The sequence below is a fragment of the Enhydra lutris genome, unplaced genomic scaffold (assembly GCF_002288905.1).
Source record: "Enhydra lutris kenyoni isolate GAN:26980312 unplaced genomic scaffold, ASM228890v2 scaffoldscaffold38, whole genome shotgun sequence".
Taxonomy (NCBI): domain Eukaryota; kingdom Metazoa; phylum Chordata; class Mammalia; order Carnivora; family Mustelidae; genus Enhydra; species Enhydra lutris.
This window is the reverse complement of record NW_019154122.1, coordinates 7,645,935-7,748,690: the sequence shown is the minus strand read 5'-3', so window position 1 is coordinate 7,748,690 and position 102,756 is coordinate 7,645,935. Positions and strand designations below refer to the sequence as shown.

The following is a 102,756-nucleotide window of genomic DNA, read 5'->3' as shown; positions in this document are numbered from 1 at the left end:
GGGGGGTGCTGTGTTCATGGGTTGGAAAACACAGTGTAGTGGGGTGTCAGTCCTCTGCAAATCACTATCCAGGCTTTAATGCAGTGACTGTCAGAATCCCAGTGAGATTTTCTGCAGATACATGCAAGATTATTCTAAAATTATGTAGAGGGGCACCTGGGTGGCTCAGTGGGTTAAGGCTCTGCTTTCGGCTCAGGTCATGATCCCAGGCTGCTGGGATCAAGCCCCAGATTGGGCTCTCTGTTCAGCGGGGAGCCTGCTTCCCCACCCCCCTCTGCCTGTCTGTCTGCCTACTTGTGATCTCTGTCTGTCAAATAAATAAATAACATCTTTTTAAAAATAAATAAAAATAAAATTATGTGGAAAGAAAAAAAAACTGTCATAGATAAAATGCTTTTGAAAAAGAATAAAGTGGGAGCAATTAGCTCACCCAATTTCAAGATGCAACCATGATAATCAAGGCTGTGCTTGGTTTGGGGATAGATACCTAGATCAATAGCACAGAAGCGAGAACCCAGAAAGAGCTCACCCAAGTATGGCCAACTGATTTTTTGACGAAGCTGCAAAGGCAATTCAAAGGAGGAAGGAAAGTCCTTTCAACAAATGGTTGATGGAGCAAAGGATGGATCTTAAAATAAACAGTTTTCAATTCGATATAGTATTTCCTGTGCCTGTTCTCTGCCCCAGACATTAGGTCTAGTACGAGGGGCATAGCAAGGAACACAAAGGAAAGTCCCTGCTTTTGGGGTGCTAATATTTTCATGGTGCCCAAGAGATATTCTGGGTGCTGGAGAAGGAATGTGGGCACCTGGGATCAAAGACAGGGTAGAAGCCATCTCCAGAAAAGGAATTAGGATGCTCTGACCTTCATCTGGCTGGATCCCCTTCCTTTCCTGAAAGATGGCATCATGGACGTTTGCAGGCTATCTATGTGGACAGACCTGTGTCCCATCTCCCGTCTCTGCTCCCTGGCATAGTGCTCAACCATCGATGACTGGCAGGTGTCCTCCCTTCATCAAGCTGCTGTGGGGTCCACCTGAATGGGCACAGTAACAGTGGTGCAGGGTAGGGCCTGGCACGTGCCAGTCATGATGTTGCCTTGTATGCCCATGAATCTTTCCAGAGCCTACAAGCGTTCTGTGAAGGAAAGCAGAGAGGTACTGGGCCAGACAGAGCTGGGGGGAGCAGAGAGAGAGGGAACAAGGACCCCCCCACACACCCCACCACTACCTGCACGGTGTACTTAGACAAATAGTAGGAGGGGAAGATTTGCCAGTTTCTCCCAATCTGGATGATCTAGACACACACCCACTTTTCTGCTTGAAGTTATGGAGAAGGTGGGGGGGGTTATGCCGGAAGGGGTTTCAGAACTCATCAGCCAAGGGACCTGACCAGGAGGCAGCTGCGTGGCAGGCAGAGTGGGACAAGGGACAAAGTTAGACCCAAGTGTTGCCACTTCCAGTCTGCGTAACCTTGGGCAAGTTATGTAAGCCTTTCAAGACTCAATTTCCTCACCTGGAAAGGGGGAGAGCATAATTCAGACATCCAAGTTGCTGCAAGGATCAGAACATGTTAGGGAAAGCTGGGTTTGAAACCTGTTCAGGAGCCCGGTGACCTTGAACATGGTGCCTTACTCCTCTTTAGAAACGAGATCATAAGTCCTGCCCACTGGGTTATCTTGATAACTGGAAATAATATTGCCAAGGACCTGGTGACAAATTTGGCACATAGTAATAGACTATGGTCTCTGTTATCACCCTGGGTCCTTGTGAATCTATTTTAAATGAAGTCCAACCTAGCTTCTAAAAGAGTGCCAAGCACTTAGGAGGCTCTGGTAAGTATTTGTTGAGTGAAGAGCTATGTAAATGATCTGAACGCTGTCCATGGAAGAACAGCTCAGCCATCCACTCCAAACACCGTGCAGCCTTACACCCAGTCTCGGGGGCTCAGGGAGAGTCCCCGATGCCAGTGCCTCTTCCCAAAATGACATCATCACAATCTCCTGGAGGAAGGGCATACATCCAGGCCAGTGGCTGGGGCATCCGCTCAGGTGCTGGAGGGCAGTTGTGCAACCCCAACACAGCCTCGCTTCCTCCACTGAGCAGCCCCACCAGTGATTCTGCCTTTCCGGGGCGGAGAGGGGCCCCTTCCTGCAGTGTTTCTGGCCTGGGCCTTGGGCCAGCTGCTCTTGTACCAGACAGTTTGCTTCCCAAACTTCCCAAGGTCAATGCCTTCCAAGAAGTAACAACCAGGATGGGTTCTGAGGGATCCTTGCAGGGAGCTGTCCTCAGGGGCCCCACCCTGGGGTTCAGGGCCGGGCTGGGTGCCAGAGAACACTCTGGTCTTCAGTCATAGTGTTTAGTGAGCACCTACTAGGAGTCAGGAGCTATTCTAAGGCACCGGAAATGCAACTGAGACCTGTGGAAGCCCTGCCATCATGGCTGATGTGGGGGACAGACAGTTAAACACACACACACACACGTAATGATAAGCTGTAACAAATTTCAGGAAAAAAAACAAAATGCCCTATAAGGGAATAAAGAGGAGCAAAGATCAACCAGTGAAGTTCCTGCAAAACAGCCACAGTCATAGACACAATTTGTTGTTGTTGTTGGGTTTTTTTAAAAAAATATTCATTTATTTATTTAAGGGAGAGCGAGAGCGAGAGAGAGAGAGAGAGAGAGAGAGCAGGGGGAGGAGCAGAGGGAGGCAGAGAAAGAATCCCAGGCAGACACTGTGCTGAGCACAGAGTCCAACACGGGGTTCGATCCCACAACCCTGAGATCATGACCTGAGCTGAAACCAAGAGTCAGACACCCAACAGGCTGAGCCACCCGGGGGCCCGGACTTGGATGCAATTTGTGCATCACAATGTGGTTTCTATCCCAGAAACCTGGAAACAGCCTTTGCATCCAACAGTGCTGCAGATTGAATCGTGCCCCCCCAAATTCCCAAGTTGAAGCCCTGACCCCTCCCATGTGGTTTTTGGAGAGGGGGCCATAGGCAATCTGTCGTGATGGTGGGCTCCCCTAAAGAAAAACCAGAGAACTAACTGTCTGTTTCTCTCTCTCCTCTCCGCCCCACCCCCACCATGCAAGGCACAGACGGCCATCTTCAAGCCAGGGGGACGGTCCCTGCAGAGCTCCACTGCACCGGCACCATGATCTAGGACTCCCAGCCTGCAGAACTGTGGGAAAATACATTTCGGATGTTGAAGGCCACAGCCTAGCCTGTTTTATCATGCAGCCGATCTAAGACAGGGAGCGGGGACAATGATGCAGCTGGGATGCTGGTGCAGGTGGTACCCAGGCTCCCCACAGGTCTGTCTGCCCTCAGCCCCCGGCCCACCGCAGAGCCTTTCTTCTCTGCCCTGCCATGCCAAAGCATGTGAATCTGCAAAAAGGCTTTGCTTCCAAAGGACGCTGTTCCCTGTGTGCGAGCGTAGACACAACCCTATGAAATGTTCCCTTCCTGCAGGTGGCTCTTCTCAGTCTCTGGTCGAAGGTCCCGGGGCTTCTCCGCCCACCCAGAGAAGCTCTAAGTGTTGACAGCCCACAGATTTATCATTCCCAGCCTGATCCTCTCCAACTCCAGAACCATGTGTCCAACCAATGGCCTATAGGGCGTCCCCAACAGACTCGCATAGACAGCCGCACTTGCTGCCATGGCCTGCAGCCATTCCCTCCTCACCTCTCCCCAACACCTGTAGCCAGCTCCATCCCTCCTCGGGCTCAGGCCTCCCTGGACCTTGGAGAACTCCTTGATTCCTCACTTTTGCTGATGCCTCCCCCCGCCCCAGTCAGGTCCCTCTGCAAATCCTATTGGCTATATTGTCAGGGAATGTCCAGAATCTGACTGCTTCTCACCTCCTCCACGCTAGCACTGTGTGCCTGGCCCCATCACCCACCTGCCAGAGAGCAGCAACCTCCTCACTGGTCTCCCTGTGGCTGATTCTCCCACAGCTGCCAAAGAGATCAGACCGTGGTCCTCCTCTGCCCAAAATGTCCCCGTGTCTCTCCTTGTCACTTGGGGTAGATGCCAAAGTCCTCATGACAGCTGCGAGGCCCTTTGTGACTGGCTCCCCACCTCCTAGCATTGCCCTCCACCTCCTAGCATTGTCCTCCCTCCCCACGCCCTCCTCTACTGGATTCCAGTCATGCTCCAGGCATGTCTCTGCCTCAGGGCCTTTGCACAAGTTGTGCTCTTTCCTCAACCTGGAATATTGTCCCCCCAAATATCCACATTGTCACCTGCCTCAAGTCTGCTCAGATGTCCTCTTTTCTGACCACCCTATTTGAAATGGCAATCTACCCCACGCCCTCTTGTTTTGTTTTTCCACAATGCTAATATACTATGTAATTCACTTATTATATTTATTGCCTATTTGTTGTCTCTTTCTATTAAAAGAAAAAACATTCCACAAAGACAGAATTATTTGTCTGCTTTATTCGCTTTGCATCCTCACTGCCCAAACAGGGTCTGGCAAACAGTACGCAATCAAGAAATATTTGTTGAATTAATAAAACTGCTTTGGGCTTGTTCTCTCTGTGGCTTATTCATAGCCAGTGTAAACCCCAAAATGCTGAAGAAAAATGGGGGAAAAGGAAAAATAGAAAATCACACCAGGAGACCTAAGGCTTGGGGTAGAGCCCAGCCCTGCAGCTGATTTGCTGTGTGACAGTGGGCACACCACTGCCCCCTGGGCCTCACTCTCCCATCCCCAGGATGACTGGATCTGGTGGTGAGGGTCTTCTCAAGTCTGGCAGTGGACAGCCCCCTCCCCGGCTTCCATCCGAAGCTCAGAGGAGTCCTAACCCTGGGCCCAGCTGGAGAAAGTGGGTTTATTAAGGCCAGCCGTGTGGACACACCAGAGGGTCACGTGGCTACATCACCTGCCGGCACAGCAGACGGGCTTTGAGCCTTGAGAAGGCGGTCTGGGGCCCGGACGCCCACTCTACGCATTGTGGAATCTTGGAAGTATTACTTGGCTTCTCGGTGCCTCAGTTTCTTCTGTAATATGGGAATCATAGTGATTCCGACCTCCAAGAGCTGCTGCGAGGACCAGGTGGGGAATAGTGACAGTGTTTACCCCACAGGCCTGCTTCCGTGGGTGGGTCCACGTGAGGGGCAGAGAGAGCTGCCTGGTGCACAGAACAGACCCAAGACGGTGACCTGCCACGTGGGTGGTCCAGCCTGGGGACACTGGTCCCAAGTCAGCTCGGTCCTCAAGTGCATAGCCCAGGGGTGACCTCCTTGCCACGATCCCCCGAGCTCCTTGCTTTTCTCGCCTCTTCCTCTCTGACACCCATGTTGGATGGACCCCGGTGTTCAGGGCCCCAGGCATGCAGGGGGCTGTGACGTGAGGACCCAGACCTGCACTCGCGGCTTCCTGAGCCCCTGACGCTTCCCAGGAGACTAACAGAGCCGGCCTGGCGTGATTGACACTCACGCAAGTCGGAGGGGCAGCTCCTGGGCAGGAAGAGCAGCTAGAGTACACACCCCGGGATCTGAGTGGGGAGGGGCTAAGTAGCCTGTAAACCACAGGTGCTGACTCATGGCTCTGCTGGGCCCTATAAAGGAACCAGCCAAGGGGCTTCCTGCAGCTGGAGGGACGGGCTGGCAGGATTATGGCCCAGGGCGCGGTGATCCACATGACCCCGGAGCAGCCCACCCATGCCGTGTGTGTGCTGGGCACCAAGACTCAGCTGGATGTCTACGGGTGAGCAGGGACATTCTGGGGGCGGGGGACAGGCCCACCGATGCTGGATGAGCAGGTTCTGCAGACGCAGGACGTGGGGTTGGCTCAGACTTCAGGCTGCTGCCAAGGGAGATGCTGGAGGAGTGAGGCTCGCGTGGTCCTGGGATGTGCTGGATTCCAGGTGAGGGTTCCCCAGGGCCTCACCACAGGTGAATTATCATAGGGCAAGCAGGACCTTCTCCTTTCACCATTGAGGCAGTGGAGCTCAGAGAGGGTCTGTGACTTGCCAAAGGTCACACAGCAGGTGTGCCCTGGAAGGTAGGCGAGGCCCTGGACTTCATGACCCACACCTGGTTCACGGTGCAGTTCGTTACCCCCCACACACACCTCTCAGCCAAGCCTCCCTCCATGGGTGCGGAATAACCTATGTGTGGTGGGAGAAGCTGGGGCGGGAAACCTGTCCCTGCTGTTGGCCAGCTGGCTGGTCTTGGCCAACTGAGCCTCAGGTCCCTCATCTGTGAAATGGGGATGATACCTACTCCATAGTGTGGTTAGAGGGACTGAATGGGAAAGGCCGTGGGAGTGTGGAAGTACTTAGCGCAGAGCTGGACGTATTGCTGGTGGATTTTCATCCACCCATGCATCCAATCACCCAACAAATACCAGCTGCACACCTACTATGTGCCCGGCCTGCGCCAGGCTCCAGTGACACAAAATGGTCTATGGACACTCAGCAAGTGTGCATGGTCAGTGTCGTTATCGATCATCGTAGTGGCCGCCCCGGGCTTCCTCCCACCCAGGCTGGACGTCAGTGGTCCTAGTATGTGCCCACAGGAGTGTCTGGGACATTTCTTCCAAGTGTCACCTGACCCTGGGCCATGGTGGAGCAGCAGTAAAGTTCTGGGGGGCTGTCTGGAGCTGTGGCAAGGAGGCAGGAGACGGAGAGGTCGAGTGGTGAAGGATAAAAAGAGACCGATGTCGTCTGAGGCTGCTGACTCTTCCAGGAGTGAGCTCCTCCCTCAGTGAGACGTTCCACGCCCTGCCCAAACCCCACGACAATGGCTGCAGGTTCCACCCCACTCCCTACACAGGACTCAGTCATCAGCCTTAGGAGGCAGGCAGTGCTGTTATTCCCATTTTACAGAAGGGGAAGCTGAGGTTCTGAGAGGTCCAGTAACTGCGTAAAGCCACACAGCTCGTAGGTGAGGGAGCCAGGATTTAAACCGGGCTCTGGGACCCCACCCCCTCACTTCCCACCCACACTAAACAGCAGCCCCAGGCCAGCCGCCACCACGCTGACTGTGGCCTGAATTCCCTTCTGGAAACAGATGGGGTTGGCACTGCCTCCTCCCCAGCTCCGCTCCCCTGACCTCCTCCCAGCACACGCGTGCTCCACGCCCCTGCCGGAGCCTTGTCCTCTACCGCTGGGCTCAGAGCCCCCGGGGGGGTAGAAAGACAGCACTTCAGAGGCAGGAGCAGGCCCAGGGGTGTGGGAACCTCTTCCAGAGCTGCCACTTGTGATTTTCAGTCTACATTTGGGGAGTACTCTTCCCGTAATGAGAAGCATGTTGATTTTACTCGGACAAAATCCCACCGACCTGAGACAAATAGTGAAACCCGTCGAGGGCTTTCTGTGATGCTTGTGGCTGGAGTCAGGAAGGCAGTGTGACCCTGGCTACTATGTGCCAGGTCCTTCGGTCCATGATTTCTAATGAGCCTGTTTTAGAGATGAGTAAACTGAGGTTTCAAGGTCATACAAATTCAAGGTGACCAAGCCAGGAAATTCAAATCCAGGACTGCCTGACCCCAAATTCACTTGCTTCCCTAGCACACTGGGCCTCTGAGTGCTGTGGCACTGGCCTTGTTGGGCCCCGCTGCCTGGTTGGTGGAGCTCACGCAGATTCCAGAGGGCTTGGAAGGCCCGGAATGTTGTGGGCGGGGAGGGTCTGGAGTCACCAACCATGGAAGATGGTGAACGTCCTGATGCTGCAGTGGGGGGGCTTGTCCTCTTCCTCCCAGTGTCTCCGTCTCAGCAGACAGTTACTCAGCGTGACAGTGGGGGGCAGGGATGTCTCTAAGCCTCAGTTTACCCACCTGTAAAATGGGAACATTAACATCCGTGCTGTTGGGTTGTGGTGAGGATGACACCACGTAAGGCATGCCGAGTGTCCTCAGAGCAGTCCCCCTTCCTGTAAGGATCATGCGAGCCACTGAATGCGAGAGTCGCAGATGCTAAGTGCTGTCCAGCCTGGGGTCATAGGGAAGGAGATGCTGGATTCAGGATTTGGAGGGATGTGGGCACTTGTCTGGGGCTCGAGCTTTCAGTGCTGGCTCTGCAGAGGCTAGTAGAAATCACTGGAAGACCAGCTCCGAATTGTCTCACAACAGCACACATGGCTGCTCCCCCACCCCACTCACAGTGAAAACCCCCTTATGTTTTTGAAAGTCCCTTGTTTGGGGACCTGAGAGGGTCTGGAAAACAGCCAAAGGAAAGAACATTCATTCCAGCTCCAATCCCAGTGGCCGGGACACCCACTAGTGGAGTTTAGTAAATGTGGCATGGTGACCTTGTCAAGGAAGACTTGGGGGAGCCCACAATGGGACAGCAGATCCTCTGGCTGAGGAAATCGCCCTTCTCCTAGCCAGGAGCCCCTGGGACCACGAAGCTTGCCCCCACCCCATCCTCCGTTCCCCCAGCTCAAGGTCTGGCACACAGCACGGACACGTACATCTGGGGAGGTGAGGGGTGGCATGAGGGGCTCAGTGTGACTGCAGTATGGAGAGAAGGTAGAGGTGGGACGCATGAAGGAAGGGCACTGGCACCATCCCAACCCATTGTGCAGAGACGCGCAATGCCTAAAGCTGACCTTGACGAGGTGTCTTCAGCCCTCTGCCTCAGTCCTGCACCTGTGAGATGGAGAGAAGGTTGGTGAAAAGTCAACGAGCTGATGTGTGGAAAGAACGTGTTCGGGGCCTGGAGCAGAGTGAATGCTCTGTAAATGATCGCTGTCCTTGAAGGCTAAGAACCTGAGCTTGACTTTGTGTGGATGGCGTGAGGGCTAGGGGTGGGGGCAGGGGACTGGGTAACATATGAAAGGAAATCTGGGAATAGAGACTGGGAGAGTGTTGGGGAAATATGTTTCTTTTTTCATCTACTTCTTGATCCTTCAAAACAGACTTTAAAAATTTGTCTCCTGAAAGAAAATAATCAAAATGTCCATCCATGATGGTCCCTAAGTGGTAATATTCCATTTTCTTCTAGGCAGTTCTTCCCTCCTCCTCGTTCCCTCCCTCCCTCCCTCTCTCCATTCTCTCTCTTCCTTCTTTCCTCCCTGTCTGCCTCTCTCCTCCTGTCTTCCTTGTTAGTCCTCTATTAGCTAAGGATCACCGTGGGACAAATAGTCCACAAACCCAGTGGCTTGAAACAGTAGTGGCTATTATCTTACTGTTTCTGTGGGGCAGGACTCCTCCGTGGCTTAGCTGGGTCCTCCGCCTTGGGCCTCAGCGGTCAGGGTCAAGGTGCCAGTGTGGTTATAGCCATGTTGAGGCTTGGCTGAGGCAGGCTCTGCTTCTAGGCCCCCCTTATGGTTGTTGGTGGCTTGTTCCATCAAGGTGAGGAAGCCAAGGTTGGGGGGAGAGGAAGAGAAATGGGGGGACAGAGAAAGGGTCTTTTGTAACCTTATCACAGACATGACAACCCATCCCTTTGGCTTTTCCCTTTGGCCAGAAGGCCATCTCAAGGCCCTTTCCACCCTCCCTGAGGAGGGATTTACACAAGGGCGTGAGCACCAGAGGTGGGGATTACTGGAGACCATCTTTGAGGTCTCCTTCTCACAGACTTTTCCTGTGTTTTCCTAATTCTCTAGAAGGAATACATGTAGCTTTTGATACAGAGATTAAGAACTTTATGGCAAGAATAAAAACAGAAAACACAATTCTAACACACATCTTTGCGTCCTTGGGGAGTGAGCTCTGCTTTTCCAGGGAGCCTCCATCATGGTCTGAATCTGCTACGATGCTCTAGTCCTTCCACTGTCTGTGGGTCACTCACTGTTACAGAAAGTGCTGCTCTGAACGATCCCGGACATGTCTCCTGGTGGACACGTGCCAAGGATGCTCTGGGGTGTCTGTCTTGCAGTGGATTGCTGGGTTTGGGGCGGGCCGATGTTTGACTTCAAACAGAACACCAAATTGTTTTACAGAGTGATAAAGTTCACATTCCTCTGAGCGGTGTGTTAGGGTTGCCTTTGAACTGTCCACAGTGTTATTTTTCACCAGTCCAGTCAGGGTAGTATCCCTGTCCCGCTATGGCCTGGATATTTTTGTTTCCTTACTCATGAGTGGGATGAAGTGACTCTTCACATGTTTGTCATCCTTTTCTGTTGCAGCCTCTCTGAATACCTGTTCATATCGTTAGCTATTTTTTTTTCTATTGAGTTATCTTTTTCATATTGATTCACCCATATTCTTCACATATTCTAGGTGCTAAACCTTTTTGGTTTGATGTCATGAATATCTTCTCTGTAGATCATGCTAACTCTTTTCTCTTTATAGTGTCTTTTGATGAACAGAAGTTATTTATTCTCCTCTAGTTGAACTTAAAATCTTTTCTTTAATGTTTATTGGTTTTATGCCTTAAGAAAGAACATAAAGATGCTTGTGTCATCTTCTTTTAAAAGATGCAAATACCTGTTTAAGATAAAACTCTCAGTAAACTTAGAGGGGAATTTCCTCAACCTGATAGTCTACCAACAAAAAAACCTACAGATAACATCAACCTAATGGTGAGAAACTTGCAGCTTTCCCACTAAGATGAGGAGAAAGGCAAAGATGTCCCCACTCACTACTGCTTTTCAACATCATACTAAAATTCCTAGCAAATGCAATGAGACTAGAAAAGGAAGTAAGAGAGATACTAATTTTGAAAAGAAAGAAATAAACCTATCTTTCTTTGAAGATGACAAGATCATCTATGTAGAAACTCCAAATGAATTAATAACAACAACAACAAAAAAAACCCTAACCCTCCCCCCCAAAAACACTAACAAGCAATTATGGCAAGGCTATAGAATACAGTGTTAATGTAGAAAAGTCCATCATTTTCCTACCTACCAGCAACAAACAAGTGGAGTTTGAAAATTAAAAACACAGTACCATTTACATTTGTACTCCCCCAAATTAAATACTTAATTACTCCCCCAAATTAAATACTTAGGTATTAGGTATACATACTTAGGTATGTATAATATCTATATGAGGAAATGGCAAAACCCTGATGAAAGAAATCAAAGAAGTAAATAATTGAAGAGATATTCCATGTTCATGGATAGGAAGAGTCAACATTGCCAAGATGTTCTTCCCAGCTTGATGTATAGATTCAGTGCAATCCCATTTTCTGGATATCGACAAACTGATTCTAAAGTTTCTATGGAGAGGGAAAAAACTCAGAATAGCTAACAGTTTTGAAGGAGAAGAATAAACTTGGAGGGCTGAAACTATATTATAAAGACTTATTATAAATCTATAATGAAGAGAGTGTGGTATTGGCAAAGGAATAGAGAAATAAATAAATAGAACGGAATAGAGAACCAGAAATGGATCCATGTAAATATAATCAACTGACCCTTGTCAAAAAGCAAAGACAATACAATGGGAAAAAAAGTTTTTTCAACAAATGGTGCTGGAACAACTGGACATCTACATTCAAAAAAGGAATCTAGACACAGACCTTACATCCTTCACAGAAATTAACTCAGAATAGGCCATAGACCTAAATGTAAAACAGAAAACTATAAAATTCTCAAGGTAATATAGGAGAAACTCTAGATGACCTTGGCAATGGCTCTTTAGGTAAAATACAAAAGGCATAATCCAGAAAAGTAAAGAAAGAATTGATAAGTTGGACTTTATTAAAATTTTAAAGTTCTGCTCTAAAAAAGACTGTCAAGTGAATAAGAAAGACAAACCACAGACTGGGAGAAAATATTAACAGAAGATATAGCTAATAAAGGATTGTTATCGAAAACTTACAAAGAACTTTAAAACAATAATAACAAACCACCTGGTTGAAAAATGGGCTAAAGATCTTAACAGACACCTCACCAAAGAAGATACACAGATGGCAGGTAGGCATGTGGGAAAGATGCTCCATGTGATATGTCATCCAGGAAATGCAAATTAAGACAACCATAAGATGCCACTTCACACCTATTAGAATGGCCAAGATCCAGAACACTGAGAGCACCGAATGCTGGAGAGGATATGGAAGAACATGAATTCTCATTTCACCACTGGTGATCATGCAAGATGGTACAGCCACTTTGGAAGACGATTTGGTGGTTTCCTACAAAATTAAACATACTCTTACCATACAGTCCAGTAATTGCACTCCTTGGTATTTACCCAAAGAGGTTGAAAACCTATGTCCACACAAAATTTGCACACTGATATTTATAGCAGCTTTGTTCATAATTGACAAAACTTGGAAGCAACCAAGAAGTCTCTCAGTAGGTGAATGGATAAAGAAACTGCGGTCCATCCAGACAATGGAATGTTATTCAGTGCTAAAAAGAAATTAGCTATCAAGCCATAAAAAGGCATGGAGGAAACTTAAAATGGATATTAGTAAGAAAGAAGCCAATCTGAAAAGACTACATAGCTACCCTATGACCCAGCGATTGCACTACTGGGTATTTATCCCAAAGATACAGATGTAGTAAAAATAAGGGCCATATGCACCACAATGTTCATAGCAGCAATGTCCACAATAACCAAACTGTGGAAAGAGCTGAGATGCCCTTCAACAGACGAATGGATAAAGAAGTTGCAGTCCATATATACAATGGAATATTACTCAGTCATCAGAAAGGATGAACAACTTTTACATCAACATGGATGGGACTGGAGGAGATTATGCTGAGTGAAATAAGTCAAGCAGAGAAAGTCAATTATCATATGGTTTCACTTATTTGTGGAACATAAGGAATAACATGGAGGACATTAGGAGAAGGAAGGGGAAAATGAAAGAGGGGGAATTCAGAGGGGGAGATGAACCATAAGAGACTATGGACTCTGGGAAACAACTGGGAGTTTTAGAAGGGAACAGTGTGGGGGTTTGGGTGAGCCCAATGACGGGTATTAGGAAAGACACAGATTGCATGGAGCACTGGGTTTATAGGCAAAAAATGAATCATGGAACACTACATAAAAAACTAATGATGTACTGTGTGGTGACTAACATAATAATAATTTTTAAAAAGATTACATACCATGTGATCCTGACTGTATGACATTCTGGAAAAGACAAAACTATGGTAACAGTAAAATACCAGCAGTTGCCAGGGGTTGGGGGAATGAGGGATAAATAGGCAGAACACAGAGGATTTTTTTTTTTTGGTATAACTTTTAAAATTATGTTAGTCACCATACAGTACATTATTAGTTTTTAATGTAGTGTTCCATGATTCATTGTTTGCATATAACACCAAGTGCTCCATGCAGTACATGCCCTCCTTAATACCCATCACCAGACTCACCCATCCCGTACAATCCCCTCCCCTCTAAAACCCTCAGTTTGATTCCCAGAGTCCATAGTCTTTCATTGTTCGTCTCCCCCTCTGATTCTACCCCCTTCATTTTCCACTTACTTCTCCTAATGTCCTCCATGTTATTCCTTATGTGCCACCAAATAAGAGAAACCATATAACTGACTTTCTCTGCTTGACTTATTTCACTCAGCATAATTTCCTCCAGTCCCATCCATGTTGATGCAAATGTTGGGTATTCATCTGTTCTGATGACTAAGTAATATTCCATTGTATATATGGACCACACCATCTTTATCCATTTACCTGTTGAAGGGCATCTCAGCTCTTTCCACAGTTTGGCTATTATGGACATTGCTGCTATAAACATTGGGGTGCATATGACCCTTCTTTTCACTACATCTGTATCTTTGGGGTAAATACCCAGTAGTGCAATTGCCCTATTTTTAACTTTTTTTTTTAAGATTTTTTTTTTAATTTTTTTGACAGAGAGAGAGAGAGAGAGCACAAGCAGGCAAAGAAGCAGTCCGGGACTGGGGTGGGGGGCGGGGGGGAAGCAGGCTCCCTGCTGAGCAGAGAGCCTGGTCCTATTTTTAACTTTTTGAGGAACCACCACATGGTTTTCTAAAGTGACTGCACCAACTTGCATTCCTACCAACAGTGTAAGAGGGTTCCCCTTTCCCCACAACCTCTCCAACAATTGTTTTTTCTTGTCTTATCAATTTTTTGCCATTCTAACTAGTGTAAGGTGGTATCTCAATGTGGGTTTGATTTGAATCGCTCTGATTGTTAATAATGATGAACATTTTTTCATGTGTCTGCTAGCCATTTATACGTCTTCTTTGGAGAAGTGTCTGTTCATGTCTTCTGCCCATTATCTGACTTTATTATTTTTTGGGGGGGTGTTTGGTTTGGGAAGTTCTTATAGATCTTGGATACCAGCCCTTTATCTGTAGTGTCATTTGCAAATATCTTCTCCCATTCCGTGGGTTGTCTCTTCATTTTGTTGACTGTTTCCTTTGCTGTGCAGAACCTTTTTATATTGATGAAGTCCCAAAAGTTCATTTTCACTTTTGTTTCCCTTGCCTTTGGAGACGTGTTTTGAAAGAAGTTGCTGTGACCTATGTCAAAAGATTACTGCCTATGTTCTCCTCTAGGATTTTGAAGGATACTTTATCCAGCAAGGCTGTCATTCAGATGGACAGAGAGACCAGGAGCTTCCAAGACCAGCAGAAACTGAAAGAATATGTGACCAGAAAGCCAGCCCTGCAAGAAATATTAAGGGGGTTTCTATAAAAGGAGAAAGACCCCCAAGAGTGACATAGAGCAGAAATTTACAGAGACTACCTATAGAAACAAAAAATTCACAGGAAACATGATGACAATAAAATCCTATCTATCAATAATCACTCTCAACGTGAATGGCCTAAATGCTCCCATGAAACGGCACAGGGTTGCAGATTGGATAAAAAGACAGGACCCATCCATATGCTGTCTACAAGAGACTCATTTTGAACTTAAAGATACATCCAGACTGAAAGTGAAGGGATGGAGAACCATTTTTCATGCCAATGGACCTCAAAAGAAAGCTGGGGTAGCAGTTCTCATATCAGACAAATTAGATTTTAAGCTAAAGACTGTAGTTAGAGATACAGAAGGGCACTATATCATGCTAAAAGGAGCTATCGAACAAGAGGATCTAACGATTGTAAATATCTATGCCCCCAACATGGGAGCAGCCAACTACATACGCCAACTATTAACCAAAATAAAGAGACATATTGATAATAATACGCTAATAGTAGGAGACCTCAACACTCCACTCTCAGCAACGGACAGATCCTCTAAGCAGAAAATCAACAAAGAAACAAGAGCTTTGAATGATGCATTGGACCAGATGGAGTTCATAGATATATACAGAACATTCCACCCTCAAACAACAGAATACTCATTCTTCTCAAACATACATGGAACTTTCTCTAGAATAGACCACATACTGGGTCACAAGTCAGGTCTCAACCGATACCAAAAGATTGAGATTATTCCCTGCATATTCTCGGACCATAATGCTTTGAAACTGGAACTCAATCACAAGTACAGAGGATTTTCAGGGCAATGATACTACTCTGTATGATACCATAATGGTGGATACATGTCACCATGCATACATTTGTTTAAATTCATAGACTGTACAACACCAAGAGCAAAACATAATGTAAACTGCAGACTTTGGATGATTATGATGTATTGATGTAGATCTATCAATTTTAATGAGTGTATCACTCCAGTGGATGATGCTGATAATGGGAAAGGCTGTGCATGGGGGTGGAGGGCAGGAGATATATGGAAAATCTTTGGACTTTCCACTCAATTTTGCTGTGAACCTAAAGCTTCTCTAAAAAATAAAATCTATTTTTAAAAAAATTCACATTTTTGCCTTTCATTTTTAAGCCTTAAATCCACCTGGAGCTTGTTTTTATATATGGTGTGAGGATGGGATCGATTTAATTATTCATCCAATTTAACTATTTTCCCTATGAGCAAGCAATTGTCCCAGCACCATTTGTTACATAATCTTCCCTTTGCCTGCTTATTTACAAGATCACTTTGGTCGCAGATCAAGGAGAATCTCTCTCTCTCTCTCTTTTTAATTAACATATAATGTATTATTTGTTTCAGGGGTATAGGTCTTACACAATTCACAGTGCTCACCATATGTGAGGTATGTGTTAACATACCCTCCCCAATGTGCATCACCCAGCCACCCCATCTCTCCCACCCTCCTCCACTCTAGCAACTCTCAGTTTGTTTGCTGAGATTAAGAATCTCTTATGGTTTGTCTCCCTCTCTGGTTTCATCTTGTTTCATTTTTCCCTCCCCTCCTCTATGATCCTCTCTTGTTTCTCAAATTCCTCATATCAGTGAGATCATATGATACTTGTCTTTCTCTGGTTGACTTATTTCACTTAGCACAATACCCTCTAGTTCTATCTGTGTCATTGCAAATGGCAAGATTTCATTTTTGATGGCTGCATAATATTCCATCGTGTGTGTGTGTGTGTGTGTGTGTGTGTGTGTGTGTGTGTGTGTGTGTATGTATATACTACATCTATCCATTCATCTGTTGATGGACATCTAGGCTCTTTCCAGAGTTTGGTTACTGTGGCTATTGCTGCTATAAGCATTGGGTTGCAGGTGTCCCTTCAGATCACTACATTTGTATCTTTGGGATAAATACCCAGTAGCACAATTGCTGGGTCATAGGGTAGCTCTATTTTCAACTTTTTGAGGAAACTCCATGCTGTATTCCAGAGCGACTGCCCCAGCTTGCATTCCCACCAACAGTGTAGGAGGTTTCACTTTTCAGGGAGAATCTCTCTTAAGTTATATCTGTCATTTGTCTCTGCCTGAGCCATTATAGCACCATCCATAGCTTCCTGGTAACTCATACCTGGTAGAGCAAGTCCCTTACGTTTTGCTTCTTTTCCTTAAGGAGTACTTTAATTGTGTTAGTCCCTTGGTTTGTCATGTCACTCCTGGAATCAACTTGTCAAGTTCCATGAAATGTCCTGGAATTCCATGTTATTTCCTTCTATTAATTTGGGTCTTCTCTAATGTTTTCAATAGGTTTGGTTTTCTCCATAAAATCCTTTCATATCTTTTGTTAGATTTATTCTAGGTACTTTGCAGTGTTTTTTCCTAATGTAAATTATATATCGGTTTGTAAAAATTATTTTTCTAACAATTTACTGCTGCTGTACAGAAATGCAACTGATTTTTGCCTCTCCACCTTACTATCTACCTTATTGAATTCTTAGTATTTTTTTTTTAATTTAAGGTTTAAAATTTGGGGGGGGATGTTATAGATAATCATGCTGTGGGGTTCTGTTACCTTTTATCAACTATCTACAAAATAATCTGCCTTTCCTGTAGGGATTTTTTTTCATTTTTCTTATTTTTTCCCTTGATCAATCTTGCCAGAAGTTTACCAGTTATATTAGTCTATTTTGGCTTTGTTGATTTACTTGATTTATATTTCACGGATTTCTACCATCTTTATTTTCTGTGGTTTGGGAGATTACATTCTATTTTTCTGTTTTTTCCTATATACTTATTTTTTAACCTTTCTCTTCTTTTTGAAGATCTAAGCATTTAAGGCACAAAGCAACACCTTTAGCTCCCCCAAAAGTTTTGAAATGTATTTTAAGTATTGCTCAGTCCTGAGTATTATTATTTAATTTCCATTAATTGTCCATTGACTTGTAAATTATCTATAAGTCTGGCTTTAAAATTTCCAAATGTATGGGCTTAAAAATGGACTTTATATTAGTGACTCCTAACTTAGTCACATTCTGATCAAAGACTGTGCTATCTATATTGTATATGACCTATCCTTTTACATTTGCTGCAACTTGCTTTGATGGTTAACTATGTGATCAATGTTTTTTTATTGATCCGTGTGCACTATATATTTACCAGTTGTGGAGCAAGGAATTCCGTATATGCATAACAAATCAAACTTGTTAATTTTGTTACTAATTTTTTCGTCTGCTTAATCTATGTTGATTGAGAAAGAAGACTTGCAGTCTTCAACTGTGATGATGGATTTGTCAACTTCTCCCTGCATTTCTATCAGTTTTGCCTTATATGTATATTGGAGCTATGTTATAAGGTGCATACAAGTTTAGAATATCTTCTGGGTGAATTGAACCTTAAATTATTAGGTTGTGTTCCTCTCTATTGCTAATAGTGTGTTTTTCATCTAAAAATTAACTTTATCTGATATTAATATACCCACCCCAACCCTCTTTTGGTCAGTATTGGCCTAATGTATGTTTTTCCTTTCCTTTAAATTTCATCTTTTCTGGATCTTTATATTTTAGGTAGTTCTTACAAATTTCATGTAACTGAGTTTTGTTTCTCTAAGTCAAAACTCTCTTTTAACTGGTAACATTGATACATTGATATTTACTTTGATTATACATATATTTGGACTTGTTTTTACCTTTTTGGTATTTTTATTTGTACAGTTTTTTCTTGGGGCACCTGGGTGGTTCAATCAGTTAAGCATCTGTCATCAGCTCAGGTCAGGATCTTGGGGTTCTGGGATTAAGCCCCACATTAGGCTCCCAGCTCCAGCAAGGAGTCTTCTTCTCCCTCTCTGTCTATCCCTCCCCATCACTCATGTTCTCTTTCTCACTCTCTCAAATAAATTTCAAAAATCTTTATCTATATTTATATATATACATATATATGTGTATGTATAAAATTTTGTTGGGGTACACAATTCAAAGTAAGCAGTTATTTTTTCAAAATTCTTTTTCCAAAATACTTTGCAGATGTTATTCAATTGTCTTCTGGATTTTGTTGTTGCTATTGGGAAACCTGCTTTTAATCTAATAGTAATTCCTTCATAGGTGACCTGACTCTTCTTTCTGGATATCTTTAATATCTCCTCTTTGTTTTCAGTGTTCCTCAATATAACCTCCATGGTGTGTATGTGTGTGTGGATGCACACAGAGAAGGGAGTCCTTGGAGATCTCTCTTACATCTCATGATCTCAGCAGTGCTCTAAAAAGTATATTTTAATCACGATCTAGTTGTTTTGCAAGAGCACCGGTGTGCCATATGCCAGAAGCAGTAGTTTGTGCTGCTCTGTGTGCCCCTCCCTCTGCAATTCTCCTAACTCAAGTGTAACCTCTTCAGGTCAGGAAAATTTTTTTTTTTTGTTTCTCGCTACCTACCAACAACCTCACAGCACTTCATTTCCATGGTCAGAGTCAACTGGCTGCCATGTGGGGTTTACAGTTGCTGGGGGGAAAGGGAAGAATGCTGGGAGAGCAGTAGAGGGCCATGCCTCCCTCACTGAGCCCCTCTTTCCTCCCTATTGTCTCTTCCACAGCTCTGCCCCCATGGGCTACACGTCCTTCAGCATCAATGCGTCCCCAGGAGTGGTTGTGGATGTTGCCCACAGCCCTCCAGCCAAGAAGAATACCACAGGTTCCTCCAAGTGGTCCTTGGACCCTAGCCTGGAAGTGAGCTTGCGGATGAAAGCTGCCAGCAGTAGCACAGGTGACCAGAAGGTGAGTGTGGCAGCCGTGGGGTGGGATGTGTGGGAGGAGGTCAGCAGGTAGCAGCAGGTCAGCTGCTCACAGTCCACCCTGCACTGACCCACAGCCCCAGCTCTGGCAGAGCATTCTCTTTTCTGGATACTATGGAGACCGTTCCAGCCATGGAATCCTGGCAGACAATATAGGGATGTTGGAGGGTTATGGAAGCCAGGTTTTTACTAAATTCATCCATTCAGCAAATGTTTAGTATTCACCTCCTACATGCCAGCCACTACCAGGCACTGGGGATAGAGAAGGGAACAGGACAGGTGAGGTTGCAGCCTGCATGGGGCTTACAACCTATGGGTAAGATACAGGTAAGTCATTAGAAGTGGTGGTGAGTGCTAAGGCAGCCCTGGGAAGTTCTGGTCCATGTCCACTTCCTGTGACTGCTGGACAAATGATCAGAAGCTACTGGATTAAATCAGCAGAAATGTATTCTCTCTGGAGGACAGAAGTTCAAAATTAAAGTGTCTTCAGACATCACTCCTTCTGGAGGCTCTGGAAGAACCAGTTCTTGGCCTCCTTTAGCTTCCTAGACTCCAGTCTCTGCTTCTGTGGTCTTGTCCCCCCGCCCCACGCTGTCAAATCTCCCTCTGCTTCACTCTTATAAAGACCCTAGTCACTGGATTTAAGGTCTCCCTGGATAATCCATGATGATCTCATCTCAAGACACTTAACTACATCTGCAAAGACCTTTTTTTCCAAATAAGGTCACATTCACAGGTTTCAAGGATTCGGATGTGGACATATGTTTTTGGGGACCACCACTCAACCCACTCCACCCCTCTGACTATAGATAAGCTCAACAGGATCCTCTGGGGTTCCCACAGAGATCTGGGCCAATGAGCAGTTGTTTCCAGCAGGATAGTCCATTCAGCCTTCCCTTGGGACAGAGAGTTCTTGCCTACTATAGGAGCATAGAACTTGAGCCTCAAAGTATTATGTAACATAAATACATATGTTAATATTTTCTCAACATAAGTGGTGGTATATGCAACCAAAGAAGACTTCCTGGAAGAAGTGGCAAGCTGAAGGAGGTAGGAATGATCTGCCTAAGAGAGGGAAAGCAGAGTGAGAACTCTATAAGGGATATGTGGCCTGTGTGCACACTCTAGAGGAGGAGATGGTCAAGCATGTGCTGGGGAAACTGAGGAAGAGATGTATGGCAAGAAAAGAGGGTGAAGACGGAATTGGGGGACAGAGGTAGCCAGTATTAGAGAGTTTGGCATCAGGGACCTCACTTTCTGAGGGCAACAGGAAGCCAGTGAAAACCTACTATCCAGGGAATAACAAGTCTGCATTTGTCTTAGAAAGACCCCACTGGCCGCAGTGTCCTAAGTAGATTGAATCCAGGCAGTCGACTAGAGGCTGGTGCCGTGGTCTAGACATGAGGTGATGGTGGCTGTGACATTTCCCTGGATCCCCACTGCCTGCAGGACAGACCCAAACCCCTCAGTCTATCCCCTCAGGAGAGCCTCTTCTTCCGGCTCTTTGGTTTTGCATTGGGGAACTCCCCTCTGCCATTTTCGCTTCAAAGTGTCCATCCTGGTGCTCTGCCCTCCTCTGGCCAGGGTGGGTCAGTCATATCCACTCTTCCTGGATTTTGAACCCTGGGCAGTAAGGGTTGGTGTTTTTTATCTTCACCAGCGCTGAAGAGACTAGCTCCCCAAAGCTCCCACTGTCCAGATCCCCAGAGGGCTTGGGCTCCAGCCTTTCCAAGATCTGGTTCTGCAGGTCCTCTCCACCCCTTCTGCTTGCTGGAGCCAGTTTCTGTGGCTTACAGCCAGTGCCCTCCCACTGATGCCCCCTCCACCATGTCTCTGGCTGCTGAGCTCCTACTCGTCCCTCAAAGTGTATCTCCCTGATACCACCCAGGCTGGCTCAGCCCTTCCATTTCTGGGCTCCCATAGGACCCTCATCTAAGTATCATAAGTATTTGAGTTCTTTGCCCCTCCACGCACATCAGTTGGGTGTTTCTATAGGCTGGCACCACTTCTTGCTCGTCCTTGTCTCCTCAGCAACTCACCCTGGACTGGCACAGAGCAGAAGTCCAGTTAGTGTTTGTTGAATGACTAAGAGAAGACCTTCATGGTTTGCTCTGTCTTTTAGGTTCAGATTTCATATTATGGACCCAAGACCAACCCCATCCAAGCCCTGCTCTATGTCACTGGTGTTGGTAAGTAATGACCAGGTTCTTGGGATGCCACTGCCCCTCTCCACATACACACACCCTTACAAGGTGTCTCTCCAAGAGAAACTACATTCTGGAGCTCACTTTAGACTGAGCAGAGAAAAGGGATAATTTCTAGCTAGTTATATATATTGTGGTTCATAAATATTCCCTCCCCAGTTGGTGAGCCATAAAGTAACTCAACTGGGGAGAGAGAGAGAACATTTATGGGGAGTTCCATCATATGTTAATATTTTCTCAGCATAAGTGGTGGCATATGGATTTTCCACATATGAGTCTCTATACCTTTTGACACTTCAAATATTTATAAGAAAAGTAGATGATGACACTGTCTTATACAATAATATATAGACTGATGTTCCCCAAATGCCATGACTTACATCCCATCTTCTCCATTTTGCAATATCAACGATCTGGCTAGACTCATATTTATTTAACATTCTTCTTTAAATAAAGTAATTTTCTAACTTGAACATATCTTGAACAGTAATATTATATGATTATCATTACCATTTAAATGTGCATTAAGGGGGCTCCTGGGTGGCTCAGTGGGTTAAAGCCTCTGCCTTCGGCTCAGGTCATGATCCCAGGGTCCTGGGATTGAGTCCCACATCGGGCTCTCTGCTCAGCAGGGAGCCTGCATCCTCCTCTCTCTCTGCCTGCCCCTCTGCCTACTTGTGATCTCTGTCTATGAAATAAATAAATAAAATCTTTAAAAAATTTTTTAAAATAATTTTAAAATAAAATAAAATAAAATAAATGTGCATTAAGTATCAGAATAGCGTGTGAAAATTTCAACTTTCATTTCATTAATGAGTTTTATTCGTAAATACACATTCATTTCATTAGTGCACACTTAAATAATACGAATAATATAGCACTAATTCTATACCAGGCACTCTGCTAAGACTTTACCTTTGAACCTTACAACAATTCTGGGATCCCTGGGTGGCTCAGTGGTTAAGCATCTGCCTTCAGCTCAGGTCATGATCCCAGTGTCCCCGGACTGAGCCCCATATCCAGCCCCTCACTCACTGGGGAGTCAGCTTCTCCCTCTGCCCCTGTCCCTGCCTGTGCTCTTTCTCTCTCCCTATCTCTCAAATAAATAAATAAAATCTTAAAAAAAAAAAACAACCTTACAACAATCCCATGAAGTTGGTACTATTATATCTCATTTTACAGATGAGGAAACTGAGGCCCAAGAAGTAGACAGATCTCCCTAAATTCATGCTGCTGGCTAGTGAAGGAGCCAATAATCCAGAGCACTAAACTCTATGCTGCTCTGGCCTGACACTAAAATATGGCTGTGGGTGTGTTTAAAAGTTCATCCAGGTCAGTCTCACACTGTGAGCTCACAAGGTCACTACCTATGATATGGGCACACAGATCTATGTCACTGGGAAGACTATGATCATGTGTTCTAATGAGGGTGGGAAGGACTTAAAAACAGACGTATGCTTTCTCAGCCTTGACATCTGGACAGAGTGGGGTAGGTTTTTGCGACCATGACGTGCAGCCATAATGCACACCAGGAAAAGTCAGGTGGGGCTGGAGTAACCACTGTATCCCTCGCTCCAAGGTCACTGGGGGCTAACATTGGGGCCAGAGGACTTTGAGAGCCTGGTTAGGTGTCCTTCCAGGAGTTTGGCTCCAAGCATCCCATTGGGGTGGCCAGGAAATCTTTCTGAATTATTTTTGAACCCGGAAGGTGGCCAGATGTGTAGGATCTGGTTGGCATCACAGCTATGGCGAGGCCCCCCAAACCCCTGCCAAGGAGAATGGGTGTGGTCAGAAGCTCCAGCTCTGCTCTCTGGGTTGCCATTAAACATCTTCTTTGGAGACACGGGGGTGTCTTTGAATTCGTGTCTCTTCGGAAGGGGAGGGAGAGAAGCCGTGGGGCAGACAATCTCCCAGGGACCACACTGAGTGCCTTGACCTTGTACCTTCACCAACCCTCTCCTCTTACTCGGTGGGATTGCAGAAATCTCCTTGAGCACGGACATCGCCCGCACTGGCAAAGTGAAGCCCATCGGTGCCAAGAAGGGCCAGGTATGCTCAAGCCTCCTAACACTCCAGGTGCTACTTCTGCTGGGTTCTCCTCTTGCGCCCTCTGGTGGTGATGGCACGAATGGCCGTCTGTCCCTCGAGGAAGAACAAGGCAAAGGAGAAAACAAAAAAACACCCTTACCAATTTGATTTACGCATTTCCCATCTCTTTTGCAAAACTAGATTTTCACCGGTTGTGAGTTCAGAGAACATGTTGTGCAAATTAGAAACTCTAGAGTCATCAGGTTAATGCCCAGCAGAGAAAAAATTTGCCAGCAGTTCTTAACTCTGGGAGAAAAAAATCCCCCCATGCCAGGGTTTCCCTGGCTAGGGGGAGAGGTCCCTACGGTGCTGCCCACAGGGAATGAAGAGCAGAGAAAGGGAGAACTGGCAGGGGGCAGAAGAGGGAAGTACCTGCGCTGGGACAGCCAAAGTCTGTTGCTGAAAGACAATGGAGGGTTAAGAGGTGCGGCATAAAGGTAGCCTTACCTGGGTCTGAGGACAAAGCCCAGGGTGTTCCTGAAATCCCCAAGCTGCCTGTACAGCTTAATGCTGGTGTGCCCTTTAGGAGGATATGTCCTGTCAAAAGATGAAGATCCCTCCGTGGGGTCAGCTAAAAGAGGAGGGAGGATTGCAACTCTGACAGTGGAATCTGTCTTTCTGTCCCACCCAGAACGCAGTCATTCCCAGGGGGCCAACGCTGTCCTGCAAACAGAAGACGTCATCCCTATTAGATCCCTGCTGGGAGGGGCTGCTGAATTTGCTTTAATCTTTGGACAGACAGCAACTGGCTGCTAAGAATAGTACCCACACTTTGGAGAATGAGTAATGAAGAGTTCACATAAAAGTAACGATTTAGATTAGGATCTTGGCCTAAATATTTAGCTCAGTCCAGTTTGCCAATCTGACAGTTTTTTTTTAAGCTGTTAAAATAAATTTTACTATCTTGGGGGTCGTTTTTTGAAGTGGTTGAATTGCATTTTTGGTGTCCATGTTTAGGATTTTTGGAGCAGGCGAACATTCCCCTCTTGGGGCTAAAGAATTCGCTGATGTGGAAGCGAGATCTGTAAACCGCACAAGGCTCGTGAGGGGCTGGGGAGAGCGGTTATGCTTCCCCCAAGAGCTGGAGGGACATACGTAGGTTTCTAGATGTGGCCCGTCTCTGCTGGGTGTCCACAGAGGACCTGGACCTGGGGACCGCGCGGGCAAGGCGCCATCCTGCTGGTGAACTGTGACAGAGACAGTCCCAAATCTTCCACCATGGACTGTAGGGACAATGATGTGCTGGACAGCCAAGGTGAGGACCCCCTCCCCTCAGCGTCCCCCTGCCCAGAGAGCTCATGGAAATAGAGCTTGGTTGGTCTTTTTGTAAAGCCCTTTTGTCTATGCAGCCTGAGCTTGGTACAGCCCTCAGAGACGGGGTTTAAAGGAAGCGTGTTCTTGTTAGCTTGTCCATTGCATAAGAAGAAGAATGGACAAGGTCCCAAAGAGGGTAAGTGACTCACCCAAGGTCACACAGCAGCCAGAGAAGAGCCAGGACCAGGACTGAGTCTCCCAATGCCTCCTCCAGGCCCCATGCTCCGGTCCATGGCCCAACCTAAATTTCTGCTCTTGGGTCAAAGCTGGGACCCGAAATCATTCAAAATGAAAGCCGAACTCCGCCCCAAAGTCCTGTCAGAGCGGCCCCGAGCCGGTGCCCCATGCCGGACACTGCTCTGACCTCTTCAGAATTAACCCATCTGATCCTTCAGTACAAGGCTTGGAAGTACGTACTGTCCTCAACTCTATTTTACAGATGGAGAAACTGAGGTATGGGGAAGTGAAGCAATTTGCTTAAGGTCACATAGCCAGTAAGTCACAGGCTCAGGATGTGGAATCAGGCACCCTGACACCACGGAGAGACACAAGGATGGTGGTGGGCGCAGGTTCTCCGCCAGCAGCACCCCTCTGAAGCGTGGCTGGGATGGAAGAGGGCTCTGGTGGAGGGATGTCGGCCAGCCACGGTGGCAGCGCTGGCCTTCCCGGGGAGCTGCTAGGGCAGCATAGAAATGGATGCATTTGGAAGTTGCATGCAATTGTCTCTGCCTGATGCCAAGGGGCAGCCCCTACGAAGTGCCCGGCCCTAATCAAAAGAACCAGTACCCTTCATGGTCGCTCCCGGGACGCGGGCTGCCGCCGTAAGCCCTTCATACACATGACCTCACCCTCCCCTGTGCGTGGGCACTACCCTTAGCTCTGTTTACTGACGAGGAAGCAGAGACACGGAGAGATGAAATACTTCCCAGGATCCCACAGATCCAGGGCTCGAACCCACCACCTCTGATTCCCTTCACCCGGGAGCTAATGCCCAGAGGAGACCCCTGTCCAGCTTCGCTCTCCCCACACCTGTGTTGGCTATCATTCGGGTTGGTTCACTTCCCACTCAGGCCCAGAGGAAAAACCCATCCACTCAAATAGTTACCCAGCTCACTGTCATGCCCTAGTCCTTGTTCTCGGTGCTTCTAGATGCTTCTAGGCTCTGGGGGCTGGGGACAGAGCAATCAACAAGCCAGCCATGACCCCTGCTTCACCGAGCTTGCCTCCTAAGCTCATTCCAAAATGAAAATCATTATTTAAATCCTGGCAAGGGCGTGATGAAGATAAAATCAGGCGACAGGGTTGAGGGGGGTGGGGTCTGAGGGGAGCCGTGAGAGAGGAGAGGGTCTTCTCGTTCCAGACCTGCAGGACATGTCCCTGGTGACCCTGAACACCAACACCCCCAGGGACTTCTTCACCAAGCACCGGCTGCTCCTCCACGTGTCCAAGTCGGAGATGGACAAAGTCAGAGTGTTTCAAGCCAACCGTGAGTCACCCTTGGCCCTCACTCGGGGTCCCCTTCCTGCCCCGGCACAGCCCCTTCTCACCCTCCTTCAGCAAATAATTCCTGAGCCCCTGTTCAGTAGCACGTTCTAAGAACCAGAGATACAGCCGTGAGCAAGGTGGACACCCCTGCCTCTCCCTTCTAGAAAGAGCAGGCGGACGAAACGCAAAGGAACAAGAAGGTGGTGTCTGTCTCTTCCTCTCTGCCACACACACACACACACACACACACACACACACAGGACTCTTGTGTACAGAGAGTGTTGCATCTGAGCCGAGCTGACCGCGGTGTTAGATAATAGTGTGATCTCCAGCATCCTGCTCATCAAAGACACCATGAAGTTCTCAGCGGCTCACGAGCCCCCGCTGCTGAGTGCCGGGCTTGTTAGATGCTCAGGGCATAGAGCAAAGAACAGGACAAAGCTCCTGTCCACGTGTCACTTCCCTCTTGCTGGGTTGAGAGAGACCATGTACAAAATAACTAAGTAAAGCATCTAGTGTGTCTGATGGGGTTAAATGCTGCACAGAAGAATGCAGCAGGGAAGGGGGTGTGGTTGAGGGGTGGAGCCTGGGGGGCCCCCCCGGAGGAGAGGGGGCTGGGGAAAGCTTCCCCCCTAAGGTGTCATTTGAGCAGAAGGAGGTGTGGGAGCAGTCACGCAGACACCCAGGGGAAGGGCATTCCAGGCAGAGGGAAGCTCAAGGGCAAAGGCCCTAAGGTGTGATCGTTCCTATGGGGTTGAGGAAGGCAGGCAGGGAGGCCAGTGTGGCTGGAGTGCAGGACGAGGCGTTCAGGTGGTTGATGAGGGTGGAGAAGAAAGGGGCGGGGCCAGCTCCGGGAGACCTGGGATGACTCTGCCTTCTACTCTGAGCCACGTGGGGAGGCCATCTGAGGGCTTTGTGCAGAGGCACGACTTGATCTGACTTACTCCCATCCCAGATCAACTTGATTAGACTGACATTGATTTAGTGACAACCTCGGCTGAGGCATCCCCTCCTCCAGGAAGCCTTCCATGACCCTTCGGGGTTCTCTCCATCACAGCACTCATTACCATCTGTGATTTGACTGTCTCTGGTCCTCCTTCCTTTCCCAGGAGGCTGTGTACTCCTTGAGGACTAGGACAGGGACTACCTCCCTGGTCTCCCCAGGTGTCAGCTGAGGGCAGGTGCTCAGGAATGAATGAATGAATGATGAATGATGAATGAACGAATGAACTGTAATGTGCATTGGACTGGTGTGTATATGGTTGGGAATGGCTCAGACTCCCCCTCCCCCATCACTCCACCCATGGAGCCCCAGCCAGGGGGCGATGTCCCACCCGATGCCTTAGTTTCTTTGTCCTACGGTGGGCCCATTTAGCTGTGACATGTTGTCCTGAGTGTGATGGCCTCAGGAAGGCATCATGGCCCCGGGGAAACGAAGACCTGAGCCTCCTTTCTCCACCAGGAGGCAAAGACATCTCCAGGTACAGGGTGGTCCTGGGGCCCCAGCAGCCCAGTCACCCCCTGGAGCTCCCAGGCGGCCAGCACAGCGTGGACTTCTACGTGGAGGGCCTCTCTTTCCCAGACGTCAACTTCCCGGGGCTCATTTCCCTCACCATTTCCCTGCTGGACACATCCAACCCGGTAGGCCAAGATGGCAGCCCGAGGGGAGATCTGAGCTCCTGGGCCTTGGCCCACCTCGTGGGTGGGGGTACAGAGCCTTGCCAGGAAGTGGTAGGTATCGGAGCCCGGCCGTGGTGACAGCCCTGGCCTCAACTACACCTTCAGGATCTTCCCGCTGCCCTGCTTTTCCAAGACAGCGTGGTCTTCCGTGTGGCCCCCTGGATCATGACCCCAAACACTCAGCCCCCAGAGGAGGTGTACGTGTGCAGGTGAGGGTCCCGGGTGGGGCACAGACACACCAGGAGGAGCCCTGGCTTCTGGCCACAGCCCCCACCCCCGCCCCCGAAATATCTGCTGTTTAAATGGGGGAAAATGACTCCTACAGCAACATGCCGAAGGCTTCTGGCCAATTTGGAATAAAAAGGCAGGGAAGTGCCTGTTGCTGCTGTTTTGTCCTTCCTCTCCTACCCTAATGCAGAAGTGGGGGGCGGGGCAGCTTTCTCTCCCGAAGGCCCAGAGAGTTTTCTAGACCTGGCAGATGAAAGCCCTCAGTCTCTGAGCCGGCCTGCTCAGGCTCAGTGTGCGGCCTGTGGACCTCCCGCACCAGAAACCATTTCAAATGCATGTTCCCGGCCAACCCCAGAACTGTGGGGTCTGGGGTCTGGGGATGGGACCCAGCTGCCCTTTAACAAGCCACCCTGGGGAGCCTTGGCATCCATCTCGCCGTCTGAGGACACCTGTTGAGTATGCTGGGGTCTCAGAGGGCCCCTCCGCTCTTCTCTTGCAGCTGCTTCCGGGCAGAAGGGGTGAGGGGTGAGCTGGTGGTTGCCAGGAGGTCAGGACGCAGGCTGGAAGCCAGCGAGGCCTGGGTTCAAGGCCTGGTGCTGTGTAGCCATGTGGCATGACCCTTAGTGGCAAACCAACTCTTTGCCTCGGCTGAGGCATCCCCTCCTCCAGAGGGGCCTTGAGCATTGACCTTGAGCCTTGACCTCCTTGTTGTGGCTTCTCCCAGATGGAAGGGGAGCCTGCTGGTCCCCTCAGGGATTGCTGTAAGAGTTCAGTGAGATGTTTGCTGAGAGCAGAGAGAAAGGATGAGCCGGCATTGCCATCCAGGCCACGAGCATCTCCTGAGCGATGACTGTGCCCCTCCCCCCATCCGTCCAGGCCTGAGCTCCTGCTCCACCCCTAGGGACCCTGCAGGGGTCCAGCTTGCCCCCTCAGACCCTGGCCAAGGCCACTGTCTGCTGAACCCAGAGCACTGAAAGCTTCTTTCTTGCCCTTTCTAGGGTGTTTGAAAATGAGAACTTCCTGAAGTCGGTGATAGCTCTGGCCAAGGAAGCCAAGTGCAAGGTCACTGTCCCCTCCAAGGAGCAGAACAACGATGACCGGTGGATGCAGGTCTGTGCCGTGGTGGGGGCGGGGGGGGGTTGGTGGTGAGACACACAGGGTGGATCTTCCTGAAGGCTAGGGACACGGGGGGCCCAGGCTCCTGGGGCTGGGGGCCACCCTTCCTCAGATGGGCAGGAAGTGAGGCGCTTCTGAGGGCCGGGGCATGTGGGTGCTCAGGCTGGTGAGTAAAGTGACCTTTACGGCCAGCCATTGCCTGTCTGGCGGGGTCACCAAGGTACAGGCCACCTTCCTGCGTGGAAACTCTCAGATGCCCTCCAGAAATGACGCAAAGCTCAGAGGGTTGGAGCTCAACCCATCCCTCCAGGGGCCCTCCCTCCCAGCCAGCCTTCCCAGCTCAGCCACCACGCCAGGCCACACCCCTGCTCTAGCACTTTCCATCTCCTCCCTCTCAGCCTGCCTCCAGCCCCACCCCACCCCAACCTGGCTATCCCTCACCTTTGGCCAGCCTGCCTGGTGCCACACTATCCCCCTGTTCTGTGCCAGGCTCCCCATCAGGCCATGAGCTCCCCAAGGGCAGAGACTGAGTCTCACTCAGCTCAGCACCCCAGAACCCGGCATGGGACAGTGGCTGCAGGCGACCAACCCGAGCCTTCTTGCCACTCCCTTGCTTTCTCGGGCTCTTTGCCCTCCCGTGGCATTACCCCTGCTCCCACCTCCTCCGTGCCTCTGCTCGTGCTGTTCCCTCTCTCCGCTGTCCTCCCCGTTCCCATCCCCCACATCCAGGTCCTGCTCTTACAATCCCAGCTAGAAAGCCTCCCCCTGCAAAAATCTCCCATCCCTCTCCCAAACCCACAGAGAACACCCCTTCCTTTCTAGAAGTCCTGTCTGGGCTAAGTCGGACAGAACAGTATAAAAGTGCTGGTAGCTCCGTCTTTGACCTACAAGAGTGGCCGTTTCAGGGGGTTCAAAGAGGGGGTCCCATCCAACATCACATCTATCAGAATACAGACAGGATTTGCACCAGGTGCACTTCGGAGCCTTCCCCACTTCTGCCCTGTGGGCAAGGCTGGGTCTGAACTGCTACCCCTTCTCTGCCTATCTCAACCCCATCAGGAGCCCCTCCTTCCTGACCCATCACCTCCTCACACAGGGTGCTAGGTGACCAGCTCCCCGAGGACAGGGCCTGAGGCTCGCTTACCAAGTCCCCAGCACCTATAGCACTCAGCCCCAGCACTCACCAGCAGTGGGGGTGAGCCCTCTTGTGCACACACGGGACGATAAGCTCTGTTCCCTCCTCGAACACTGCATGGGAATTTGCCCTTGACCACAGAGGGAGAGTGAATGGGTCCATGCCCCCCTCCTTGCACTGGGTGTCACGACCATGCCCATCAGCCCTCCTTCCCCTTGCTCTGCACAGGACGAGATAGAAATCGGCTACATCCAAGCCCCACACAAGACCCTGCCTGTGGTCTTTGACTCTCCGAGGAACAGGGGCCTGAAGGAGTTCCCCATCAAATGCCTGCTGGTACGTGCTGGTGGGGCCGCGGCTGCTGAGATCCCCCCGCCCAAGGCCCCCTTCCTCACCACCTGTGGCCGAGCACCCCGGCTCCTTAGCAGGAGCCCTTCCTGCTGGGGCAGTGATCACGCAGGCGGGCCATGACCTTTTTGTCGCCGCTGAGATGAGATCTGGCTCCCCCTTACCCAAAGCTCTTTCCGGCCATGAGTTCAGCCTGTCCTCAAAATAACCCTGCCAAGGACGTTGGGTCCGGCTGTGGCTTCCTTGTCCCATTGAAGATGCTCTTGCTGCAAGGTGTGGGTTGGGCCAGGACTGGCATCTTCTTCAGTGTCTGGCTGGAGGCTCTGTCTTTTGGGGGAGGGGAGTCTGGCCTTTGTGGGGGATATGGGGTGGATTTGGGGATCAGAGCGGTCATTTCCCAGGTGTGACTCTGCAGGTGTTTGGGGGTGGGGTGACATGTCGGTGAGTCAAGCCGGACTAGCCCCGCAGGATCGCGTAAGCTCAGCGCAGAGTGTAACGATGGGAATAGTACGTTCATCGAGCGTGTGTCCTGTGTCAGACATGATGCCAAATTCTTTCCATGCACTGACTCATTTAATTTGTCCAGCAACCTTTAATCTAGATATTATCATGAGGCCCATTTTATAGATTAAGAAACCGAGGCTCAGAAAGGGGCAACCGCTTTTCCAAGGTCACACGAAGAGAGGAGAAGCTGGCACCGAAACCGGGCGGGTCTGGCCCCGGGGAGCTCTGTACCCCGTGTGCCGCCAGGCGCGTACCCCGGGTGCTGAGAGACTCCAGGCGCCGAGGAAGCACGGAGGAAGGAGTGTGGGTGTGGGATGCAAAGTTTGCTTGCCAGGGAGCACCCTGAGCCCCAGGGAAGAGGAGGCAGCCCTGCCCACACAGGAGGCTTTGAAAGGAAATCTGAGCTCAACTCAGCGACTCGTCTGAGTCTCGCTCACTCCCCTGCCCTGGGTGGTGATGATGGAGAGACTTCGTTGGGTCCATGGTGTCTCTTCGACTGGAACCAGGTTACCCCTGTTTCAGGACCACCACTGGGATAAATAATCCCGCTGGCCCGTGGGGACCCTAGCCCATCCCTCTGCTTTCAGCCCTGCTCTGCTCAGCGACCGACCGGTCTCCCACAGCCATGCTCCCAGGGTGACAGAGGCCAGATCTTCTGACATCACCAGCCACATCTCCCGAGTCCTTCCAGGCAGATGGACACTTCAGCACAGGGGTCCCCGCCTCTCCCACACCCAGGCTTGGATGAGAGGCTGCGACGCGTTCTTAGGCAAGCATGGCTGTGGTTTTCTGACGCCCATCACTCAGGAAGAGAATTGGGCTCAAAGTCAAACTCGTCACCCGACAGCGTCCCCATCGGCTTTTCCAAACTCATTGCGGGCCACTCTCCCCATCCCTCACCCAGCTCCAAATCCCACAGGCCTCCTTCCCGTTCTTCAAATGTGCCCAACTGCTCCTCACCTCATAACCATTGCATATGCTGTTCCCTCTGCTCATAATGCTCTTCCTGCTTCCCATGTTTGACGGTGTCCCTGCCTCCAGGGCTCGGCTGCAGTGCTCTCCACTGTGAGACCATCCCAGGCGTTGAAGGATGCCCCGCCGTGGTCCCTGGCATTCTGGGCTGCGGCACTGCGTTGGTTTCTTCGGGACTGTTTTGTTATAAATCACTGCCTCGTCATCTCCCTTTCCACCACTCAGGGGCCGCTTAGCGCACAGCTTGACGCACGGTGGGTATTCTTCCCATTAGACCATGTCGGTAAATGTTACATCACCTATAAGCGGAAAACCAGCAGTGCTTACTGTAAATCGAAGGCCGCTGGGAAGGTAAACAGTTAAAACACAATAACACTATTAAAGCCAGCTCAGTGCGAGTGAGTGTGAGAGGTGAGCCCAGGTGTGCTCTCTGGTTGTGAAAACAGATCAGCAGGTTTCAAGAATGGATTTGCACACTCTGGGGCTTCAGTGAACAGAGACTCGAGGAGAGCGGACAGGGTGACAGGTGTCTAAGTCTGGGCCAGAAACAGTATCAGGTAGCCTGTGGGGGTGTCCCCTGCCCCTTCCACTCCTGGGGGCAGGGGGCACTTCTGCAAAGGGCGCACCTTCATTCACCTTCAGAAATCCAAGCCTGCAGCCTATGGAACTGAGCCCCTCTCGTGGCAACGGCCAAGGCAGTGACTCATATGAACTTATCGTTCATTCATCATATATCCCTGGAGCCCATTCTCTGTGCCCAGCCTTGCTTCAGGCACTTGGAATCTATCCGCGAGCAGTGCCAAAGATCCTGCCCTCACAGAGGTGACATCCTAGCCCAGAAAGACAGACAATAAACAAGCAGTCTGGTGAATAAGTAAATTATATTGCATGTTGGAAAGTGGAATCTAGTGCTGTAGGAAGAAAAAAACAGAATCAAGGGGCTCCCGGGTGCCAAAGTGGTGGGGTGGGGGAATTACGTTGCAATTCTAAAATAGGATGGTCAGGGTAGGGCCCCTTTGGGAAGCTGACACTGGAGCAAAAACTCCAAAGAGGTGAAGGATTTGGCTGTATGGATGTCAGGGTGGAGAGTATACGAGAGAGAAGAAACAGCCAGTGCAAAGGTCCTGAGACAGCAGCAAGACTCTCATGTTGAGTGAAGAGTCAGGATGCCAGAAGGGGCAGAGCAGAGTGAGCAGGAGGAGGGGTGAGGTCTCTGTGCTGCATCTACTGAGGACGAAGACCGTTTCTCAGCCTTGGACCGTGGATGTTCCAGAAAATGTTGACATCACTCAGGAAGGGACTCACTGTGAAGGGCCCCAGGGGAGCCCTGCGGAGGGACATCAATCACATCAGTGTAGGAGTCAGTCTCCTTGCAAAGAAGAAGAGGCTCTCCGTGGACAAATAGTGAGCACTACACCAGAACTGGCTACCGTTTGCCCTGTCTGTACTATCTGCAGTTGTGTACGGAGCACGGTCAATGGCGTGGCCCCTGGGCTTCCTTTCCGGGACAAGGTCTGGGTACATTCACTTCCCCATCAACATCGTTGTTCAGGAGAATGGTTCTCTTGTTGAAATCCAAAATTTCTTGGGTGAAAAATACATCTGCAGGGTTCAGATGAGGCCGGTTGTTGAGCCCAGAAAGAGGAGTTAATTCTTGAAGGAAACGACATTGAACTTGTATCAATCTCAGCAGCTTTGATCCAGCAAGCCACAGGACTTAAAAATAAGGATATCGGGAAATTGGGGGACGGTGTCTATGTTTCTGAAAAAGGAACGGTTCAGTGGGTCAACGAGTCAGATCTAAGCTGTCCAGCTAGAGAACTAGCAAGGTGCTGGATGATTTTCCAGGCTCATTTGCGATGTTTGAAAGATACAATAAAAGCTGGATTGATTTGGAGGAAAAAGTGAGGGAAAGGTGGAAGGAGAGACCGTCAGAGAGATGGAGGGGGCAGGTCCTGTGGGCCACTGCAAGGCTCTTTGTTTAAACTCTGGGAAACTGGGGGTTGTTGTAGGAGGATCATGACCTGATGGGTGTGATAAAAAGGGAAGCTCTGGTTCCTTGTTGAGAATGGATGGGGGGGGGGCCGGTGGTGTGGGGAAGGGACAGGGACAGGGAATGGGGGCAGGCGGTGTGGGGAGGGAGCAGGCACAATAACCTGGTGAGAGGCGATGGCCGTGCAGGTTTGGGCATGAAAAGTGGCCACATTCTGGACATGCTTTGAAGGCCTGGCTGACAGGATTCCCTGACCCCGGTGAGAGAAAGGGAAGCCAAAATTGATGGCAGGCTTTAACATTTGTGACCAGCAGCCATCCTGCCCTGAGGTGCGGAGGACTGTGGGAGGGATGGGGGATGAGGGAAGAGGGGTCGACCGTTCCATCTGGGGCGAGTGTGAGATTTTTGGTGGACGCCCGAGTGGGAAGTCAAGCAAGCAGCGGATGGCCGTCAGGGGTTAGGGGGGATGTGCAGACAGGAGGGAGACACGTGGGGTTGTCAGCACACAGTCGGTGTTCTGTGAGACTGGGTGGCAGCACCAAGAGGAAGAGAATTGTAGGGAATCAAAGACTAGGGACTAGGCTGGGGACACCCTGTCCCATACACAGGAGACTGAGAAGACCCAAGAGCGTGCAGTGTCGGGAAGGCCAAGCACAGGACATGGGTGTGACCAACTGACTCCCCGATGCTGGTGGGCACTGCCTTTTGGGCTCAGCTTTGGGGTCATGAGGTTTCTAGGGCACAGTGGGCATGGGAGTCAGGCTGGCATCACTGTTAGAGGCAAAGGGAGAAGAGGGATTGGGAGTGACTCCCCTTTCGTAGAAAGCTAGGGCTAGTGCAGTAGACAGAGTGGTGTCCTCAAACACGGCCTTGCCCTAATCCCCAGGACCTGATGCTTTCTTGTGGCAAAAGGACTTGGCAGATGTGATTAAGTCAGGGACCCCAAGATGGCGAGGTGCCCCTGAGTTATCTGGCGGGCTCTGTACAATCATGGTGCTCCTTGGAAGAGGGAAGACAGAGTGGGAGAAGGCATGTGATGGTGGAAATACAGGACATGAAGTTGAGGAAAGAGGCCACCAGCCACTAGAAGCCAAAACAGCAAGGAAACAGACTCAGAGCCTCCAGAGGGAGCCGGCCCCTGCGGTTAGCCCGGTGAGAGTGCTTTCAGACTTCTGAGCTCTGGAGCCGAAAGAGAATCCATGTGTGTTGTTCTAAGCCACTAGCTGCGTTCCCCCAGCCAAAGGAAACGCACAGAGGGGGAGAGATGTGTCGCCCACCCATTCTTCCCTTGAAGATCCACACAGGGGCATCACAGCCCTTCAGTGAAGCCGGTTGCAGCCCAGTCAGGACGGAGCACAGTGTGGTCCTAGAGGGCTTGCTGGAGACACAGCTCAGATCCCTCCACCAGCTGGCTGTAGGGCCCGAAGAAGTCACCCACCACTCTGACCTTCGTTCTTCTCTGCAGAATGAGGACAAAAATGATACTTCATAGATTTGTTATAATGCCAGAATTAAGGTTTACAAAGCAGCAGGCATGCATGGGGCACCCCATAAGTGCTCGTCCCTTTTCTTACCACCTGAGTCAGAGCTCCTGAGGCATCCTGCAGATCATAGCGGTGCCCGCTCGGTGCCATCTCTGACCGCTACCGGATCCTGCCTGTGACCTGGCCCCCACCCTGCCCTCACGCAGGAATCGTGCTCTCTAACGCTTGGCCATTGCTTCTCCCATCTCAGGGCCCAGATTTTGGCTACGTGACTCGCGAAACCGAGAATGGAGAGCCTTCTACCTTTGACTCCTTCGGAAACCTGGAAGTGAGCCCCCCGGTCAAGGTTGGGAAGAAGAAATACCCTCTGGGCAGGATCCTCTTTGGGGGCAGCAGCTACCCCAGGTGAGAAGGGAAGGGGCGGGGGGTGCCTGGGAGGCTCAGTCATTGGGCGTCTGCCTTTGGCTCAGGTCATGATCCCAGGATCCTGGAATCGAGCCCCACATCGGGCTCCCTGCTCCATGGGAGGCCTGTTTCTCCCTCTCCCCTTCCCCTTGCTTGTGTTTCCTCTCTTGCTATGCCTCTCTCTGTCAAATAAATAAATAAAATCTTATAAAAGGTGGGGGAAGGGACGGGGAAGGGGAGACCCAGGCATGTCATGGAAAAGCAGAGGCTACAACAGAAGCTTTCCCTACGTGCTCCCAACCCAAGAGCCTCGACAAACTTTAGGGACTTAGACAGGAATAAAACACAGAGCGAAGAATACAGCTTAGGAGCCCGGTGGGCCCAAGCTCAAATGCAAGCTCTGCCACTTACACTCTCTCCATCAGTGAACACTTATTGAGCAACTACTGTGTGCCAGGCACTAGGCAGGTGCTAGGAAGGAAGGCAGCCATGAGCCTAACAGACAAGGCCTTGCCACTATTCTAGTAGGGGAGGCACAAAGGTAAACAAATAAGATAATTTCAAAGAGCGAAGAATACAAAAAAGACAGGGACAGAGGAGGAATGGGAACCGATAGGGAGACTAGGGAGGGCCTTGCTGAGAAGGCTGCTTGTGAGCTAAGGCCCGATGACAATAAGGACATGGCCATGGGGAGAGCTGGGGTAGAGGGTTCCTGGAATATCAAAGAGCATGTGCAAAGGCCCTGTGACAGGACTGAACCTGGTGTGTTCAAGAAGGCCAGAGTGGCTGGAAGAGACTGAGTGAGAAAGAGAAGGGCTAGATCAGGAAGGCTCTTGGAGGCCAGAGCAGGAAGAAAACTGAAGGCCACAGAGGTAAAGGAATGTCCCCAGGGCTACATGGCTAACAAGGGATTACCCACTGAGGTCGGATTGGCTCTTCCTGTCGCTGTGGATAATATGGGTTAGCCCCATGTTTACCCACAACCCCAGCATCTGGACTGAGCCAGTGGGCAGTGCTTTCTGAGGCCGAGCTCTGGTCTTACTCACTGTACTGACTTGGTGTCTCAGTTCCCCCCAAAAAACTGGAATGGCAAATTGTAAACTCCTCTGATGTTTGAGGATAGAATAAAGTTATCCAGGCTTCTGAGTCCCTTCCCTAGCTGAAGGAGAACCTCGACCCCCTTGGCAAGCCTTCATGCCCTCAGAGGCCCCCTGTTGCCCCTCGCACCCCACAATGCTCCCTTCATCCTGTGCCGGCAGCGCCGAGAACCACGAGATGCACCAGGCCGTGCAGGACTTCCTCAGCGCCCAGCAGGTGCAGGCCCCGGTGAGGCTGTACTCCGACTGGCTGTACGTGGGCCACGTGGATGAGTTCCTGAGCTTCGTCCCAGCTCACAAGAAGGTGTGCAGTCTGGGGGGGCTGCCTGAAGGAAGCCACACGCCTGCTCCCTGGGCTCCTAAGCATTGGTCTGCACTCTGCTTGGGAGGCCTGGCCTTATAAGCCTGACCAGCTCCCCCTCAATCCCAGGAGGGGGCACAAAGGAGATGGGCAGCCTGGGTCTACGCTGGCACTTCTGGGAGCCCCAGGGGCAAAGCTGACCTCTGAGCCCAGTGTTTCTGCCCCCAGGGCTTCAGGCTGCTCCTGGCCAGCCCCAGGTCCTGTTACAGACTGTTCGAGGAGCAGCTGAAGAAGGGCCACGGGGAAGCTGCGCTGTTTGAAGGCATCAAAAGTAAGTTGGCTCTGCCTTGTTCTTCCGTCCAAGGTCCTTTCTCTGCCTTCATGCGGTCGCCCATTGCCAGATGGGGGCCTTTGGGCAACGGCTCTCCTCTGAGCACCTCCTATGCCCTGGGCACAACGCTGAGCTCCAGGGATGTTGTGTGAACAGGGCGGAGTAGCTCCCCTTGTCACGGGGGTTGGGGGGCGGGTGCTCATTCACGGTCCTGGGGAAGTAGTCAAGGAAACAATGGTGGCACGGGCACTTTAGGAGTATCTGGGAGGAGTTCAAGGGAGGCTTCCTAGAGGAGGCAAAGACCAAGCAGGATCACAAGGAAGGAGCAGGAGTTTGCCCAGTGGGGCAGGCAGTGGGATGAGAGGAAGAGAGAGATCTGACAGAGGGAACAGTGAATGCAAAGGCACAGAGGCAGGAGAAAATGAAATGTGTTTGAGGACTTGAGGAAAGTTCAGTCTGTCTCAAATGATGAATGAATGGAAGGAAGGGAGGGAGGGAAGGAGGCAGGGAGGGAAGGAGGGAGGGAAAGAAAGAGCCATCTCGTTGGAGCACAGAAGGGAATCCTAAAGTTCGCAGACATGAGCTGGGTCAGTGTTGGTAACTCCCTGCGGATGAGAGTTTTTACCTAATATCTATAGTATGTTGCGTGGCATCGGACAATGGTTAGACCTCTGTTTGCCTCTTAGTAGCTGGGATCCCTCTGGAAATACTTTAAAGGAGGGAGAGAAACACTTTTAAGGAAAACTTACACTGATGAAATACTTTATTAAAGGCCTTTGCCTCCTCGATGCTCGCCACGAACCTGTGCGTTAGAAATTATAACTGCCCCCATTTTCTAGATGGAAAACTGAGTCCCCACTGTGCCTACTGGGAAGAGGGACATCGACCTCTGAATTCATCTTCATTCTTTTTCCTTTTTCTCCATGACAGGAAAAAACCAGAAAATAAAGGACCTTCTGAAAGACAAGAAACTGAAAGAACATAATTCATACGTGGAGGTACTAGCCTGGGTGCCCAGCCCAGGGGACGCCTCAGCCCAGGGGGACTGAGCCACCCACCCCACCGCCTTCCCTTCCCTGGGAGCCATAAAGCAGAGCCTCCCACTGGCTGCGGGTCGGCTTGGTGAATGGCTTTGGGATTTGGGTCAATGTGTGTGGGACAGACAGACTTCAGTCACCACTGTGGGAACACACAATGGTGATGCATGGAAAAGAGAGGAAGAGAAGTCGGGAATGCTGGAGCCACTGCAAGACAGGGGACACTCTCAGAGACAGAGGGACTGGCAGGAGAGAGGCCAAGTGCTAGAAAGACACAGAGTGACCGTAAAGATGGGAACACCCAGGCAGAAGCCAGAGGCAGAGGGACTGAGCAGAACAGAGGGAGAGAAGGAGGGAAGAGAAGGAGGTGCCCATCACTATCTTCCTGACCCTGTCCTTGGTCCTTCCCTTGGCCAGGCCTCAGCTCCAGACCGCCCTCCCCCATAGCTTTCCTCACCCCTTCCCCGTGGCGGCCCTGTCATGCCCCATCACCCCTACCCAGGCCCTCCACCTTCTCATCGTACCCCGCCACCCGACCCCCATGCCAGTTGGCTCCACCATTCCCACCGCTCCCCCCGCCACGCCCCTAGAGCTGCATCGACTGGAACCGAGAGGTGCTGAAGCGAGAGCTGGGCCTGACCGAGCGGGACATCATCGACATCCCCCAGCTCTTCAAGCTCCAGGAGGAGGTCAAAGGGACCCTCAAGGCCGAAGCCTATTTTCCAAACATGGTGAGGAAGGTGGTCTTCGGGGTCAGCCCACCTTTGCCAATGGCCTGAAGTCAGGGACCCTGGGCACGGATCCGGGGGGCCTGGCTGTCAGCTTGGGGTCTGCGTGGCCGCGGGCAGTTCCCAGGGTGGCTCTGGGCATCTCACAACCACCCTGGGAGCCCAAGACTCTCAACGCTCCCACCTCAAAGATGAGGCACAGAGAAGTCGGGTCTCTGGTAGCATGGGATTCGGGGCTGGGTCTCAAAGCCGGGGATCTGGCTGCAGAACCCATGTCCTCACCACATGGCACTGCCCCCTGTGGGCGTCCCTGTGCGGGGCGCCGTGGGTGGGCGGTGGGCTGATCAAGCGGCTGAGCTCTGCTCTCGGGTCACATCTGGAAGGAATAGAGGGGGACACCATTTCAGACGGTCCGGGAAGGCCTCTCTGAGGCCACGAGGCTAGCATGGCCCAGGCTGGGTGGATTCTGTCCTCTGAAGGGGGGACTTGAGGGAGATCCCGCCTTTGGCGAGAACTCTTAGCCGTGACTGCCCCACTCCCTGCCAAGCACCATCTCAAAGCCACATCTATTGTATTTTTACCGTCCCTGTGCCCTGACTCTGTCTCTCCAAAGGATATGCGAGGGCCATGCAGAAACCTCACCCAGTTCTGCTGGGGCCCCGCAGCCGCCCTCTCCTGCTGGGGCTGGAGGTAACTTTCAGGGAGGAGCCAGGAGCCCCCGGCACAGGGACGTCAAACTGGTTTCCCCAGGTCACTGGGGTTCCAAGACGGTACCTCAAAGCTGGTATTTTGGATTTGTTCTGTTTTAGGCATCAAGGTACCACAGGATTTTATTTGGAAGAGGTTCTGTGGCTAAAACAAGGCAGGAGGGGGCATCTTGACTAAAATTCCTTGGCCCCAGGCATTTTGTTTCTCGGTCTTAGCCCCGTCGGATTTCCCAGGCAGGAAAGAAGGCTGATGCCGGGCAAGGGATGAGCCATGGTGAATGAAGTCATCGGCACCGCTCTGTGCCTTGGCTGCTGGAGGCTCTGGAAGGAGCCTGAGCATAAGCCGTGACTCACCCCAGGAGCCCACAGTGGGAGGTCGGGGCGTGGGTGTGGGCATGGAACAGGCCGAGAAATTCAGGGTACAAGACATTCAGCAGGGGCTGGGTCTGGACCATAACAGAGAAAGGCCCATCTGTGACTCCTGAGCCCCAGAGACTGACCCCGCACCTGTTCTGTGAGCCTGACGTCTGAGCGTCATAGCAACGGAAACCCACTTGGGCTCGTCTGGCTGCTGAGGCTCAGAGAGGTGAAATGACCTGCCTGAGGTCACACAGCGGTTGAGGAGACGGGCTGGGATGCAAACCCATGTGGGCCTAGAGCCAGAATCCTCCTCCGCTCACCTCCAGTATAAGGGAGGAAACAGCCATTACCTTAAACGATAATACACGGAGAGTGACACCAAAAAGGTAGTCCTTTATTCATCCAGTCAACGGATACTTACTGAGAGCCTGCGATGGGCCAGGCGTCGGGCTGGCAGCCGCGGGAGGAGCCCAGAGGAGGAGCACTGACTGGGAACTCCTGGGAGGCTTTGCAGAGGCGGTACAACTTGAGCTGGGCCTGGAGTGATGGAGAATTTGCCAGAAGGTGGCAGAGGGGGAAGGAGAGGGTAGCGCTGAGATCATGGGCGCTGGAGTCCAACAGAATTGGGTATAAGGCCCAGACCAGCAGGGCGGCTGGAGGTGGCCCACTTGACCTGTCTGGGCCTCCGTTTCCCCATCTGTGTAGTGGGCTGCTAGTGCTGAAGGTCAGAAGGAAAAGGGACCCACGGGCAGGGATGTGGGCTGCACACCGTTGGCCCGCGCTGGGACCCCGCTCCTTCGCAGGTGAACATGCTGGTGCTGGGCAAGCACCTGGGCATCCCCAAGCCCTTCGGACCCATCATCAACGGCCGCTGCTGCCTGGAGGAGAAGGTGCGCTCCCTGCTCGAGCCGCTGGGCCTGCACTGCACCTTCATCGACGACTTCTACGCCTACCACGTGCGGCACGGGGAGGTCCACTGTGGCACCAACGTGCGCCGGCAGCCCTTCTCCTTCAAGTGGTGGCACGTGGTGCCCTGAGCCGGTCCCCTGCGTACCCTCCCCCCCAGGTCCAGCCAGAGGTGCTGCAGTGTGGCGTTGCAAGAGCTCTGGGGAACAGTTCAGCTCCCTGGGCCTGGCTACCCTCCTGGTGGCGGCTTGCTCCCTTCCGCTGTGCTCTGGAGCCCCTGGGCACCCCCTCTGAAGATCCCAAGATAGTCCCGTCCTTGCAAACTCATTTCTGCTGTGAGACGCTGCAATAAAGTTTTATAACCTCTTTGTCAGGGAGGTCACGCCATCATTGCTATCATTCATATGCTCCCTCATTGTCATGGTCAGATTGAATGTTACCAACGGGAAGGTGCTACAGGACGTGTTGAACGTCAGTGTTACGACGTGTGGCTTTTCCTCCCAGGTCTATACTTGGTCTATGAAATCTTCTGTGATCTGAGCCCAACTCATTCTGAGTTCCCACGGAGCCTTTGGGGGTGGGGGGGCAGGAGGAGGGTTGAGCCGCGAGGATGCGGCCCATCTCTCCTCTAAGCTGCATTGATGTCGTTTCCCCTGCAGCCAGCCGGGAGAGCATCCCGGGGCATACAGTCGCCCGTCTGATGATTCACGGTCACATGTATGTGTGAAAGACACATCTCAGCTGTGTGTTTCATGATAAAGAAATATACAGGAAGCATACCAGATTCCGAGCGCATTGGCAGGAAGTGCGACAGGGACAGTCACGTCAGCCTGGGACGTCTTGGGAGACCCCAAAGGGGATGCATACAAAGTTCCAAGGGCAAAGGTGGGGCCAGGAATTGCATTCCTGTTCGTGCTGTCCTTTGAGGAAAAGGCAACAGACGGCCAGTGCTAGAACCCGATGGGGCGTGAGTGTGAGGATTTGACTGTCCCGTGAGATCCATCCAGACGCCAGTGAATTCTCCGTGTCCCTCACATGTGTGGTTCCCATTCCAAGCCCCGTGAAGGGGCTTGTTTGATGCTGTCCCCAGGCTACCTAGAGCTGGGTGTGGCCCATAGCAGGAGCCAGGGGGGTTTATGGGATGAAGTCACTTGTCTCCCTCTGTGTGCCTTGTGTCCGGTTTCTTTTATGGCCGTGACACAGAGACTTAGGTTCCTCTATAGATAATGAAATCTGATGCCTTCAGCTTTTTTTTTTTTTTTTTTGACAGACAGAGACCACAAGTAGGCAGAGACGCAGGCAGAGAGAGAGGAGGAAGCAGGCCCCCTGCCGAGCACAGAGCCCGATGTGGGGCTGGATCCCAGGACCCTGGGATCATGACCTGAGCCGAAGGCAGAGGCTTTAACCCACTGAGCCACCCAGGCGCCCCTGCCTTCAGATTTTAAAAATGAAGAGCAGACCTTGGCCCCATAGAGTCTGTGATGCTCAGAAAACACCCAGAGATACTGTTTCCATGTGGTCGTGGACAGCATGTGATGGTGGAGAGGGTGGACTTCCAAAGCCTCTGTCCTCAGACCACAGAGAAAAGGATCCAAAAAACCTGGGTCAAACCGTGCTTCTCCGAAGACAGTCAGCAGCTTCCCCTTCACAACTGCTGCGGCCAAGATGCAGGAGCCATTTTTGTGGACCAGAAAGTGGACTGTGCCCAGAGGGGCTTTGGTGTGAGGTTGTCCCCGAATGTGACCGGCAGGACAGCTACCCGGCTCAGCACGCAGAGATTGCAGGAGCTGCAGATGGACCGAGGGACAAGCTGGTGACTGAAGCAGCCTCGGCATCAAGACAGATGCAGGGGAGCCTGCCCCAGGCCCCTCATGGACCCACTCCCCACACACAGGGCAGGAGCCTCTGCGAAGGACCGGGGAAGCCCAAGTGAGAGGAAGCACCTTCTGGAAGTCCTGCCAGCCCTGCAGAGCGGAGCACGGAACCGTCCGAGGACAGCGCCCCGGGAAATGAGAACTTTCCAGCTGCCTCCCCTCCCCTCCCCGGCAGTCACAAGTTACTTGCCGGTGGCTGCCGTACAGAACAAGTTACCACAAACCGGGTGTCTTAAAACAACCAAAATTTGTTCTCTCCCTTCTGGAGGGCAGAAGTCCAAAATCAGTTTCAAGGGGGGCTGAAATCAAGGGGGCGAGCAGGGCTGTGTCCCCTCCGGGGGCTCTGGGAGGAGTCCACTCCTCACCTCTCCCCGCTCCTGGTGACCGCCGGCAACCTCCAGGACCTGCTGGGGTCACCTTGCTTTCTTTTCTGTGTGTGGCAAGGCTCCCTCGGCTTCTCTTATAAAGACACTTGTCACTGCTTTTAGGGTCCACTCAGAAAAGCTGGGATGATCTCCCCATCTCAAAGACTCGTGGTCCCCTGTGCAAAGACTTCCTGTGCGAGATGTCACAGGTTCCAGGGGGTGGAACCTGCCATCTTTTAGGGGCTGTTAGTCTGCCTCCCACAGGTCAGGAACCACCGTGTCCAGCTGTGGCAGGCAGAAGAGGCAGAGAGAAGCAGAGCATCCCTTTGCCACAGCTTGAAGCACTGCACCTGCAGTAAATCCTAGCAGGAAAGGGACAAGACTTAACTTTTTACAAAATTGAGATAAAGGGACCCCTGGGTGGTGCCGTCGGTTGAGTACCAGTTCTTAGTTTCGGCTCAGGTCGTGGTCTTGGGGTCATGAGATCGGGCCCCGGGTCCAGCTCTGCACTCAGGGCGGAGTCTGCTTGTGACTCTCTCTCCCTATCCCTCTGCCCCTCCCCCTGCTCTCTCTTTAAAACAAATAATCTTTTTTTTTTTTTTTAAGATTTTACTCTTTTATTTGCCAGAGAGAGAGCACAAGCAGAGGGAGCAGGAGACAGAGGGAGGAGCAGACTCCCCACTGAGCAGGGAGCCCGATGTGGGGCTCGATCCCAGGACCCTGGGATCATGACCTGAGCCGAAAGCAGAGGCTTTAACCCACTGAGCCACCCAGGCGCACCCATAAAATAACCTTTAAATAAATCTTCAAATCAATCCATCAGTAAAGACTGAGATGTAGGGACAGATAACATTGCATAGGGCTAAGGTACACAGAGCTGATTGTGCAAAAACTGAGGAAAATTTACTGAAGAGCCGAGGGGCACCGTCTACAATGAAAGCATGCGGAGCCTGTGGGAGTCTAAGTAAACTTGCCTCATGGTCACAAAGCCCTTAGTTTGGTTGGAGAGTCCAATGGAAGTCCACTGAGGTATTTTTTTGAGGGTCATGAGGTCATGTCATCATGTGCACCCCAAGAATTTATTGAGCATCTGTTATGTTCGGGATCCTTTTATGGGTGCTGGGGACTCAGTGGTGAACAGGAAACCCCCTGGAGAGGGAGCAAGACCCACTCTAGATCCTTCCAGATCCCATCCATGCCCAGAGGGGTCTCCATCCCCCAGGTTGAGAGTGCCCCCCCCACCACGCTCTCAGAACCCTGCACAAGGCAGGGCTGTCCCAGCTCAAGGGGGGCAGAGCTCCCAGACTGTTTGGCTCCAGAAGCCAGAGCCCAGCCCTCAGCAACCCCTCCCCAGCCCAACCACCCCCTCCCTCCGGCTCACCTCCTGCTGGCGTGGGTGTGAGCAGCAGGGCGGACAGGTGGGCGGGTGTAGGCAGGAGCTCACGCATGCTGAGCACCGCCCACCTGTTCAATATTTGCCACTTCCAGCCCAAACAGAAGGGCTTTTCGGGTCTTCCCGGCTGACCCATAATCTCCAAGAGCCTCCTAAGTAAAGCCACCCCGACAGGTACGTTGCATGCTGAACGCTTCCAGGGAGGGATACTTCTACTTTTAGTCCTGAATTTAACAAGTCTGGCTGACTGAGCAGACTTCACACGGGACCCGGCTTACACGCCCTGTGCCGTTACACACTGGTTACACACCACCTCGTCGTGTGTCAGCGTCAAAGACTGAAAATGAATGTTTCTACCCATCACAGTGTGGCTCTGCTGGGAGGCTCCAGCAGCCATAAAAAAGGATAAGGATTGCTTTTCACATGCTGCCAGCATGAACTTCTCTCCAAGTTGTACTATGAAATGCAAACAGCAAGATATAGATACTATGTAGCATTTGCTGCCACTTACATAAAAATAAGGAGTGAGGATAAGCATGGTGTTTTCTTGCTCATGCATCACATTTATTTGGAAAGACACTGAAGAAACCCATGCCCCTGACTGCCTCCAGAAGGAACTGGGTGGGTGAGAGATAGAGCAGGAGGGACACTGTTGCAAGCCCCCTTTGAACTTGGGACCCTGTGAACGTGGTACCTGTTCAAGAACAACCACAGACCCTCACTTAAACCATGTCATGAACACTGCTCTAGAGTTAGCTGGCGGGTCCCTGGTGCGGGAGCCATTCTCTGTCCTTTGCTCCGTGAGCTCAGGGACGATGGGAGGCAGCTGCTGAACCAGGCTCAGCAGGGGCTCCTCCGCTCATTCATTCCAGCAACACTTGCCACGCCCCCCTCTGGGAGTTGTTGCCACCCCTGCGGACAAGGAGCACCCCATCACCTGGACCACACCCCAGACCGGCCAGGCCCAGGAGTCTATAATGTTAACAAGCCTCCTGATCCTTTCTGCAACCACCATGCATCGAGGACCGCTGATCCAGCTACTTTGCCCGGCTCACCTCGGGAATTTTCTGGAAGGGCTGAGGCCCCGGTGCCTGGCGATGCTGCTGCGCGCTGCCCTCCTGCATGAACCCCATATACCCTCTGTGGATATGTGCTCCTGACAGCAGCTTGCGGCCGTGTCAGTCCTATGGTGTCATGGCCAGGTTGCCCAGCCCCCTGCCCCCACCCTCCCCCCCGCCCCCGGCCCTAGCTCCCCAGAGTCCCTCTTGCTCCTAGTTCAAGACCAGAGACCTAAGCAGCCGGCCTCAGAGGCCCTGGATCTGTAGGAACTAGCTGCCTGATTGATTAGCGGCCATGGGGCTTAGACCCCACCCGCTCCTCCATGCCACCCCCCCACTCCCACCCCAGCAAGTCTCAATGGAGAAAATCAGCTTCACCTGGGCAGCTGCTGAAGCCTCCTTAACAAGGGAGTGGCCTGGGGAGGCCCTGAGCCCATAAGAGGGGAGGACGCAGGTGAGCCCTGGGGTTTATGTGAGGCTGCTGTGTTGAGTCAGGGTTGTCTAGCAGGTCTGAGGGTTGACGGCTTGGAGGGCCGCGCCATGTCGTTCCAGAGCATCGTCCACTTGTCTCTGGACAGCCCAGTGCATGCCCTGTGTGTGCTGGGCACGGACATCTGCTTGGATATCAATGGGTGAGGAGCTGGGGGCTCTGGCTGGGGGGGCAGGTGCTTGCCTCACGTACGGGGGTACCCCTAGGCTAGGCGGGGGTCACTGCCCTTCTCTGCACCTTTGGCTCCTGCCTCATCTCCAGGAGCCTGGTTTGGGTCTCTACGGGCCTTGTGGTCCTGACACTGCAGGATTCTGACCTAAATCCTGCCTCAGGCCCATATGGGCTGTGGGACCTTAGAGGAACAAGTGCCTTGCCGATCCTGTGCTCTTACTGGTGAAGCAGGGGTGAGGTTGGCTCTCTAGGAGGCCATAAGGATTAATTAAGGTGGGGGGGCTCCTGTAAATTGGAGCCTTAGTGGAGGGGGAAGGGTGGAACTTGTGCTGGAGGCTGAGTCTTCCCCAGAGTCACCACGTGAACCTCCTGAGGCCCGGATCCTGTTTCTCCCCCTATGGGGATCCCTTCTGGCTCATACAAATGGCTCCTCCCTCCACGGTCTTACAAATAAGATGTAGCTTTGGTAATTTCTGGAGACTCACTGAGGGGCGGGGTCTGGGCTAGAGCTGACAGGTGAAGGACACGGGCTCCTTGGAGTGGGTGAAGGCAGGAACAGGCTGAAGTTGGAGGTCCACAAACCTGTCCTGGCCAGCTGGCCTCTGGCTCAACACCCCAAGGGGAGCCATAGTCAGGACCCATCCCCCACCAAGCCACCTGCCCTGTGGTCCAAGGATGGAGACTCCTGTGCCCTAAGGTCTTTCTCCTTGCCGGACCAACCAGGTGTGCCCCGGAGAACTGCAAGTTATTCACGGTCAGTGGCTCTCCGGGGGTCTTGGTGGATGTCCCCAACACAGTCCAGGCAGGGAGTGGGGAGGAGGCTGCCCCGACCCGGTGGCCTCTGTCACATCCCATAGATGTGCTGGTGAAGATGACCGCCCCCAGCTCTGCCATCGACGGTGATAAGGTAAGCCTGGGCATGGGGGTGAGGGGGAACCCCCTAGCTGGGGGAGGGGTCAACCCAACACCTAGGGGCTCCCTCCTGGGAGCTGGTGTTTCCCTGGGGCCCCAAGTCTGTGAACCACGCAGGTGTTTTGCCTGCCATTCAATGTTTGCATCAGAACTGTGAGGGGGGCGCTCAGTGACCCCAGGATGCAGACAAGCAGGGAGGGAGGGCATGATCGGCTGAGCCAGGACTCCAGCTCCAGCACGTCTGACTCTCCCTGTGCTCCTGACCACGACCCCGGGCCAGCTTCCCAACAAGCTGCTTTGTAAAACTGGCTCAAAAGTTTTAGCAGCAAAACTCAGATGGGTTTGTTTGGCCAAAGCTGGTCTTCGGGGGTGTGGAGAGCTTAAGGAAACTGAGGAGCTACCGTGTAGTAAATGCATATGCTGTGTCCTGGGTATCTGGGGTTCTATTCCATGAGGTCAGCCCTACCCCCATCTTCCATACGTGGAAACCAAGGCACAAGATGACCTTTCTCAACCCGAATGACGTGACTACAGTGGGGGCAGATCTAGGGTTTGAGCCCAAGGCCGTGTTCTTTCTCCTGGGCAAGCTATCACCCTAATGGGGCACCGCTGGTGGCAGGAGGGTGACCTCCTTGCAAAGCCGGCTCCTGGGTTTGCTGTTGGGGGTGGTTCTGGGGCCGCCGCTGATGGCTCCTACAGTGTCATTGGGACCACCTGGGACTCTAACACTCACCTCCCAGACCACACCCTCTGCCAATTAAGTCAGCCCCCAGGGGAGCCCCGGCTTCTGCGGCTCAGCTCTCCAGCTGACTCCAGTGTGAAATGGGGGTGAGAACACGGAAGCCCGTTCAGGACCAGGGCACTCGGCCAGGTCTTGCTGGAACGGTCTTCTGGTGACCAGCAGGAGACCAATGGGCAGTGCACGTCCCCTGCTGCCCTCTGCCCAGAGCAGGCCCCTCCCTAGGAGGCACAGGGCATACTTAAGCTCGATGCAGCTCCCAGGGAAAATTCACAGCTGTGACGCATCCTGGCTGAGCCCAGAGGACCAGAGAAGTGCTCTCCGCCCCGGAGCCAGCCAGCACGTGGAGGACCCTGCCCCCCAGCTCACTGGTTGACATCAGAAGCTCAGAAGCTGTAAAGGAGGCTGAAGTCCAATGGCCGGCTGTGGGTGCTTAGCCCAAGGTCCCGTTCCTGCTCCCCCTGCCATCCCCTCCATGAGTGCTGGGTGCTGTCTCCACAGGTTTCCGTCTCATACTATCTGTCTGACGAGGATGTCCCTGTGGCCACAGCTGTGCTCTGCCTTACCGGCATCGGTGAGTACCCTGGGGCATGGGGAGGGGCTCTCCTGGTAATAAGACCCCTCCTGTGGATCCTGGATGTACTCCCCCAACGTGCCCATTCACACAATCCCCTCCAGCCACACTCACTCACCGCTGACCTCATTCCCTGAGCTTCTACTGTCTGGCTCACCTACCCTGGGCCCCACCAGTATTCTGCCTCCTGTGTTGTTACCCGTGGTGCATCTGGTGCAAAGTTCACTTTCTCACATCTGGTCCTCTCCCCTCTGATTCAGAACCTTCCTTCCGCAACTTAATGATGGAGGAAGACTCTACTCCTCTCCTCACTCCTTTTCTGGATCATTCCAGAACAAGCCAGAACCTCTATTCCTTCAGTAGGAGCAAACTATGCTGTCTACTGTCTTAAGGAACAAGAGAGATCCTCTGCTCTCTTAAACCTGATTCTGGATCATCTTCAAACTTTTTGAAGGAGATCCCCCAAACTTTTCCAGCCAGGCATCTCCCACAAACTTGACGCGGGTATCTGCTGACCCAGCATAACTTCTTGGCTGTCTAACCAACATCTCCATCTTTACTATATCCCGAATGAAACTGGTTCTACTTCCAGGAAGATGGCGGCAGAGTAGGAGGACCCAGATCGGTTTCCTTTTCCTCTAGCACCTACCTTCCCAGTGGTCTTCCCATCACCATGGACTATGGTCCACCTTTCTAGCCGGTCAGGCCTAAACCCTGGGGGTCACTCTTCCCTCTCCCTCCACCCCCGTCAGTCCTTATGTCTTGTTGCTGTTTCCTCAAAGTTCACTGGAATCCAGCCACAAGCCACCTTGGCTGCTCTTGGCTGGTCTGAGCCACCATCCTCTCCTACCTGGGTTACTGCACAGGTTCCCCGGGTGGAACCCTGTCCTTCCTGTTCTACTGTCCACTCCTGACCTGGCTCCCAGAGCAGCGTGTCTTCAGAAGGCTATCTGATAATGTCTCCTCAGATTAGAGCCTTCTGGTGCTTCTGCATAGTTGGACTAAAGCTGGTGTCCCTTTTACTCACAAAAGCTACGTGAGCTGGGTATCTACCTCTGCCCCGTGGCCCATTTCTCTTCTCCATGCTCATTCTGCCCTGGACCCTTGACCTTACCACTTTGCACTTCCTGTTCTAATTGCTTTTACCAAAAATAACACCAATCTTTTTTTTTTTTTTTTTTTTTTGCCTCTTTCTGGCCTCTGTTTATATTTCAACTCTTTAGAAGACTTCAGATTGTCTAAAACTAAAACAACCCCCCCATCCTCTCCTTGTTTCCACAACACTTTGCCATCAGACATAATGTGCATTTTACTCATTTCTTGACCCCTTACTGCTGTTGTGTGTGTGTGCGCGCGCGCGTGTGCACTCACACTCCCATCCCCAAGATTGAAGAAGACCGAGCCTGTCTCGCACGCTGCCGTGTCCCTAGGACCCAGAACTGTACCTGGTTCCTAGCAGGAATCTGGTCCCTGAGCATCCCCGTACCAGGGGCTAAGTACACGCGGCGACTGTGGTCTGTTCTCCTGGCCCTGGCATTCCAGCTGAGCACATCAGGTGATCCGCTCTATGAACGAAAATAAAACCAGAGCAAAGCCGCACGGTGGTCAGCGTGCGGTGGGGAGGAGTGGAAGGTGGAGTGTGGAGACTGTAGGAGGAGCCTCGGTGATGATACTTGGGCCCAGCCTGGATCCCTCTGCTCTCAGAGGCTTGGAGCTGCTGTGGATCGGCCCTTCCTAATTCTTAGAGCACCAGGAGCTTTCCAGAGTGCTAGGAACGTTGCTCCTCCTGGGGGGTGTCACCTGGGTAGTCCAAGAGGCACGAGATGGATCAGGACCACCACGGGCTGGTTTTGTGACTTCCCAGGGGGTTGGGGGAGACACGCAGGTACTTGGTCCTCTCCAGGCTCGCTCAGAGAAACAGTCGGCCTTGGAGGACCTTTCTTCTAAGCTGACGGCATGCCTGAAAGGCTGGGCATCCCTGATCCCAGCTTTGGGCACTGCTGGGATTACCTGGCACTCCGAGGCTCCGTGCAGCAGATCTGGGTGGTGGAAACTTTCTCTCTTGTTTCAGTGGTCTCCCTGGACGTGGACGTCTACCGTACTGGGCAGGTCCAGATGACCAGTGACAAGCAGGCTAAGGTGAGGCGGCCCAGGGAAGGGCGCGGGCCCACAGACTGTCTAGATCACACAGTGTCTTCGAAGTCCAATGGCTCCAACACAATCCGAGCTGATGAAGTCCAGGGCACCTGCGGGGCTCAGTCGGTTAAGTGTCTGCCTTCGGCTCAGGTCATGATCCCAGGGTCCCGGGATTGAGCCCCACATGGAGCTCCTTGCGCAGCAGGGAACCTGCTTCTGCCTCTCACTCTGCCTGCCACTCTTCCTGCTTGTGCTCGAGCCCTCTCTGTCAAATAAAATCTTTAAAAACAAAACAGAAGTCCATGTCTAGCTCTTTCAAAAAAAAAAAAAAAAAGCTAGAATATCTGGTGACACTAAGTCCCCATCCTAGCTTGGTCGCACAGCCAACCAGAACAGGCCCCTGTGTGGGACCCGCCTCCTCCCCTTTGCCTCCATCCGGGCGGCTCAGCACTGAAATCCGGTGGGGAGCCGTGACCCGCACCCAGCTTCCTCTCTGCCTCTCCACCCACTCCCCTGATGCCGCCTGCTTCTAAGTGCCTGAGTTCCCCAAGAGGTCCCAGTCCCCCTGTAAAGCCTCAGGTCCACTCCTGCTGTGGGGTAGCATCTGGAAAGCAGGATTTCCCTGGCTTCTTCCTGAGTCAACATTCCTGTCGTCTTTGCAGAAAAACTGGGTCTGGGGTCCCAGTGGCTGGGGTGCCATCCTGCTAGTGGACTGCAGCCCTGCTGACAAGGGCCAGGTTGTAGACAAGAAGACCACGAAGGTGTTCCTTCCAGAGGGTAAGGTCTGGCTGCTGTCCTGGGACTGCTGTAGCTTTTCTCCTGGGATCCACCTCTCCCTCGGATCCACCTCTCCCTGGGGCTTTGCTGCCACACCCCCAGCAAACATGGATGCCAGGTAGAGGTGTCCCCACTCTGAGCCTAAAGTCTCTTGTCAGAGGCTTGAAACTTATAACTAGGAAGAAAGAAGCCACATGGCTCTGGCTGGGGGGCAGCATGGGTCCTGGTGTGGGATAGCAACCTTATTTCCTGGCTATGGACTTGAGCATGTTAACTTCCCTGGTCTTGTTTTCCCATCTGTAAAATGGGGATGATCTATCTAGCTTCACAAATTAGATGAGAAGGCCAAACAGAGGGTTGCAAGCATCTTCCTAAAAACCCTCCTGTGACCTGGGCCAGGAGCCCTGACTGTCTTAGGCAAGAGCAGTCTTGGATCTGGTCCTCACTTGTGGTTGGCACCAAGGTTCTGGGTCTTAGCAGTATAAAGGGATGCCATGGTTCACACCCAGGCTGGCAGGGATCCCTCCTTGAGCGGACTGTGCCAGGCCCTGTTCTCAGTTTGTAGGGGCTGTGTACTGGTCCCAGCTGGGGTCACAGCCATCCTAACTCCCAGCAGACCATCCCAGGATGACAAGTTGCCCGCGGCCATGTGGGGAAGCAGGGAGCAGAGACCTGTTGCAGGGATGGGCCAGAGCGGAAGGCAGAGGGTCCCCAGGACCCTGATATAGGAGCCCCAGCCCTGGCCCGACAGCCCCTCCCCTCCTCCCTCCACCCCTGCAGCGCTGGCTTTATCTTGTCTTTTGCCCAGAAATACAGAGTCTGTCCCAGATGACCCTGAACGTTCAAGGGCCCAGCTGTGCTTTAAAGAAATACCGACTGCTTCTGCACACCTCCGAGGAAGAGGCAGAGAAGGCCAGAGTCTACCGGCCCCAAAGTGAGTTTCCTGATTGTACCACATCCAGCTCTGGCTTCTCTTCCAACGCGCCAGGGGGAGCTGAGGCCAGGTCGTTCCCAGCAGGGACCTTGTTGGAGGCCTGCAGGGGCCCACGGCTGCAGGTCGGGGCCTGGTGGGGCCACACTTGTGTCCCTGGGACCCTCCGGCTGCCACCTCCATCTACTAAGCCTATACGTGTGGGTGAGTCAGTGTCCCTTCAAGCCACTTCCCCAGCAAGGATGACTGCAGTGCCTGTCCGGCAAGGTTTCACGGCTGGAAGACAAGAAATGCATACTGGCTAAAAGCTATTGCCTTATACAGACCTGCTAAGCTCTTCTCCCAATTACTCCTGCCTGGAGGGGCCGTCTTCACTCCTCTATAAGGCCCCATTAGGTTGAGTTTCCAGAATTCGGAGGCCAAGGAGCTGCGTGGCAGCCGTGCCTGCATGTCTGTCCCAGGCATCACACCGCACCCTGCCCGTCTGTAGCCCTACCAACCTGGAAGGCAGGTGCACGTTCCTATCCTATAGATAAAGGCCCAAGGGCTGTTGATTCAGAAAGCAGAGCTGGGTGTGTCCAGCAAAATGTCCTTGAACGAACAAGTTTTTGATGTAACTAAACTGACTTAGCATTCAGTGCCTCTGTATTCATCAAACTGACATTAACGTTGCTTCTGGAGGCATGTGCCGGTAGGCTCCCTTCTCTTAGAAGCCAAGTTCAGCTTCCGCTGGGTGACTAGGGAAGGTTCTGCTCTAGAACGACCATCCCTGGTCTCCAGTCCTGGAGAACACGCCTCGGTTGCTTCCTGACCTGTGCTCAGGGGCCCTGGCTCCGCCTGAGGCTCGGTCTCTTCTGCAGGACACAGCTGAACTTGGAAGGGATGCAGGACCAGCCACGAGAGGCGGCCCAGGTTGGTCGTATGCGGTCCCTCCATGTGTGTGCTGGGTCTAAGCCTGCTTCAGGCCACGAGGAGGCTCTGGCCCAGTGTGGCCCCTTGTGGACAGAGAACAGACAATGACTTGTGTACCTTGCTAAAGATGTACTTCATCACCCGTGTCCAACTGTCAGGGCTTTTTTACTCAAAAACTTAAAGGTTCCTGGCTGGCTCGGTCTCTTGATCTCGGGGTCATGAATTTGAGCCCCACACTGGGTGTAGAGATTACTTAAAAATTGAAAAACTTAGGAATCCAGGGCAACCAGGTGTCCTGGCTCCATCAGTGAATCATGTGACTCCTGATTGTGGGGTTGTGGGTTTGAGTCCCACATCGGGGGTAGAGTTTAAATTTTTAAAAAATTTTTAAGTTCTACAAATACAGGGCAGGGACACACAGCACGTGGTGTTTTCACGAGCCCTTCAGCTGATTGTGAAGCAGGCTGAAGTTTGAGAACGCTGCTTTGTAAGATCTAGCAAAGGAGTCTGAGGGGAGATTTCCAGAGACATAGAAAGCCAGAGGAAGTTCTAGAAACCAAGGAAAGGAAGCCTTTCATGAGGGCCACAATGGGCCGTTGCTAGGCTAATCAAATCCGTGGTAATGTCGCGGTTCTCAACATGCCCGTCGTTCATGAATTTGGTAAGAACGTGGGGCTGGAAGGGAAGCGGGCAGACCGTGGACATACACGTGGGACAACTGTGTGGGGAAGGGAACCATGGGGAGGTGGTGACTGGAGGCTGGGAGGGAGTGGGGAATGACTGGAGATGGAGGAACTCAGCACGTCTCGGGGGGGGGGGGGGGGGGGGGCCAGGGGGGGGGGGGGGGGGGGGGGGGGGGGGCGTGGTCCAGCGGGGGTCGGGGTGAGGGAGCAACTCAGAAGAAACTGGGGAGGAGAACATCCCCCTCGGAGGACCCTGGAAACGGGATCACTAACAGACAGGAGTGTGACAATAGTGTTCCTGAGCAGTGGTGATGGCAGCTCTGAGGCTTGGTCCCCTCCTAAGTGTGGTGTCTCAGCGTTGTGGTTCCTCTGGCTGCTCGGGTACGAAAGTGCTCCGCAGACTTGGCTTACCCGGAGATGAGGTCTCGGGGTGGGAGCGGACCGGGCCAGACCGGGCTTGTGTGCAAGAGATCGAGAGCAGGCGTAGAACAGAAGGGTGGGGAGGGGAGGGGCGGGGAGAGGGAGGAGTTGGCAGGGTGGGGGCTGGGGTGAAGAATCATGGAGGTGGGAGTGTAGTTGACCTAAAAAGGCAGAACATGCAGATGGTCTGTGTGGAGGTGACATCCGGGCCGTGAGCATGGGGAGGCACGTCTGAGGTGGTGCAGGGCTCTGTCTCATGGCAATGAGGTCAAGGAACAGCGCGGATGGGATGGGCTGGCCTGGGCTATGGTGTAACCAGCAATGACCACCGTGGGGAAGACGGACCAGGGCTAGAACAGTCTATGGAGGACGGCGCGGCGAGGATGGGGGCAGGTGACGTGATCTGCTAGCGTGACCTTCAAAGGGATTAGGATTCTTGAAGGATGAAGACATGAGCTAGAAGTATTGAGGACAGACCCCCATGGTACCTAGAAGGTAGGGAGAAAGCACGGCTCACATCCATGTTGACTGGGTTCTGGGGTCCCAGCTCTAGAAGGGTAAGTTCACTCCCTGCTCTCCAAGTCTGCTAGGGCTGGACAGCCAGGGACGGAGCAGGAGCTGGGGAGTGGCTTGAGATCAAGGGTAGGGGAGCTAAGAGCTGAGTGCGAACAGGAATGCGGGCAGGAAGAGCCTGTCTTTGTCCTCAGGTACTTTTCTCCCTCCTTACCCGGATAATGGGGCAGGCAGTCACAGCACCTGCATCAAAGGTGGGGAGGGTGCATAGGAGTCTGTGGGCCTCCGCCACGCTTCCTGGCCTATAGGACGGCCACAACCAAATGTCAGCTATGCTTAAAGACCAGCAGCTAGAAGAGAGACCTCCCACCCCCCAGCCAGCCACAGGATTGAAGTAGCTGGGAAGGGCCCGCAGCAGGCAGAGCTGGGCCCCTCTTGAGCCCCACCAACTCCATGGAACATCACCTTCGTGTACAGGGGCCATGGGGAGCCCAGGGCCCTGCGCAGTTGAAGCTGCTGGACGTTCTTGGGGCGCCAAGTGGTGTCCAGCACAGTCTAGTCGTGGCGGCTGGGAACCCGGTGATGCTCCAAGCATACCAGCTGTGAACCTGCACAGGCTGCTGAAAGGGCTGCGTCCCTGTGCTGGGCAGCTTTGGGGGTCCTGGTGGCAGGCTCCACCTTGTCCAGGTGTGCCCCTTTGAGGCCTAGCTCCAGGCCAGCAAGGGCAGCCTTCAGGCCGACTAGAGGCAGGAGTCCCCAGGGGCAGTCCTAGCTGAAGCCGTCCCAAACGTGGCCAACAGAAGCTGGGGTCCCCCGCAGCTGGCACCCCATGCCTGTAAGGCTTTCTTGCTGAGTGCCCCATAGCTAGTGTCTGGGGCACAGCCACCATGCAGGCCACCGCAGTGCCATCACCCAGAGTAAGAGGTCAGCGAACCAGAGCTGTGCCTCTGTCCTGGGGACGGTAGTGACCTCAGCAGCCATCTGTGGCGTGTTGGAGTCCGAGGCCAAGGCAGCTGGTCCCCGCTGTGCAGAGGCATGTGGTGCCTGGATGGTTTTTGGTGACCCAGGGAAACCGAGACTGGGATTTCCTGGAGTTGGAGTCTAGAGGCCATCAGGGCAGGGTGGCCATGCTGGGAATGGGTCGGAAGGACAAGGAGAGTGGCAGGAAGGTCAGGTGGGGAAGTTTGGTGGCTTCGGGTCAGGACGATCTCTGCAAATGGACAGTGAACGGAGTTTAGTAGAGATAACCACAGGGTGTGGTCAACTTCTCTTTTCTGTGTGTGGTTTTCTGTTTCACACCCCCAAGAAGCCTGAGGGTGCTGGGATCCGCACAGTGGATAGGAACTTTCCTGAGCTTCTCCGGATACAATCCGAGGCCTATCCTGTCCGACAGGCTGTTCCCACGGAAGCCTCCCTGCCGCTTACTCGAGGAGGGTCTGCTGTTTCAGACGAGGCTGCCAAGCCCACCTTGGCTGCTTCTCCCCTTTGAAGCTTTTTAGGATTTCCTCCCCAAAGCTGGTCCGAGAATGGAGCCAGAGCCTCGAAGGCCGGCATCTTCATCCGAGCCCCGACCCTGTGATACGTGTGCTAGGTCTTTGAACAGCGCTGCTGAGCTCTGGCCCTTGTCTGTGAACAAACACTTGATTGTCCCCTAAGCCCCACACACAAGAAACACGGGGACGGAAAAGCCAGCTTCGTTCCTCCTCGGCCGAAGCTCCCGGCCTGGCTTCTGCCCAGAGGAACGAGCCGGCGCCCCAACCGTCTGAGGGGGAGATGGGCACCGGGCTATGTCAACAGCTGGCCTGTCCCTTCTGTCCTCAGGAGACAGCTCGAGCACCTTTGAGTTATTGCTGGGGCCTGGCCGGCCCACCTACACCCTCGCTCCCCTCGAGAATCCCCTGAAGGAAACCTTCTATGTTGAGGCTGTGGAGTTCCCGTCTGCCAGCTTCTCGGGCCTCGTCTCCTACTCTGTCACCCTGCTGGAAGAGTCGCAAGACCCGGTATGTTCCCCGCCCCGACCCAGGTAGACCGACGGTCCTGGGGCCAGGGGCCGTACGGGGAGGAAGTCTTTCTCATGTGGCACAGCAATGGGGGAGACCAGGCTTGGTGCAGGCAGAGCTACGGTCTCGGTCTCGTGCCTCCTGTGGGAGAATAGTTGCAGAGGACAGGGAGGGTCCAGAGGTGGGCAGGGGTGCACAGCTGGAAGCTTGGGGCTGGGGGGAGGGGCGACGTGGAACCAGCTTGCCAACAGGACCTGGTGTGACTTTGCAGTCAATTCCAGAGACCCTGGCATACAAAGACACGGTGGTGTTCCGGGTGGCCCCTTGTGTCTTTACTCCCAGCACCCAGATGCCTCTAGAGGTCTACCTGTGCAGGTAAGAGACCCTCGGGTACCTGTGCCAGGTCCTTCCTGGTATTCTGTCCGTCTGCAGGGTGGGAGGTGGGGGTTAAGATCACTAGACTTCTCCCCATGCCTAGTGAGCTCCTCCTGCCTGAGCTGTCTAGTCCTATCCCCAAGGTAGTCCTTGCGGGAGTCCTTTTTAAACACGAACAGTGCCAGGGACTGAGCCGTGACTGTGAGCCTCCCTCCCCGGCTCTCGTGGGGAGGTGGACGACACCATGGCTTCAAGTATCGGCCAGTGCTGGAAAGCGGGGTGAAGGATGGAAAGGTAAGGACTGGCCCATGCTCCTGGGAGGCCCAGAGAGCCAGGAAAGGGCAGGCGGGAGCAGGAGGAGGAGGGCAGGACCAATGCAGAAGGGCCTCGGGGGCTGGAACAGACCCCATTTTCTGCCTAGACGCCCACAGGTAGGAGGGCTGCACTGTTCAGTCACGGAGTGGCCCTGGCTCCTTTCAGTCTTGTGCTGACGCCTTCCCTGGGGCAGCATCTCCATCTTTGTGATGGATGCTGGGCCCAGGCATGTCTGTGTCCATGTCCCAGGCCCTAGGAAGGCAGGAGAGTCAAAGTTGGGAAGAGCTGTCCTGTGCCGCCCCTGAGGTCTGGAAGTCTCTGAACTACTTCTCATGTGCTCATGGCCTGCAGAGGGCCACCCCAGCTGCAGGGAAGCCAGGCATGGCGTTCTAGCCAAGTGGGCAAATACCTTTGGAGGAGAGGACAAAGGACCCTGGCCGGTAAAATCCCGTCACTCCAGCCACTTGGAAAATCAGGGGCACAAGCAGAAGGCAGGACCCACTTCAGCTGTCACAGCGGCGTAAGCTGGAGGTAGCAGTGGCACAGGACGGGGTGGGAGCCCAGTTAGGTTCAGGGGTGCGTTGACGGCAGACCTCCTCCCCCTGGGCCATGGGAGCTGATGCATGGTCTATAAGGAGACAAGACTGTCCCCTGGATCTGGGGTCTGCAGCAAGGTGAATGGGGGCGCCGTTGCTGACTTGGGATAGAGTCATTTCTTTGGTCCCAGAGACTTAGAGCTGGGGGGGACCCACTGGGTCTCTTAACTTCTGGAGCTCCATGGACAGTTGGGAAACTCAAGACGAGGCTGGGTGCCGCTGGCCGGTGGAGCACGTTCAAAGCCCAGGCCTAGCCATGCTCCTCTAAGGAGTGATGAACCCAGGAAAGGTAACTGAGCGGTGAGCTCTGGGTTGATCCAATACTCAGCTCTGGACAAGAACATAGCAAGGCAACTGGGAAGGGAGAGGAGGTTTGATTAATAAACCAGGAGAGTGGAGACCCAGAGGTTAAGGGTAGGGGGAGACCAGGTGAGGGACCAGCTGTGTGAAACCAAGAGGAGAAAGAAATGCCCATTGGGTTTGGCAAGATGGAGGTCACTCACTGTGCAGCAAGAAATCCTGCCTGGTGGGTTTGGAAGCAGAGGGACGAACGGGAAGGGGGAGTACTTTGCAAATCTCTACAGAGGTGGGAAGCAAGAAGGGGGTGTGTGGCCAAGGGCAGGCTGTTTTTTTAAAGTGGGAAGCTGTGAATGAGGCTGACTTAATGATCCAGCAGAGCAGGTCAAATCCGAGGAGGGGAAAGGCCACTCCAGGAGCCAAGCTGGTAGGCTGCGTCCACAGGTCCTGTTGATAGGCTCGAGGACTGCTCACCCACAGCTCCAGGAGGGAGAGCAGAGCAAGGGGGTGAGGGCTGGGCGAGAAGGACGGCTGTTCGGTGCTAAGGACAAGTTCAGCTCCTCCCCAGGGGCTTTTCTCCAACTATTTCTGGTAACTTGAGTTCAAGGGAAGAGGAAATGTAGAACTGGGCTAACCAGGGTTGGGGTTCTGTCAAGCAAAGGGGCAAGGGGAAAATTATGAAGCCAAATGAGAAAGGCCAAGAACCGGAAAGATGGGGTTGACAGCGGCTGAGGACAAGGGGTCCCAACAAGGGGGAGTTGGAGCCGGAGCTGGAGGTTTTAGAACTGGCTGCCAGATGGGGATCTTGGAGGTAGTGCAAGAAGGGGAGCTCAACCCTCTTCCAGGCCCACTGGGGGATAGAAGAAAGCTAGCCTTTCCATGGGAGGGCTTCCAGGGAGAAGGGTCCCCAGAGGAACACCAGGTTTCAGTATAAGGGAAAGAGCTTGAGGGACTGCCAAGAACAGATAATCCATACACCAGATCCGTCTACCTTGTCTTTTATATCTGAAGATTCCTCTTCACTCATAAGAGCCATCTGTTGAATGCCTGGTCTCCTAGGACTCCCATATAGAGGTGGTATGCAGGCACAGCTTGACCCAGCTTCAAGCCTTCCACCCACACACATCCTTGGACTGTTCCAGACTTTGTCAGGCTGGTCGGCTAGCTGCAGCCTTCTCTGTGTTGACTGGAGAAATAAGGTTCTTTAGGAGCCCAGAATAACAAAGGGAGTCTTGGACCTGGAACCCGACTAGAGTCTTAACTTTGACACTTCCCGATAGTGTGACCTTGCTTGCATTCAACTCCTGAGGATCTGTGTATAAAATGAGGGGTCTTAGTACCTGCCTCAAACACATCTGTTCATCTCCAACATGGAACAGACATCCATCGTGGTCCTATAAGTCTGCTATTATGCCCAACAACACGAAGATCCCCAGGGTCTGAGACCTGCCCCTGTCCCCTGCCAACCATACCAATATGGCAACCTTGTTGGCCATCCCAAGGGCTGGTGGGGGGCACTTGGCTGCTTGGCTTCTTAAGAGAAAAAGAGCCCCTCTGGGTAGGCTGAGGTGGGAGATCCTGGGGCGGGGTGGAAGGCACACATGGGGTGTGACTGCAGGCTGGGGACAAAGCAGGGTCCTAGGGAAGCAGAGCAGGGGCTGACCCTGGCAGTTCTTGACTCTGCTGTGTGCTGAGTGCTGCTGAGTGAGACCCACTCTAAGTACTAGCTCGTGCTCCGAGAAGCGGGGCACAGCAGCTCTGCCTACCTCAGGGCTAGGGGCATGAGCTCTCCTGACTGGAAGGAGGTGCCCCCCTGGCCCTGGAAGGGTGAGGCCATGACTGGGGTGGAGGGAGCCCCGCAGGCCTCCCCAGAGCTGGCTTTTCTCCTGCGGCAGAGAGCTGCAGGTCGAAGGCTTTGCGAACACGGTGATGGAGCTGAGCGAGAAGAGCAACATCCAGGTGGCATCTGTCTACGAGGACCCCAACCGCCTGGGCAGGTGGCTCCAGGTAACTCCCCACCTGGGGAAATCCACCTGTTGGGGGAGGGGCAAGGAGCCTTGCAGGTGGTGCATGTGCCTAGCATCAGGTGTCTGTTCAACCTGCCCAGCGAAGCTCAAACCAGAGGTGTCTGTTTCTAGAACTTTAGTAGAGGCTCAGATGGAAGGGCTTGCCCAAGTCCTAGCCACTAAGAGAGAACTTAGAGTCCAGCTTCCCCTCCTGTTCTAGAATGCACAGGTTCGAGACCACAGAACGCCCAGGTGTGAACGATCTGGCACCTTCGCCTCCTGGCTGCTGGGGCAGGGCTCCTCCTGCAGTGTCCAGTCCAACCGGGCAGGGCCCTGCTGTCTGGGGCTCTCCTCTCCCCAAAGACCACACACTGGCCACCAGTCTACACGCTACAGCCACAGGACAATGGGACGGGTCGTGCTCCTGTGCTAGCTAGCAGGACACGGGGCTCTAAGTGCTGGGATAGCAAGATGCTGTAGTGAGTCTCTTGCCCAAATGAGGCCGTTTTGGGTGGTGAGGAAAAGCTTCAAATTCAGGAAACTGAGCTGACCATACAAAGATCTGGAGATGGGGGGTTGGTGCTACATTAGACATTAAAGCTCTTTGTGGGGAGGCACAGCTGATGTGAAGAGCCTAATGGGGAGTGTCCTTGGAGAAAAGGAAGAGCAGAAGGGCTGGTGTGGCCAGATTAGAGCAGAAAGGCCAGAGGGAGGAAAGAGCCAGACTGTAGACTCAGGATCTTTTAAGCCAAGGTAAGGGAGAGAAACGAGTTCACAACAAGGTAGGATGTCGAAAGGTGTGAAGTGAGACGTAAATGTTCTGATTTAAGTTTCTCTGGCTGAGAACTGGAGAACCAGTCCTAGGCAGGGGCAAGGATGAAAGTGCACTGGCCACGGGGGACCACGGTCACGGGGGGAGGCAAGCACGGTGGCTTCCTCCGAATGGTGCGGGAGAGCAGTCCGCCTGCACCGTGAACCACCAAGGCTCATTCACGGACAGGGTGCGTGAGGGAAGAGAAGGAAGGATCTCGGTGACCCAGCTTTTAAGCGAGACTGCTTAGGAGAACGGGTCTGGAGAACCCCAAAGAAGGGGATGCCTGGGGCGCCTGGGTGGCTCAGTGGGTTAAGCCGCTGCCTTCGGCTCAGGTCATGATCTCGCAGTCCTGGGATCGAGTCCCGCGTCGGGCTCTCTGCTCAGCAGGGAGCCTGCTTCCTCCTGTCTCTCTGCCTGCCTCTCTGCCTGCTTGTGATCTCTCTCTCTGTCAAATAAATAAATTAAAAATCTTTAAAAAAAAAAAGGGGGGGGATGCCTGAGCAGAGGAGTTTCAAGGGCTGGGCAGGAGTTGGCAGAAGGGGGTTCCTGTTGCCTAGTCCGCCGCTGCTCCTTGGAAGTGGCCTGTGTGCAAGGTGTGACCGGCAAGCCAGACACAGGAGAGCAGGTGATGGTGCCAGGTGACTCGACTTCTTTTCCTATCCCCTCCAGGACGAGATGGCCTTCTGTTATACCCAGGCTCCCCACAAGACGGTTTCCTTGGTCCTCGACACCCCTCGAGTCCTCACGCTGGACGACTTCCCCATGAAATACTCGCTGGTGTGGGGCTCGGTTTGGCTGATCTAAACTCCATCCAACCTGTCAGGCCCCGCGGCGGCCCAAGAGGGATGGGGTGCCAAGGGGGAGAGGGCCCCAGTGGCCTCTGGGGGCAGGGGGTGTGGGGATCTACCGGGCGGTCTGGATCAGGGCTAAGACTGGGGCTTAAAGCCCATCCTTCCTAACAGCCCTGCCCCACTGGGTCTCCTTCCAGAGCCCAGGGGTTGGCTACATGATCCAACGCACCAAGGACCACAGGGTGGCCAGCATGGACTCCATTGGGAACCTGATGGTGTCCCCACCTGTGAAGGTGGAAGGCAAAGTGTACCCCCTAGGCAGGATCCTCATTGGCAGCTCCTTTTACCCCAGGTGAGGCAAGAGCCAGGCGGGGGCCCGCGGGGGCCAGCTGCCTTCAAACTGAAGGGACCGCCCCCCTCCCCGGCTCCCACATGACTCCGCAGATCATCTGCACTGGACTATTTTTTTTTAAAGATTTTATTTATTTATTTGACAGATGGAGATTACAAGTAGGCAGAGAGGCGGGTGGGGGGCAGGCTCCCCGCTGAGCAGAGAACCCGATGCAGGGCTCGATCCCAGGACCCTGGGATCATGACCTGAGCTGAAAGCAGAGGCTTTAAACCCACTGAGCCACCCAGGTGCCCCTGCTCTGGACTATTTAAGTTGGCAAGAAGGGACTTTTGAGTCTTGGACTGTCACAGAAGACTCCAGGTAGAAAAAGCAGATGAACTGTTCATCCTTTCAAGTGGTGACTCCTGGCTTCAGATTTGGAAGGCTGCTCATTTAGTTCACCTAAATCCAAGAGCTACTTGTGTCCCAGGGTTCAGAGCTGACCTAGGTGGAATCCCTTGGCTCCATCCGGAGTTGGGCCAGAGGAAGGGATTCTTAGCCAGCCCGTCCTTTATGGACCAGTCCCTTGAACCCAGTAGTTAGAACAGCCAGTTAGCTCAAGGAAGACTGATCTTGAGCTGGCCAACCCACACCATGCTGGCTCAAGGGCTGGTCATTCCGTGTCTCCCTTAGCAAGGAGGGCCGAGACATGGGGAAGGCTCTGCGGGACTTCCTCTACGCCCAGCGAGTCCAGGCCCCAGTGGAGCTCTTCTCAGACTGGCTGATGGCTGGCCATGTGGATGAGTTCCTCTGCTTTATCCCCACGCAGGACAAGAGTGAGGGAGACAAGGTTGGTGGGGGGTGGGGGGTAGCCTAGAGAGGGAGGGGTCTCCCCTCCCTTTTAAAGCCTCTTAGAAGCTTCTGGAAGGAAAGCGAGCATCTGACCCTAGTTGTTTCTCAGGGCTTCCGGCTGCTCCTGGCCAGCCCCAGCTCCTGCTACAGACTGTTCGAGGAGAAAAAGAAGGAGGGCTACGGAGACATGACTCTGTTAGAAGAGGTCCGGGAGGACCAGCTCCTTTCTAACGGTGAGCAAAGCCCCTGGCATCAGAGCAGACACCAACTCCTCCTTTCCCAGATGTCCCTTCTAGAGCACCGGTTGGCCATTGTTCCTCCTGGTACAGGGTCCCAGGGCAGCACGAAAGCCTAATGTGTAGCACCCATCTTGTTCCAGGGCTATTCTGGAGATGCTAGGGGTTCCGGAGGGGGGGAGATGGCCAAGTGTATGAGAAGGGGACTCTGGGGGGATGAGGCGGCAAAGCCAGGTGTCACCAACACTCACATTTAACTACTTGGGGAACATGGAGTCAAGTACCTGCACTTTGGGACTTCCTGGGTGCCCTGGGCATGTTGTAGAAAACCTACAGGGACAGGCGGAGATGGTGTGTCTGGGGCACACTTGTTCTGTTTGAAAGTCTGTGGGAAGCCAGGGAAGGGCTGCTGGGAAGCTCTCTAGCCCCACTGCTTCTCCAAGTGCGGCTTCATGGTCACCGGGAAGCCTGTGACCTATGCTGGACCTGGTGAGTCACAGGGTTCTAGGAGCTCTTCTAGAAGGTGATACTTAGCACAAGCCACATTTCACACCCCACATGCCAAAGACCCTGTTAACTTAGCTGGGGCCTGAGAGGGCCATCCCTGTCCTAAAGACAAAGCAACTGAGGCACACAGTTGAATAATCTAGTCAAGGCCCCAGGTAGGAGGGGCCAGGTGGTCCGGGTCACGTGGTTTACAGAGCTGCCCAGGGGAGAGGGGAGTGCCGGCTGGAGTCACCCGCTAACCTGTTCCAAGCTGCCTTCCCTCCTACCAGGGCCAGAGAGGCTGGGGGGCAGCAAAGGTCCTCCCTGGGCTTTAATGACCCTGACGTCAGTTCCCAGAGGTGACAGGTGACCTAGGTAGTCTCTGGAGACTGGCCAGGTTACCCGTCAGGGCCACCAGGGGCAACAATACACCAGGAGGCCCGGTGCTGGGAGGAACCGCTCCCCGGCCTCACGTCCTGCCCCACACCTGCCTTCTGCCTACAGGGCGGGAGGCCAACACCATCAACCAACTTCTAACGGACGGAAACCTGAGGAAGCAGAACAACTATGTAGAGGTAGGGGCCAACAGCGTGAGGGACCATCTCCAAAAAGTGGGGGGAGGCATGGACAATTCAGAAGGTCCTAAATGAGCAGCGACTCAGCCTAAGCATCATGAAAGGGACTATGATCCTTGATCACCCCCTGAAGCATAGGGGGTACAAAGCCTTCGAGCCCAGGTATGAACCTAAGCCGAGGAGTAGGGGGAAGCGGGTCTGATTCCAAGTCTGACCCCCAAAGACAGGCTCTGGGCCACTCAAGTAGCCTGGCATCTGACCAGAAAATAGAGGATGCCCCCTCCTGCCAACTCCCTTAGGAAGCTCTGAGTTCTAGAGACTTGGACCAGGGTCCTCTCCATGCTTCCAGGAGTGGCCCATGGGCTGTGTTCTAGGCCACTCAGCACCTCAGGCCTCGGTGTGAATCACTGGCTAGTAGTTCCCAGAAAGAACTTATCTAGATTCCAGCAGGGATCACAAGTCTGGAAAAGGGCAAGGACCTGTCCAAGGTCACATGGCACAAACCACTTCACCCCCTGAGGCCTTGTGACTCCCAGCGTATGCCTGCCCAGGGGCATTCTGGGCAATGGTGCTGACCTTCGCTGAACAGGGAATGCCTCCGGGTACAACAGGGTGGTACTGGCCAGGTATGGGGTCAAACACCATCTTGGCTCCAGTGACTCCTGTCCTGGGGGTGGAGGTCATGAGCTTTATTATCAAGACCCAGGAAACAGGTGGTCAGGGCAAGAACGTGCTGTAAGTGTGGGAGCAGCTGCTCAGGCCCCTTCCTAAGGAAGACAGTAGTGTGCCCATGGAGGACTTCCTCTTGTCTTGGCCTGGTCCAGCCCGGCTCCTCCACTCTGGCCAGGACGGAGGGCCACACGAATGCCTCATGCTACAGTAGAATCAGGCCAGCTGTGGGATCCTGGCCATTTCTCTAAGCCCTCCCCTCCCTGCTTCCCCAACCCCAAAGGGACCTGTGTGCCCTCTATGAGAGGGCATGCCTGCCAGCAGAATGAAGACAGGGGGCCGTTCAGGCCATGACCCTGGGCTTCTCCACTCCCCACCAACTCCCATCTTCTTCCTGCCCCACAGAAGTGCATTAACCTGAACCGTGACATCCTGAAGAAGGAGCTGGGCCTGGTGGAGAAGGACATCATCGACATCCCGCAGCTCTTCTGCTTGGAGCAGCTAACCAACGTCCCCTCCAACGAGCAGACCACGAAATTGTTCGCAAGGCCCTACTTCCCTAACCTGGTGAGGAACGCAGGGGCTGGGCTGGGTGGGAGGGCTGTCCTGCTCACTCTGGCTGCTCTCCTGACCTCCCTGATGCAGGACTAGAGCCTCAGGCACAGCAGACAGCAGTGGCTGCAGAAAGGAGGTGAAGTCCTCCCCTCCCCTCTCAGGGAACACTGCCTCGGGGAGCAGACCAGGGGGTCCCAGGCCAAGCAGTGGCCATGGACGAGCCTCTGGGTTCAGCCTCAACCCTGAGGGAGCGATGCTACATGCCCACCTCACAGATGGAGTCACTGCTTACCCTCTTTTGAGTCCCAGGGACACAGGCCCTGCATTCATTAGTCACACAGGGGTAGCTTTTAATTCTAGAAGACCCAGGAGCCCTTGGTTTTGACGTGGCCCTGGGAGCAGGGGTGGGGAGAAGTGGCGGGGGGATAGTGTGTTTGAGGAAGAGAGGCTGGAATTAAGAAATGAGAAATGGGGGCGGCCTGGGTGGCTCAGTGGGTTAAAGCCTCTGCCTTTGGCTCAGGTCATGATCCCAGGGTTCTGGGATAGAGCCCCGTTATCGGGCTCTCTGCTCAGCGGGGAGCCTGCTTCCTCCTCTCTCTCTGCCTGCTTCTCTGCCTGCTTGTGATCTCTGTCAAATAAATAAAATCTTAAAAAAAAAAAAATGAGAAATGGACACAAGTCAACTGCCAGAGCTGGGTGGAAAGGCGTTCCAGGAGAGGTGCGTGGATTACAGTGTGAAGTTAACTTCCTGCCCAGAGCAAGAGGAACACAGTAGGGGAAGGAACCAGGGAGGTCTGCAGAGCCAGACCGTGGCCTGACGGGATTTCGGTTTTGCTGAAACACGTCAGGGACGCAGGAAGGTTGAGAAAAAGTGAGATGGATTTTGCCGAGGTTGGCTGGCGTCCACTAGGGGCAGAGCTCGAGAAGCTGCCCTGTGTTTGCTGCGTGTGGTCGAGCCTGACCACCGAGGGGCTTTCTTCCACGGCTCTGACCCCACCCCGGCCTGGCCCGGCCCGTCCTCTCTCTGACAGCTGCAGATGATTGTGATGGACAAGCATCTGGGCATCCCCAAGCCTTTTGGGCCCCAGATCAAGGGCATCTGCTGCCTGGAAGAGAAGATCCGCCAGCTGCTAGAGCCCCTGGGCTTCCAGTGCACCTTCATCGATGACTTCGACTGCTACCTGACTGACATCGGGGACTTCTGTGCCTGCGCCAACATACACAGGGTGCCCTTTGCCTTCAAATGGTGGAGCATGGTGCCCGAGCCCCAAGCTTAGCCCCGCCAGCCCTGGCCCAGCGCGAACAGCCCAGTCATCGCATTCTGCAGCACTCCGACGGCCTGCCTGTCCCTCCCCCAAGCCATGCTCCTCCCTCAAGGTATTCTGAGGGGGCGGCAGACGTGACTCAAATGTGCTCGAACCCCCTTGGAAAATGGTCCTCAGCTGAGAAGTGGTTACTAAGTATCCATTAAAGTCCTAGGTGTTCCCAGTGCATTTTGGTCGCAGCTGCCTTGTTTTGAGGACGGGGAGGACAGCTGAGGATGGAAAGTGGAACCCCTGAGACTCCTGGGGTCTGGCTGCCCCACCTGAGCAGGGATGAGGGCAGGGACAAGGCTGGACTCAGATTCCTTCTTTTCTAGTTTAAGCCCCTCTGACATGCTGGGTCTACATGCTTGAGCACGGGGACAGCCTCCAGGCTTGGGGAAGGGAGCGAGAAATCACCCCCTGTAGGCAACCGGCCTCTCTGGTGTCAGAGGGACAAGATACAGTAGGGGCGGGGTGGGGAAGGGGTACCTTTGTTAACCTCAAGTGTCCAGGAGAGAAGAAACGCCCACCCTGGGACCCAAAGCTGCCTCTTTCCACCTGTCTGCCAGCCCCTGAGCGGATGGCACAAAGATGCTATTAAGGTAAGTGCGTCTGAGGGGCCACTCCCGCTCTGCCCCTCCTGCTGGGTGTGTGGTGGGGGGGGCAGGGGCAAAGATTGGGAGGTGGGGAGGGGAGGCCAGTCTGAGGACTGAGAGCAGCCAGCATCTCAGAGGTTGCGCAGTGATGGGTATTTTGGGAGACTGGTGAGTGCAGGTGGCCACCGGCCGCAGGGTAAGAGCTCAGTGGGGGAGCAGCCTGGGAGCAAAGGCTGTCAAGGCGGACACTGCTAAGTGCCTGCGGCTTCTGAGCACCCGACTGGCTCCTTAGTGCCACCTAGTGGGCAGTGCGCTGCACAACCGGCAGGGGGGTGGCCCCGACCTGGAGCGCCTTTGTGACCAGTGCTTAAGTGACAGGAGGGCTCGGGGATCCCCTTGGAAGTGTTGGTGGGGAATGAGGACAGACCTTTCTGGGCACACAAGACCTACCATTGTTCCCGTGCTTTTCCGTGCCTGAACGTTTGCCCTCAGAGCCCCAGTGGGCAAACCCAAACCCCCATTTTTAGTTGGGCCAGTGAAGGGGGACACCTCCCTGAGGGTCACAGGTTTCCAGGGAGAGTTGGGAGCTCCACTCACCTTCAACCCCAGGTTAAAGCCTAGAAACTGAACCGAGCTACCCCGAAAGCCTTTCTCAGGGGGAGCCTCGGCACAGGCAGGGGCCCCTGCGGGGAGCATAGGGAAACCCAGCTGCTCTGCGGTCTTACGCTGGTTCTACTGAAAAAGAAGCACAAAAGCCAAAACAGAGTAAACAATGATGTCATTTATTTAAAATGTTTACTCCAAGAAATATATATATATATAAAAAAAAAATAAGACAAATACAGCACTAAACCAGGCACCTTCGACCAAATCACAACCTCTTCAGGTGTTCTCTCCCCTTAGCCCCGAACCCCCTCTTCCAGAGATGCCCTCCAGAGCTGGAAGGCGGGTCAGAGGCCCAAGGGGGTCAACGCAAGGCCACTCTTTCTTTTGGAGTGCAGGACAACCCCCTAATTCCTTGTCAAGAAGGATTTCCCCCCCTTAGGAAGTTCATCTTAAAATTCTAAGCCAAAAGGAGTGATTGTGGTGGAGAACAGGGCCGTCTTCACCTGGAAGTTCCGAGCCTATGCTGCTCTGGTCCCTGGCAAGGAGCCCTCAAATAGGCTGGTGGCGGGTTCCAGACTGGTCCCCCGGAAGATCGGAGCCCTGCCTGCCCCAGGGCGGCTCCCGCAGAGGGGACCCTGGGGCTGCTGTGCAGGTCCAAGGGGCACATGTGCCGAAGCCCTGTTCCAGGAGAGAGACTCATGTCCAGGGAAAAGGGTGGGTGCCCCGCACAGAAGTGAGAGCCCGAGATGGTGGCTCTAAGGGTGATTTGGACAAATCAGGTTAGTTTAGCAGAAGCTTCTCCCCTGGACTACGGACTGAAACAGGACAGCAAAGATGAGCACGAAGTCAGACTAAACCTTAGGAAGACGCAGGCCCGCTCTCGCGCAAGGGCCTTGGGACTGGCGGGGCAGATCCTGTCCTGTCAAACGCCCTGGAAAGGCAGACGCTGTGAGGCTCCATGGGGGATGGGCAGGGAAGAAAGCAACGACAACTCGATCATTTTTGGCATTTTAACATCGAGACAATGACAAGTGGTAACAATAGCAAAGCAAAGAATAAAAAGACCCATATTCAACTCTCCCATCCCCCCACGTGTCCCACCAAGTCCGAACCCCCTCTCCCCCAGAAGCACCACGGAACTAAAAAAATCTATTTTAAAGCACCCAAACCCGTCCTGACCCTCTCGAAACCAAGAGCCCCAGCCAGAGCTGTCGCCTCTCCTGGGTCCAAGTGAGCGGAGGGGTCCGGGAAAGGCACCTCGTAACTCACGCAGAGCAGCGCACCGTCGGTGACGAGCTCGGGCAGAGGGCGCGTGGCGGGAAGTGGGGTGGCAGTCACAGATCCGCGCTGATACGCGGGGAAGGGGGACTTTTCAGGAATCCCAACTATTTGGTACCACAGCCAAGCAAGGCGACCAGAGAGCTGGGTTAGCAGAACAGGACCCCGCGTCTCAGAGACTGGGCCCGTTCCAGCAGGATCCGGCGGAGGATAGAGACAGAAGCACAGAGGTGATCAAGGCTGGTACGGAAAGGGCTGATCCTTCCTTGCAAGGACTCCAGAATGCACTTTTTTTTTTTTTTTAAACTGCTGGCTGATCAATTTCTAATGGCGAGTGCTGGCCAGACGGCTCCAGCTCGTCCCGAGAAACCTCAGAGCCGCCCGTGAACTAGACATGCTGTCCCTTCGTCTGCCCACCCAAGTCCCACTGGGTCCACAATCACCTGATTTTCATTTGGACGTTTATAGCTAAAGTATATAAAAAATGGCTAAACACAGACCCCAGAGCCCCCACCAGGGGGGAAATGGCAGATTTCTAATAATGTTGCAGCCAAGGAGAGAAACGGCCTCGGCTGGTCTACAGGAAAAAGCGAGAAAGAAAGTGACCCAGATGCTTCCGAAGCAGGCGGGCGTGATTTTTGGATGGAGATCCACCACCAGCACTGTCTCTGTCCAGCCGCTGCTGGCTCCCAGAAGGGACCTTTCTTTCTGCGTCAACGGGTACTCCTCTCCCAGGGAGCACCCGCTCGGATCACATGCTAGTTACGACTGGAAAGGGGTGTTCTGAGAAACGTGTTTAGGAGCAGGAAGAAAAAAACCACTTGGGGGAAAAAAAAACAAACAAAAAAAAACCTAGGTTGCTCAGAGTTTCTGCCTCTTTTGTAGGAATGGTAAGTCAACTATGAGCAAATATTTTAATTAAACATTAGAAGAAAAAAAAAAACACTTTGGAAAGCATACAGAAAAGGTAGTTGACGTTGAAATCACTTATAAAACGGAACCTCAGGGAGTCTAACAAAAATGCACCTTCGGTCAACTCTTGCTTTCTTTCAATTCCTCGTTGGACGTCCGGTCCCAGTGCACGTGGAACTGACAGCTGCCGCGGGAGGTGTGGGGCTGCAGGGCTTCGGGAGAATCAGAGGGTCCGGGGGTTGTACTCGGGCAGTTTTCTGATCTTCTCTTTCTCGGTCTCGCTTTCATCTCGAGCGATCACCAGGGAGTGTGCGTAGCCCATGGCCACCTGCGGGAACAAATCGGGGTCGGATATGCGCGGGCCCGTCGTGGAGAGCAGAGCAGACAACGGGCCACCGCTCAGCTGGCCTGGCAGCCTGGGCCGGGACCACCTCCATGTCCCTGGCTCCACGACACCAGCGTCCACATGAGCTGACCCATTACCAACGCCCCGTTCCAGGCTACCACCAAGAAGGGCTTTGATGCCATCAACACACACCCAGGTCCTGCCCCCTGTTCCCTCTGCCTCCCTGGACCACAATCCCACCCTGTGTGGAGGTCACACGCCCTGCCTGTGGGATGACAGACAAGGGCGGTCAGGGTGGCCTGGTGGACAAAAAAGGAACCCACCCCCTGCCACCACCTGCCCCATGGCCAAATAGTGTGTAGTCTCAGCTGAAGGTACAAAGCAGATGTGAACGGTACCCCTGTCCCCAGAACAAATCCGCCGTGGCTGGACTGTGGCCGGTGTGACTGGGGTGAGAACACCTACTGAGCCTGGCCGGCCTGCCCCTGTGCCACGTCCTATGGACGCCCGTTACACACCAAATCCTCTAGCACGAGGCAGCTGAGAAGCTGCTCAGGGAAACAAGACCAGCCTCGAACAGGCGCACAAGCCCAGGAGCAGCCCAAGAAGGCCTCGTGTGGCCTGGCCTCACTTCGCCCGGCTGCCAGCGCCCTCCACTTCTCGCCGGCCTGGAGGCTCCCACTCACCTGCTCAGTGAAAATGCCGTCCAGCGTCTTCACCTCCTGAGCCGCGGTGGAGGACTTGGGCTTGTGGTCCCCGTAGCCCTGGCAAAGCGAACAGAGATGCAGAACTGGGGTCACTGCCGTACGGTCCAGGAAAGGGAACCATGGCGACGTGTGGCAACCCCGCTGTCCGGGAGCCTGAGCCAATGAGGGCTGGCCTGGTGACAGAGGCCTGCCGTGCCTGACACGACAGCTGGCCTGGCGAGCGACACCGGCCCACACAAGCGCTACCACCAGGGACTGATTCTCAACCCAAGAAGGGCCTGATGCTGAGCTGTCACCTGTGGGGGTCTGTATGGTAACAAGCACCTCCTGGCAGGGGAGTCTGGGGAGACACCATCATCACGAAGAACCCTGGTGGTCCCCACACTCACTGGCAGGCCAGACTCCCAAGAGCCCCCCTCCGGGCCCCACCCCCAGACTCCAGGACACCAGAGCCAGCAGGCTCTGCTGGAAGACTGCTCCCAGAGCTTGGCGCAGACAGGGTGGGGATGGGGGCTTTTCCAGCTGGCAGACCCCAGCCTTCCCAGCTCCATCTGCCACCAGATGCTTCCTCACCCCTTCCCGTGCAGGGAGTGCTTCCTCCCAGACGCCCTGCCATCTCCTCCTTGCCCCTGGGCCGCTGCCCCAAAGTCCCTCTCGCTCCCCTCTGGTTTCTAAATTGGTATTCGGAATCTCTCTCCGACAGGCCCTAGCAACACCTTCCTCTCTCTGAGAAGGAGCCATAAAAACCGGGCCAGGTTCTGTCTCCTGATTTCAAGGCTGCAGCCAGGGCCACCTCGGGGGGCTGGAAGGTCTGCTGCCCAGGGGCCCCCGTGGACCCCCAAAGTCGGCACAGAACACCGAGGACAAGGCCACCAAGTCCCGGAGATGGCTCAAGGGACCAAGACGCCCTCCCTTCCCTCCTCTCCATCACCCCTCAGCTCCCACCCACGAGCGAGGTGGGAAGGGAAACAGACCGCCTTCCCCACAGGAAATAACAAAGAGGCTGAGGATCATCGCAGCTAGAACGGGCAGAGCGCCAGCCGGGCTCCGCAGCCAAGCTGTTCCCGACGAAGAAATTGAAAGTTAAAGACTCATCAGGCACCAGAACTGAAGAATCAGACAGTTGGTTGGGGAAGGCCAAGTATGGGTGAGAAATCGAGGGCCATGGGTGCTCATCAGTCAGGCAATGCAGATGAAAAGCAGGCAACGTAGACTTTCACGCATTTAGGAAGAGCGAGGGCACTGTGTCCCCAAGTGACCCAAGAGGCTGGCCCCGTGGCGCTCCACTCTGGGCAGCAGCAGACGCTACTACTCGGTGCCCACCGCCCCGGCGGACACGACCCCTCCTGGAGGGGAGCCGGGAAAGCGCCCCCTTCCGTGCCCCTGCACACCTCAGCTGTGCTGACAAGACCCCGGGGGACAGGGATCTTCAACCTCCCTGTCCCTGTGAACGCACAGGCACAGACCCCTGAAAGCCAACGAGACCCGAAGATTAGGGAGCGTCTCGTCTTCCGGCAGACACATTCTCCTCCTGCCCGTTTTCAGGAGGCAGCCGCAGAGAGCGTGGACTGCGTCCCACCCTGGCCACACAGGCCCCCCGCTTACCAGCTCCCCAAAGGTGGGCGACGGGCCCCAGCTGATGGTGCTCTCGTCGGCGGCCACGATGATGCTGCTCTTCCTACAAGCAGAGGTGGGGGGGGGGGGTCACCAGCGCAGCCACAACCCCGGATCCTGCCGACACCTCCCGCAGGCTAGGACTTGCAGCACCAAGATCAAGTCCATCCCATTCTGAACCCTGCACGGCACGCACTTGCCACAACACGTGCCCGGCCAACGGGCTTCTCTGAACCCCTCACTGGTGTCCCGTGCAGGCCCTCGAACCCCAGACCTTCCCACCAAGAAAAGAGGTCATCGAGTCAGGACGGAGAGCTCATTACAAAGAGGGTGGAATGCAACAAAAAAAATAACACGTTCAGGGCTGGACGTTTGGGAGATTAAAGCCACAGCTCCCCTCCCCCAACGACACCGTCCCACTCCACCCCCCCCACCCCCACCGCAAGCTGACAGCTGATTAACATTAACAAACTCCTCACCAAGACGTGCTAAAAAAAAACTCAACAGGTGTCCTTAAAATAAACTGAAAAGCACCGGCTTCAGGACAATCTCTCCTTCCCAGAGAATCAGAGTCACTAAAATCCTAAATAATGTGGAGCTTAAATCATTTTAACCTGCTAGATGACCAGAGCCCACCAAGCCTCTGGAGAACGGAAACTGTCAAGATGCCGTCCTTCTGAGAAGGCAGGAAGACAAGCCGCCATCTGTCTCAGGACCTACCAACCCCTCTTGCCCCGAACAGTACCTCCCCTCCTGAATTCTGCTGCATCTGATGCCCTGAAGGAGGGAGCGGGGGTGGGGGGGTGGGGTGGAACAGAAGAGCCTCTCAAGGGAAGAGGCACCCTCCCTGGGGTGTCCACCTGGCCCAGGAAGGGGACACATGTCTCGCTCCCCAGCAGCCTTGGCCACATACCCACAAGCCAGGCTCCGGATTCGCCAGCCACAGAGGTCCTGCACGGCCTTTGGGTACATGGTGGATTCGCGGGACGTGTTGGTGGCCCCCCAGAAGAACAGCCCACCTGGGGAAAAGACAGACACATTCCCACTGTGACCACACGTGCCAAGATCCGAATTCTCCTCAACAAGAAAGGCAAGATGCCGCACGCTGGGGACAGCAGAGGAACATTCTGTCCGACAGAACGCCGGGGTTTCGGTCTGGGAACGTGGAAGGACTCCATGGCTCCCCACCCACGGAGTACTCGTCTGCCGGGGAGGCTCACCACCCCACCCCACTCCCGCCTGAGGCTCCGATGGGGAAGTCACTAACCCACTTCACTGACAGCGAAGGAGCAGGTGTAGCCAGCGTAGATCTGGGACGCCCCACGCCCGGGGAAGTCGAACAGCTTCACCAGGCGAGGGACCATCTCGTCCTTCTGCTCGGCGTGGCCCAGGCGGCCGTAGCCACCAAAGCCCCAGGAGAAGACGCGCTTCTGAGAGTCCAGGACCAGCTGCGGGCAGAGAGAACACACAGTGTGGGACGGGACCCCACAGGAGGGGACAAGAGGCGCCATCACGCTGCTGCAGAGGACAGCAGAGCACAATGTAAAAGGCAGAAATGCTGCAGCTAAGCTGAGCCTCCCCCAAGGCAGGGGACGCAAGGGCACTTCCTCTTTCCCTCCGCCGCGGGCCCTACTTTCTGTCCTCGAGTACTCCCTGAAGTCACAAGTCCCCCTGGTTCCCCATCAGAAGCAAGAGCCTGAGGCCCCAGCGGGCAGGTCAGTGCCCTGTTCCCCCCATCACAGCGCAGACAGCGCCGCAGGAGGAACGGACAGAAGGCCTGCTAGGGCCTTCTCCACAGACACCCCCCATCCCACCCATGCACAGGGGACCTCCGTCTGGTCACAAGGACCAAAAACAATTTCAAACTGATCTTCAGGGCACCCGTGTGGCTCAGATAAGCATCAGACTCTTGGTCTCAGCTCAGGTCTGGATCTCAGGATTCTAAGTTCAAGCCCCACGCTGGGTGTGGAGCCCTGTTTAAATAGAACAAAACAAAACAAAAAAAACTTGTCCATCACAGCCTCTTCACTGTCCAGCATTTGAACGGTGTGAACGTATAACCTAGTACAACCACGTGATGTGAGAAGGCCCGTACGAGATCGACCTTTGCTTCCCCAGACCGCACTGGACAGAAGAGAACCACAGATTTCAGACTCCAGAGGACCAACATCTCCTAGCCCACACCACTGAGCACTAGACAGGGAGGATTCCAGGGATGAAGCCACGCCTGAGGTTTACACGCCAGTCAGCTGCACACCAGCAGACCAGCGTAGTCTCTGGACTCCCAGCCCAGTGCTCTTTCAAGAGAAGAAGGCCAACTTGGACTCACAGGTGCACTCGGGCAGAATAACTGCAAAAAGGCAACAAAGATAAACAGACACAAATACGGGGGCGCCCAGCTGGGTCAGTCTGTGGAGCATGTGACTCTTGATCTCGGGGTGGCGAGTTCAAGCCCCAGGTTGGCTGTGGAGACAACTTCAAAATAAAATCTTATAAAAACAAAATCAGGGGCGCCTGGGTGGCTCAGTCATGGAGCGTCTGCCTTCGGCTCGGGTCATGATCCCAGGGTTCTAGGATTGAGCCCCGCACCGGGTTCCCTACTCAGCGGGAAGCCTGCTTCTCCCTCATCTACTCCCCCTGCCTGTGTTCGCTCTCTCACTGTCTCTGTCAAATAAATAAAATCTTTTATAAAAACAGAACAAAACAAAACTAGACAGTACGCACACAGAAAACAGTACGGCCATCTATCCAAAGTGATCTTTAAGGGAACAGCCCTCACAGCTAAAAACCATTCAACACCCTCGACTACAGACCTAGAAAGAGGTCCTGTGGTGCTCTGGTAGACAAGCCATCCCAGAGAGACACTTGCAGTAGGATTCTGACCCCAAACGTCTGTCCTTCAGCTGCATCTCCAGAAACTGTTAGAAAAATTATGAACAGAAAAGTACTACACCCTGTGGCTAAGCGAGCGGCACAAAGCCGTGGGAGGACAGGCCGTCGAGGGCCTCTGGGACCAGTTCCCGGCTAGAGCGGAGTGTTGGGACACTGGAACATACACACATCCTTCTCCGCAGAGGTGACAGTCGGAAGCAGAGGAAAAACCAGAAACCCTCAAGCTTTACCGTGTGGTTAGCGCCGCAGGCCACATCCCGTACAACCACATTGGGGACTGGCAAAATCTGCCCATCTTTTGTCTTCTCGATGAAGATGGCCACTCGCCGGGGTACCAGCTCGCAGTCATACTCTATCCGCTGCGCCCTGGCGATGAACTTTCCGTCCGAGTTGTGTCCTGGGGCGACAGAGCCAGAAGTCAGCAGCGGCCGAGAGCACAGGCCCCAGCCTGGCCCATCAGGGCGTCACGGGACATTTCTGTCAACCACATGATGCCTTCCACCGGGGGCACAACCCAATCAGTACCATGAAATCGACCGTGGGCGCTGAAGCAAATTATGTTTAAGAAATGAACGGGACAGAACAGCAAACACCCAAGGAAACTCTCCCCCGAAAGGATGCTGCTTTGTAAGACATCATCAAGCGCGCCTGTAGAGCCTGCACCAGTCTGTAACCAACCACGTGTCTACCCGCTAGCCGTGATCACAGAAGCCGGAGACCACAGATTCAAAGGAACGGCCTACCAAGTGTGGTCTCACCCGGCCCCTGCTTGTTCCAAGAACGAACAGAAAAAGTTCAACACACAATCCCTAGACTTGAGTTTTTAGGACTTCCTGATAACCTCAATATACCATTACGGCGGTTAAGATACAGTTAATGGCACACGCCCATCTCTGCCTTGCCTGACCCAGTAAAATGCGTCATGGCGGGGGGGGGGGGGCACGGACACAGGCACGTGTGCTGGGGACACACTTCTCCAAGGTTACATTTGTATGTTCTAATTCTAAAAGGAAAGGAACCTCTCTGGATTTGGACAATGAGATTCGAAGTGGGTTTCGAAGAAAGCTGACAAGTAGGGCTGATTCCACAGACACACGTAAAGCCCGTATCTCAAACTATCGTTAAGAAAGCACAGACCGGGCACCCCAAAGTCTGGATTCAGCACTTGGGAGTGCGTGGCACACGGTCCCTGCTCCAGGACCAGCCACGGTCATCACTGCCAAGGTCACAGAGTTTTCCCCTTAGGAAAATCCACCTGCCGGTCTGCAAATCCAGGGCAGCCAGAGGCCACAGGGGAGCCACACACACTTCCAGAAAGAGACCGGAAACACACTTCCGGTGTTCTGCCCGGGCTTGGGGATGGCACCAGGGCCTGTGGTCATGGAAACGGTTTCTCCAACAGTCTCTGGCAGCTCCCTGGCAACCAACACTGCATGTGCGTAAGGGGCTGTTCGTTCTTATTCACTTCTGACTCGAGGTATATTTAGTTTCACAAAGTCACTGTTCCCTGAAGTCTAAGGCCAGCACGCTGCTCCTTGTTCTATTTATACCGTCTTCCATCTGCCTGCTCTTAATGACGTGGGGACCCGGCAACCCAGATACGGGGGCCGTGGGGATCCGGAGTGGCATGCAGCTGAGGCGCCAGCAGAGGGCGCCCACTCCTCACCTCCTACTCGCCAGGGGCTGGGCTGTGAGAAGACGCAGGGCGGGGACGACGACACGGGACAACAAAAAAAAACACACTTTGGTGTCAGATGGGAAAGAAAATGGAGACCTTGTAAAATCAGGATCGAGAGACGTTTTCCACTTACTAGGAACTGCTTTCTGAGCTTTCCCTTTCTACTCAATGAGACAGACATGAATGTTTTTCTGAAGGCGTACACTCTGTTCAGGGACGGAAACGGGGAAGGGGACTCAGGTGGGTGGGGGGTAGTCACCCAGCCCCGGGTCCGCAGGACGACCTTCACCGTGTAACATTCTCGCTTCCAAAAAAGGCGAACTCTTAAATGTGAAACCGAATGACGGTGGTTTGATTTTTCGTTCTTAAAAACTCTGAGGTCCTTTTACATATAAATGAATTCCCCCTCCCAGAAAAAAGAATCCTTTGTCAGAATCCAGGCCCGACTTGATCATTAGGCCAACCCGTTGTAGATGCGCCACCACCCTGTGACTTAGGACGGGCTGTCCCAGTAAACGGGAGACCCACTTAACGGATCAAGGCTATTATCTGCGATCAATTACCCACATTTCCAACATGTGTGTGCAGGCCCACACTGACTTCTGGTTCCAGATAGGCAGTTAGATTACAGAGCTTTTAAAAAACGTTTCCATACCCAGCTGACCATATTCAGGGCACCCAAAGGAATAGAGGTTCCCTTTGCAGTCCATTATCATACTGAATTCTGCCCCACAGGCCATTTTGGTAATTGGTTGACCGTTGTACATGATCTGAAAAGACAAGACAGCAGACTCTCAGACTTTGTTTTAAAAGGCAGAAAAAAAGCCTCCCCCTCTCTGCAGGTCGGTGTGAAACAATTAGACTGCCAAGGAAACTGAAGGGACCCAGGAATTCTGAAGGCTAAAACCCAGAGTGTCCATGAAGAAACACTCCTGGGACGCCCACCTTCCCGGCAGAGTCGAATCCCAAGGTAGGGCACATGGTGGGCCCAGCCCTGCGTTCCCAAAAATGCCCGACACTGCGCCCAGGTAGCATGGACCTCGGCCGAGCAGCCCAAAGTTGGGGGGGCGGGGGCCAGAGACTAGCCCACACATAACCCCCAAAGCTTACCCAGTCACTAGCAAACAGTTCAGCCTCAACCTGGGAGAGGGCAGCTTTCTCCCATGCTCCTTGCCCTCTAGAAACACTAGCCCAACTAGCCCTCACAGAAGGTGTGGACAAGAGATAAAACCGTTCAAAGCTAGGAAGTAAGCCAGCCAAGCCCCCCCCCCCCCAGGAACTCGGCATGGGCTCTGGAGACACGTGTCAGACAGGATGTGGAAGCCGTGCTCTTATCACACCCAACAAGCCCTGAGCCCTGGGCCCAGCCCGTCATTCCCACCTTCCTCTAGAAACCGTCACTTCCTCCTTAGTGCAAATGACAGATACAACGGGGATATTTCCAAAATCCTTCAAAGCACAGGTAGCCTTGCCCACAGTCTCTTTCTCAGACCAGGCAATGGGACCCCCCGCCGTCACCCTCCAGCCACTCGTCACTCACTAGCACGTGTGGTCTTGCCTGACATGAGCAGTCACTATCAGGTGGGATCCCCACCTCTCTGACGGGAGCACATGTTCCTCGGGAATAAAAGACCGCCCAACTCCTGGCTGGGTGCTGTAAGCCCTGGCAGGTAGCCCCACACAAGGTCAGAACTCAGAGAGTATTTACAGAGAAAGACGAATCGCATGCATCCAACAATTCTCACTTTCTTTGGAACAGAACAGGCTTAAAACAAGACTTCTGGAGCTAATTCGTTCAAGGAGAGAGAGCAGTTTTTAGGAGGCTTTCTGACCACGGGCACCTAGAAGGTGCGCTTTAAAGACTACAACATGTGAATTCCACTCCAAGAATCTAGACCGTCTCCGCAAGGCATCGACTGAACTAGAGGGCTGGGTGCTTGTCCTCAGCTTGGACAGTCAAGCACAAAAGCAAAGAGAAACAGAGGCCGGGCGCCAGGAAAGGGAGCAGCACCTGTGCGGGGCTCGGGACAGCGTCTGTCTGGTTGCCGAGGCCGAGCTGCCCCATCTTGTTCTCTCCAAACGCAAGCACGGAGCCCGTCTCTGGAAGGAAAGAACAGTATCACAAAAGGGAAAAGAACATTGAGGATTCTAAACCTGATTTGGGATCAAAGGCTCCCGAACCATCACAAATAGCTCCTTTGGCAGAAAGAGTGCGAGCGAGACCAGGCGGCGGACGTGGGGCAGGCAGCTCGGAGCAAAAGGCCCTCAAAGCCCTGGCCTCTGGGTCCACTGTCTGATGCCAACAGGTGGGAGAGGCCATTAGCGGCTCTGAGAAGCACCCTCCGGGGCTCTCCAGGCGCCGTTCCCATCCTGACCGACAGCTAGAGACGACTCCACCCCCGTGCCCAGGGTGGACTGCGTGGCCGCCTGCCCGGATGCGGAAGAAACCAGCCGTTCCTCACCCGTCAACGCCAAGGTGTGGTTCCGTCCACATGCTGCAGACACGATCACTTCATGGCTCAGACCCTCAATGAGTTTGGGGGCTTCTACCCTCTTGGTGTCACCATGTCCCAGCTGCCCCTTCTCGTTGCGACCTGCAGATCAAGAGCAAGATACAGTAGGAAGGAGAGAGGGCGGCCGGGCGGGAGAGCAGTGTCCTGGGGAAGGCAGACACCCCTGGGTCCCCCTGAAGGCGCCCTCCACAAGCAACAGCTGAGGAGGCAGTGGAGAGCACCCCACTCCCTGTCCACAGCCAACCTCCCGAGCACCTCGAGAGGCGCCGGGTGAACAGGGCAAAGCACACAGTACCGTCCCCAGAGATGGTTCCGCAGGCCGCCGCCGCCTCCTTCACCTGCTCTGACCTGCTTTTCTGGGACAGCAGCTGGAACCCAGCCGGGAGCACTTCCCGTGGCTCTACCCCCAAGGGAGAGAAGGTTGGCCCTGGGGGTCCAGCACGAGCCGGGGAGCACGTGGAAACTCCCAGCTCTCACTCCGCCTGCCAGACAGTAATTCCCTCGCTCCCTTCCCGAGATGCACTTTAAGAGAGGAACCATTTTCAACACCTGCCCCACACAGTTTAGTCACTTCAGTGCCCTGGGTGTCTTCCATGGACCACGTGGTTCATTTCTACTTGTCATTTCTTTCCTTTTACCTGCCCTGGAAACAACGCCCACAGAGCAGAGCCAAGCCCACCTCCATAGGACCCGCACAGGCCGTGAGCCTCGAGACACAGACCTTCTGGCAAGGCCCTTGGGCCCCACAGCAGACAGGGCAAGCAGGGTGCATGGGGAGGAGCCCCTTCGCCCCCCGGTTTTCAACCCTGGCTACTACAGTCCTCAAACCGAAGAGCTCAAAGGGCCCCACACAGGTCCCCCCAGCCAAGAGAACCACCACACAGCAGGAAGCAAACCTACCCGGGAGCTTTCACAGGGCCAAAAAGTCGGGGCACCTGGGGGCAGGGGGAGGAAGCAGTTCCCACCCCTCCCTGACAATGGCCTTCTAACCTTCCACCATGAGAAACACGGAGGGCAGGGCCACAAGAACAAGGACCAAACATCCTGATGGCTGGAGAGGCAGACATCAGCTTCTACCGGGAGCTGTCCAAATTCACCGGGAAAGGCATGGTTTCTTGGGCCCTCAAGAGGCCTGAGTGGCTGACAGGTGTGGACCCCTCGAGAGTGACATGCTGTAGCACTGAAGCTTCCAAACACCAGCCCGGGCTGTTTTAAGCAGCTAACCATGGCACTAGGACGTGTCCTCTCACTGCCCCACCCCCAAATCTACTCATGGGGCACAGGTCTTTGCTTGGGCGCTAGGCCAAGTGCACGACCCCTGCACCACTCCTTGCCCACAGGGCCAGCACAAGGCCCATTTTTAGAAGCACCGTTTAAGTGCAATTCAGTAAAGAGATCAGAAAGAAGGTATTTCAAGTTCGGAGCTCTGACAGACTGCTGTGTTCAGCGCTGGAACACTAGGCAGGAGGGGTGTGCTTTGGGGGAAGGACACTCCTCCGTACCAGTCGGGGAGAATGAAAACCGTGGCAATGTCAGCATGTCATCAAGAAACTATAAAGTTTAAATTTGGGCCAGACACACTAGTTTTTTTTTTTTTTTCCCCAACAGCATTACAAAATTAGCAGAGTGCAGTGAAGACAACAGATGTTAATATATTTGGACTTTGGTACAGCAGCTCATGAAATTGCAAAAAACGGCTCAAACAGACTGAAATAAAAAAGCAGTCATATGGGCTAAAAACTAGCCAAAGGACCAGAAACAAAGGGCGGGGACAACTGCCAACCTAGCCAGCTGCGGGAAGAGGCGGGGGCTATTGAGGGCATGGGGCTAAGCTGAGCCTCACTCAGGACCTGCATCAACGATGTGGGAGGAAAAAAAACGGGCAGCAGTGCATGGGGGCCCATGGAGGGGATGCTGGAGCAGGAGGTGACCAAGGCCAAGGAGACCCCCTCCCAGGGACCCAGGCCAGGGGGTCCAACAGCTGGAGACCAACTCCACTCAGAAAAAAGTAAACTCAATTGACGAGAAATGTAAAAAGAAACAGGAACCAAACAACCAAACCTGCAGACGGGCGAGATCCCCAGAATCAGAGTGACAGGATCGCAGTGACACGGCAGCTGATGACATGACGTGGCCGGTGGCATTTAAAGTGGCAAGAACAGAGGTCTTACGTCAACACTGTGCCACGAAGCAAGAAGGGGGGCCTGTCTGCCCTGGGGACAGCGTGTCTAAAATAGGAATTCAATTCTAGGTGCCTCGGGATCACAAAGATCCAGATTCCGTCAGAACATTCAGGAAAAAGGAGGATCAAAAGAGAGAGAGGACTCGAGGCGCCTGGGTGGCTCTGTTAGTTAAACGTCTGCCTTCAGCACGGGTCATGATCCCGGGATCCTGGGATCGAGCCCCGCTTTGGGGAGTGAGGTGGGGGGGGGTCCCTGCTCAATGGGAAGCCCGGTTCTCCCTCTCCCTCCACCCCTCCCCCACTTGTGCCCTAATAAATAAAATCTTTCCCCCCAAAAAAAGGACCCAAAAAGTTCAGTAGCTATGTACAAGCAAATGGCAGAAGGGTGCAGGAAGGGGACGCACTTTCAGGGAACAGGCGAGACCAGCTGGAAATTAGGGAGAAGAGATACCACTGCAAAAAAGCTGCCCTTCCAGGCAGACAGAGAAGTCAGCCCCATGAGGGAGCCCACCCGACCCCAGACTTACCCCAGCTCCACAGCTTTCCTTCCGTGGTGATGAGGAGGCTGTGGGCAGCGCACGAACCCGAGACCACGGTCCGCACCCGGACCCCCGACAGGCAGCCATATCTATGGGGCCCCCACAAATTCTGACCGAGATTGCGGTAGGCAGCTGCAAAGGGAAGAATGCAAATCAAACACCCACAGTGACCAGGGGGCGGAAAGCACCCCAAGAAAGGGTACCAGGCACAAAGCATCCACTCTCCGACCACACAGGACCCCCGGGTGCTACAACAGCCTGGCCCGGGGCTGCCCGAGGAGAAAGTCTGCAACTGCAGCAGAATGACTGCCTCCACCACCCCCCCGCCCTGGCCATCTCTGTCCCCAGCCAGCGGGGACTGCAGACCCTCGGGCACCAGCTGCTGAGCACACCCACGTGCAAGCAGTGGAAAAGGCGGGCCCCTCCCTCCTGCTAGGAGCCCAACCCAGGAAAGTTGGCGGTGGGCTCAGTATCTCCTTCCCCACACCCCTTCTCACCTTCCCCTGCCTGCCCTTCCCCCACCTTGGCCTTGCCCTTACAGCCAGAAGCTCCTTTCCAAGTGGAGTCGGAGGGTCCCCATCCTCCCCAGAACCACCTGCCCTGCCTGGCACATCTACCAGGTCCCGTGCGGGGGGCCTAGCTGACACCCCTCCCCTACCACACAGTTTCCTCCTTTCCCAGGGGTCCCACTGTAGTGGCCAAGTCATGGCCCCATACTTCATCATGCACTCCCTCCTACAGAATGCCCCTCCTTGTCCCCTGCTTGTTCTTTGAACCTCATGACAAGCACCCCCTCCTCTGGGAAGCCCTCCACACCCCCATCCCCCTCTTCCAGCTCATGGCTCCCTGCTCACCATGAGGCCGATCCCAGCACTCAAGCCTACTGAACTCATGAGCCTTCCAGGCCCTACCAAGCCCAGGGCCTCACTAATGCCTGGCCCCCAAGGAAGGACTCAAAACTACGGAGGGTGTATGGGCAGGAAAAACACAGCCGCCTCCTTCAAAACTTGCCCTCCTCCCCATTCACGGACAGGGCATGGCCAGTGTTTTGTGTAGTATTTTCAACTTGGGGCTCTTGAGGACAGACACGAGCCACATGTGTAGGCCTGTGGTGACCGTTATGAAATGCTAGTGGCTGCCACAACAACCGTGTCACGTTAATCTGGATGTCGGAGCTGATGAAGAGGATGCTTAATCGGACTCCAGGGGAAAAGTGTCCGTGAGACTCTTTGAGGCCAGTCCTGCCCTTCCCACGCCCCACCAGCAGAGGGCGCGAGGCACGTCCTCCTTCAGTTACAGGGGGCCCCCAGGCCAGGGAACACTGCGTCCAGTCGGCACCCCAGACACACAGCAATGGCCCCCCCACCTGAGCTCTCCCCAAAGGTGGAAGACGATCCGACAATTTCCTGGGAAAGAGCACACCAAACATGACAGCCTTCACAGGATCTGCTGTAGTCTGTTTATCACGAAGGTGAAAAAGGACGGTGGCAGGACTGACATGTGTCATCTCTGGGAACAATGCACTGCACACAAGGACACTGTGGAAGGAACAGGTATACCACGGCGGACCCAGCTTGGAGTGGACCCGTCTCACAGGTGGCTGGATGCCCTGCTTTGCGAAGCCTCTTCCCTACGGCAGCTCCAGGAAGATCAATGCCCAAGATGCTGAGGCCGGAGGGGTAGGATTTGTCCCCACTCCAAGGACCCCCGTTCAAGTGATCCAAGTCAAATCCAGTGCCCAGCAGCAGTGGCAGCTCCTCAGGCAGCCTGGTGGTCTGGGGACGGAGCACAAGTCACCGTGTCACACTGTCAACGACGTGGCCATCATGCCAATACGAGAGGCTTCGCCACAGGGTCACTGGGGGGCTGGTCGACTCCCTGGCCAGGGTATGAGGAGACTGGAAAGGGCCAGCGCGGGAGGACTCTCCTCTTCCTCTTTGGCTTGCACCAGTGGGACAATAAATACCCCCCCTTCCCTAGAGTCTCCCGGCAAGGTCAGGGAAGACCCAAAGATACTTTAAAATACTTAGGAAGAATGTTTGTTAATTACATAAAACTTCACTTGAAGGGAGACCAACCAGGGAAGCAAAGGTCGGAATGGGAGAAGACAAAAAGGCACTCCTGAATGCACCCAAAACGCCTATAACTAGGGCATGAGAGTGGATTTTAAACCAGAAGGCAGTTTCCCTCCTTCTGGACCTCCCTAAGGTGTGGGGAGCCCGGCCTGGCCTCAGTGCACACCACCCTCTGTCCACAGGAGATGGCCCATACTCTGCCGCTTGCCTTCCTCTGGCATTTACTTCCCCGCTCGGGGCCCAAGTGTGTAACTGTGAGCGGGCCACTCACTAGAAAAGCAGCTCGGAGACCCAATGCAGCGCCCACGCGGGGCTAGCAGGAAGACGGCAGCTGTCACACCCCCGGAGGGGCTTCCCGGACACCAGCCCCAGCACAGACCTGGTCCGTCTCCAGACAGACCCCTGGCGCTTCTGGAAGTCCTGCTGCCTTCATGGAATACGATGATGTTCTCTGCCCGGCTTGAGGCACCAGGGAGTGTCCATGTGCAAATATTTGTTCGCTGGGCAATGTCGGAAAGTACTTTGGGAATCTTTCCAAATGAAATCAAGAAGCCATAAAACATGGCAACAGGCCAGCTTCACTTCTCTTGGTTGGCCCATATCCTCCTGAAGAGAGATACTGGTTTTCTAAAAGCAACTGGGCACCAAAAGCTACTTCTTGGGGCTTCTCTGCTCTCTCCACTCCACACACTGCCACCTGCTCGGACTGAGCAGTTCCTGCAACAAACTGGCAGTGTGCGAAGGACCGTGGACTCTTCCGTAACGTCTAACAAGCTGGACGTGTGACATGTGACAAACGTCTTGGACATTCTGACATCCCACGGGATCAGCCTCTTCGTGATCATGAAAGTAACTGATGTGAGGAAGATGGGAAGAAGGCGTCCATGTTCTTTTTGATGGTTTATACTTTTCCCGTTTAATCCTAAATGGAACTGGGTTTTTAAAACAGCACCCAGGGGCGCCTGGGTGGCTCAGTCGGTTCAGTGTCAGACCCTTGGTTTCCGCTCACGTCATGATCTCACAGTCATGGGATTGAAACCCGTGTCCAGCTCTGTGCTCAGCATGGAGTCTGTTTCGGAGTCTCCCCCTCTCCCTCCTGCATGCGCGCTCTCTCTCTCTCAAATACATAAATAAAATCTTAAAACAACAACACAGAACAGTGAAATGAGACACTGGCACAAGACCTGGGTTCAAGTCCTGCTCTCTCCCTGGAGGGGCTGTGTGGCCTTAGGCAAGTTGCTTGGCCTCTCTGAACACTCTGCCGATGCAGAGCGCACCTACCTGGCGAGGACTCACAGGAACCACATGGGACACCTAGCACACAGGGAAGCACTCGACAAACAGCTTCGCACAGTTTTGGAAACCAGGTCTCATACCTTGCTGTTTAGGCACTTCTTTTCGACCAATCAAGTCCCAGTTGGTTGCCCCAAAAATCAAAAGCTGGCCTTTGCACTTAGACCCTTCAAGTTTCTACAGAGAGAAAACAGGGAGAAGAAAAAAAAAAAAAAAAAAAGATTAGCTTGCAATGCTGCTTCCAGCTGGGCAGTCTGTTGCGCCACAGCCAGAAACAAAAGAAAAATCGTCATTCATTACTCACCCCCCCTGCTGTGGGGGGGGGGGGATTGGAGGCCCGAGGCGGTCACCACCTCATCAGGGTGTGGAATCCCAAACCTGCCCGCAGCAGCTCATTTTTGAGGCCCAGGCTGATCTCTACCTGTTGATTTCTCTTGGAAGTACCTTTTGCAAAACACTAAAAAAAATCAGCCACATGTATGTTTCCCTCCACCCTGTGAACTGTCTATAGCGGTATTTCCAAGAGGCCTGGCGGGGCGCACAGGGGGTCTTAAAGCAGCTGACCTTGGGGTCAGCAGGGCGCCGCACATGAACTACAAGCCTCAGGAGCCCTGCATCACCTGACTTGAGACCGTCCTTCCTCCGCGTGGGGCCTACTGTGCCTGGCACCTTTCTGGTTGGGGGGGGGGGCGGGGAAGGAACGACAACACATCATCAAAGCACCATGTGACAGGGGAGATCCCAGCCGGGCCTCCTCAGGCCGTCCTGGCTGTGGCCTGGGAGCTGGGGGAGCAGAGCTGAGTGGGGACAGGGAGGCTCCAGGGAGAGGCCATGTTCACAGCCCCAGGACCCTGGAGTCCAGCCCCTCAGACTCCCCACACAGAGCAGTGCTAGGACCACACACTGCAGGCCAGTCAAGGGAGGGCACGCCACTGTCCCATTTGGGGTGGCCCTCATGAGGACTTTCTCAGCAGTGCGCTGCATTTCTGAAAAGTCCAAACACACTTTTTAAAGCCAACCAGCGGGCAGAGATTCGCTTCTGAGCCACGCACCCACCTCCTCTCTGCTGTGAGCCTTGACCTCGCCCCCCAGGACACCGAAAAGAATGGTTTCCTTCTGCTTGCAGAACTGCTCTCAATGAAAAGCAAGCCACCAGGCCCCCGCCTTTCTACGTCTAGGCAGTGCCTGCCCCAGCGGGATGCTCAGCGACACAGTGCGTGCTTTCTGAAGAGGAACACATCTCCGGGGGCGGGGGGACACGGCATGACCCACACCCAATGTCACCAGCACCCCACGAACAGGTCCCGCCACGCGCGTCCATGTTTACGTGGCTGGAGGAGGACAGTCCCTGTACAGGGCACGTCCAGCAGACAGCCCGTGAAGGGGAAGCCGACAGCCGGGAATGGAGAAGGACCTCACCACGCATAAATTATTTAGAGAAAGACCTTAATCGGAGGGCAGTTCCCACCCCACGGCACCCACCGACTCGGATTACTTGAATGGGAGCCTAGTTTCCCTCTGTTATCTCCCCTTCTTTGTTTAGCTGGCGGGCCTGGCTGGAACATTCTACAGATCTACCACAGAGGACAAACAGCAGCCAGTGGGTTCTGTCAAGTTCCCCAAGGAAGCAGCAGCCCTGGGTCTCTGCCCAGGCCCCTAGCCGGCCCTCCCATCTGGCCCTCCATGGCTCCTCAGGTCTGCACGGAGAGGGCAGGAGACGACCCCTGGGGGCATGATGTGACCTTGAAACCAGGACATGGAGGGGCACCTGCCAGAGCAGCAGCTCGCAGGCCTGCAGGTCCCTTGGACTTCGAGAGCTTCTGCAATGGCCCCAGGCAGGAGCGGGTGTCCCCTGTGACCCGAGGCAGCAAGGGCCTGTGGGTACTGGCTCCCAAGCCAGCTGCGCACTTCTCCAAGACTCCTCGACCCTCCTGATACAAGGCTTGTGGCGAGCCTTCGAGCATGGAGTCCATCCGGGCACGGCGGTCAGATTCCTCCAAAGAGAGATTGTTCTCTTTCTCAGGTTTTCATGTCCTGGGCCTTATGTCCTCACCCATCGGATGAAACTAATGGGCTAGACTTCATGCCATGATCTGCACAGCTGTTTGCCATCGGTCGCCTACTTTATTTCTCCCTAATGAGATTCTTACCTTTACCTTCTAGGAAAAAAAAAATTCAAGTAAGGAACAGAACTCCCAACACCCTTAAATCACAGCCCGTGCTCCTCTTGGTCACAGACCTGAGCTGGCCCGCCACGTGCAAAGACCCCGATGTCTGCTGGCTCCACTCAGAGGAACCCCCAAGGATGGCTGTCAGGGCTGAGGGCTGGAAGCTCTGCGGTGGTGAAGCAGGGCCTACAGTCTCCCCAAGAGGAGGAGGGATTTCATTCCACCTGACACCCCGGGGCACAAAAGCTGGTCGGAGATGAATGGCCGCGGCAGAAAAATGCACAGCGCTTCTTCAATCAACAAAACAGGCTTTCTGGTTCAAAGTGATTTCTGAATTATTGCCCAAGTGCAAAGAGCACGTTAATGAGGCTGAGAGCCCACCTTTTAACGTATACCCTTTTAAAAAAACGCTACTCTCACCAGCAGAAGGCCGCTCAGAGAAATGCCAGCGACAAATCCCCTAACAGGCTATCATCAGCTAGAACAGACTTCAAGCTCGCTTTCTGGTCCTATGTGTTTGGCCCTTGCAGATGGGACAGACTTGTCTGGAGCCCACATGACCTCGGCACACCAACACTGAAGAAACCACGAAGACCCGCACAGGTGGCGACACTCCCGTTTTCCAGAACTCTGTCAAGGCAGCCTGTGTCACCTCCAGGGTGGCAGAGCTCACACGTCACCCACCCCAGACCACTGCAAAATGCTCATCTGACAACACTACGCAGAAGTCCAGGAGAGAGCATTTCCCGAAACTAAAATCTAAGAATGTTCTACAAAAATACACATTTACTCAAGGCAACCCTGCTCCTCAACCCAAGGTATCTACCTGGGTTCACCTTTAACAAGCCCCGACTTCAGCTCAGAGTCCAGACCGTTCCCGGCAGCCACTGTCACACATACACCTCCTTCAAGTGGCCCTCCACGGTGGGGAGGCTTGCAAAACTCTCCCTCAAAAGCCTCTCCAGAAACAAGCTAGGGACAGCTGGCCGCCTGGGGCGGGCCTGCTTGGCAGGAGCAGGGCTGATGCTGCCCTTGAAAGCTGGGAACCTGGGGTCAGGCAGGGGACCCACCCGGGACCCAGGCCTGTGGGAAAGCAGCGGGGCAGCACAGGCCTGGTCTTGACTCTGGACCAAACTCAAAAGATGCTAAGGAAGAACTGAAAACGTCCACTGTGCACTGTGCACAAGGCATCTGGACGCTCAGGCTCCCGGATGTGCTTGCTAGTCCAAAGGAAACCATGCTACTGCTTGTTTTTTAAGGAAGGTTCATACAGATTTGTCTACACGTATACAAAATGGACAAAGTACACGAGTCGTAGATACAAGGCAAATGCAAACTGCAAGGCAAGGCTAGGTCTGTCTACTCCTGGGAAGCAGAGAAATCTCTAGGAAAGACTAAGAAAGTGCCTTCCCATCAGACAAGCCGGCCATGGGCAGTGCTGCTGGAGAGCTGGGTGTCCCTCTCTCTCTCTCTCTGGGACTGCATGCCTGGGTGAGCCTCAGCACTGGGGTAAGTAAGGATCTCTTCCCTCACTTCGGGGAAAGAAAACTTGCTGCACCAATACGCTGATTAGAGAGAGCCCTGCCGCTGACAGGCACTCACGCACAGGAGAACACAGCAGAGGTAGAGCCCCACTGGCCATTCTGCTCACTTCCTTCCTAACACACAAGGACTGGCAGGGCAACCGGCTGGAGTCCCGAACGGGGAATCACATCTGTTGAAAAGATACCCGTTACTGTGCTCCAGTTTCTCCACTCCAGCCAGTTCCTGGCACTGTCCTGCTCCCAGACCTTAGGTGAAGCCTTTTCAGTGACACGGGCTCTCCTCCACCATCTGACACACTGACCCTTTCAACAGGAGGGCAATTATGAAGCATCATCACATGAACGCTTTGCACAGGGATTACCGACGTCATTAGAAGACATCTGAGCCCATATGGAAGTCATGTGGAGGTAGGCCCTTAAGCTCCGTGCCTCAGTTTCCTCATCCATAAAGAAGATGAAGAAACACGTTCTTTTTAACCATTTAAACACTGAACACCTCTGGGGGAAAGCACTCTGGTACTGCTGAGCCTCACACACCCTTTGAGGACAGAAAAGGGCCTCTCCCGAATGCCTACACCCTAAATGGACGTTCTTACTCGTTTGGGGCCATCTGAAATCTCTCAACACACGTCCCACACAAAGCCGGTGGGTTTGAAGGATCGCGGAACCCAGCCTAAGATGTCTGGCTCTACGCAGGGTTCCGCAGGCATCAGGAGTTGAGCTGGTCACGACCTCAATTAAATTCTGCAGGCCCAACTCTAACGAGTGGACTGAAGTCCGCACAGGGGATGGGAGATGCTTCTTCCCCGGTGGGGGATGCGGAGGGGGGTACACGGAGCCGACACGGAGCACCCGCGCACTCGCACCGCGAGCGGCGAACAAAGCCCCAACACCTCGCCGCCCCGGGGGCTTCCCGACCTCAGGGGGAAGGCTCTCCGGAGCATGCGCCCTCGCACCCCGCCCCGGCGCCGGCCACCCCCGCCTCCCCGGCGGCGCGAGACGGCGCAGGGCCGCACGGGGCATGCGCGGCGGCCACCAGGCCCCGCCCCCCCGGAGCGCCGGAGCCGAGGCGGCGGGAACCTCAAAGCCCCGGCGCAAACCGCCGCTCCCCGCAGCGCCCCGGCGGCCCCCTCCCCCGGCGGCGCCCCGGCGGCGCAACGGCCGTGGGGAGGGAGAAAGGGCCCGGGGGCAGCGGGGGCACCGGGCGCCGCGGCCCGCACCCGGCGCGCGCGTCCCCTCCTCCGGCCCGAAACAACTTGCAAAAGTCTCCCTTCCCGGGGCGGGAGGGGGAGGGGAGGCGGAGGGAGTCGGCTCGCGCGGCGCCGGGGGCGGGGCCATGACCCCCTCGCGCGGGCGGGCGGGCGAGGGCTCCCGCCGCCCCTCCCCCGGCGGGGGGCCCGGGGCGCGCGCCCCAACGGCCAACGGCCGCGCGAGCGACGGCGACGGGGTCGGGTAGGCCGCGGCCCGCCCCCGCCCCCGGCCCGCGCCCTTTTGTTGTGCGGCGGCGGCGGCAGCGATGATTCAGCCCGCGGCCTGCGCCGGCCCTGCCGCCCCCGGCCAGGACGCGCAGTGACGCGCCGCGGCCCCAGCACCCCCCCACCGACCCCCAGGCCCCGCACTCACGACGCGCTCCTTGGTGTGCTCGGGCTCGGTGATGATCACGGCTGCGCCGCCCGCCTTGGTCGCCGCCGGCCGCGCCGCGCGCTTGCCCCCACCGGGGGCCCCGTCGAGCTCCAGGCCATCCTCATCGCCGCTGCTGCCGCCGCCGCTGCTGCTACTGCAGCGCTCGGGCCGCTCGCGCTTCCTGCCCGCCGGGCCGCCGCGCTTCCTGGGCCCGGCGCGGGCCGTGCCGTTGCCCGAGCTCGGCTCCTCCCAGGCCGCCGCCGCCGCCTTCTTCCTGGGCATGGTCGCGCTGGAGGAGACACGGGGCAGCGGCGCACAATGGACGGGTTATAAACTGCGCGGGGGGAGGGGAGCGCAGCCGAGCCACCGGCCTCCACTTCCTCCCCTGCCCTCCCCAAAGTGGCGGCCGCGGGGTGGGCGGAGAGGGGGCGAGCCGGGAGGAAATCGCGCCCCTCCCGGGCCTCGGCGCGCCTCCTCCGGGGAATCCCGCACGGGAGCCCAGGTCTCTGACTGAAATCCGCTTAGGGAAATAAAAAAAAAATGGAGACCCCCCCCCCCCGGCCCATCCTCAAGTTAGGTTTGCCTACATCGCATCACTATTGCAGCCTGATCCCCAAAAAAGTAAAAGGAAAGCAAAAGGAGCCTCTGATCCCCTAGCTTCTAATTAGAGAAGGCTCCGGGACACTTAAAAGATCGCCCTCTAAAAGGGCTCCCCCTCCCCCGCCGCCCCACCTGCTGCTTTTGTCTCCGCGCCCCCCTCCCCGAGCCCCCTCAATTAAATGCAATTCTCTCTGCCGCCCCCCTCCCCTCCCCGAGCCCCGAATTCCGCGCCAGCCTGGGGGTTCCGACCTCTGGCTCTAATCAGCCTAGTCCCTCGGGGTGGGCTGCCCCCGTCGAAAGGGGGGCGAATGAAGCCGGCCCTCAGCCCCAAACACCTGCTCGCACAGTCACGAAAAATAAAAACTTTAATGGTGCCCAACTCTCCCTGCCCCTCCCCGAACGTGTGGCCCAGCCGGTCCCTCGGATCCCGGCAGCGAAGTGCCCCGCTCCGCCGCTACTTTCCCCTAGCGTCCCTGCGCTTTTCGCCCTCTTTTTTTTTTTTTTTTTTTTTATTGATTTTGAACAATGGGATCTCTGTCTGTCTCCGATTAAACCACGTGGATCCGCCTTCCTTCCCCTTTTTATTCATTCAATCCCCCAACCCCCCTTCCTTAGGGTTGTTGTTTTGGGGTTTTGTTTTGTTTTGTTTTTTTTACCTTTTCTCCTTTAAAAAAAAGGGGGGGGTTAAAAAAAAAAAAAAAAAAACTTTCCCAGATCCCGCAAACTGAACATTGTCGATTTTGATTTTCAGTCCCTACCTGGTTGGAGTGATGAGAAACCGGAGAGAAAACGGAAGAGGAGCAGCTAAGAGATGAACCGGAGGGCTTTTTCCCCCCTCCACCCCCGGCCCAGACCAGGGCTCCAGCCCACTCACCAGATACACTTAAAATGTAAATACGAGCTTCCAGAACAAATGCTACAACACAAAACAGAAACACATGTGCTGCCGGGCGGCAAGCGAGCGCGCGACGGAGCGGGCGGCTGGGGGCCCGGGGAGCGCGCGCCCCCTGCCGGCCGGCGGACCCCGCGGCGGCCCGGCCCCGCCCCCGCCCGCGCCGGAGCCCGCGGGACCGCCGACCCACCAGAGCTTGCGCCGGGCGCCACGCGGCCAAACTCCGCGCGCCCGGGTTCTGCACGGTCTCCCCGCTGCGCCATGCGCCCCGGGCACTCTGCGCAGCGCGTCCCGCGCCAGGGATTTCTTTGGGGTTTGGGAGAATGTTGGATTGTTTTTCCCCCGGGCACGTCTAGACAGGTCACCTGAGGACACTCGCCGGAAAATAGTTAACTTTGCTCACGCATCCGCCAGCAAGGGACGTGCCCTAATTGAGTGATTGGAATGAAAGATGAATACAGTTTGAATAAAAATTTCTCTTGTGCCGAGGGAGACTGCATTTTTATTTGCCTCTGTGTCCCCAGAATGTAGCAAGGTACTGTTACATGGTAGAGTTACATAAAGATTTGCTCGGTTAGTGAACTGCGTACTGAGGATATGCAGGCCTAGGATGCACTAGAAGCTAGTTTTGATGGAAACTTTTCATAAATATTTACTGAGCACCCAGTACCGCGAGCGCGGTAGAGGATGATCCAAGCTAGAGGATCCAAAGCTAGAGGATGAGATTCCTGTCCTAGTGAAACACACTAACAGGAGACATAGATCATTAAGCAAGTTAGTAATCACAAGCGCCATAAGTGATGGGTTTCAGGACTTGCTACCCCAAAACATGGCACCTTGGTGTACTGAATATTATAAACTGAAGGAGTTTCCAGAAAACCTACAGAAATGGGTTTAAGGTCACCCATCACCACCACCACCACCACCCCACCCCGCCATCTCCTAACCAACCCCAACACCACCTACCTACACCCCTTCCCTCCCAACCCTTCTTCCCTAAAACAGGTCATAAAACCCTCAGGTGAGAGGTGCCTGCCTAATCTCAGGATAAGGATCATTCTTTTCTCAGAAGACAAAGGAACACCAAGAAGAATCCTAATAAAAGAACTTTGCTACCTGCCCCCAGTGTCCCACACCGACCTCTGACTCTTTCACCTACGTTAGTACTCAAGCACCCTCCACTCTCCAACAAACATAACCAAAAAAGACACAGGAATGTTCCTTTTGGTCTTCATTCCCTTATGAGGGCTCCCATGTCACATAAAACTTACATTAAAATAAACTCATATGTTTTTCTCCTGTTACTCTTTGTCGGCATGATTTTCAGACTCAGCCAGGAATCCTAAAGAGGATTGCAGAGGAAAGCTTTCTCCTGTCCTGCGAGAACTTTGCCAAGTAATACCTGTGTGGGACCTTTACGGCAATGGCACTCATCCTGTTCTGGGTTCAGGGAAGGCCTCCTTTGGAAAGTTAAACTCAGTGAATTTCAGGATGAATAAGACCCACCCGGTGAAGAGTGATAAGACTAGGGGCGCCTAGGTGGCTCAGTGGATTAAAGCCTCTGCCTTCGGCTCAGGTCATGATCCCAGGGTCCTGGGATTGAGTCCTGGGATCAAGTCAAGTTGGGCTCTCTGCTCAGCAGGGAGCCTGCTTCCCTTCCTCTCTCTCTGCCTGCCTCTCTGCCTACTTGTGATCTCTGTCAAGTAAATAAATAAAATCTTAAAAAAAAAAAAAAAAAGGAGTGATAAGACTATTCCAGGGTACGTAGAGGGACAGTACATACAAAAGTCCCAGGTCCTTGAGAGACATACCATGTTGAGGATAAGTGTTCCATGGGGCTGAGGGAGAAGTACAATGCACCCTGAACTGGGGAATCAGGCAAGAGCGAAATCACGTAGTGCCTAGTGAACCACATTAAAGATGGATTTTTCTTAGAAAATCTGTTTGCTCATCCTGGGAGGTAGATGAATTACTGGTCTCCTACCAAAGATTTTTACCTGCTTCCTTTTGTCTTAGACTGCCAGAGGGCGTTCCTTCTTTGGACAACTTTCTGAAGTTGGGTAGGGTTCTAGGCTTTTTGCAATTAATTCATTCCTTAATCATTATGGCAAGAAGCGGATATTCAGGAGGCAACAAAATGTCTAAACAAAGACAGAGACACCAGGGGTCCCAGCTCAAAAGTATTTGATCAGTCCCAAGTCTGTGTCCCGGGAGCCAAGAGCGCTTATGTAAGAGAACTTTAGAAATGAGAAATCAACTGGATCTTTCCAGAGATTTTCAGATAGGTCAAAACAGAGAATAGAAAAACCCTTTGAAAGCCTCTTCTTAATAGACCTGCATTTAAAAAGGTTTAGGAGATTAAACCTTGATGCTTTCATATTAAAACCCAAGGCGAACCAACCAGAAAAGAATTTTGCTTAAATATGCCATCAAGTCCCCTTCAGGAAGCAGCATGCTGATGCCTGCCAGGCCTCCGTGTTTGGTTGGGTGTTGATCCTCCGAACACCCTGTGTGGCCAATTAGGAGAAGTACTGATAGTACTTTTAGATTTCAGCCCGTGAGCTTTTTCCTTTTTTTTTTTTTCCTCCTTCCCCATTATAAGGCTTTTTGCCAGCGCAGAAAACACATGCGTCAGGAACACTGATGCAATGAGACGCTAATATCAGATTGCATCATGTGATCCTAGGTGTGGTGCTCCTGAAACTGGTTTTTCTTGGGGTGGTGCTGCGGGAGAAAAGCACTTTGGGGATAACACCCGAGAACTGGCCCTACTCGTCAGATGATATTTTTTGCATGTACATGCCTGGGGTCCCCACCACTGTGCTCCTAGGGAAAGGCGGTGTGGCTCTCCTGGCTGAAAGGGGGTGTGCGGGAGACACTCATCAGATAGGCGCGTCCACAGCTGCTTATGTAATCCACGTTACCTAGGGAGGCGCACCCACCAGGCAGGCTGGAAATGACACTTCCTCCTCTGAAACGCGTTCTGAATTGTATCTCACTTTCATCCAGCAGCCTCAGAGCAGCCGAACGTCTCCGGGACAGACCGTTTCACTGCAAAACTGGAAGAGGAGAAAACGAAGGTGGCTGGGATTTCTGGGGCACTTCCTAGGGGCTGGCCCCGTGTTACAAGCACTTCGCAGGAGGAACTGTGGAAATGTGGGTTCCCAACTGCCAGCCTGCCATCACCCAGCCCCATCCCCCTACTCTGGTGTTTGGTGAAGTCACATTTCCGGTGAGATTAGGCGGCATTGAGGGTCCCTCCCAGAAGTGGAATGCCATTCACCTTGGCCACAGAAAGCAGCAACTCCGCGGTCTATTTAAAAAAAAAAAAGGTTACGGATCATGAGAAGGATGCCAATGACCAAAATTAGTCCCGATGGTCTGTGTTTGTGAGTCGGGTTAGGTTAGGGTGCTCTAACTTGGATCTCCAACCTTCACCGCCCAGCATGGTGGCTGTGGGCTATCCTGAACGCTGGAAATGTGGCTTTGTGCAAATTACGGTGTGCTGATGTGCTGAAGGCATACCCACACCGAGTTTCAACATCTTAGTACCATAAAAAAGAATCTGAAATATATCGTTAATAATTTTATCATCCTGGGGCGCCTGGGTGGCTCAGTGGGTTAAAGCCTCTGCCTTCAGCTCAGGTCATGATCCCAGGGTCCTGGGATCCAGCCCCACATGGAGCTCTCTGCCCAGCAGGGAGCCTGCTTCCATTCCTCTCTCTCTGCCTGCCTCTCTGCCTACTTGTGATCTCTGCCTGCAAATAAATAAATAAAATCTTTTAAATAAATAAATAAATAATTTTTTCGTCCTGATCACATGTTGAAATGATCATATTTTTGGCATTAGGTCAACGGAGTACTAAAATTAACGTCACCTACTTCTTTCTACTCTTTCCAGTGTGGCTACCACAACATTTTAAATGACTTAAAACTTAAAGTTTTGTGATTCCCGTTTTATTTCCATTGGATGGCACTGCCTTCGGCCAGCATACATGGAAAACGGGCAATTTGCTCTGGACCCGACACTTTCTGCCTCTGTTCTCGAGTGTTCCCACCTGTTAAATGGCAAGATAGAGTTTGTACTAAATTTCTTTTGGGGTTCCTTCTGGAAGAATATTCCCTGATTCTGAGAACAGTAATTGGTGGGAGGAGGGATGCTTGCCATAGTGTCTGGAAAGCTGTTTCCCGAAAGAGGAAATTCTTCTAACTCTATTTCTGCCCAGGAGCCATAAAGTTTTAGAATCCTAAGGATCTTTAAATATCATCGTTGGACTTTCAAGTCACCCAGGCTGCCAGCCCTGCCAGGCTTATGCCTTATTCACCTTTGTTTTTCCCCCAAGTACCAGGGGTAGCCTGACAGGACTACGCTCTCAATTTGTGTTTGTTGATCTGTGTAATACCCAGGTGAAGAATTGAAGCCCAGAGAGGCTCTGAGACCACCTAAGGCCACACAGTAGCTGTGAGATAAGCTCCTTCTCGAAACCCTGGGTGTGGTCCCTGGCCCAGCAGCAGCTGCTTCATTTGGGTGTTTGTTAAAAACACAGAATCTCAGGGGACACCTGGATGGCTCAGGGGGTTAAAGCCTCTGCCTTCGGCTCGGGTCATGGTCCCAGGGTCCTGGGATTGAACCCCACATGGGGCTCTCTGCTCGGCAGGGAGCCTGCTTCCTCCTCTCTCTCTGCCTGCCTCTCTGCCTACTTGTGATCTCTTATCTGTCAAATAAATAAATAAAATCTTTAAAAAAAAAAAATACAGAATCTCGGGGCACCCGGGTGGCTCAGTAGGTTAAAGCCTCTGCTTTTGGCTCAGTCATGGTCCCGGGGTCCTGGGATTGAGCCCCACATCGGGCCCTCTGCTCAGCAGGGAGCCTGCTTCCCTCTCTCTCTCTGCCTGCCTCTCTGCCTATTTGTGATCTCTGTCAAATAAATAAATAAGGGATGCCTGGGTGGCTCAGTTGGTTAAGCAGCTGCCTTCGGCTCAGGTCATGATCCCAGCATCCTGGGATCGAGTCCCACATCGGGCTCCTTGCTCGTCAGGGAGCCTGCTTCTCCCTCTGCCTCTGCCTGCCATTCTATCTGCCTGTGCTCGCTCTCTCTCCCTCTCTCTCTCTCTGACAAATAAATAAATAAAATCTTTTAAAAAAATAAATAAATAAATAAATAAATAAAATATTAAAATAAAATACAGAATCTCAGGCTGGGTCCCAGATCAGACTGAATCTGAATCTGCATTTTTATCAAGATCCCAAAGGTGATTTTCATGTATCTTATTTTTATGCATATATTTATTTATTTATTTATGAGAGAGAGAGAGAGACGCGCATAAGTGGGGGAGGAGAGAGGCAGAAGGAGAGGGAGAAGCAGGCTCTCTGCTGAGCAGGAAACCTGATGCAGGGCTCGATCCCAGGACCCCAAGATCATGCATGCCCTGAGCGGAAGGCAGATGCTTCTCCCGCTGAGCCTCCCAGATACTTACGTGTCTTAAAGTATGAAAAGTCATACCCCTTTTCTCAAGGGAAGCTTCACTGTGTTTGCCCCATGGGAGTTATTCTCAGCCTTATTCCAGGTAGAGAAGACATAGGATGCTGGACCCCAAGCCCCACATGCAGGCAGATGAAGACCAAGATTTCCGGAAATTCAACAAATGTTTACTGAACCTCTGTTTTGCCCAGCACCTGGAGCCAATGCCCCTGCTTTTCTTCCTGAGGTTTTGAGGGGCTTATGCTTTGTAGCCCCAGTCATCTGCGCATCAAGCAAAAAGCAGCCCCTTCACGATCCCCTCCCCGCCCCACGGGTTCCAGTGTTCCTACATACAGGAGACCAGGAGAAATGAGAAATGGAAACAGGCATGCCTTGGGAGTTTGGCTTTTCAGACCCAGGACAAACAGGATAGAGATGGGTTTTGTGAACGTCTGCGTGTGAGTCTGTAACCACCAGTCCCTCCGTCCCCAGCCGGGAGCTTGCCTTTATGTCTCTTAGAACTATGATAGAACCACGCTTTACAGAATCGGTCTCTAATCAACAGCTCTCCAGTTATTTTTTTGAAGACTGTCCCTTGTCCGAGCTTACCAAGGAAAGCCACATTCTGCAGACATACCATTTCTCCTGGCAGTGGGCAGTCCAGATGTACGGTTTCGAGGCAGAAAAGGAGCTAGAAGGACAAATGAAAGTAGGTCTTGGAGACATTCGCCAGCATTAACTGTGTAAGAGAGCCGAGAAGCCAGGGGGCTTTCTGGTGAGGTCAAGACACAGAGTCTGAACAGACAAGAAAAACCCCAGCTTTGGGCTCAGGGACAGAATGGGTCATTTGTCCAGGCAGCTAGCGAGAAGGCAAGGAGAGGAGCTTGTTCCGTGTGTCAGGTGGCACTGGTGGCTGGGGACCCCTGCATTGCAGGCCACGTCAAGTTGTGCAAAACTACGAGTCTTGGGAACATGAGCAAAGCAAACTGGTGTGAGCTGCTGTAGCCCCAAATCCCAGACTTCTTGAGAGTCACCGTCTCTGGAGGAACAGAGTCAGCCACGGGAAGCAAAGGAACTCTTAAACTGAACCAACATGCTTTGGTGTCTATTGAACACTTACTCTTGCCTGGCCTCGGGCCATATGCTCTCACAGAAACGCCGATTTAATCTTTAGAACAACCATACAACGTGGATACCGTCCTTGGTCTCTGCTTTAGTCTGCTTGGGGCTGCGTGACAAGGTACCACAGACTGGCAGAGGGCGGGGGTCATGTGACTTAAAAAACAGACATTTATTTTCTCCCATTTCCGGAGGCTGGGAGTCCAAAATCAAGGTGTCAGCAGGTTTGGTTTCTTCCTTAGGTTAGCACTGTCAGATGGCTGTCTGCTCACTTTGCTGTCGCCTGGGTTCCCCTCTATGTGTCTGTGTGCTGATCTCTTACCAGGGACAACGATCATGTTGGATTACACCCAGCTTCGTGATCCCGTTCTAACTTGCTTCTTTCCTCAAAGACCCTAAAGACCCAGTCTGAGGCACTTGGGGTTAGGACAACAGAATTTGATTGGGAGGGGAGGGGAGACACCGTTCATCCTGCAATGGTCCCATTTTACAGATGGAGAAACTCAGACAAAAAGAGGTTCAGGGAGTTGGGCAAGGTCTCACAGGGGGATGTGATGAAGCCAAGATTTCCCCCTAAGCTGCTGACCCTATTCCCTCTTGTGTGGAGGACAGACCCAGCACGGGGCCTCAGGCAGGGGCAACCTCTGTGAATGCAAGCAAACTCCCACAAATGTACGGAGGTGGGCACAGCCACCCGGCAGAAGGAAAGGGGGCTCCACACGGGAGTGTGGTCCAGCAGGCCGCGCAGAAAGCATGCAGTGGTGTTCATTTTAGCCCCCCACCTTGAATGCCTTCTCCAGGGCACTGTGAAAAAGCACTGTTCCCAAGAGAGGGAGAGCCTTGGAAATGGGAGGCGGGTGAGGGACAATGTGGCTTTAAGTCAATGTGTCTCCTGCTCGACCCTCTCTGGGGAGACAGGCCTTCATTTTCTTAAATCCCCCCTCTTCCTCTTCTTTTTTCTACCTTATCTCACTATCTCTACTGGAGTCTCAGTTCAGTTCCGCAGCTGGAAACAGCAGGTGGACAGCAGCAATGGTGCGTGTGGTTCTTCAGGCTGGGAGTCTCAAAAAGAAGCATCATCTGAAAAAACAGCCTCCACTATGGGCCATGGTGGTGCTGGGCATGGAGCCGGATAGTGCCAGGGTCCAGCATCTACTCCATGTCCGTGCTATTCTGGTTGTGGACTGTGTGGCTGGCTAAGTCCGAGCTGTGGGCTGAGCCCCCTCTGTGTGCAGAACCCTCCCCAAGGCCAGGCCCGTCAACCACCATATCATGGCCTTAGATTAGGCCCCTTGACCCAGTCAACATGAAGGCACAGTGTCCACAAGCCTCAGCTTCCTCTCTTCGTTCAGCAGATCAGGCCTTAGGAACAGCATGTGCAAAGACCCTGAGGTGCGAATGCCTTTTGTTCTTTTGGGCCAAGTGGAGAAGGAGAATGACTATAGACCCAGGTGCTAGGAAGGGGCCAGCCCAGTGAGCTGTGTTCTGTGTGGGTAGAGCAGTTAATTTTGTAGCGAACGCGGGAAGCAGTGGCTTAGAGAGGTTCTGAGGGTCAAGGTTGTTCAACCAGATGACTGGGACTCTGTGATTTGGAAACCCACGCTCTTTTTGCCACACATCACTGCTCCTCCACCCTGAGACCTGGACCCCTTCTCAGAATATGCCTCAACGACATTGGGCTGAGCCTGGAAGCTTGGACCCTCAGACATGCCCTTGAACGTGCTCTGTGGATGCAAACCAGAGACAGGCCCTGCAAGTATGCTCTGTAGACACACGCTGTCAGCATGCTCCATGGGTACGTTCCGTGGATGCACGCCATAGACGGGTACCACGGTTGTGCACTGTGGACGTGCACCACTGACAAGCTTCATGGATGTGCTCTGGGGATATACACTACAGACAGACTTCATGGGCAGGCACTGTGGCAATGTACCCGGAGGTGGCTTGGGCTGGTACACAGATGAACATTTTAAAAATTCCAGTTGCTACAAATTTATTTCAGTGCAAGTTAGAACTACCTGTATGTGTGTGGTAATGAGAAATCAAATCCATGCTTTCAATAATGAATGCTATGGCGTTCCCCTTTAAAAATTACCCATCTCAGTTTAAAATAGGTGTTGAGGGGCACCTGGGTGGCTCAGTGGGTTGAGCCTCTGCCTTCGGCTCAGGTCATGATCTCAGGGTCCTGGGATCGAGCCCCAC

At 53.6% G+C, this 102,756-nt stretch overlaps 3 protein-coding genes across 5 annotated transcripts; 2 read left to right on the top strand and 1 right to left on the bottom strand.

Annotated features, from left to right (window-relative positions):
• The first annotated feature begins 5,627 nt into the window (after nt 1–5,627).
• LOC111154775 (peptidyl arginine deiminase 4) lies at nt 5,628–41,896 on the top strand. Its single transcript, XM_022514674.1, has 16 exons — nt 5,628–5,719; nt 19,145–19,325; nt 21,465–21,531; nt 23,528–23,595; nt 24,772–24,889; nt 26,309–26,434; nt 27,896–28,074; nt 28,219–28,322; nt 29,340–29,451; nt 30,821–30,928; nt 36,144–36,298; nt 37,558–37,699; nt 37,925–38,027; nt 38,958–39,025; nt 39,655–39,795; nt 41,663–41,896. Exons 1-16 carry the CDS (start codon nt 5,628–5,630, stop codon nt 41,894–41,896), a joined length of 1,998 nt encoding a protein of 665 aa, XP_022370382.1.
• Nucleotides 41,897–46,925: 5,029 nt separating this feature from the next.
• LOC111154864 (peptidyl arginine deiminase 6) lies at nt 46,926–67,923 on the top strand. The gene is made up of 16 exons (XM_022514798.1): nt 46,926–47,087; nt 47,840–48,023; nt 49,269–49,341; nt 51,413–51,480; nt 52,140–52,254; nt 53,063–53,188; nt 57,535–57,713; nt 57,985–58,088; nt 61,192–61,303; nt 62,786–62,893; nt 63,105–63,259; nt 63,932–64,088; nt 64,200–64,323; nt 65,317–65,387; nt 66,462–66,623; nt 67,643–67,923. Exons 1-16 carry the CDS (start codon nt 46,996–46,998, stop codon nt 67,886–67,888), a joined length of 2,076 nt encoding a protein of 691 aa, XP_022370506.1. The 5' UTR covers nt 46,926–46,995; the 3' UTR covers nt 67,889–67,923.
• A 2,190-nt stretch (nt 67,924–70,113) lies between these two features.
• On the bottom strand, nt 70,114–93,989 carry LOC111154590 (regulator of chromosome condensation 2). 3 transcript variants are annotated; one of them, XM_022514254.1, is made up of 13 exons: nt 93,956–93,989; nt 92,482–92,770; nt 87,230–87,323; nt 83,767–83,910; nt 81,007–81,138; nt 80,556–80,644; nt 79,200–79,314; nt 77,097–77,263; nt 75,242–75,422; nt 74,888–74,993; nt 73,966–74,038; nt 72,340–72,417; nt 70,114–71,635 (listed from the first exon to the last, which is right to left on the bottom strand). In XM_022514254.1, the coding sequence occupies exons 2-13, from the start codon at nt 92,761–92,763 to the stop codon at nt 71,531–71,533; spliced, it is 1,566 nt and encodes a 521-aa protein (XP_022369962.1). In that variant the 5' UTR covers nt 92,764–92,770; nt 93,956–93,989; the 3' UTR covers nt 70,114–71,530. The 3 variants fall into 3 exon arrangements, with proteins under 3 accessions (XP_022369962.1, XP_022369964.1, XP_022369963.1); XM_022514256.1 differs by lacking the exon at nt 93,956–93,989 and adding an exon at nt 93,840–93,877; XM_022514255.1 differs by lacking the exon at nt 93,956–93,989 and adding an exon at nt 93,331–93,430.
• Between the last annotated feature and the right edge of the window lie 8,767 nt (nt 93,990–102,756).

Bases quoted from the DNA above. Each gene is read 5' to 3' on its own strand.
- LOC111154775 (XM_022514674.1), top strand. From the start codon at position 5,628: ATGGCCCAGGGCGCGGTGATCCACATGACCCCGGAGCAGCCCACCCAT. The intron at 23,596-24,771 runs GTATGCTCAAGC...GGGTGTCCACAG, and splicing joins TCGGTGCCAAGAAGGGCCAG to AGGACCTGGACCTGGGGACC. The intron at 39,026-39,654 runs GTACTAGCCTGG...CCACGCCCCTAG, and splicing joins AACATAATTCATACGTGGAG to AGCTGCATCGACTGGAACCG.
- LOC111154590 (XM_022514254.1), bottom strand. From the start codon at position 92,763: ATGCCCAGGAAGAAGGCGGCGGCGGCGGCCTGGGAGGAGCCGAGCTCG. The intron at 80,645-81,006 runs GTGAGGAACGGC...CTTTCCTTCCAG, and splicing joins CCACACCTTGGCGTTGACGG to AGACGGGCTCCGTGCTTGCG. The intron at 75,423-77,096 runs GTAAAGCTTGAG...CTCTGCCCGCAG, and splicing joins CCTGCGGCGCTAACCACACG to CTGGTCCTGGACTCTCAGAA.
- LOC111154864 (XM_022514798.1), top strand. From the start codon at position 46,996: ATGTCGTTCCAGAGCATCGTCCACTTGTCTCTGGACAGCCCAGTGCAT. The intron at 58,089-61,191 runs GTAAGAGACCCT...CTCCTGCGGCAG, and splicing joins CTAGAGGTCTACCTGTGCAG to AGAGCTGCAGGTCGAAGGCT. The intron at 66,624-67,642 runs GTGAGGAACGCA...TCTCTCTGACAG, and splicing joins GGCCCTACTTCCCTAACCTG to CTGCAGATGATTGTGATGGA.